Here is a 132166-nt window from a genome sequence, read left to right as displayed (position 1 = left end):
AATTAGTGTTTGTGAGGGGCGGCACGGTGGTGTAGTGGTTAGCGCTGTCGCCTCACAGCAAGAAGGTCCTGGGTTCGAGACCCGTGGCCGGCGAGGGCCTTTCTGTGCGGAGTTTGCATGTTCTCCCCGTGTCCGCGTGGGTTTCCTCCGGGTGCTCCGGTTTCCCCCACAGTCCAAAGACATGCAGGTTAGGTTAACTGGTGACTCTAAATTGAGCGTAGGTGTGAATGTGAGTGTGAATGGTTGTCTGTGTCTATGTGTCAGCCCTGTGATGACCTGGCGACTTGTCCAGGGTGAACCCCGCCTTTCGCCTGTAGTCAGCTAGGATAGGCTCCAGCTTGCCTGCGACCCTGTAGAACAGGATAAAGCGGCTACAGATAATGAGATGAGATGAGTGATTGTGAGTAAACAGGGCAATGACACACAAACTGATCATCCTTCTGATCCATGGAACAGTGGAACTGTGATTTATTTATTTAGCTCTGAGTGGGATGTTAAGTCCAATCCCACAATTCAAATGGATGTGTATAAAAGAACCGAATCAGTAAAGTGAATCACTACTGACTGACTCGCCATGTCCTCATTCTGAACCTATGTTGGGTTGCCAGATTGTTTCTGTGCACCCCCATTCAAAGTACATCCAAAAGCTATGGAAACATCTCATAGGGGCGTATATCAATACTTCAAGCACAGCCCACGTGATAGTGTTTACAGCTGGCACTGAAGGGATGATGGTCAATAAGTACACAGTGTATCATTTATGGTCTATACTCTATTATGTATAACATATAGTAAACAGTTTATAGTGTACAACCCCGATTCCAAAAAAGTTGGGACAAAGTACAAATTGTAAATAAAAACGGAATGCAATAATTTTACAAATCTCAAAAACTGATATTGTATTCACAATAGAACATAGACAACATATCAAATGTCGAAAGTGAGACATTTTGAAATTTCATGCCAAATATCGGCTCATTTGAAATTTCATGACAGCAACACATCTCAAAAAAGTTGGGACAGGGGCAATAAGAGGCTGGAAAAGTTAAAGGGACAAAAAAGGAACAGCTGGAGGACCAAATTGCAACTCATTAGGTCAATTGGCAATAGGTCATTAACATGACTGGGTATAAAAAGAGCATCTTGGAGTGGCAGCGGCTCTCAGAAGTAAAGATGGGAAGAGGATCACCAATCCCCCTAATTCTGCGCTGACAAATAGTGGAGCAATATCAGAAAGGAGTTCGACAGTGTAAAATTGCAAAGAGTTTGAACATATCATCATCTACAGTGCAGAATATCATCAAAAGATTCAGAGAATCTGGAAGAATCTCTGTGCGTAAGGGTCAAGGCCGGAAAACCATACCGGGTGCCCGTGATCTTCGGGCCCTTAGACAGCACTGCATCACATACAGGCATGCTTCTGTATTGGAAATCACAAAATGGGCTCAGGAATATTTCCAGAGAACATTATCTGTGAACACAATTCACCGTGCCATCCGCCGTTGCCAGCTAAAACTCTATAGTTCAAAGAAGAAGCCGTATCTAAACATGATCTAGAAGCGCAGACGTCTTCTCTGGGCCAAGGCTCGTTTAAAATGGACTGTGGCAAAGTGGAAAACTGTTCTGTGGTCAGACGAATCAAAATGTGAAGTTCTTTATGGAAATCAGGGACGCCGTGTCATTCGGACTAAAGAGGAGAAGGACGACCCGAGTTGTTATCAGCGCTCAGTTCAGAAGCCTGCATCTCTGATGGTATGGGGTTGCATTAGTGCGTGTGGCATGGGCAGCTTACACATCTGGAAAGACACCATCAATGCTGAAAGGTATATCCAGGTTCTAGAGCAACATATGCTCCCATCCAGACGACGTCTCTTTCAGGGAAGACCTTGCATTTTCCAACATGACAATGCCAAACCACATACTGCATCAATTACAGCATCATGGCTGCGTAGAAGAAGGGTCCGGGTACTGAACTGGCCAGCCTGCAGTCCAGATCTTTCACCCATAGAAAACATTTGGCGCATCATAAAACGGAAGATACGACAAAAAAGACCTAAGACAGTTGAGCAACTAGAATCCTACATTAGACAAGAATGGGTTAACATTCCTATCCCTAAACTTGAGCAACTTGTCTCCTCAGTCCCCAGACGTTTACAGACTGTTGTAAAGAGAAAAGGGGATGTCTCACAGTGGGAAACATGGCCTTGTCCCAACTTTTTTGAGATGTGTTGTTGTCATGAAATTTAAAATCACCTAATTTTTCTCTTTAAATGATACATTTTCTCAGTTTAAACATTTGATATGTCATCTATGTTCTATTCTGAATAAAATATGGAATTTTGAAACTTCCACATCATTGCATTCCGTTTTTATTTACAATTTGTACTTTGTCCCAACTTTTTTGGAATCGGGGTTGTATAATACATATTATTCTATCCACATTCACTGGATATGAGCAATCGCGCGCTCTGATTGGCTACTCTACTACTAGGATATCAGCTCATACACCGTGAGTAGAGAAAAACAAAACGGTGGAGCGTGTTGCTGAACCAACCGAGGACGAAATAAAAATTCGACTCGAAAACAAAACCCCAAAAATAGTTATCAAGTATTTAAAAGAAACAGAAACAGCTAATATAATATAGTTTTTTCCCCCCCCAGTATCGCCTGTTCCAGACGCCGGCGGTAATGCACCTTTAAGTTGGTTTGCTAACCACCAAAAAAAAAAAAACCTAAAGAAGAAGACCACCTCAAAAAAATACAAAACAAAGCAACAAAATATGGAATAAAAGTATTTGATGGTAAGAACATATCTTTTTTTTTTTAATTTTCAAGAATTATTATTGTTATTATTATTATCGCATTTTTCACAAATTGCTCCTGTCATTTCGCCGGTTTGTTTACATTCTAAGCGGAAATGATTTTGTCAGACGTTTTGTATAAAGTTTTTATTTATCAAATTTGCAAATAAATAAATAAATAAATAAATAAATTTTTAAAAATGCTCCGTTTCTCAAAATCCAGTGAATGTGGATAGAATAAAACAGTTATTCCACTCAATCTCGGTGCTACGCGCCTCGTTGCCCATCAGCTCATGTACGACCCGATTTCATGGAATAACTGTTCATTGTATTGTGTATAATTTATAGTGTATAATGTGTAGTATATACTAATTTATAGTGTATAGTACACCATTTAGATAGATAGATAGATAGATAGATAGATAGATAGATAGATAGATAGATAGATAGACTTTATTGATCCCAAGCTGGGAAATTGTTAAATTCATAGAGTGTATAGATTATCGTGTTTATTGTATTTGAAATGCTACGAGTCGATATTTCCCAGTTGCCACACAATCTTTTATGTTTTTTCTTCTAACTCCAGCAGCCGACTGCACTCGCCAGACTACACTTTAAGTTTTCCATGTACGGGGATTGTCCACATCGTAATTAATCCGTATCTCTCCTATGTTATTTATGAGGTCTTCTCGTTCTGCTGCATGTTCTCTCAGGTCTGGATGCACATCAGTGAGAACAACCGAACGAGGCAGATCAAAGCAGAGCGTCTCCACGGCCCGTGTTCAAGGCCGAGCTCACCGTCAGAAAAGCACAAGGAGAAAAAGTCTGTTTCCAGGCAACGCTGGTCCTGAGCCGTGGTCCAGTGGTGGGCCCTTTCGCTCGATGTGTCAGTCGACTCCTCCGATGCTGGGTCTCGACATGAATTATAAATTATCAATTCATATCCATCTTCCCGAGGCAGAGAGCTTCAAGGTGTTCACATTTCAAGATCAATTCCACACAACACACTTCAGAGCCAATTGTGTCCTCGTCCAGCTGACACGCTCGTGCTCTTGATGAGCACAAACACAACTCCTGCACAGAGCTTAATTAGCAATAGCATTGGCTAACATACGAAATTAACATGGAAGCTCTGAGACAACCATTTATTTCTTTATTCATTCCAAACTTCATCATGCGACATCAACACGTACATTTCTTTTTCATCTCTTTTGCTTAGTGTTTTTTTGTTTAACAAGATAGACAATTCTAGAATTTGGAAACGACATCGCATTACATTACATCACATTACTTATAATTAGAACAAACTAGATTACGCGTTCACTAACAAACTAGCTAAATTTAGATTAGCGTTTACTGTAGGCTTTGAGCCAGCAGCTGTAAATATTAGATTATTACTATTTTACTGCAAACTTAATTCAAGCTTGCTCTAAATTTAAGAATTATTGGGTGCCAAACTAACCATCTAGCTAAAATTATGAAGTAAAATATGTTTTGGTGTAAGTAAAACCAATATCTAAATTCACTAAATTAAAAACTACAGGTGAGTTTGCTAGCAAAACAGTTAAATTAGCATGATAGCTAACATTAGGTAAACGATTTCCTTGCTAAGAAGCTACCAAATGTTGGGTGATTCTTTTTTTTTTTTTAAGTAAAACTAGTAGGTAATTTCACTAACAAACTCGCTAATGTCAAGTAAAATATTTAATCCTAGAATTAAAACCAGAAGCAAGGATCGTTAATTGTTTTGTTAGTGTTAGATAACCTTCACAAGTGAACTTAATACCAGACGTTCACTAAAACGCTAGCTGAAATTAGATTTACTATTTGAGTGTGTCATTAAAATTAACGTCTAAGCTTACAAGGAAACTAACAATTATTACGTGAATTGTTTAAGAAAAGCCAAACTAGCCAGCTACAGTAGCTAAATTATTTTATGGTGCAATTGAAACTAGCGGGTAGATTAGCTAACAAGATTGTTTAGGGGGGAAAAAAACTAGCACGCTAGCTAACATTAGGTAAATGTGGCCCAATTAAAACCAGAATTAAAAAATGTTTGAATGCTGAATTTTATTGTTTAGTTAAAAACCAGGCAAAATTAACTAGCCACAATTTTATGATGAACTAAAAGCATTGGGATGAGTATTTTATTATGTAATTAAAATCAGCAGGCATGAGGACTGGCGCATCTTCTAATCATCTCAGTGTCATCCATCTTCTCTTTATGTTCCCTGCATTTTATTTTGCTTAACAACAGGAAGGCTCCCTGAGGATGGAGGTCGTTAGCAACACACCAGCGACACGCGACCCGCAGGAGGCACAGAGACAACAAAACACTGCCGCTCTTTCAGTTCCAGGAACGAAGCATGAAATATCCCCAGACGTCATGTCTTCACACACTCTCTGGCGGTGCGGAACAGTGGAAAACACATTTCCTCAAAGTGTGTTGCTGTGTTAATTAAAGCGCATTAACAGTAAGTGCTCTCATTCAAATGTGGCATTCACGCTGCGGTGAAAACGGTGGCATTATAGCAGTGCCAGGCTGTTTCCCCCAGGCTGTGTTCTGCTGCTAACATTCTTGTCTCTCAGGTGTTGGCTGTGATTAGCGCAGATATAATTGCACAAATTACTGCAGTCTTTTCCACCCTACTCCGAAATGACGTATTAGCCAGCAGGGCATTAGCATAGTCACGCAACAGAGAGTGTTTTTGCTTGAATTTCAATTATTTTGGTTCCATGTATTTCACTTTAATTCATAGCGTAAAGGTACACTGTGTCACTTGAAACTGATTCGATGCGTAGCATAAAGTACAATGGATCTGAGTCATTTGAAATTGATTCACAGAGTAAAGGTAATAGAGTTGCTTGACCTTGGTCGATAGAATAAAGGTACACTGTATCTGAATCATTTCAAATTGAATCGTAGAATAAACGTACACTGTATCTGAGTCGTTGGAAATTGATTGTGTGTGTAAAGAATCATTTCTACCAGGCACATTTTGATTTGATTCATGGTCTAAAGACACACTGTACTGGAGTTGTTTTAAATGCACGTGAGTCATTTCAAATTGATATATAAAGGAAAGGTACACTGTATCTGAGTCATTTCAAATTGATTCATAGAGTCAGAGTAAAGGTACACTGTATCTGAGTCATTTCAAACTGAATCGTAAAAGGTACACTGAATCTGAGTCATTTCAAATTGATTCATAGAGTAAAGGTACACTGAATCTGAGTCATTTCATATTGATTCATAGAGTAAAGTTACACTGAATCTGAGTCATTTCATATTGATTCAGAGTAAAGGTACACTGAATCTGAGTCATTTCATATTGATTCATAGAGTAAAGGTACACTGAATCTGAGTCATTTCATATTGATTCATAGAGTAAAGGTACACTGAATCTGAGTCATTTCATATTGATTCATAGAGTAAAGGTACACTGAATCTGAGTCATTTCATACTGATTCATAGAGTAAAGGTACACTGTATCTGAGTCATTTCATATTGATTCATAGAGTAAAGGTACACTGAATCTGAGTCATTTCATATTGATTCAAAGAGTAAAGGTACACTCAATCTGAGTCATTTCAAATTGATTCAGTGTTTAAATAATCATTTCTACCAGGCGCCATTTTAATTTGATTCATGGTGTTTGATTCATTGTATTGGAGTTGTTTTAAATGGATTCCTAGAGAAATGTACACCGTATCAGAGTCATTTGAAATTGATTCTTGGAGTAAACGCATGCTGTATCAATGCTATTTGAAGTGGATTTGTAAAATACACTGCACCAGAGTATGTTGAAGCTGATTCATGGAATAAAGTTTCACTATATTTGAATTTTTGAAATTTGTGGTATATTGTATCAGAGTCATTTTAAGTTGATTCATAGTGAAATTGATTGGGGGCGTTGTGGCTCAGGTGGATAAGGCGCCATACCATAAATCTGGGGACCCGGGTTTGATTCCAACCCGAGGTCATTTCCCGATCCCTCACGGTCTCTCTCTCCCGCTCATTTCCTGTCTCTACACTGTCCTATCCAATAAAGGTGAAAAAGGCCAAAAAAAAAAATCTTTAAAAAAAAAATTGATTGGGGGTGTACGGCTAAAGTGGCCCTATGGACAGATACTCCCATCTCTGATATGGATCTCTGCAGCTCCTTCAGTGTTATCGTTGGTGTCTTTGTTGCATCTCTGATTAATGCCCTCCTTGCCCGGTCTGAGAGTTTTGGTGGGCGGGGCCTTCTTGTCAGGTTTGTAGTGGTGCCATATTCTTTCCATTTTGCTATAATGGATTTAATGGAGCTCCCTGGGATATTCAAATATTATATATTTTTTAAAATAACCCAACCCTGATCTATACTTCTCCACAACTTTGTCTCTGACCTGTTTGGAGGCTCCTTGGTTCTCATGTTGCTTGCTTAGTCGTGTTGCAGAGTCAGGATCCTTCCAGAACAGGTTGATTCATACAGACATCATGTGACACTTTGATTGCACACAGGTGGATCTTAATCGACTAATTATGTGACTTACGAAGTGAATCAGTTGGAGCAGCTCTTATTTAGGGGTTTCATACGAAAGGGAGTGAATACTTATGCACACATACCAGATTTCTGTTTTATTGTTTGTGTCACAAAAAAAAAAGTGCACCTTTAAAGTGGTCGGCGCGTTGTGTAAATCAAACGGTGCGAACCCTCCAAAAATCCATTTTAATTCCAGCTTGTAATGTGATAAAACAGGACAAACACGGGGGGGGGGGGGATACTTTTGCAAGGCACTGTACTGCAACGTCCAGAGTGTAATTATGGTTGAAAGCCACTAAATGTTGGAATGTTTTTCTTCCTTTCTTTTTGGTTTGTCTCTATTCCTCTCCTCCCTTGCTCATCCCTTTCTTTTTTCTCTCTCTCAGGGAAACACGAGGTACTTCTTTCCAAAGAGGAATAACCGGAAAACCCTTAAAGATTTTATATAGAACCATTTTTTCCCTGAGAGTGGTGTACAGCGCGTTGTGTGTCCCAGCACACACACAGTCCAGGATAACAGCCTGTTTCTTTCTGTAGCAGATTCGCTTCTGTTCATTCAGACCGTGGTGTTTTTATCTGAACCCACATGAAGGTAAAAACACTGGAGAACAACAAACTGCAGTAGGACGATCGGCCCGTGTGTGTGTGTGTGTGCGTGCGTGCGTGGGCGGTGCATGAGCAGGTTTTATATTTCATGCTGCAGTTTTTTAGCTCAGAAATCTGTTCTCTGATGTAGGTGGAGAATTTAAGGTGAAAGAAAATATTTATTGTACAACCCTGATTCCAAAAAAGTTGGGACAAAGTACAAATTGTAAATAAAAACGGAATGCAATAATTTACAAATCTCAAAAACTGATATTGTATTCACAATAGAACATAGACAACATATCAAATATCGAAAGTGAGACATTTTGAAATTTCATGACAGCAACACATCTCAAAAAAGTTGGGACGGGGCAATAAGAGGCTGGAAAAGTTAAAGGGACAAAAAAGGAACAGCTGGAGGACCAAACTGCAACTCATTAGGTCAATTGGCAATAGGTCATTAACATGACTGGGTATAAAAAGAGCATCTTGGAGTGGCAGCGGCTCTCAGAAGTAAAGATGGGAAGAGGATCACCAATCCCCCGAATTCTGCGCCGACAAATAGTGGAGCAATATCAGAAAGGAGTTCGACAGTGTAAAATTGCAAAGAGTTTGAACATATCATCATCTACAGTGCATAATATCATCAAAAGATTCAGAGAATCTGGAAGAATCTCTGTGCGTAAGGGTCAAGGCCGGAAAACCATACCGGGTGCCCGTGATCTTCGGGCCCTTAGACGGCACTGCATCACATACAGGCATGCTTCTGTATTGGAAATCACAAAATGGGCTCAGGAATATTTCCAGAGAACATTATCTGTGAACACAATTCACCGTGCCATCCGCCGCTGCCAGCTAAAACTCTATAGTTCAAAGAAGAAGCCGTATCTAAACACGATCCAGAAGCGCAGACGTCTTCTCTGGGCCAAGGCTCATTTAAAATGGACTGTGGCAAAGTGGAAAACTGTTCTGTGGTCAGACGAATCAAAATTTGAAGTTCTTTATGGAAATCAGGGACGCCGTGTCATTCGGACTAAAGAGGAGAAGGACGACCCGAGTTGTTATCGGCGCTCAGTTCAGAAGCCTGCATCTCTGATGGTATGGGGTTGCATTAGTGCGTGTGTCATGGGCAGCTTACACATCTGGAAAGACACCATCAATGCTGAAAGGTATATCCAGGTTCTAGAGCAACATATGCTCCCATCCAGACGACGTCTCTTTCAGGGAAGACCTTGCATTTTCCAACATGACAATGCCAAACCACATACTGCATCAATTACAGCATCATGGCTGGTAGAAGAAGGGTCCGGGTACTGAACTGGCCAGCCTGCAGTCCAGATCTTTCACCCATAGAAAACATTTGGCGCATCATAAAACGGAAGATACGACAAAAAAGACCTAAGACAGTTGAGCAACTAGAATCCTACATTAGACAAGAATGGGTTAACATTCCTATCCCTAAACTTGAGCAACTTGTCTCCTCAGTCCCCAGACGTTTACAGACTGTTGTAAAGAGAAAAGGGGATGTCTCACAGTGGGAAACATGGCCTTGTCCCAACTTTTTTGAGATGTGTTGTTGTCATGAAATTTAAAATCACCTAATTTTTTCTTTAAATGATACATTTTCTCAGTTTAAACATTTGATATGTCATCTATGTTCTATTCTGAATAAAATATGGAATTTTGAAACTTCCACATCATTGCATTCCGTTTTTATTTACAATTTGTACTTTGTCCCAACTTTTTTGGAATCGGGGCTGTATAAAAACGTCAAAGTTGCACTAGAACTGGACGGAAAAAGACAAAGTCATCATTATTATTAATGAACACGACAGCAAAAGAAAGACCAAACTTCAAAATACAAGTTCTTTATTGCATAATAGTGTGTGCGCACACAAGAAATTAGAAAAAAAAAAATTACAAACACCGCGATTAAACTGTTACACCAAACCAAGTGTGAAAAGGTGAAATTATTACACGACGAGATAAGAGATAATATACGTGTAATATCTGACAGACTGTAGAGACGAGTCTTCATACAGTTGATAGAGATTTAGATTCAGATACACAGACAGGAATTGTGTAAACTGTGCTTAAATATATACGGGGGGGGGGATTTTATATATATATTTGCAGTGAAAAACAAGACATTTTAATAAATGTTTAAACTGCTATGGCTTTCCTTCAAATATTCTTTATGTTTTTATATTAAATACGTCTAACGATGACGGAGGAAGGCTTGAGCTTTGCTGGTTTTTATGTAAATCCAGAATATTAAGGCCTTAAGGTGAAGAAGCTGGATGTAAAATAAAGTTCGGTTGATATGAACAAAGTGGACGCGTTATCATTTACAACATTTCACCTGTCTGTGGTGGAAACAATCCAGTGAATCAGTTTCACGTGAATCAAATCCAAATGAATCTGATACTGTGTCAGTGAATCGAGTTCAAATGAAATGATTCTTAGCGACTGAATCAAATTTAAATTACGTTGAGGCAGAGTTCGTGACTCGAATTCAGAGTCAAATGATTTTTTACTCGGTGATTCAAATAGTTTCTACATGCTGCTTTTGTGTTCATTCATTCAAGGTATAGAGCCATATTAGAGAGTCATTTATTAAAGGTGATTTTTTTTTTTAGGTGAATCATGGAGTAGAATCGTTTACAGAGTCATTTACATTAAACTTTGGCACATCACTGTGTCCGGCGCTTAAACATCATCGACTTATTTATTAAACGCTTCACTCGAAACGAGTCACTCGAATTTGATTCGTAGTGAAAAGGCCTTTCTATCAGACTAATCCGTAAAGTACAGGTGTGTTGTATGGAATCAATTTTGTGCCAAAATGTTCATACAATACTTTTGAAATATCAAACAAAAACGACAAATCAAAATACAAAAAAAGTCAATTTTTTTTAGACTGGAAAACAAATTATTCGTGTAATCGTGCAAAATATCAGTCTATTACTCTTCAGAAACCTTTTATTTTTGTTCCGCGGCTTTCTCGGTTTTGTTTGACGTAATTTATTTTGGTTGCGATTCCAGCTTTCTCGTTTGCGCTCCCTGACTTTTTGCTTGCAGTTTTGGCACAAACTTCACGTGTGGGCGGGCTGTCCAGGAATGCATTCCCATTGGCTAACTTGTGTTTGACTGACAGCTACGCTCAGCCATTCCCTACTCGGATTCTGGCGAACTGTTTGACGAGTGACCGATCCATTGACGGTAAACAAGGATCGAGTGGACTTCGGTGGCGACTACGATATTGAATTAATTCAACAAAGTGTAAATTCAGTATCATAGTCGCCACTGAAGTCCACTCGATCCTTGTTTACCGTCAATGGATTGGTCACTCGTCAAACAGTCCGCCAGAATCCGAGTACGGAATGGCTGAGCGTAGCTGTCAGTCAAACACAAGTTACCCAATGGGAATGCATTCCTGGACAGCCCGCCCACACGGGAAGTTTGTGCCAAAACTGCAAGCAAAAAGTCAGGGAGCGCAAACGAGAAAGCTGGAATCGCAACCAAAATAAATTACGTCAAACAAAACCGAGAAAGCCGCGGAACAAAAATAAAAGGTTTCTGAAGAGTAACAGACTGATATTTTGCACGATTACACGAATAATTTGTTTGCCGGTCTAAAAAAATTGACTTTTCTCTTTTTTTGTATTTTGATTTGTCGTTTTTGTTTGATATTTCAAAAGTATCGTATGAACATTTTGGCACAAAATTGATTCCATAGTGTTGCGCCGCAGCCATCTGAAATTGCGAAGAATCGTTAATCAGAGTCACTTTAAAATCAGTCAAGTCCTGCTTAAATGTGATTCCTGGTGTGGAGGAGATGTTATTCACTGATTAACAGCACACTGAATCAGAGTCATTTGAATGTGATTCATGGGCACGAGCTGTAGCGTGAATAAATGCACATATTTTAGAAGCGTTGCATGAAAAATGAAATCGACGCGAGTTAGACAAACACGAGGGGGAAAAAAAATTGGAATAGCTAAGCAGCGATGATTCATTTATCTTTACATTCACTCAGTTAACCAGAAGCTGTGTGCCGTATGAAGTATGAATGAATTATTTATAAAAAATAAGCCTAAATGAGAAGCTTTGTTAAGCTGAGATGTCTGAATTACAGGTTATAAAAGAGTTCTTTATAGTTAAAGGGCAGTGAGGGGTCCAGATTTTTTTTTTCCTCCTTTGGCGTATTGGTATGACCGAAGCTTTGTCTCGACACACACATCCTTTATGCTTTACGTCAGCAAGTGATCTTTTTTTATTTAAAAAAAGTACCCAAATTTATTTCTGTAACTTTTCACTAATTTTTTTTTTTTTTGGGGGGGGGGTGGTTTAACTTGGAATGTTCTATTTTTCAACCATTTTAATTCTGTAAACATGTGATTACATCAATAAAACAAAAGTACAAGAACACAAATATTTAAAGCAATGATTTGAAAATAGTGCTGATTATGAATCTAGTGTGAACGAATGAAGTGAACTCTGACAGGAAGTACGGTATCTTATGCGAACCCGCCAGGAATTAATGTCAGTTCTAGTAAGAAGTGTGTTGATTTAAAGTGAGACTCAGTGAAACATACGAGGAACAGTGAAGTTCCTTCTTTCTTCCCGTCGAGGATTCCCCAGCCCTGTTGTTAATGTTACAAGTGAAGCTCAGCCTTAACGTCCCCATATTTCACCCTCTTCCCTCCAGAAGCAGATATTAGGATATATTCTCAATCTGGCAACCCGTCCTCGGTCATGGCTTTACCACTGCTCCCAACTGAAGTCGTCGCTGCCGCCGAACACCAGGAAGAAACCGAGGATGGTGAGGAAGATGACGCCGTTTCCTGCCATCACCAAGCCACAGGCTCCCCATTTGATCTGTTTAAAAACAGGAGGCGAGTCAGTGCAGGGAATGAGTCATGTGAAGAGTCATGGATCACACTGTGTGCTGGATATGAAAACAGAGACTGGCGAGGGTCACTTAAAGCAGCGTTTCTCAACCACTCAGGGCTGCGAAGCGCCATCTAGTGGGCTGAAATTTCTCCCCCAAGTTGAAACTAATTTTCAGTCAGGTACAATTGCTGGATTGCATCCGACGTCACGTCCGCCTCATTAGATACGCAAGACATGAAGTCAGTTAAGCGCCCTGTTCACAAAGCAGTACTATCACTGGGGCGCCTTGCTAGTCGTTAAAATGCCTTACGCTTGCGCTGTTTTGGACTGTTTGAACGGAACAAACCGTGAAACGTTGAATAAAAAGTTTCTTCCGGGTTTCCCGTGGCGTGATAAAGCGAAAGGGCAAAGGATTTTACCAAAAGACGACTAGAAAGGTGGGTCTTGAACCTTTTGCTGTGATGAAAGGGAGTCGAGTCAAACTGAAGAACGCTCGAGTTTCCAGCGATCCCTTCGGGAAAGGTTTGTAAATTCCTCAGATTTATTTCGTTCAGAGTCACAAAATCACTTCTCTCACCATTTTATTTCGTGATGCTTTGAAGGAAGTTCAGGAGACACTCAAGTCCTCAGATGGGTTTGTGTTTCCTGTTTGATCGTGCTCGCCATATTGTAAACTAACGCATGGGCACTTTCACACCAAAGGTTGCCTTTTTCAAGTTTAGCTTCTAGGGTCATAAAAGTAAACTAAATGTGACATAATGCATCACTTTTGTTCACTGTTTTTGTCTGAGGGTCGGAAAGAAGCTACACAGTCAGTGGTTCTTCCATCCTATCATTATTGTGGAAATATTAGCCATTTTTAACGTTTTTGACAGAATCTGCAGTCCCAAATTAAATTTTAAAATATTGCATTGAGTATTAAATAATTTCTGTCCCATGCATGGCTGAGCATGCTGCTTCCTTATATAGGGGGCGAGTCAAGAAATGTCCATTCCAAATTTCATGAAAATCGGTAAATTCGTTTGGCCGCTATGGTGATTTAACTGAATCATGGCATTCCGTGTTAAAACAAATAAAGTGATTGTCCTTTCCTGAACAACATGAGTAACTGATAACGTGTTGTGCATTATCAGTCTAGAATAACATTTAAGAAATTGTTTTTCATCACTGTTTTCACCTCATTTTCAATTTGAACTGTTATTAAGCAGGTAGTGAGTTTTTCAGCTATTCGAAATCCTGATGTAGAATCTGCGTTAAAAATCTGTCCTCTCCGGAACTTAGGATAATCTGTAAAACTTACCTCAGTTTTATGGAGAAATATTCTTACTGGATTAATTAGGGCCCAACAATATAAAACCAATGAGAAACTATCGCATTCAAATGCATGGTTGAGATACATTTACATAAAAATGTTGTTAAAGGGGATGTCCTCTCCAGAACAGGATATTTAATATCATAATAGGCATATTTTGTACTGCGTTACACAATGCACTTCATGCACCAAACAACTCGGGCAGCAAACCTGGCCCTGCAAAAAAGTGCTTTATGGGTTCATTCTACGGTCATTGGGTGCATTGGTACAGTTTAAGTGTAAACAGTAAACAGGTAGAAGACCAAACTTGATGCATTTTGTTGTTTTGAATGATTTGATTGGTTTAGAATTATAGAGAGAATGCCCAGTTCACATTCCCAGGTCTTTAGAGCTAGCCTGTCATTACCATAGGGCAGGTGCAGCTGTCAAGGTTGTACACAGTCCACTATTCAGGAGAGGGCATAATTTTTTAACGTGGTAAGTTAATGTGCATTTTTCACCATATTTGATGTTCTGTCCCATACTTAGGCCGAATCCCATTTCACCCCTTGGACCAACCCCTTGGCCCTTCCCCTCCATTTTGCGCGTTCACGTGAAGGGGTAGGGGTATCCCAATCCCAGTTAACGCGGAGGGGTAGGGGAAGGGGGAGGGCTTCTGTACCCCTCCAAACGGAGATTTTCCTGGAGCTGACTCCGAACGAAGGGGTTTGAGTGATTTCCCACAATGCCATGCGGATTTCAGCGAGATTTCATGCGGATTTCAGAAAGATGGCGGTTCCCGCGGCGAAAGATTGTCATAAATGTATTTTCTCCATTATTTACGTGTTTTAAGTTGTTATCCAGAGGAAACACGCCGCTTGATTCGCTTTCGAGCTGAGAATGAGCAGCGATTTCTGAAATCCAAGCTGCTGCTAAAAAGCTTTGGGAGTGAGTATTGTTTTCGGTTGCTTGACTGCGTACGTTTTGTTCTGTTATTCTCGCTTTTATTGTTTACATGAGTGTTCTGACACCTCATTCTGTCGGATGTGGTGCACGAAGCGCCAAAGATATCCCATTCAGTGGTGTTAGTTAACAAATCACACCCTGCCAGCAGAGATTTCTGCCTCTGGCTCTGACTGTAGCGGCTGGTCGCAGCCAATGACGCATTTGGTCGCGTTTTGCTAACGTAAACGCTGACGGAGGTACGCGATGACGTATGCGATCGTTGAAGGGCTATCCCAATACGTAAGGGTTGAATTTCAAGCCCTATCCCTTGTAGCTCAGTTTCAAGGGGAAGGGCCAAGGGGAAGGCGGAGGGGAAGGCGGAGGGGTAGGGGTAGAAATTAGAATTGGGATTGGGCCTTAATTGTGCTCATGTTATACTTAAATGTCTATGGTCATGATGGTGTATTTTAGGTCCGTTTCTGTTTTCTATGTACTAGTATAACCTTCTTTGGGCGGGATGGGATGGGATGGGGGCAATGTTTTTCCTAAATGACAAAATCCCCGTCTATTTTCAGCCCCTCATTCTAGGCCTAACCCCCAACCCTAACCCAGTAGGCCTAATATTGCTAGCTCCAGATACCTTCAGAGACTGTAATCCCCTCTTCAGGAGGGTATCTAGTGAGAACCTGTACATTTAATTTTCAGGCCTTAACCTGTGGATTCCGAGGTTGTACCACAAGTGAATTATCATTGTACTGACCATTGTTGGAAACTCATACAGTGAATATCCCAATATGAATGACACTAGTGGTGTCAAAGTAAAATTTCGCTAGAATTTGCGACAAAGACCAGCCAGGATGAAAACACCACTGATACTCATGTTACTGATCATCAAGCAAGCAACCATAGTGGTGAGCATAGTATTTTTTTTGGCCAAAACAATAAAAGTTTTAGAATCTTTTAACTACATGAATCAAACTGTCATCGACACTGACTTAATCCCAACCGCATTTGTATAATTTCAGGCTTCAATGTTGGCGACTACATAATACTGAGGCTTGTCACAACAACAGGAAAAGTCAAGAATTACGTAGCAATCATCCAGAGTGTAGGGATAAATAGACAGTATGATGTAGTTTATCTGAAATCTAGGGGCAAACCATACTTCATTGTGGATGAAAAGGACACAGATACAGTTGGCATAGAATGTACTGTAACCAAACTTGGACAGCCTTCAGTTAATAAGCGGGATCAATACTACTTCAAGTTACCAGAAAATGTCAACTTGGAATAGTTTTATCATGCATTTGTTTCCACATGCCTACTAGTACATTCATGTGTAAATGATCTGTTTGAATGTAGTCATTGGTAGGACCAATGTATTGTTGTTGTTTCATAGTTTTACTGTTAGCATTTTGGTTCTTGTTTAGCCATGTTAAGTGAAAGTTGATGATGTCGGTCCAATGCTAAAGAGGCATAGCGTGTATGAAATGAATAGATTTTGTAGACGACCAGGACTTTCAGATCAGACATTCTGTGTTCATGGGAATTTCATGTTCAATTATGGCCATTGGAAAATAAGTAGGCATAGTTTTGGTGTTGTTGTGTTTCACTGTTATGTGTTGTTCATTGTTATTTGATAAAAAGTTTTTGTAGCATTAGGCCTTCTTGACAGGTTTTTCTACTGATGTGTAGGAAAGCGAGAATAGACAGATGAGGAACTTCTGAGATTGAACTAGGTGGCAATTTGAGAAAGAACTTTCACCTCAAAGTTACCATCTGGGGACTAGTACTAGTACAAACAAAGACCTGTCGGTCAGACAAGTCAAATAATTTGGATGTAAATGTGCCCAGGTTACAATATTGGTTAATTTTCTGAGAAAATTAAGCGTTAAAGAAAAATGTCCTCTCCTGAACAAATGCCCAAGACTCCCAACACTATTAATTCTCTCTCACTGACTAGATGTTAAATGTTTGCTCTCATCAAATGCATAGTTTAACATATGAAATTTGTGGCTCCAGGTGTTTTGGATGTAAATTGCTAACTTATATGTTAAGTACTTTTAGGATAATAAGGATAAAATAAACCTTCATTATTGTAAAGGTCCAAGAAATAATATAATGGTCCAAGAAACTGTGCAAAAGGTTCTTTTTTCAATCAGAAAACATATTCAAAATTGTTGCCACAGTTTTCCTGAGTAATTTTTCATTTGAAAAGTGATGTTAAACATTCTGTCCTCTCCTGAACAGAAATATGGATTTTGTGACCTGATTTGATTTGCGCGGTGACCAGAAAGTAGATACAGTATGAAGTTGAAATTTTCTAGTCACCTACCAGATTGGTGTATCTTTCTAAAAAGGCATTTTAGCTGATTTCCTGGACCTATTTCTCATTTCTAGCTCTATTGATATGTGAAGTGACTCCTAAAATAGACTGAAAAAATTCACCAAAAACTAGATTTTCCAAAATATGTCCACCATTGATGGATATTTTGGTGTCTCTTTGTTCCATTAACATCTCTGCAATAATTAGCTGGAATGTAGGGGACCCAATCCACCAATTAGGCTTAAATCTGAATGATGATGTAAAAAAAATCCAAATTTGTGAATTTTACCTTCCTGCTATGTTAAAACTAATAAATTTTGGAATTTGAAATGACTTGTAGCCTTGATACTTGAGGTACATGTTACCCAATATGTATTCTATGGAATTCAGGATGGATTTTTGCATTACATTGAAGTTCATTTTCAACTGTTTTTGGGACTTTTAAGGCAACCTTTGGTGTGAAAGTGCCCGCATACGTTTTCACTTTATGAAATCTTTACAGGGACAATGATGTAGCTTACACCGAAGGTCATTGAGACGATCCACGGAAACACAAACAGCTCACGAGGGAGTCAACAGCACGAAACTGCTTCCCCAGCCGCGATCACGTCTCCATCCTGTTTCGCCAATCGCCAGGTCTTTAAAGGGGTTTCTGCGAAGGATTTATCCAGAAGAGAAGAGCAGGGAGGATTGGGAATTGAGCGGCTGTGGTTTGTTTACACCCGATACTAAAACTTGTAGCGTCCTAGCAACCATCGCAAAGACGCGGACAAAAAGCCCAGAAACTTCTCCTTACCCGGGGAAAAACGATACAGGATTTATCTTTAACCCAGACACGTATATAAAAGTTGTTCTCCTCCATGGTCTTCCAGGTTTCCATCAGCGTGTCCATGTAGAACGATGTCTGCAGCACCAGGTCGTCTGAGATGTCGGGGAACTCAACCGATGGATCACTTTCCAACTCATCGGAAAAGTCCTTCTTTGTTGGCGTGTAAGGATCTAATCCCATTGAGTGGGTTCTATATCCACTCCTTGGTTTTAATAACTTGCTTGTTTGCTGAACACAAACATGGCAGTAAGTTCTTGTGTTAATGGACCAGACTCCACTTTTGGATCATTAATCCCTTTTGACTGAGAATGACCTGCATGCATGGGTTTGGCTTCTGGCACATCCATACAGTTTTAATACAACACCTACAATTAAAAATGTTTTTATTTAAATTCCCATCTCTAACAGGGAGTGATGTCGCATCCCATTAATACACTTTAAAACAGATTATTAGATTCTAATAGAATAGATGAGCCAAAATAATTGGGGATCTTTTTTAAAGGGCCCCGACTCATTACTAGTATTAATAGGTGGGGCTCAAAGCAGAAAAGGTTGAGAACCCCTGGTTTAAAGAACAATTTATAATTTGATTCACACTGTTAATTCATGTTTTATATACACACACACACACACACACGAGTCTGAATTTGATTCAATGCATCACACAGTGTATAAGCATACTATACAAGCGTTACCATTATTTTCTTTCTCTCTACCTTCTGAGTCAATTCAATTCATCATCTTGCATTTTAACATATGAATCATTTGACTTTGATTCACTGAGTAACATTATAGGATACATGAATCACTTTAATCTGAACCAGTTACTTGAAGATGATTCCTTGTGTCACATCATAATGTATCCGAATCATTTGAATATGATTCATTGTGTTACATCATAATGTATCCAAATCAACTGAACATTATTCCTAGTGTTACATCATAATGCATCTGAATCATTCGAATATGATTCCTAGAGTTAAGGTTTCATGTACCAGTCATTTGAATGTGATTCCTTGTCACATCATAATGTATCTGAATCATTTGAATACGATTCCTTGTGTTACAGCATACTGTATCTGAATCATGTGAATACAATTCATTGTTACAGCATACTGTATTTGAATCATTTGAATATAACTGAGTTAAGGTTTCATGTACCAGAGTCATTTGAATATGATTCTTAGTGTTCCATCATAATGTATGAGTCATTTGTAACCTTAAAGCTAATAAACTTGGAATAATTACTACTAGACACTAATGCAAATTTTATAAAACCCTCATCTTACCAATTCTTTGCGTGCCAGTACGACAGGCAGCCCGAAAGCTGAGATCACAATACCCGTGGTGAGGAAGTGTGAGAGTTCCCTGCACGCATTGCTTGAGGAATTAGTGTCTTCTCCGAGCCTGGTGGCGATGAAGTACGGCAACGGCGAGAGCACGTAGAAAATGAGCACGAACAGAGGCCAATAAACTCTAAAAAGTCCAAACACACATACAGTCAAACATAAATAGAAAAAAAAAGCGCCAAATCTTCCGGGACATTGTACACAGACAGAGTAGTGATGACGTACCCGAACTGCTCCAACACACAGCCCAAAAGCAGAAAGGTCAGTCCAAGGGCACCACTGAAGGACAAACTGACCAGAGCTGAAACAGGAAGTGTATCATCAAAAAAAACCTCCACAAATATATAACGTCCATCCATTATCTGTAGCCACTTATCCTGTGCAGGGTCGCGGGCGAGCTGGAGCCTATCCCAGCTGACTATGGGTGAGAGATGGGGTACACCCTGGACAAGGCAGAGCTGGCACACAACCATTCACACCTACGGTCAATTTAGAGCCACCAATTATCCTAACCTGCAGGTCTTTGGACTATGGGGGAAACCGGAGCACCTGGAGGAAACCCACACATGCCCCTTTTCCACCAAAGCAGTTCCAGGGCTGGTTCGGGGCCAGAAAACCAGGTTTTCTGTTTCCACTGACAAAGAACTGGCTCTGGGGCCAGAAAAACCGGTTCCAGGCTAGCACCAACTCTTTGCTGGGCCAGAGGAAAGAACTGCTTACGTCAGCGGGGGGCGGAGTTGTTAAGACCAACAACAATAGCAAGACTGCGAAAGGTCGCCATTTTTAAATAAGCGATGAGATATCATGGATGCAGTAAAGCAGCAGTCATCCATTATTGTTGTTGTTGCTGCTTCTTCTTCTTCGTGTTGTTGCTTCGATGTTCGCACCAAGGTTTATGCAAACGCAGCGACGTAACTGACGTATACAGCGACGTAATGACATGGCTCCCCTTAGCACCTTGAGCTATGGAAAAGCAAACTGGTTCTCAGCTGGCTCGCAAGTTGACCGAGTTGTGAACCAGCCCTGGAACTGATCTGGTGGAAAAGGGGTATCAGACACATGCAAACTCCACTGGGCTCGAACCCAGAACCTTGTTGCTGTGAAGGCCAATTTATGCTGACAACCCAGTCCTCGCAGATGGCGTCGCAGATGGATGTCTGCGTAGCCCCCCCTTCGCAGACGCTCTGCGCGCACCTCCCAAAAATTGTGACCACCGCAGACAGCCTCGCAGACAAGAGGGCTCTGATTGGTCCACTCTACATCCGCTGTACACGCACTTCCGCTTCCCTACTTTCCCGGTTTGGTTTGTTTTCACGACCGCCATTTTTAAAAACACGAGCGAAGAGCGGTTGATCGAGGAAGTACGTACATCTGTACGACTCCAGTTCTAGTCATTATAAGTAACCAGAGAATAAACACTCCACTAACCACACCCACCAACTACTCCTAGCGATTTCGCGCCCCCTTGCGTTGTGGCGGTGAATAACATCGCGCACGCCTATTACTCCCCGCTCAACGATAAATTACAACTGTCTGCGAAAAGCTGTCTGCGAAAGCCTTGTCGCAAGAGCACGCAGAGGCCCTGAGACGACAGTGCTCCCCCCCCCCCCCCACATGTGATGGATAAAAAAAAGTGTGAAACGTTGGGTTTCAGGCTGAACTTGTGTCTGCTGCCCCCTACAGGTCAGCGCATGTAAACGCACACAAAAATAACCTGGAAACTTTAACGTCACCAAAACTAGCTTTTTTAAAAGTTCTGCAAGTTTCCCTCAGCTCTTTAAAGTGCTAATTCATCGATCAGATTAATTAGTGTTAATTATCTAAGTGTATTAAGAGCTGGCTTGCTACCTCTAGTCACCTAAATAAAGGCATTTCTGCGAATTCCAGTCATGACATCATCACTGCATTTACTGAAAACCACAGAACCAGGCAGGCAGCGGAATAACAACTTTAATCATTTCCACAGAAGCAGAGAAATAAACACACACTACCGCCTCGCTCTGAGTCTCATCAACTTAGATTTAACTTAAAGTCTCAGTATATCATTCGTGCTAAAACAACAACCCGATAAAAAGTGAATGCTGTGGCTGTAAACATCACCTTTAATCCCCGCCATCTTACACAAACGCTTCCGGTTACTTTCTTTGTGTTAATGCTCATAGCCCACAACTTCCGGTTTCCTCCTGGAGCGAGTCTTAAAGGGGCCGCGACTCATTTTAATCTTTAAAGAAGAAAGAAAGAAAGAAACTCTTACAAAGTGTTGAGCTGCATAAATGTAGCTCATGTTTTAATTTTTTATTGAATATTATATTAGATTATTATAGCTACGGTTTAGTATGGACCGACACTGAGACAGACAGACAGACTGTGAGAGAGGAAACCAAACAAGACAGACAGACAGTGAGGCAGACAGAAAGTGAGACAGACCATCAGAGAGTAATACAGAAAGTGAGACAGACAGACAATCAGACAGTGATACAGACAGTGACATGGACAATGAAGCAGACAGACAGTGAGGCAGGCAGACAGTGAAACAGTTTTGAATGCTGTATCTATTTGAACGTTTGTTTGAATAAATACAATGAGACAGAGAGTGAAAGCAAAAGATGGTGAGAGAGACAGTGAGACAGTGCCAGTGAAACAAAGTGAGACAGACAGTCAAACAATGAGACAGACCATCAGACAGTAATACAGACAATGAGACAGAAAGTGAGACAGATAGTGAGACAGTGATACAGACAGTGACATGGACAGTGAAGCAGACAGACAGTGAAACAGTTTTGAATGCTGTATCTATTTGAACATTTGTTTGAATAAATACAATGAGACAGAGAGCGAAAGCAAAAGATGGTGAGAGAGACAGTGAGACAGTAACAGTGAAACAAAGTGAGACAGACCATCAGACAGTGATACAATGAGACGGCCAGTGAGGCAGGCAGACAGTGAGACAGATAGTGAAGTAGACAGACAGACAGTGAGGCAGACAGAAAGTGAGACAGACCATCAGACAGTAATACAGACAGTCAGGCAGAGAGACAGACAGTGACATGGACAGTGAAGCAGACCGACAGTGAGGCAGACAGACATTGAGATGGACAGTGAGGCAGACAGACAGTGAGACAAACAGTGAGATGGACAGTCATACAGTGAGACAGATAGTCAAGTCAAATCAAGTCAAGTTTATTTGCAGAGCACTTTTAACAATAAACATTGTCGCAAAGCAGCTTTACAGAATTTGAACGACTTAAAACATGAGCTAATTTTATCCCTAATCTATCCCCAATGATGAAGCCTGTGGCGACGGTGGCAAGGAAAAACTCTCTCAGACGCCATGAGGAAGAAACCTCGAGAGGAACCAGACTCAAAAGGGAACCCATCCTCATTTGGGCAACAACAGACAGCATGACTATAACATTAACAGTTTTAACATGAAGACAGTGTCGTTGATGTTATAAACTCTTCATTGATGGAAACTTGAGTGCAAAACTGTTCATGACAACTGCAGTCCTAAAGTTAGCAAGTCAACTGTAGTCCTCAGCCATAAAAGCATTACTGTAAGAGTCCAGAGCGTCCTCCAGGTGTGACTTTCAACTGTCCTCACGGGGCCGTCCTCCATAGGAGCGATGCGATGAGACTCCAGCTTGACGTAGGGCATCAGAGGGACAGACGGGGAGACAGAAAGAGAGAGAAAACACAGTGAGACAGATTTGAATGCGACTTGTATTTAACATTTATTTGAATGTAGATGTTCTGTGACAGAATATTTGCTGGATTTGTTCATTAAAACCACTGAGCTGGAAATAGCATGAACATCTCACATCTAAACACAGTAAAAGTGAAATAATGAGTAAACAACTGCTGGCAAAATATCTCTTTATTAAAAATGACAGTGATATTGTGATGCAGTCTGGGAAATCACCCTGTCTGTGTTTGATGATTAGCTTGTTTTGGTTTTACAGATGATAAAATATAAAACTGTGTGTGTGTTTAGAGCATGTTGTTTCCTCCCAGCTGTGTGTGGGCTTAATGAAAATAAAGTTTTATAATAAAGCACAGACAGTTCCATGCTTACAGTTTTTATCAGTGCGCATTTGTATTGCTGATTTGAGCTAACAATTAGTAAAGAAAAGTATAAAATACAGTGGAAAGTAATGTAATTGTGGTCGTAAGATTTAATTAGGAAAAGATTCATTCGAGAGCTGGCAGAGTCGACTCTCAGTGATGAGTCGATTCACACGATCCGGACTTTCCAGAATGGGCGTGGTAATTACGTCAAACACGGAAGTCCAATCCGAACAGCCAATCCGGATCGAGGTCGTGATGCGTAGTTTACGAGAAGCTGGGTTGTGAGTTTTCTAGAAGCTAGGCTAACTGATGGAGGCGACAGGCTGAGAAACGGGCCGTTTAAACACAGAAAGTCGACATTAAACGGTGAGGGTTGTATGTGTTTGTGAAGAGAACGCCGTTCCGAGGCTCTGCTGAGGAAAATTAATCGCCACTGGTGAGTTTGTCGCGGTGTTTTTCTTGCCAGTGAGTCATGGTGGTTTTTTGACAGGGCTCTGTCCCAAACCGCTCGCTGCCGCAGTGACACTCGCACTAGAGCGCCTCCTGTGGTAATTCAGAAACCTCAGCGTAGTGCACTAGATAGGTACACTCTTTAGTGCGGGTTGGTACTGTTTGAGACGGAGCCCTGGATGGTGTTCCTGTAAATTTGTGTGTTTTAGAGGCCCAGTGTTGTTCAATATATCGAATAAAATCGAGAATTTAGTCATTTTAGTGTTGCGTTCTGAAATCAGTTTATTTTCATATGTTTTATCCTCCACTGAAAGTGGATATATTTATTAATTTTACACTATTATAGTTGTTTTTTTTCCACAGTAGCAAAGTTGTTGTCCTTTCTTTTATTATTATTATTATTATAGACAAATTGTTTACTTGTGTACCATAATGTCAGGAATTACTATTTTCATTTTTACACACATTCTTGCAGTTTTTTAAAAACCTTTTTTCCACTCTTTGTTTGTTTTTGTTTGTTTGTTTATTCCTGACTCTTTTTATTTGTGAGTTGCTGTAACATTTAATTTCCCCACTGAAGAATGAAAAGTTGATCTTTCTCTTATCATGAGAGAAAATTTACGCTATAAGATATTAAAAAATATACAGGCTACAGTATATGGTACCTATGAGTTTTGAAAATGTGCTACGTTATAAAATATGAGGTTAGGAGATTAATAATAAGAAAATATTCTGTGAGATTAGAAGACACTGCTGCTATGTGCTGCGACTTTTTTTTTTTTTACGAGGTCATAAAATGTTATGAGATTAGAAAAAAAAATCCAGTGTGCAAGATTTAAAGTAGTTTTAGAATTTGAAAATCGCCTTTGCGTGTAACGATGAATACTAATATTTGTAGTATATTACAAAAAAAAATCACTAAAAAATGTTTATCCGTAATGATTTTATAGAGGATTTTGTGCGATGGCACACGAGCAAAACATCGCGCCGCGATCACGTGACCGATGATGTAGTAAATTGACAAGCTAGACAGCTCACTTCCTGTACATACTGTGACCTGTGAGTGACAATTCGCGGATCTACGGATTATTTCCACTGTATACGATGGTAAAAAAGTGTGTCGTGTACGGCTGTTCTAAAACCAACAAAGACGGAGTATCTCTGCATCAGTTCCCTGATCGTTATCAGAATAATGGATACGATCTCGCTGAGTGGAACCGGCGAGTAAAGCGGACGAGGGCAGACTGGTGCTAGTTGAAGGCTAGTGCACATATTTATGCTGGTGAGTGTAAAGGGAAAAGTGGTTTTTATAGTCCGTGGGAGAATCTTGAGGCGCGCTTTGAACGAGCTTCCCGAACCTTTAGGACAATTAGGCTACGTTCACACTGCAGGCTGAAGTGACTCAAATCCGATCTTTTCGCCCATATGTGACCTGTATCCGATCTTTTATTGACAATATGAACGACACAGATCCGATTTTTTCAAATCCGACCCAGGCCGTTTGGATATGTGGTCCTAATTCCGATTCCTGTCCGCTCTTTTCATATGCGACTTCAGTCTGAACCGCCAGGTCGCATTCATCCGACTTACACGTCATCAACAAGCCACAAACGTCACTATTCTGCGCTGAAGTAGGCGGCGGGTCTCTCAAAAAAAGTTACAACAACATGGCGCATGACCACGGGCGCAGATAGAGGGGGGGACTCGTCCCACCCAGATTTAAATTCACCTCGCTCGGTCCCCCCCACTTATAGGGAGGAAAAAACGTCTATGCTGTCTTTCTTTGCATAAGGCAAACCTCACGGAAAAATCAAAAGACTAATTACCATTCGGTTTATTGAGGTGCACAGCAGTGTATACATAGTTGCAACAACTCACATAAAACAAAGACTGATATTCGGTTGGTTGAGCTGCGCAGACTGCACAGGTTGCGAGCTCGAGCTTGGTTGCTATGGTAACCCACAACAAGTTTGACAGGCATGTTGGGGTTGGTTTGCTGGCAGCTTTGTCCCCCCCAGTTCAAAAAACGTATCTGCGCCCCTGCGCATGACATCAATGCGAGGGACGCTTCGGGCTGTGAAGGTTCTGAATCTTCTCAATGGAAGGACGCAGAGGTTAGGGAGCTGATTTCCATTTGGGGGGATGCAGCTATTCAAGCTAGATTGGATGGGTCATACCGCAACCGGGCGGTTTTACTTCCGTAAACACTGGCCATGCTCACTGCGTGTGACGTCGTCGTATCCTGCAATGCGCATGCGGAACACTTTTAGGTCGCTTTTCGTTCATACTGAGGATCACATACAAGTCGCATATATTTGTTAATGTGAACGACCTCACAAAAAAATCGGATTTCACAAAAAAAATCGGAATTGAGCATTAAGCCTTGCAGTGTGAACGTAGCGTTAAAGGGTTCTTTAACTAAACAAGAACTAGACGATCCCTGGACGAGTTCCTGCTTTGCACTTCTACGATACAGCCGTGACTGTCCCCATTCAGGCCCGCATTTTTCTTCTCCCCATGCTCCGAATGCACACACAGCAGACTTTGAGAGCTGCAGTCATTTCCGTGTTGTTGGAAAGGCCACTTGAACACCATCGGTTCGCCCCAAATATACTGCCGATCACGACGCACATTTCGGCCCAGACCTCTGATTTAGTAGAAAAAATGTTGTGCATCGACTCACCTCGACTGGAACACGATTCACTTTCGTCTTCAGACGCAATTCCGTCTGAATAATCGCTGTCTGATTCACTCATTTCGCTTGTGTTTATACTGGATGCTGCCATCCTGGTCAATTTACTACGTCATCGGTCACGTGACTCCCGACTGGGATTTCCACGAAATGTTTCCCAGAAGCTCGGTTTTGTCGCTCAAATACACCCCTTTGATGGGGAAATTTTTTATTTTTAATTTGCGTACATTGAATATATACCCTTATACTACATTTTCATCAATAGTGGGTTCTAAAATTCTAGAACTACTTTAAAAATGCTTATTTCTTGGGTTGCCAGATTGAGACTGAGTAAATAAACCAGGCCAATGCAGTAAAATTAAAAAATGGAGGATTTAGAAGCAGATGTAAACCCTGTCCAGTCTGCCCGCATTAGTTTTTATTAAAAAAAAAAAAAAGTCTGAATTGATTGTCATTTGTCCTCAGAGTGTGGTGTGAGGTTCGTTGAAATGGAAGTGGGCCGTCAGATCCTCGGGAAACTGCAGAGGAGGAAAAAGTCGCTGATGACCCCAGCTGTGATCCTGCCAGGACTGGAGGTGCACTTTTACCTGGCGGACACGCAGCAGATCATCCACCTGAAAGGCCGTCACTCGGCTGAGCAGCTGTGCACCGAAGCCGCCAAGAAGCTGGGTGAGTTTCTCCGGTCTGCGCAGTACCGCAATACGCCTCTGGACCGGAGCTTGGTTCATTTTAATCGTTTTAGCAGTCCCGAACCTGATCACTAGAAAATACGTTATGAGGTTGAAAACATGCTTTTGATGTTAGAAAAAGTTATAAAATGCGCTGAGTGAGATGGTTGAAAATGTGCTCACAGAAAACCCGTTAGCTTGGTGTGTATCAGCTTGTGATTGGGTTAAGCTCCGCCCCTGCCAGGGAAGGGAAGCAAAGGGAAAAAGCTGTGCTCGAATATTACACCGATGATGGTACGTATGTGTTTTTATATTTGTTGTTTTTGTGTTCAGGGCTGTCTCCGTTATGCAGCAGTTTGTTTGCTCTGTACGATGAAACCACCAGGACGTGGTTTCCTCCGAATCACGTGTTCCATGTCGATGAGACGATGAGACTCAAGCTGCACTATCGCATGAGGCGAGTGTGTATTTATGTAAACACTGGTAATCCAGTAATAATCAGATTTCAGTAGTGAATGAGTGTGTGATGTTCTGTGCAGGTTTTATTTCACTAACTGGCACGGGACGAATCAGGAAATGCCAGCCGTCGTACGGCACAGTCTCAAACAGACAGGAAACCAGGGGACCGCTCTTCTGGACTCGTCGTCACTGACCTACCTGTACGCGCAGGTATGTAGGGCTGGTGTATTATTGAGCATCTGGGGCGGGTGTGTTTGTGTTTTTACTCTGTATGAGATTTTAAAAAAGCTGTGTGTTTTTTCAGAGTCAGTCTGATTTCCAGAGTGGCGCAGCAGCACTTCGCAGCTTTCAGTGTGAGGAGGAAGCCCAGCACATCGAGAACGAGTGCTTGGGAATGGCGGTGATGGCGATTTCCCACGATGCCATCGGGAAAAACCTGCCTGCGCGGGAACTGGCTCGGAAATTCAAGTACGATCTTTATGATTCAATTTGTATTCAGACTGTGAGCAGGAAAAGAAGCCGGTCACATGACCCTGTCCTGTCCTCTAGGTACAAGAGCTACATCCCGGCCAGCCTGAACCAGTCCATCTCTCAGAGGAACCTCCTGACCCGGCTGCGCATCTCTAACGTCTTCAAGGTGTTTCTCAAGGAGTTCAATGACAAAACGGTGCTAAACAGCAGCGTCACCAAACACGACTTGAAGGTCAAGTACATTTCCACTCTCGAGACACTGACCACGCACTTCGGCTGCGAGGTGTACGAACCCAAGTCCCTCAGCATCCACGAGAACAACGAGGTTCCCTCAGGTTCTGCCAACGAGGACGGGGCTCGGCGTCGCCTGCTCGTTTCCGGAACCTGTGGCATCAAATGGCAGGTCATGCCTCCTGAGGTAACACTTTTTTTTTTTTTTCGCTTATAATTTATATTATCGAACATTTTCTCAAATGGGCAATTTAATAATATGGCAGCAAAAGAAGTGAAATTATTATTATTATATGAGTCACTTTTAGAGCCTTGCACTCCCGCGGGAGTCCCGCGGGACCCGATGCAAAGCAGTGCGGCGTGGGACAAATTTTGAAAGCTCATTACGGGCGCGGGCGGGAGGGGGAGTGCACAGTGCGGGAGCGGGCGGGAGAGGTGATGAGCTGCAGTCCCGCTAACTAAAAACGTGTTTAAAATAAAATTTATAAATTATTAATTTATGTCTATCGTATATAATTTGTGCTGGATATTTTATTTGGCATTAATAAAAACATTTTAAGATGCCTATGGTCTAATCTCGCATACGTTTCCGATTCCTTTCCGCTCTTCCGTGTTTGAGATCTCCGATCATGGCAGAAGAGCAGAGCTCCTCTAGTGAAGCTCACAGTGCTTCAGAAGGAAGTGCTGCTTTAAAAAGAGGTACATTTACTGTTAAGTCAAGAGTATTAGTCCTGAGTATTTAAAAAAGTATTAACTAGTATTAAAAAGGACTGTGTATCGCACAGATTGTTCAATTTAAAGCTAGAAATAGACAGTGTATAATCTGAGGAGCTGGTTGTGGTTGCGCAGCACTTCATATGAGAGGAGAATGAAATCGCGGTTGGAATCATAACGCCACAGACTCGGAAGTGGGAGTGCGAGTGCGCAAAGCGAGAGCTGTCAATCATGAGCGCATGCAGCGCTCAACTTGGAATGTGTCAGCAGAATGTCAGAGTCTAAACCATAAACTTACAATAAATGAAGGATCGGTCAGTGGAGAGCTCAGCTAAGCTCGGCATGTTTAATTCCCCAAGCCAACGACAAGAACTTTCGTGAGAAATAACGCGAACGTCTGCATCATGCGGGATTTGCGGGCGGGAGCGGGACTGGAAATCATAATTCTTTGCGGGAGCGGGACTGCACAATGCGGGAGCGGGACTGAAAATTCTGTCCCGTGCAGACCTCTAGTCACTTTCTAATATCATGAGGCGGAGATCAGATACCAAATTGTCCCTTTTTTTTTTTTTTTTTTTTTGCGTTAACCTGGCAACCTGTTGCTGCTAAACAGATCAAAGAGCTGCTTACTTTAATGGTGATGATACACGGGGCAACTTTTTAGGAAATGTTGCCGAGCAATGTTGCTGGGCAATTGCGTTTTGACTCTTTTCTATTGAGATTGGGCAACATTGCTTCTTTCTGAATGGTTTTGATAATCTCTGGCAACTTTTTGAGATAAGCCAATCAGAACGCGAGTATCGAGTCATGTGACCTCCGGTGAGGTTCGGATAAGAAATTTCAAACAAATATGGCGGCCGCTCAGTGTCAGTGGAGTGAAGAGATGGAGAGACTCCTCATCTGTTTTTACGCCGGTAAGTTATTTTAATATTCTATATGGAGGAATTTACCTCACCAAAGCTCTAAAAAACAACAGACAGCTCGATTAAATGGTCACAGCAAAAATTAAGACATCGATTTTTTTTTTTTTTTTTTTAGCTAACTGTAAACTGCCGTTGCTAACTGTTGTTGCCCATTGTTAGTTGCCCTGAAAAGTTGCCCTGTGTCTCACCTAGTTGCCCGTTGCCAGCAACATTGCTCGGCAACATTGCCCAAAAAGTTGCCCCGTGTATCATCACCATAACAGCACGAGGCCAGCAAATCCGTACATCACACATTAAGGTTGGTCCGTATCGTGAAATACCGTGACCGAGGTCTTGAAAGTACTGAGCGAGGCCCTCTGGGCTGAAGTCACGGTATTTCACCATACGGCCCGACCTTAAGCTGGTAAATAACATGTTCTTTTCTTTACCAAATTCTAACAGAAAACGAGAGCGCCCGAAAGGGAAAACTGAACCGAGCCGCCATTTTGAATCCTCATTCACGGCTGTAATGCAAATGGCTTCCTCCTCGGTATACAAGTGCACTTCCATGGCAGGAAAAACAACTACATTTTGCCACCTGCACTGCAAAAAATATCTTAGCAAGTGAAAATATCTTGAAAATAGTTGAAACGATCTAGCGTTTCTTTTTAGAGGAAAACAAGACACCAATTTTGAGATTATTAAACCTAGTTCTAGATTGCAACCAACTTATTCTAAGATGTCTTACCAAGTGTAATTATCTCACTGCACTGAAAGATTATTTCACTTCATTATAGTCTATGTTTTTCCTTATATTAGGATGGCTAGTTTTTGCAGTGTATGTCGTCCCCTATTTATACAAATAGGATTCAGCCATGTTTTTGCTCGGCGTTAGCAACAGTTAGAGGTTTTTAGCTTTCTCCTGGAATGTTTTCTTTCTCAGGGAAGTAAAACTCGCTCTGGCTGTGAACACTGTCGTTATCGCTATCCATGCTGTAAAATTAATGCTATTCTCCTGAGAAATGCTGGCAAACATTTATAAGATTTTTGATAAGGCCACACCAATTTAATTAGTTGGTTCTTGGATTTTTTTCAGGAAAAATATGAAGCGAGCGAGTGGGCGAAATAAAAGTATGCTCTGATGGTAAAATTAGCAGTGGAAATAGACCAAACAATACAGGCAAACCAGTAAACAGAGGCGCTAAATAAACGACTGAATTACAGTCAATTGAACATCTACAGTGCACAGAAAAAAAGATTTGACCAGGAGTAGCTACTTAAGTCTTTAACGAAAGTGAAATGGGCGATTTGATTGGTTTTCGACATCACGTGACCTTTTCTGTTGGCGGGAGTTTGATTTTGATTTTTTTTTTTTCATTTTGCATTTTCTTCAAGCGGCAATTCTGAGAACCAACTAAGACTACGTTCAGACTGCACCCTGAAACGACACATATCCGATTTTTTTTGCCCATATGCGACCTGCATCCGATTTGTTATTGACAATCTGAACGACACAGATCCGATTTTTTTCACATGCGACCCAGGCCGCTTGGATATGTGGTCCTAATTCCGATGCATATCCGTTATTTTCACATGCGACTGCAGTCTGACCGGACAGGTCACATTTGTACAGTTTTCAGAATTTAAATAGACTTTTATAGAATTGATCAAGCTAATGGTGGATTTGGTAGGGACCCGGATGTTGATCTGTTAGCCTGATTAAATAAAACAGTTTCTATAACTGATTTATAACTTAAACTATCCTGTATTACAAGATTATCAGATTGTTCTGGAAATTTCCAGTAATTTGACACCTCCGGTCTCATTACTCTGCTGCCCACATTAATCAGATTATTGTGCGAGTTCCGTCGCCGCCACAAAAACCACATCGCCAGGTCTCGCCTCATCTCCATCGCAAACCGCACTGGTGTTTCTGCACCTTGAGCCAGCGCTGAGAGAAGTTGCAGAATTCAGCTGGCTATAAACAATCTAAATAAATATTTATAAAAATGTAGAAAAAGTTTATTAATATGACGAAATAAATATGTGCAAATTATTAAGCCTGAATTAATACAGCGGCCGTATCCCAAACGACTGCCTACTGAAGCTCGAGTGCACTATATAGAGTTTAAAAATCCATTACTTCCTAGTAACATGTAGTGCACTTATATAGAAATTAGAGAGACATTTAGGAGTCAACCCTCGTTACCAGGCTACACGTTTTCATTTCAGTTCAGAAACAAAAACACACACGAGACCTCACACTTTAACACTAACCAGATAATTAAACAAACAAACAAAAAAGAAATCAATAAACATGAAGAGTGCGCTTTTTTTTTTTTTTTTGGTTTACGTATTACGTAGATGTGCTTATTACGTGTCAATTTGCGCATGCGGGACACTTTTGGGTCGTTTTCCGTTCATATTGGAGATCGCATACAAGTCTCATATAATTGGTAATGTGAACGGCCTAACAAAAAAATCGGATTTCACAACAAATCGGATATGGGTCGTTTCAGGTTGCAGTCTGAACGTAGTGTAATATGAACGGAAAACGACCCAAAAGTGTCCCGCATGCGCAAATTGACACGTAATAAGCACATCTACGTAATACGTAAACAAAAAAAAAAAAGCGCACTCTTCAAGTTTGCAAGTAAAGCATGGAGATGAGGCGAGACCTCGCGATGTGGTTTTTGTGGCGGCGGCGGAACTCACACAATAATCTGATTAATGTGGGCAGCAGAGTAATGAGGCCGAAGGTGTCAAATTACTGGAAATTTCCAGAACAATCTTATAATCTTGTAATACAGGATGGTTGAACATCCGGGTCCCGACCAAATCCACCATTAGCTTGATCAATTCTATAAAAGTCTATTTAAATTCTGAAAACTGTACAAATGTTGTTGTTTTCCACCAAAGAGGCGGGATTAGCCAACGCAGAATAGTGACGTTTGTCTCTTGTTGATGACGTGTAGGCCGCATGAATGCGACCTGTCCGGTCAGACTGCAGTCGCATGTGAAAATAACGGATATGCATCGGAATTAGGACCACATATCCAAGCGGCCTGGGTCGCATGTGGAAAAAATCGGATCTGTGTCGTTCAGATTGTCAATAACAAATCAGATACAGGTCGCATATGGGCAAAAAAAATCGGATATGGGTCGCTTCAGGGTGCAGTCTGAACGTAGTGTAATCGAATTGGTGTGGCCTAATTTTATAAATAAATCTTATAAATGTGGTCAAAAAATGCTACTGTTTGTTGTTGTGAACGAGCAAGTCGCCAGAGGTCCGTAACCAGGGTCCGTACCGTAGGATACGGACCTGCTTGCCAGCCAATCAGAGCGCAGGATTTGATGGAAACTGGACAGCGAAAAAAAATTAAAAAACTGATGATAAACATTCCGAGACGTGATGAACTCGTTTTCATTCCAAAACCCGTTTCGTGTGTGTGTTGTGCAGATAATCACAGACTTTTTTTAATATTCTGAAGCTCGTGACCAGAAAAGTTTTCAGTCGCGCTGCGTTCAGCTTTAACTCGCAGGATGTTGGACCTTATTTGCATATATGGAAATTTTTCTTTTTTCGGGCCTCTGTATGGACACCTTCATGGAAGAAGAAACATTTTGTTTATGTAAATCAACGGCCACTTTAATAGGAACCTGTTCTTGGCTGCAGGAGTGGAACCCAATGTGGTGTGGTGTGGTGTTCTGTTCTGCTGTTGCATGCTGAGGTGCTTTTCTGCTCACCGCGGTTGTAAAGAGTGATTATATGAGTTACTATATCCTTCCAATCTGTCCATTTTTCCTCTGATCTCTCATCAACAAGATGTTTTTGTTGTGTGTGAGAACCTCGGGAGATCAGGAGTAGTTTCTGAAACACTCAAACCAAAAATTGAGATCGTAATTTTTCCCATTCTGATGTTTGAACGTCGTGGACGTTAACTGAAGCTCTTGATTTGTATCTGCGTGAGTTCATGCATCAAGCGATCGGCTGATTTAGAGAACAGCAGGTGGATGGGGGTTCCTATTAAAGTGGCCGGTGAGCGTGTGTGAACGGAGTTCCTCGAGTGCAGCATATGAAGCAGATGCTCTGTTGACTGTGGGTGGTTTGTTGGACTGTAACCATGGCAACAACTTTAGACTGAACCGGTTGGTGTTCATGCTTCTTTCGCTGTTTTGTTTTTTCTTCTTGTTCTGTAAATAAAGATGGTTCCTGCCAACAGGAACCGTTTAAACAAGTCCGAGCCAGAGATTTTCATCACACGCAGCCGTGCTTGCTTGTGTGTTCGTCTTTATCTGGACCGTGTGCCATTTCTGTTTTGCTGTTAGAAGACTCTGCCTAGTTACTCGTCTAGTTCGTGTTCAGTCTGTTCTCTTGATCTTGCCTTTGATATGTTCTTTAGTTCCTGCGGAGTGTTTCCTCGCTGTTTTTTACTCGTCTGTCTTTCCCTCGACGTCGTACGTGTCGTGATCTCTTGAGAAATAACTTGTGCATTGGTAACTCGGTGGATAAAGTTCTGTATCAGTGTCTGGAAGGTTATGAGATCAAAACTTCCATAAAGCCGCTGCGAGGCCTTCGGGTGAGATGACAGTTAAATGTTTAGACAAAATATAAAGGAGATACACAACCGGACCGGCTGGTTCTGCTGGATTCTGTCCGGATTATAACCTCCACCACCACCTGGAGGGGAGTTTGAACATTTTTCCTTTAGACAAACCACAACGCTTCACTTCCTCATAGTGAAATGTCATCACTCGCATGCACCCTGTAGCGCCTCTCCGTCTGAAAATAAACCAGACGCTGATTCGGTACCCGGCAGATTAAAGGTGGCTTTCTTTAGCAGCGTTACAAAATCGATGAGCAACTCTTGCTTCCTTGGAATAATTGAGTGAGATTTTAGATCCTGCTGCAGATTGTAGCCATGTGTTAGTTTCAGCCAGTGCTGCTGTCGTTTATTTCAATGAACCTTCATTAAAATTATTGTTTTTAATTTAATAACTATAACTAAAAATGACATTTTATAACTGTTACCCAATTTTGTCAAAGGACTAAAGTTTTAAAACGCTTTCCCTGCTGCTGTATTATACATTTAATGTTGTGGAATGTCTGTGAATCCGGTTCTCGTGTTATAGCAGCTATAAACCGTCTCTCTGGTCATGTCGTAAGCCTCAACACCAGGTATCGCCCGAATGCCTGATTTCCCCAACCAAGACGTTTAAGCAGACATATATTTTAGCGTGTTAGGCCCGTCATTCAAATGTCTGTTGCTGTTGTCTGAAGAAAGCTCCAGCTAAAAAAGCTCTACTACCGGATTACTTGGAGAAAGAAGCGAAGGATAGATATACGCAGAGATTAGAGTTTATTAGCGGTTCTGATCCGTACAAAATTCCTCAAAACGACTGGAGTGACGGTGCAGATTTGTAGCCTACATCTTGGAACATGGCTTCTTTATCCTGAAGAATCCCGACACAGAAGAAAAGTTTAAAAACAAAAAACTACAAAATCAAGAAAACCTTGTTTGTGTAAAGACTTTCCTGATCTCAGCTTTTGGGAACAGAATGTTGCGAAAGACAAAGCATTTACTCTCAAAGGGCTCTGACCTGAACTGTGGGTTAGATAGTATCCCCACCCCTCCATGTCTCAGCAACCCCAAGGACACGGAGTTACACAGCTATTTACACGCTATCATTTATACACTGATACTTATTATTGTTAAAACAATATCTGAAGCATTATTTGTAAAATAACAAATTTATTTTTTCCGCGGTCCGGTTTCCATCAAATCCTGCGCTCTGATTGGCTGGCGAGTGGGTCCGTATCCTGCGATAACGACCCCAGTTATGGACCTCTAGCGATTCGCTCGTTCACAACAACAACAAATGTAGCATTTTAAAAAAAAAAAGATTTATTTATAAGATTATCAAAAATTTTACAGCATGGATAGCGATAACGACAGTGTTCACAGCGAAAGCGAGTTTTACTCCCCTGAGGAAGAAGAAATAAAAGAAAACATTTCAGGAGAAAGATAAAAACCTCTAACTGTTGCTAACGCCGAGTAAAAACATGGCTGAATCCTGAATGACTCCTATTTGTATAAATAGGGGACTACATAGGCGGCAAAATGTAGTTTTTTTTCCTGCCATGGAAGTGCACTTGTATACCGAGGAGGAAGCCATTTGCATTACAGCCGTGAATGAGGATTCAAAATGGCGGCTCGGCTCGGTTTTCCCTTTCGGGCGCTCTCGTTTTCTGTTAGAATTTGGTAAAGAACAGAATATTATTTACCAGCTTAAGGTCGGTCCGTATGGTGAAATACCGTGATCTTGGCCTCAGTCAGTACTTTCAAGACCTCAGTCACGGTATTTCACGATACGGACCTCCCAGCTGGCAAATAACGTTTTTTTAAGGGCAAGATATATCAGTATTGCTTTGAATTGTGTACTTGAAAACTTGCTGAAATACCGCAAAAGGAAGTTCGGGGGGGGGGGCTAAAAAATTTTTTGAGGCCATTAAAGGTGTCAAAATGTAACATTTGAGGCCCATGTTAGCGAGAAATCAGGAAACATATAAACTCCTCTGGAGAAACGCCCTCTGTGCACGGTTACACTTTACACCGTCCTGTGTTTATGGGTTTTGGCCAAAGTCCATAACTACTGGAGTTGTTCCTGTAATCTTTATTAATTTATTTATTTTAAAGATTTGCCCGAATCTACAAAGGAAGCGATCAAAGAAGAGCAAACAACGACAGGGTCAGCTCAGCGCCGTCAGGGAAGACGACAGATGGACGACGTTCTCGGATTTCCATGAGATCACGCACGTCGTCATCAGGGAGGCAGCGGTCACGGTTTTCAGACAAGACGACAGGAGGATGGTACGTGCTTCACATTCACGGTTCACGTCAAACTTTTTTTAAACATTTTTAACACAGATTCAGATCTATGTGAAAGAAGAGTTGATACAAAATGCATGCTTTTTTTTTTTAAGTTACGAGACCAGCTTAAAAGGAATCCATCATTTTAAAAAATAATAATAAAAGAATTCAACAAGAAAGTGGCGTACTTAGTAATAACGAGGTCTTGGGTATCAGTCCTGTTTGCTCCTAATTGTGAAAAATGTCAGGTGCAGTGTTTCCCACAGACCAGGTAGCGATTTGTGGTGCTCCACTGTGCCGATGAGGGAATCGTGCGCGGTGGTGTCGTGGCGGTCAGTGGAGTCGGTCATTGGGGTGTATGCAAAGTGTTCACAGCGGGCGGTGTTCGAACACACAGTATTTTTCTTCAGAGTCACCCGCTGGGACTATTTTAAAGCTACAAGAAGCATTTGAGATTATTCAGTTCAATCTAAATTCTTTTAAGTTCTTTAAGAGAAGACAGCTAAAACAATTTTTACCAGAACCCTGCCTGGTTTCATTCCTCGACCCAACTGTACATTACAGCGCTGGGCTTGATGTTGGTGGAAAACCTGTCTTTTAAATTTATGAAAATTACTCACCAAAATTGAAGTTAAAGTTTAGTGGTTTCTTTCAATCATTCTTTAGTTGACATTCAAGGAATAAATTGCAAAAAACAAGCTGGAGTTTTTTTTTTTTTTTAAATATTGAACTCAACACTTACCTCAGCCAATACTAAAATGTATAATGAAATAAATAGTATAATGAAACAACAAAATAATAAAATTAGGCTAGTGGGAAATCCTTATTTATTGTGAATGTCAAGCCATTATTAATAACTTGCATGAATGCTGAAGCGGGATAAACAGGATAATGCAATAAGGCCGGTTCCTCGCGTCAAGCTGCTACTGTATGCATCAAAATTGGTTTATAGCCTGACTCAAGGCCTCTGCATGCTCTTGCGACAAGGCTTTCGCAGATAGCTTTTCGCAGACAGTTGTAATTTATCGTTGAGCTGGGAGTAATAGGCGTGCGCGATGTTATTCACCGCCACAATGCAAAGGGGCGCGAAGTCGCGAAATCACTAGGAGTAGTTGGTGGGTGTGGCTAGTCAAGTGTTTATCATCCGGTTACTTATAATGACCAGAACTGGAGTCGTATAGATGTACGTACTTCCTCACTTCCTCGATCAACCGCTCTTCGTGCCGCTCCATCTTCGCTCGTGTTTTTAAAAATGGCGGTCATGAAAACAAACCAAACCGGGAAAGTAGGGAAGCGGAAGTGCGTGTACAGCGGATGTAGAGTGGACCAATCAGCGCCCTCTTGTCTGCGACGCTGTCTGCGAGGCTTCTGCGCTGGTCACAATTTTTGGGAGGTGCGCGCATAGCGTCTGCGAAGGTGGGGGGCTACGCAGACACTGTCTGCGACGCTATCTGCGAGGACTGGGTTGTCAGCATAAATTGGCCTTCAGGGATGTCCGTTTCCTGTAAGCCAAGAAGGCTATGATAAAGCTCATCATGAGCACGACGTAGGCCTGTTAGGCCTACTTGCAGTCCGGGTATACAGTATGCGCACCAGCAGGCCTGTGTACACGCCTCTCTGTCTCTGTGTGTGGGTGAACGAGAAGAAAGAGCACTATGAATGAACGGAACGATACGCAACGTAATTTTTATTTTTTCAAAATCGCGAGTCTGATTGTGTGGCGCTGCGCAACACAACGGTCTATGTATGGGAAACACTGAGGTGACGCAAGTCTGGGGTACGTTGTCGCACCCTACTGCGTCATATTCGAGAGAGAGTGAGCAGTTCAGTTCAGCGAGTACTGAGACACGAGCATGTCACTTCCCGTCTCTCGCGCAAACCTCTACACCTTACTTTGCTCGTGAGAACAAGGTGCAGTTTATGGCGATGTCTGATGACGTTTCTCGTTTACTTTGCATAGGAGTTCCATTATTTTTAACCCACTCAAAGAAATGTATACAAACAGTTGCGTTTGTCTTTGATTCATCAGGAAACAATCAGCTGTGCAGGTGTCTTAAAGTGCGTCTTCTGGACCAATTTCTTTTTTTTTTTTTATATGAAAGTCTGTCCCTTTACACACTCATCCATTTTGCACAAGGCCATCTGTCTACAGCAGAAAAAAAAATAAAACGCGTCTGGAAAAATCCCAAGGGAGTCTGGAGCCAGATTCGTGACGTCACCTGCGGAAGCGCCAGCAGGCTACGCGAGCTTCGCACGGTTTCATTGCACAGCCTGTGTAGACCAAGCGCTCCCGTTTCTCTCTCATTGTCCGGTCTTTTGGGAAACGATGAGTACTAATCCCATCACAGTGTTGCTACACCCTCCTACGATACATCTGTTAACCATTTTAATAATTACGCGATAACGTTGAAGAACTTTGCAGAAAACCCCCAGGTCGTTTTCTCATAAACAAACCAGTCACGAAAATCAACGTTTGCTGGGAAATGCCAGGTTTTTTCAGAGGCGGACCAATTCGCCTCAAATGGCTCGATTTCGACTGAATTTTTCTGGTATTGTGCAAAATGTGACCGATATTTGACCAAAGTTTAATATAAAATTACATGGATCTTGCTCCTGAACTTACCCGTGATGTGCACTTTAAACTCTCCAATATTAACGGAGGCCCCGCCTTCTTATTAATTCCTGTCCGTGACCCGTTTTTCCTAGAATGCAAAGAATAAGTGTGCATGCGAACTTGTCGAGTTTGAGTTCTACATCCAGTCATGTGTGAAAGGATGGAATGCAGGATGTGCTGCGCCGTATAAAGCGTTCTACATATTCTCACCTAACAGGAAGTGTGCTTCGCTAGCCGTGAGGAGGCGCTGGCCTTCGCCAGCCTGATAGACGGCTTCTTCAGGCTCACTGTAGACGCGCATCACTTCCTGTGCACCGACGTTGCTCCCGAATCCGTAGAAACCAACCTACGTGAAGGATGTCACGGACCAATCAGGTAAAGTAAAGCCATGATCTTTTTTTTTTAATGAAAATTTTGTAGTGTACGCATGATGCCGTGACATGACTTGTTTCCTGCAGCACCGAGTACGCTGTTCACAAGCTCAAACAGGAAGGCTATGAGGAGGGAATGTACATCCTGCGCTGGAGCTGCGCTCATTACGACCACGTCCTGCTGACTATCATCTGCAACGAGGTTAAATGTGGCTTTGATTCAAGTTGGTAGATGACGAGTGACGTGATTAGTCATGTGTGTGTCCCATTGATCCTGTTTTTGGGCTTGTCTTTGTAGAGAGACGTCTCCGGTGAGATCATTAAGACCTTCAAGAACTTTCAGATCGAGAGGACCGAGGGCGGATTTCGTCTCTGTGGGACGGACGTGGAGAAACCGACGCTGAGGGAGCTGACTGACCGGCTGTGTGGTCACTGTCTGAGTACGGACAACACCACTCTGAAGCTGGCACGAGGTTGTCCTCCTCAGCCTCGAGGTACTACACTCGCCCCGTTTATTACCTCATTAATGCCTTATACGGGGGGAAAAAAGATCCAAGCCTGAGACTCGGCGCCTGAGCAACAAATAATTAATTATAACTGGGATGATTCAGTCAGAGAAATTCGGATAATTCGAATATATCCTGAGAAGAAGACATGCATGGATTAAAGTTTTCCGTCGCTACGACGGATTTCCGTCAACTGGGAGCGCTAAAGGTCAATAATGAGAGTGATGCAGATCCGAGGAAAAAAGAGGGGTAGGCCCATAGGTCTGACACCGATGTGATTTAGAACTTCACCAAGCTGCTGTGATTGTTGAACCCTTTCTTGTGCTGTGTTTGAGTTTATGTAAAGGAATAAGTTGTTGCGCTAGATAGGCCTAAATAAATAAATACAGCCTCCGCTACTGTCTAGTCCCGGGGAGGCTCGGCGTAGGCAGCGAGCCACGGTGCTCGGCTTGAGTTTCGTTTTTATCGGCGGCTCCAGCCCGACTTTGGACGCTCATAACTCGGCCAGGGGAGGTCCCAGCCTCTCCAAACTTGGCAGCCAGCGACCTCTGCCCTCTCCCCAACGAACCAGCGCTGCCAGGGCGGGCCAGCCCCGTGCCTCGGGACACGATTCACCCCGAGGCGAGCCGCGGCGCTCCGCATCAGTTTCCTTTTAACGGCGGCTCCACTGATGAAACAATCTGGCTGTCCTACTACTAGGCAACTACTTGCCTACTACTAATACTAGGCCTGTTGTAGTAGTAGTAATAATAATAATAATAGTAATAATATTTGCCTATTGAAAGGCGATCAGGTGAAAAATCTAAACAGCCCTGTTGAAGCCGCAGCAAGACCTTTGCTATTAAGCCTTTTGTAGGTTAAACAGGCTTCGGCACACAATGTTCTGGAAAGGCTGTGTTTTTCTTTGGTTTGATTAGCCTACGATTTAATCTTTAAACATTATGGTTTCAGCAGTTCGCTTAAACATTGGAGGCTGCAGAGTCGGGCTGCAAGATTTCCCGACACTTGTTTAAGATGCCAAACTTCATAGTGAGGAGAAAATAATTCCACAGTATTTAGTGCCTCGTCAGTCTCAAAAATTAATAGTGAAGGAGCAACGTGAATTAAGTCCCAAAAAACCATCTCGTAGGCCTATATTTTACATTTTCAAAAAAGTCCGGAATTGGAAGTCGGTCAGTGGAGTGTAATGAAGTGTCTCATTCACTAAGCACAAAAGGTCGGAAAACAGTGCAGAAAACAGCGATTGCTTAAATAGGCTACTAATGGTTTACATTAGTAATTTAATGTATGTGACAAATAAATTCATTGATTAAATAGATAAAGAAGCGAATACTCCCAAGCTCAAAATTCAGGAAAGTGGCTCCGGTGTTGCAAGTGCACATTTGAAAGTTAACCTGATGAATTTGTGCGTGCGCATGCGATTTCATGAAGAACCGGGACAATTGGCATTCGGTGAAAGATTCACACCTCTGACTCATTACATTCGCGCGCGCCCTCTCGCCCACTGTCGCTTCGTTTTCCCGATTTACACGCGTGTCTGAAGATGGAGTTTTCAGAAATCTCCACTCTGCCCCGAGTTTGCAAAAGTAGCTGTTTTCAGTGACTGAAACCTCCGTATAGGTGTGAATGAGAGGTGCAACCGAATAAATAAATATGCGTCTTTTTTATCCGGCTACATGTAGGCTATCACTGCGCAAAGCCTCTAATGTTGAAATGGTAGTAATATTTGTTAAAATAATAGTAGGCTAATTTCCACATTAATTGGTAAAATGGCCCAAGGGATGTGATGGGGGGATGGACGTTTTATAAGGGGAATGATCTGAGATTTTTATTTCAGAAGGGGGACGCCTCCCCCAACATCCCCCCTCAACTAGAGTACTGCGTATAAGGCTACCGGACACAGGCCGTTCGATTTCCATCACTAGAGCGCGTCAAATTACTTTCGGTTTTGCCAGCATGGACGCGCTTCTTTTAAATGAAGGCACAGATGTGTCAGACAACGGTAAAGAATAAGTGGAGATGGGCTTGGCGAAATGAAATGGGCGATAATGGCAAGCTCCTGCTGCTGTGCCAAGGAAAAAGAAACAAAAACAGGCATCAGGTGTTGCCAAACTAGATGCCTTTGGCTTCACTGCGAAGAAGAAGAAAAAGTGAACTTTCACTTTACTTTTCTTGTTTCCTGGCTTTATTTCAACAGATTTTCTTATTTTTCTTTCTGTTCCACCCTTCTGAAAGCACGGTTCAAGTTCGACTGCACTTGCACTTTTCTCTGAACCACTGCTGTGCATTACTAAAGTACTGTTGAAATAAATTTGCACTTTGCGCTGAAAACTTGATGTTTCATCATGAATAGCCAGTAATGACAATGGTCAAGTCTTGCCTTAGCTTTAGTCATTGTTAAAATTATGTAAATGTACTATAAGTAGGGGCCGAGGGGATAATGGACAACACGGCGTTTAAAATTTGAAGCATCGCTGACGTGGTAGGGGTCAACGACATGGAGCTTTTTTTTTTTTCAGTCAGATGATTATTTTTTTTTAATCCATGGACATGGTGTGTGTGTTTTAAATGACCACTAGCAAAAACATGCTTCTCCTTTTAACTCCATGTTTTTTTTGTGTGTGTTGCTGATTTTGATCTCACGTCCATCTGTGCTGTTTTGTTTTCCAGAACTGTCTAATCTCCTGATGGTGACGAGGCCAGACTCCGTCACTCCTCCCTCCCTGAGCAGCCAGCTTATCTTCCACCGCATCAACAAAGCAGACATCGAACAGGTTCCGACCAGCCCACTGTCTGTTTTTATTAACCCTGACGCTGATCCTGAGCTCTGATCTGTAGTTAATTTCATTCTGTTTGTCTGAGTCACTGCGAGCTGAAACACTTGCCGTTCGACCACAGACATGCTGATCAGATTGAACGGTTTCGCCGCAGTTCTGCTTTTTTTTTTTTTTTTAAGTCACCGAGTCCCTGAATTACCACATTGTTGAGTATCCGGGATCTGAGTCAGCTTCCAAAGAACTGGGCTTGATGTTTCCATGTCCTCAGAGCAGATGTTTATCCAGTGTCGCTTAAAACAGCGTCATGAATATTTTAATTGAGAATATCCTCTTAAAACTATGACGCGTTAAGAATTAAGTCAGTCTGAAACTGGTTCGGCTTGGATCGTTGGGAGTAAATCAGCATTAATGAGTAACCACAGCCACACAATCATCACTTCCTGTTTTACGTCATAGTGTTGCTAGAACTGGAGGTGAATACAGACAGGGAGGGGGAGGGGGACAGATCAACTGATAGCCTGGGAAAGTTAGACAGAAAGACAGGTTGGGTCTTGTTACAGTGCATTGTGAATGAAAGACAAACAGCCCCTCTCTCCCTCACACTCCGTCTCCTCTACAGGACAAGCACTTGGGGAAGGGAACCCGTACGAACATTTACTCAGGTACGCTGAAGCTGAAGAGCGATGAGGACGGCTTCAACACTGAGGATGTCCCTGTGGTCCTGAAGGTGATCGGGGCAGGACTTAAGGACGTTTCAGTAAGTGTGTGTGTGTGTGTGTCCACACTGTGCTCATAATCACTTGTACGCTAAACTGAGAAATTCAACACGCCTGTGTACGAGTCCCTACAAAAGGACAAGTTCTGTTCCAAAGAATGTGATCACTAGGGCTGTAACGATATGCGTGTCGAAATCGCGATACACCCTTTCAAACTTCTCCTCAGCCCAAAAACAGAGGCGCTTCCAAACTTCAATTTATGAATACTTTACTTTTTATTTAAATTACATTTTAAACTTGCTTAAATTACTTTTATTTTTTTATATCTATTAGTAAGTCGTTTTTTTCGCCGACCTGCGACAATCTTCTGCGAGTCACGCAACGTCCACACTCGCCACTGGCAGAGCATTCATTTCTTTTAAGCGGTCGCCATTCAGGTTGCGACGCGGGGAGCGAATCTGTAAACAAGCAGCTCATTGGCTGGCTAGGTGTGCCACAAGCCAATCACAATCACTTGACCGGAAAGGCATGCAGTGTTGCCAGATTGGGCAGGTTTAGGTGCTTTTTGGCTGGTTTTGAACATATTTTGGGGTGGAAAACGTTAGCAATATCTGGCAACACTGAAGGCATGTCTGCTTGGGCGGAAGCCTTCTGCGGCAGTTACATTTTGACACGCGAGCAATGTTTCACCATAAAAATTCCATAATTTCCATCTGTTTTCCGCGATCACAGAAAATCATTGGCCCTATGAGAGTGAGACAGTGACAGAGCCCCCCCCCCCTCCCCCCAAAAAAAAAATCTTAACGGATTTACACGATTTGGAAAAATTACTTTTTCAGAACCGAAAAAACCAGAGCTTCCGGCTCAACAGTATTATTTTGAGAAATAAAACAGTCTTTGGATATACATTTGTTCATTTTTGCATACATATTACTCATTCTCTGCAGTGGTCTGAATTATTTGTTATTAAATAGTTAATGTAAGTAAGTAAATGTTAATAAGTCAAATTTACTACTTTAAAAAAACATTTTTAAAAAAATCGTGGGTGTATCGAATTGTGGGTCAAAAATCGCGATACGAATCGAATCGTGAGTTGGGTGTATCGTTACAGCCCTAGTGTTCACAGAGAGACAGACCGGCAGTGAGGAAAAGACAAAGAGCTAGATGTTGAGAAAGAAGGAGAGTGAGACCGATGGGAAGACAAATGACCAACAAAAAAAAAAACTGAGACAGACCAAAAAAATAGATGAAGTAGGACCGACAGCTTGATCACATTACAGATAGCTAAACTGCATCTGTGTGATTTTGCTCACTCGCGTAACGCTGTGACTCGTTTTTTTTTCCCCCCCACAGGTCTTTTTGGAAACAGTGAGTCAGATGCGTCAGATCACTCACAAACACATGACATGTCTGTATGGCATCTGCATGCACAGCATGGATAGTAAGTGTCTCCGCACATCACAGGTTAACGCACACGCCTTCTAATAGTATAACGAATTGGCACTGTGTCTCTTCCTTAGTCATCATGGTGGAGGAGTTTGTGCAGCACGGACCTCTGGATCTGTTCATGCGTGCTCATCACGCCGAACTCACACCGTCCTGGAAGTTTCAGGTCGCCGAGCAGCTCGCTAGCGTCCTCAGCTACCTGGTAAGACAAGCCGCGCGGTGTTCTACACTTACAGCCTCAAATCAGAAAAAGTTGGGATGGTGCGTTTGAAATAAACTGAAAATGATGATTTGTAAATCATCTTTGGACTATATTGAACTCAAAACGGTATCGCAGCATGATATTCGATGTGTGAGGGGACGCGTCCGAGCCCAAAGAAGTTGACGGTGCTTCTGGACACCAGAGGTGGGACAAAGTCACTAATGTGTAAGTCTCAAGTCCTACCACTCAAGTCCGAGTCAAGTCACAAGTCAAGGCACTTTTGACCAAGTCCAAGTCCTACCCAAGCCAAGTCGAGTCCAAGTCTCATTTTTTTCCAAGTCCCTAACAAGTCGCCATTTATTCTACAGGCAATCAACACATTTTTGATCACAAATGTATTACCTCTCCACACTGCAGTGTATGTCCTCCTTTGCCAGTCACCTTGGATAAAAATGTCTGCTAAATGTAATGTCAATGATTCATAGAGTCAGCACAAGTAACTACAGTACACCCATTCTTTTCCGTTTTAAAATGTTTTAGAGCTTGTGCCCCAAGACAATCAAAGAATCTCAGAGGAGACAATGATTAGTTAGTTAACGTTAGTAAAGCATCCTAAATTTTCAGTGAGTTTAGTTTGAGTGAGTCAGTGTACATCTGAGGCTAAGGGTGTGAGAATGACTGAAAGTATGACCATTTCCTTACATTTTTTATTGGAAAATTAGTGAGAAATTAAAACAAAATTCTAAACAAAACTAGTACTGGTACTGTGTAACAAAAATCATTTTCTTTTCATTTCCTTCATGTCATTTTTCACATAAAAATGCTTTTCATGTGCATTTTAAGACATGAAACTCAAAGTCCACGCTAACAGATGATCTGTGTACTTTTAGAATCAAAGAATGGTTTTCCTTCTGAAGTTAGGCACTGTCCCAACATACAACATGACATGCCTTTAACACAATACAACGTGACTTGAGTACGTTTGTGTGTGTGAGAGAGACCAACTAACTGACAAAAAATTCCGGAAATATCTGTTCTCCACTACTGAGAGAGGGATGTTGCATCCAATGACCAAATCTGTTAGTATTGAATTTGTGATGGCTTTTTGTTGTGGGTGGGTAGCATTGTACTGTGTATCTTTTGCAGTAAGGAATCCAGAAATGGACGGCTGCTCTGTCTCACTTGGGATGATCTTGTTGTTCAGATATTCTGCAAATCTAAACAAGAAAAAAAAAGTAAAATTAGTAGGCCTACTTGTTTTCTGTTTTTAATCATGTAGACATTAACATGTTTTTATCATTTTCAATATCAAAGTCTGAGTTCATTTAATCTGAACATATTTGTTTATACACAGTATAATGTTTAACCCATTGACGCCGGATGCTGCGTTGCGCAACATTGCCCCTAGTGCCGGTTGTTGCATAACGCAACATTGCCCCAAATGCTGGTTGCTGCATAACGCAGCATTGTTGATTTGTCATTATTTTCAAGACGCATGCCAGATTTGTTTTTTTTTTAATAAAAATGTGTTAGTGTTAATGCTGAATGAGCATGATCCAATAAAAGCAGAGAATTTTATCTTTTAAATGCAACTTATTTCATGTCTTTATGTGCTTCAGAGGCTGAGATATTGAATTTTTCATAGGCATTTTCAATTAATTATTTTTATTTCAGAAAACCCTCAGGCAGATGGGGACCTTTTCTAAAAACTGGCTTAGGCATTTGCAGACGTTTTTTTGCAGGCGTTTCAGGCGTCAATGGGTTAATACAAGCCAGCCAGGATGTTCCCAGTTTAGCTAGACCACAATGCATTCACTAAACACTCGCTAAAATACCGGTAGCCTCAGTAAACACAGAACATTGTGACGATGTAGCCAGAATCAGAGTCCTCTAGGGCTCTGGCCAGAATGTGAGAATGAAGCCCTGGCAACATTCTAGAGAGCCGTATAATAAAGTAGAATAAACAGTTGTTGTGAATTTCAGAATGTTCAGCGGAATCCTCCAGATCCAAGTTGCGTGCTTTTGGCGAATTTGGTTTCTCGCCAGAGACTAATAAATGCACTGGTAAAGCTACGCTATGTAGAGGCATTGTGTGCCCTGTCGTTTGGGTAAGACTGTGGGATAATGCTTCGCGTCGGAGTAGGCTACACTGCAATCTGTCGGGATGTACTGCGCTATAAAACGTCAGCTGAGCTTACATTTTACATAGCCCAAATGGCCCATTATTCACATTGCCTACATGACACCAGAGAGAGGAAGAGAATAGAATTGAATGTCTCTGACACGTAATCCCAGCACTAATAACACACATGGCACAGCGTCCACGACTTGGTGCGGTACGTAGCAAACAGTCAAACGCCTGGTTTAACTTGCATTGCTAGTCATCTCGTCTCAGTGGTTTAAATGCCTTTCATGACGAGCACTGACTTTCCCATTGCAAAGAGCGAACTTCTGTTTTACATACTTAGTTTGCAGCCTGGGTAACTGTTTATTTGATTCACGTTTTATCCTTTGCTGTCCGGTTCTTATCATAAGTCTGTGTCGTTCTGACCAGAGCCTTTATAACAATCTTGTAAACGTTCTCTGCTCTGACCAAATCACCACCTTCTGGCTATGCCTTCCCAATGTGTGTTAACTGGTAGCCTAGCCCACATAATCTAACACTAGACTGAACACAAAAGCAATCCAATAAAAAAAAAATCTACTTCACTATTTTATATTCAGCAAAGCAAAACAAATCCTTGACAGCGTTAATATATTAACACATTCCACTTCTAGCCACCAACTAGCCTGTACAGATTCTTGCTAGCTGTAGCCTAGCTTTGTTACTTACTTGTCCTTATGCAGCCTCAGGTGACGAGCGAAGTTTGATGTGGTTGACTGGCTGTCCGAAATTGTGGCTCCACATGTTCTGCACGTAGCAATGCGTTTGCCATCTGTATTGGAGTATTCTTTAAATCCAAAGGAAATTACGTGGGGAATCATGTTTTTATCCATCCGTTCATCATTCAGCGTCCTCGTTGCCCATCACCGTTTGGTTTTTCATTTGAACCAGTTGAAGTGCTTGAGTGACACCTGGTGCTAGTGGATTGAGCTGCCGTAGCCTAGGACAAGGAGCTACACCGCATTCAAATAATAACGAGTGTACTTGGATTCAAAATCGAGGGGGGGAAAAAAAGAATATTTATACCTGATACGCCAAGTCATTGCAAGCTAAAACTGTCAAGTCCAAGTCAAGTCTCGAGTCAACAGCGTGCAAGTCCGAGTCGAGTTGCAAGTCATTCCTCATCTAGGGATTTCAAGTCTCAAGTCATCAAAATGGTGACTCGAGTCTGACTCGAGTCCAAGTCACATGACTCGAGTCCACATGTCTGCTGGACACCGTTAACGTCAGGCTTCCTTTTTGCACAGTAAAGGTTTTTTTTTTTTTTTGTAAACATGTATTTATTGAGTCTTAAAGGTCCCATGGCATGGTGGTTTGTTGATGCTTTAAACGGGCTCGTGGAGGTTTCCGGATGTTATATCCGCAGCCTTTCTCGAAATGAACCCTCGGCACGTAGATATAGCCTCCTGGGAGAAAGCCCCATTTCAGCGCTTTTCCCAGTGCGTCGTTTTGCTAATGAGAAGCAGGAGGCGGGGAAGGGTAGAGGGTGGGGGCGGGTCTTATTATTAATATTCATGACATGTAAACGTGTTACCTCTGATTGGCTAACAGCACTGTGACGCTACCTCCAGTGGGTCAGAACAAGCGGATGTGGGTGTCTTACTATGGCGAGAGAGAAGGAACAAACCGCGAAGGGAAAAATACCGCGCGCTGATGTCATTAAGGTGCGACGCGAGGAAATGAAATAAATTCAACAAATGTTTGGGTTTTTACTGAACGAACAAACAAACAAATAAAATGAACGAGTGACTTAAACAAAAGAATGTGGGTGTCTTTGTAAAAACTGTTTTGATTGGCTATTATAACAGAGCATGCTGCATGCTTTTTGGTTTTGTAGCGCAGAGTACCTGGCTAACTGCAGGGAGCGGTTAGCTGCACAGCTAATGTAGCCATTGCAAGGCTAACGTGGCACCGATTTTAAAACACGGCAAAACGACTTAACAGTTCTACACTTACTTGTTCGGTGTTTGTGGCTGATGCGGCAGGGATGCTTGGTACGGACCCAGGCTTCAGTGACAGTTGATGTGCAAAACCTGCCCTGTACTGTCCCAAGTTGTGGAAACATTCCTCAGGAAAATGCTTCCGACAAACATACACCGTCTTAGGTAGACTCGACGGCGTATTATTGGAGTAAATAAAATGAAGCCACTGCGTCTTCAGGGGCTCTCCCGTCGGCAGTAAAAACAGACTCCTTTCTGTGTTGTCACATCCACGTACAGCGCAACTTCCATGTTTGGTGGCAACTTTTGAGCTGGGCGGGGCAATCCATACAGTGGGTGGGAATCCAGAGGGGGGGCGTGGGGATCATCTCCCTTGCTGACGTAGGCAAGGGAAGAGTTTATCAACGTGCTGTTTTGACGCGCCATTCTCAAATGTTGGGCATAATTTGGTTTACACATTATGAAATTTCTAGCCACTGGGGTGACTTAAGAAGGTTTTCTAAGAATGCAAGAAAGGGGTTCCAGATCTCTTTGAATTTGGCCGGTTTCTTTTGAATCGTGTAAGTCAGCTTTTCGAGGACAAGGCAGGCTGATAGTTCTTTCAGCCAATGACCAACAGACGGCCTCTTGATATCTTTCCAACAGAGAGCGATCAGACGTCTAGCTTGTAATAGACATGGATCAGTCAGTTTCCTCTCTTTACTCTTTAGCTTGCAGTCCATTGGGTATAGGTTAAGGATACAAAGTGTTGGGCAGTTGGGTACAGGATTCAAGGTCATCTGAGAAATGCATTCTATAACTTCATTCCAGAATTGTTGCATCTCCGGACAGTCCCACAGACAGTGAAATATAAGGTGCCCTTATCAGCATTACATTTAACACAGGTACAGAGACTCAGGTGGGGTTTACATTAGACCGTATTAGCGGATCATCAGATTAACGTTTTTAAAATGATTCGCGTGCACACAGGAACGCCAATACACGGATACGCTCGGCTCCGCAGGCATCCTGCGCTCCAAATCACTCCGCCCTGAACAGCGAGTGCCCTCTGGAGGGTGCGCACTCCGGCCCTGCGCAGCTCACAGAGCGCGCGAGTGAAGCGCACAAGCAGTGATTCGGGACAAATAGCAGGAAGTGAAAGTCCGCGCCGTTTTTCAGCATTCGCGTCACATGACCAACGTGGCATGACCAACGCCAGCGAATCAGGAAGGTGGATGTCACAGTGACGTTGTCCAGTGACGTCGTCAGCTAGAGCTCAGCACAGCGTATCCTCGTTTCTCAATGTTTACACAGCACCGGATCAGATATGTAATGGGTTGAATACGTGGGCCCTGGCGGATTCAAGTTGTTCTGCCTGTGGAGTCATTTCCCGGCGTTTTAATGTGAACGGACAGTGCATCCGCGACGAAAACGAGACGGATACAGTCTAATGTAAAGACCACCTTAGATTGTTGGCGCGCCCGCGTCTAGGACGCGCTATTTCGAATAATGAACGCATTGTCGAGAGGGGCAGGGGCCAATATGGACACGAGCATTTTATACCCTATTTGGAACGTTTCGTGGCGTATTAAAGACCCTCCAGGATTTCACGATGTTCAACGCAAATTCAACCAATCCCCGCGAATTCAGGGCGGTGTTGCAATTATATCCAATCACCACAACTTTCCCACAAATTTGACCAATCGTTGGCGTAGTCTTGAGGTAACGTCGACAAACTACCCTTCTGCCTTACTTCCAGTGTTGCCAGATTGGGCGGTTTCAAGTGCATTTTGGCGGGTTTTGGGCTGGAAAACGTCAGCAGTATCTGGCAACACTGCATGATGTGCGAGTCAGTGTTTTATGTAGGCTGAAAGTGTGTTATGTTTACAGTGAAGGACTGTGCGCACTTTACATTATTTTTTTTACTTAATACAAGAAATTAATGGATGCCAACATTTTTGCCAAAATGGTATTTTATTTTCCATTGTTTCGGCAGCTTCAGCATCATACTGTGAGATTCTGTTCAAATTGTTTTTTTTCTTCTATGAAGCCTGAGCCATTTATTTTATTAGTTTATAATTATTGTTTAATTTAGTCTTCAGGAGAGACTGCCTGCACACAGTACTAGTATTAATAGTGTTTTTTCTTACATGAAAGCTGAGGCATTTATATTATATTTTAAGGTAACTTCATGTTGTGCTGTGAGGTTCTCTGCACTTTAACTTTTGAACCAACAGGTGCATTTGGATAAGTAAAGCCGATTTTTCTGCATTTTTGTAGCCCTGGTAATCTTTTATATTGGTAAAGTTGTTTATAGGACCATTTCTCAGTGTCTTTTTGTTTTTTTAATCAATAGTTTTTCAGTAATAACTTATCACTCAATTTTAATCACAAAAAGAGAAAATTGCAACAATTTCTTGCAACTTTCACTCCCTCCCTCAATGTAATCGCAACAAAAACCTAAAAAACACCGCAACTTTCATCGCAATTTTTTGGAAAACCCCCGCAACATCAGACATTTTAGCCTGCAACAATCACAAAAAAGGCCCGCGGAATCCTGGGGAGACTGTGTATTACTTGACTTCATGGTCTCAATATCGAAAATCTTGCACAAATATGCAACTTCCAACATAATTATCTGGATATTCAACAGATTTCAGCATCGGATGAATTTGTTTTGACCACCGCCATATTGAATATACGTCGGACCTGTTCGTGTATTTACGCCGCCCTGTTTGTAGCGCCCCAAGCGAGTAAAACCTGATCCAAGTCTTTCGCTAGGTGGCGTCTTACGGTCTATGTACGAATATTCGAAAGAGACAAGAAAACATGGATAAGAAAAAAAAAAAAGAAAAATACATCCATTTGGTCATTCTTCGGCAGAAAGAGAGTACATTCACCTGAAAAAACTGATACCCCTGATACCCAAGGTAATTAGTCATACTAGATTTACAACATCAACTACTACAACAGCTACCACTAGTACCACTGGTGACTACTACTATAGACCTACACCAAACTGAAAACAAGTTAATAAAATAAATTATAATTTACAAGGAGGAGATAATATAGATGTGATATATAGTGGCCTGTGATTGAATTAGGGATGGCGAAAACTAAAAAAAATCTTGACCGACCACCGAGCCTCATTAGTCGGTTAACCTATGAGTTTAAACATGGATGCAAACGGCGTGCCTTTTAGCGGATGCCGCCTTTTTCACGGCTGAATCGTGCAAAGATCCGATTTTTTTTTTTTGGGGGGGGGCATTGGGGTGTCTGAATAATTTCATCAGAGTAAATTCTGTATGCTCAAAGGAAAGCAATCGGATCTGCACGATTCAGCCGTGAAAAAGTCGGCATCTGCGCCTTTAGTTTGTGTGGAGAGATGTGATCTGCAATAACATGCGTTGTTGGCTACAGACCGAAACATACTTTCAGAATGCACTGGCCAAGGCAGGACTAAACTCCATGTGCCTTCTAATAATAATTAAAAAAAAAAAAACAATAGTAATTTGTAAGCTAAAAAGCCTGTCTACACTTTTTTTTCTTTCGCCGAGTGGCAGCTGTGTTCAACTGGGGCGGGACATGACTGATACCCCTTTTTCACCAGATCAGTTCCAGGGCTGGTTCAGGGCTGGTGCTGGTTCACAACTCGTTCAACTTGCGAGCCAGCTGAGAACCAGTTTGCTTTTCCATAGCTCGCGGTGCTAAGAGAAGACACGTCATTACGTCGTTGTATACATCAGTTACATCGCTATGTTTGCATAAACCTTGGCGCGAATATCGAAGCAAAAACAACGCGGAAGAAGCAGCAGCAGCAACAACAACAATAATAATAATAATAATAATAATGGATGACTTCACATTTGTACAGCTGCGGCTTCTCGTCGCTTAAAAATGGCGATCTTTCGCGGTCTTGTTATTGTTGTCGGTCTTAACAACTCCGCCCCCCCGCTGACGTAAGCGGTTCTTTCCTCTGGCCCAGCAGAGAGTTGGTGCTAGCCTGGAACCGGTTTTTCTGGCCCCAGAGCCAGTTCTTTGTCAGCGGAAACAGAAAACCCGGTTCCAAACTAAGCACTGGCCCCGAACCAGCCCTGGAACTGCTTTGGTGGAAAAGGGGCATCTATGGGTGTTTCTGATTTGTTAGCTGTCTTTAACTGGGGCGGGAGGGCGGGACATGACTGAATGGGTGTTTCTGATTTGTCAGCTGTCGTCCTTACACCGCATGGCACGCCCCAAGCGTTTACAACACAGAATTCCAAGTCCTCCGCTCCAAAATCGGCAGCTTCAAAACGATTGATTGATTTTTTATTTTTATTTTTTTAACCGACAACCAAAAAAAAAATTAACCGGTTGACGTTGATTCGGTCAACCACCGGTCAAACGGTCATCGGTTCTAACAGGATACTTTAATTAGCCGATTGCTGCGGAGAGCTGGAAAAATGCGACCACTCAGCTCCGAGCCATAGCCACTCCCCAGTTCGTGTTTTTGAATGTTCAGTTTATACCTTGATAGGCACCCAAACTGATCTAGAATTGACACAACTGGAAGGACGGAGGATGTGGGGGTTGAAATAAACAACAAAAGGTCATCAGTGTATAGGGAGAGTTTGTGGACTCGACCAAAACAGGTGATGCCGTCAAACTCATCCTGGTTTCTGAGCCAGATAGCTAGCGGCTCGATGGCTGTGTTAAACAGCGGGGGAGAAAGCGGACAGCCCTGCCGGGTCCTGCGCTTGAGAGGAAAGTATGCTGAATGGATGCCGTTAGTATTTACAGAGGTAGATGGGGTAGTGTACAAAAGTTTAACCCGAGAAATGAAATTAGAATCAAAGCCAAATTTCTTTTAAAGTAAAAAAAAAAAACACAAATCCCCACTCCGTCCTATCGAAGGCTTTCTCCGTGTCGAGCGCCACTATGATTTCAGGGGTGTTGGAATATGATGTTCAATAGCCTTCTGGTGTTTAAAAAAATGGATGTCTCCCTAACATGAAGCCTGTCTGGTCCAATGAAATTATGGATGGCCTCACACTTTGGAGGCGGAGGGAGAGAATCTTGGCCAGAATTTTACAGTCCACGTTGAAAAGCAAGACTGGTCTATAGCTACTGCAGGAGGTAGGATCCCTGTCCTTCAGAAGCAATGAAATAGATGCCCCATACAAAGTCACCGATAGCCAGCCTTCAGTAAAGGAATCATCGAGCATTCTCACGAGGATGGGGGGCTAATAACACGGAGTATGCCTTATAGAATTCAACTGTAAAACCATCGGGACTAGGAGACTTCCTGTTTTGCACAGCATTGATTGCTTCATGTATCTCTGAGGAATAGATGGGTCTACCCAGTTCTCTGGCAATATTTTCATCAATTTGAGGATATGTTAACAGGTCCATAGGGTTAGGGGTGATTGGGGGCCATTCAGAAGCGTACAGTTTGGTGTAAAAATCCGAAAACAACTTATTAATAATAACTATTGGATCAGAAGTGTAACTACCATCAGGTACCATCATTTCTGGCGTTGTTCTACCACCTCCGGAGCATGGAGGAGCCTTGATGATGTAGCTTGCCTCTCCTGGCCCTGGCCTCGCAGATGATCCTCTCCTTCACCTGGTATCTGTGTAGCCTGATGATGACGGGTAGTGGTCTCTGCCCCAGCTTGTCAGATGGCGTACGATGAGCTCTGTTGCGTTCGGGCGGTGATTCCATGAAGCCTTTGCCAAAAACCTCTACAAGCAGCTCTGCAAAGAAGGTAGTGGGCCGTGGCCCCTCCGCTGATTCAGGTACATCAACCACTCTGATATTTCGCTGACTCTGGGACTTCAGGTTGCTAACTTTGGCTAGCAGCTTAGCATTGCTCTCCGTTAGTATCGCACAAGATGCCTCCAATATTAACAGGTGCTTGTCTCGCAAGTGAGGTTATTTTCTGAGCGTGGTCTGACACTAGTGTGGACGTGGTCCAGCTTTGCCTCAAGTGTTGAAATCGTCGCTTTAAAATCAGTAGTGAGGGCTTAGCGGTGTTCTTCCAAGAGGGTAGCTATGGCCATCATGCTAAGCTTGCCACCAGCCTCACTGGAGGAGTTGACCTTGGCACCCTGGTCTTTCACAGTCTGTCTGGTTGCATACGTCGACATGTATTTCAGTGGTGAGTCCCTCAAAAATGACCATATCACTCATGTACCACCGCGCTGGTGTGACTTTTTGGGGTCTCAGAACATAAAATTGTTAATAGTTGCGGGAGCGAGACTCAACGCGTGTCTGCTCCATCTCACCCCCTTCCTCTCTTTCTTTGAGGAACATTTGTTTTTAAACATTTTCAATAATTTTCTCACGCACTTGTTGAGAAAGTGGAGATCCTCGGCCCGTCTGTACTCCTCAAACACTCGGCCTTTCCTGGAGACTGATTTTGTACCAAATCATGATTACAGTCACCTGTTTCACATCACATCATTTATTTTAATTGTTACACCTCATTACGCACCCTAAACTTCCCCGGCCCAACTTTTTTTTTTGGAATGTGTTGCAGGTCTGAAACGCAGGAATGGATGGATATTAACAAATGAATTAAGTTGACCAACAAAACACGAAACATCTTGTTCATTTTAGTTACATTTCCCACACCGTCCTACCTTTTTCTGATTTGAGGTTGTAGTATACTACAGCATCATGGTAATATTCAAATTAACATCATGTATTAACGTATGATGGATATTAGGAAACGATGTTGTTTGCATTGTAAACTCAGATTTATTAGAGTGGCCGATTTTCTTCTGCATGGTTTTAATATCATAACTGAAATGTTTTATGTTTTCTCCTTCAGGAGGACAAGAAGCTCGTCCATGGCTACGTGTGCACAAAGAACGTCCTGGTCATGAAAGACGGTCTGGATGGACAACAAGCTCCGTTCATGAAGCTCAGCAACCCAGGAGTCTCAATCGCAGCACTCAACCGAGAAGGTAATGAAGATCTGAGCTCATAAACATGCTAATACTACACAAACACCATCCTGTGGTGGGGAGACACTGCAAACAGTACAACGAAAGAAATAATGCATAGTGTGCATATTGACAGTAATGAATATTGCATTGGGACACGCCCACAGTGGACTCATGATGGTAGTTAAAACTGTGTGGATTGGGACACACCCACAGTGGACTGAGGATGGTAGTGAAAAGTGTGTTGTTGGTTTAGGACACGCCCACAGTGAGGAGGGGATGATGATACTGAATACTGTGTGTAGATTGGGACACACCCACAGTAGACTGAGGATGGGAGTGAATAGGGCGTAATTGGTTTAGGACACGCCCACAATGAGATGATGATGATTGTAGTGCAGTGGTTCTCAACCGGGGGGGCGCGCCCCCCTGGTGGGGCGCGGAGGTACTCCAGGGGGGTCGCGAGTAGGCTTCATGTATGGAGGAAAAAAAAAAATCTGGGGCTAACAGGCTATAGTAGCTAAGCAGATGCAACACATTTACCCATGTCAAAATGCAGGACATTGGACTATTACATACAAATCAATACTATTATAAAATCTATCATCAATCTATCATAAAATCTTGTGTGGAGGTTATTTTAAGCCCGTGACGCGAACATGACGCAACGTCACGTGAGTGAGTCTGCATACCGTGGCCACCGTGTGAGTGCTTGCCACACACACACTAGTCTGGTTTCTTGCCGAGTTAACTCGCGCCGACTCTCGCTAGTCTACTATCATCAATCCATTGATACAGTGCAAAACCCAAACAGTCTTTTTAAAGACTACTACCCCACACTGTATTTTTGCTTTCCCCATTTCAGCTCTACCCAAATAATTTGTTGTTTTTGTTGTTTTCTTACTGCTAGTCTACTATGGATAATGCTACTACTGCTGCTACTGCTACTACTACTATTAATAATAATAATAATAATAATAATCTAGCCCAGGGCTATCTATCTATCTATCTATCTATCTATCTATCTATCTATCTATCTATCTATCTATCGGTCGATATAAGGTGCTGTAGGTCGGGTGGCGTCACTGCGGGTGAGTGTGTTTGGGGGGGGGATGGGGGCGGGGCGAGAAGAGGGGCCCCCAACTGCAATGAACCAGCTTTGGTGGGGCCCAGGTTGCAAAAGGTTGAGAACCCCTGTTGTAGTGAATACTGTGTGTAGATTGGGACACGCCCACAGTAGACTGAGGATGGTAGTGAATAGTGTGTTGTTGGTTTGGGAAACGCCCACAGTGAGATGGTGGTCATGATGATTGTAGTGAATACTGTGTGTAGATTGGGACATGCCCACAGTAGACTGAGGATGGCAGTGAGTAGGGTGTTATTGGTTTGGGACACGCCCACAGTGAGATGATTGTAGTGAATACTGTGTGTGGATTGGGACATGCCCACAGTGAGATGATTGTAGTGAATACTGTGTGTGGATTGGGACACGCCCACAGTGACATGATTGTAGTGAATACTGTGTGTGGATTGGGACATGCCCACAGTAGACTGAAGATGGTAGTGAGTAGGGTGTTATTGATTTGGGACACGCCCACAGTGAGATGATTGTAGTGAATACTGTGTGTGGATTGGGACACGCCCACAGTAGACTGACGATGGTAGTGAATAGGGCGTAATTGGTTTAGGACATGCCCACAGTGAGGAGGAGGAGATGATGATGATGATGATGATGATGATTGTAGTGAATACTGTGTGTAGATTGGGACACGCCCACAGTAGACTGAGGATGGTAGTGAGTAGAGTGTTATTGGTTTGGGACACGCCCACAGTGAGATGATTGTAGTGAATACTGTGTGTGGATTGGGACATGCCCACAGTGAGATGATTGTAGTGAATACTGTGTGTGGATTGGGACACGCCCACAGTGGACCGAGGATGGTAGTGAGTAGGGTGTTATTGGTTTGGGACACGCCCACAGTGAGATGATTGTAGTGAATACTGTGTGTGGATTGGGACACGCCCACAGTGAGATGATTGTAGTGAATACTGTGTGTGGATTGGAACACGCCCACAGTGAGATGATTGTAGTGAATACTGTGTGTGGATTGGGACACGCCCACAGTAGACTGAGGATGGTAGTGAGTAGGGTGTTATTGGTTTGGGACACGCCCACAGTGAGATGATTGTAGTGAATACTGTGTGTGGATTGGGACACGCCCACAGTGAGATGATTGTAGTGAATACTGTGTGTGGTTTGGGACACGCCCACAGTGAGATGACTGTAGTGAATACTGTGTGTGGATTGGGACACGCCCACAGTGACATGATTGTAGTGAATACTGTGTGTGGATTGGGACACGCCCACAGTGACATGATTGTAATGAATACTGTGTGTGGATTGGGACACGCCCACAGTGACATGATTGTAGTGAATACTGTGTGTGGATTGGGACACGCCCACAGTGGACTGATGGTGATGTATGTAGTGAATAAGGCTTCTATATGACTGTTTATATTAATATAATTTTTAATAAACAGTGTGGTAATTGCTGTGTGTGTTGTGACAGAGTGTATCGACAGGATCCCATGGATCGCCCCGGAGTCTGTGAAGAACCCTAAAGCGCAGAACGTGGCAGCGGATAAGTGGGGCTTCGGGACGATGCTGTGGGAGATCTGCTACAACGGGGAAGTGCCGCTCAGGGACAAGACACGTGCTGAGGTGCTTCACTCTCACCGTCAACACCAGTTCTGTGCCGATTTTATTTTTATTAACGGATATTTAAAGACGTCTAAATCCTCATCTGACTCTTCACTGTGTGTGTGTGAGCAGAAGGAGAGGTTCTATGAAGCGGAGGGTGCACTGATAATTCCCAACTGCAGTGAACTGGCCGAGCTCATCACTCAGTGCATGAACTATGACCCCAGGAAGAGACCATTCTTCCGAGCCATAGTGCGCGAACTGGACCGCATCAAGGAGCAGAGTGAGTGAAGATTATCTCGCAAAACGTTTACACCAGCAGCTGTGTCGTGTCGTAGATACGAACTTCTCACACCCCCTTTTTTTTTTTTTTTTTTTCTTTTCTCCTCAGACCCGGCGATGGTGTCGGACACCATTCCTGTTCAGGAGATCGACCCCACGCTGTTCGAGAGCAGGTTCCTCAGGACAGTTCGGGGCCTGGGAGAGGTACGGCTGCTGAACCGTACACGCACCTTCAGAACGCCAAGCCCGTTCCTTTCGCTGAGCCATGCTGTGTGTAAGAGGTGTGTAAGAGTGTTGCTGTGCTGCAGGGTCACTTTGGGACGGTGGAGTTGTGTCTGTACGACCCACACGGAGACTACAGCGGGCAGATGGTGGCCGTCAAGTCGCTGAAGTCGGAGAGCGAAGGACCCGAGGGCAGCAACCTGAGGAGAGAAATCAACACGATGAGAGAGCTTTACCACAACAACATCGTCAAATACAAAGGCATCTGTACTGAGGAGGGTCAGATATGTTCGATCTAAGTTATAACATTTTATTGATTGGTATTTGGTGTTATGTTTGTAATTATTATGCTTTTATTGTTGAAGAGTAACATTTTCTTTCTTGTGTGTGTCAGGTGGGAGAATGATTAAGCTGATCATGGAGTATCTGCCTGCTGGGAGCCTGAAGGATTATCTGCCCCGACACAAAGCTCAGACGAGCCAAGAGCGCCTGCTGCTCTATGCCATCCAGATCTGTCAGGTACTGAACTCCTCCTCCTCCTCCTCCTCCTTCTCAGAGGATCAGTGTAGTAACTGTCCTCCATCCTGCCTGTGTGTGTTGTAGGGAATGGACTACCTGGGCTCTCAGAACTACATCCACAGAGACCTGGCAGCTCGTAACGTTCTGGTGGAGAACGAGACGCTGGTCAAGATCGGAGACTTCGGCCTGACCAAGAGCATCAAAGACAACGAGGACTACTACACGGTCAGGGAGGAGCAGGACAGTCCGGTGTACTGGTGAGCACTCGGATACGCCCACGACGCTTTAAGTCCCCGTGAAACGTCTTGCTAGCTATGATTCGATTCCACAGCTGTTGACACGTTTTTGCTTCTGAAACAGGAAGTCAGACTGACATCACGCTGAAATGCTCGACTGACTCGCACCAGAGTTATTAGTTTTGAGAATGTGATTAGGTTTTAGCTCGTCCCGCTACAGACCAGGCCGGATGAGCTAATGCGATCACGCATCGTCCGTCCACAAGTTAAAAAAATCGCCACTCCTCCGACAGGATCGATCCGATTTCGATCAAACTCCCGTACGGTGTTCCCCAGGTGGGTGTGCGTGAAAGTTGTCAGCATGGTGGCGCCACCGGTCATATTTACGATTTTATGGGCGTCTTGACTGGTATGCGCTCCAGCCTCATTGAGGCCATTTATTATTATTTTTATTTAGTTTTACAAGTGCTTAAACCTGTACAGCCTTTCAGATTTCTCAAGTGTAGGTCATAAAAAGAATTTTCCCCAGCACCTAATTATTTTTGTTTAGTGACTGAAAGCTACTGAATTTGAACCACAGACTTCCAATTTTATTAGTTTTTTTTTTTTTTTAATAGAACAATTAATGAATATGTTATGGTTATGGTCGCTGAACTGCTGGTTGTCCAGGTGGTGCTCTGAAAACAGTGTGGGCTTTATAGATAATTGGGCTAATTTTGAAGGTACTGCTGGCCTGTTAGGGCGGGACGGGATCCATCCCACTCGGGAAGGTGCTGCTCTCATTTCCTGCAGCATACCTCATGGTCTCAGAACAGACCTAGTTAATTCCTGACAATCCAGAGCCAAGGCCAGGGAGCAGACAAACAGGCTAAACCGACTGTCTGCTAGCTGCACAGAGTCGTCACTCAGGGTCCACTACATCGAGACTGTGTCTGTTCCCCAAGCTCAACAAACAGGTAGAAATATTCAGAGAGTTTGTTCCAGTAACCTAATCAATATAAAATTAGATCAAACAGCTGCTGCCAGCACCTTTGATCTAAAGGTGGGGCTATTAAATATTAGATCTCTTACATCTAAAGCGCTAATGGTTAATGAACTCATTACTGATCAGGAGTTTAATGTACTGTGTTTAACTGAAACATGGATTAAGCCAAATGAATATACAGCATTAAATGAAGCGAGTCCTCCTGGATACAGTTATATACACCAGCCTCGTCTAACTGGCAGAGGAGGAGGCGTCACGGTTATTTATCAAGTCAAGTCAAGTTTATCTGTATAGCACTTTTAAAGGGCTGATGACACGTTTTTGACATCTTTGGCGATGTTTTATAACAAAAGTAATTCCCGATGATCCATATATTAATTCACGAAGGCGCCTATTTTACAAGTTATGATAAAAAACGCGGCTATTTGGGCAAATTTGACGGGGCTGCAGCACCCAGGAGACGAAAGAGGAGGAGGAGGAGGGGCTATATGACGTCAGCGAAAGAACCTTCCTCCTCACTTACCAGTTTGTTGATGCGGCAGGTGTTCAGTTTATCGTTATTAGTATTTTTATTATACATTATTATACATATATATAGTTATTATGCCTTCGCGTTGTGTTGCCGGCTTTTGCTCCAAAACCCACAAGGATGGGGTAAGTTTATTCAAGTTTCCCAGAGATCCCGAGCTGCATGCGAAGTGGGTGAAGCAAGTCAGGCGCACTCGTGACAAGTGGGAGCCCTCACCAACATCCGTCCTGTGCTCTGAACACTTCGATTTGGGTTGTTTTGACACCCTTCCCAGCTTAAAAGAATCTCTTGGGTGTTCAGTTCAGCACAAACGTGTGTTACTACCATCAGCAGTGCCTACACAGTGTTGCCAGATTGGGATTTTTCCCGCCCAGTTGAGCGGTTTCAAGTGCATTTTGGTGGGTTTTGAACAGCACAAAATATGTCCAAAACCCACCAAAATGCACTTGAAACCGCTCAACTGGGCGGGAAAAATCCCAATCTGGCAACACTGCCAGTATTCCGAAGGGGGTCTACTAGTAGCTATGCCGGATCCAAAGACAGTCCTCCTGTCAGAACATGTGTTGTGAAACGGCATAAGATAAAGGTACGTAGAGCTATAGATTCTACATGATAATCATAAATGTAATCATAAAGTCGGCGTGATATCAGTCATGTATTTGCTTGTGAAAGCTTGCGGCGTTCGTGTAACTGCCGCCTAGCAACGAGAGGCAAAGGGTAAAGAGGGTAGGCTATCATAGATTCTATTCGGAAGAGATCAACACAATTCTAGACTCCCAGAAGAGGAAGAGCTAGCACTAGAGAGTTCACTGGCGTTTTCATGCGCCATTTCCATTGAGTAGAACCAGAGTAGAACAGCCAGTGAACCGCAGCGTGTTCTCCCGCTGACGTCACAGCATGGCCGCGAGCCACGGACCCGGTTTTCTTGCGCTGTGCAATTAAAAGTTGGATATTCGCGTAACAACAGCTTCTTTTCACGTAATTATAACAGAAATCTAACATGTTTGCCATGTTGTATAGTTTATTTAAGAAATTGCATAGAGTCATGTTCGTTTCATCAGACCTTTAACAATAAACATTGTCGCAAAGCAGCTTTACAGAATTTGAGCGACTTGAAACATGAGCTAATTTTAGCCCTAATCTATCCCCAATGATGAAGCCTGTGGCGACGGTGGCAAGGAAAAACTCCCTCAGATGACATGAGGAAGAGAGGAACCAGACTCAAAAGGGAACCCATCCTCATTTGGGCAACAACAGACAGCATGACTATAACATTAACAGTTTTAACATGAAGACAGCTTCGTTGATGCTATAAACCCCCCCCCAACAGAAACCCGAGCGCAAAACCGTTCACGACAACCGCAGCCCTAAAGTCAGCAAGTCAACTGCAGTCCTCAGCTACAAAAGCACCACTGCAGGAGTCCAGAGCGTCCTCCAGGCGCGACCCCCATGTTCCCTCTGGGCGATATTATTCGTAAACATTGTATTAGTTCCCACTGTTATGCTGATGACACACAGTTGTATCTTTCTGCAAAACCTGATGAGAGACACCAGCTTAATAGAATTGAGGAATGTGTGAAGGACATTAGACACTGGATGCTTCTTAACTCTGACAAGACTGAAGTACTTGTACTCGGACCACATGCAGCTAGAAGTAAGTTTTCTGATTCCACAGTGACTCTGGATGACCTTTCTGTTTCTTCACGTGCAGCAGTAAAAGACCTCGGAGTGATTATTGACCCCAGTCTTTCATTCGAAACTCACATTGATAACATCACCCGGATAGCTTTCTTTCATCTCAGAAATATTGCTAAGATAAGAAATTTAATGTCACTACGTGGCGCGGAGAAACTAGTTCATGCTTTCGTTCCCTCCAGGTTGGATTATTGTAATGCCTTACTGTCTGGATGTTCCAATAAGTGCATAAACAAGCTAGTTCAAAATGCAGCAGCAAGAGTCCTTACTAGAACTAGAAAATATGACCCCATCACCCCTGTCTTATCCACACTGCATTGGCTCCCAATCAAATTTCGTATTGATTATAAAATACTACTATTGACCTTTAAAGCACTGAATGGTCTCGTACCACAGTACCTGAGTGAACTTCTGCTCCTCTATGACCTGCCACGCCTACTTAGATCAAAAGGTGCAGGCTATCTGCTGGTACCTCGTATAGTGAAGGCTACATCAGGGGGCGGAGCCTTTTCTTACAAAGCCCCACAGTTATGGAACAGCCTTCCAAGTAGTGTTCGGGAATCAGACACAGTCTCAGTGTTTAAGTCTCGGCTGAAAACATATCTGTTTAGTCAAGCCTTGTGTTAATGGTGTTTATGAGGTAAAGGAGTAGATCTGGAGGATCCTCAGACAGTGTTTTGGTAAACTGGGATGTATGGATGCTGTCAGTCCCCACTCGCTTGCTCACTCGAGTTTGTTGATGGTGTAGTGGCTGCTGCTTTATGTCCCGGGGCCCCTCATGCCCCTCTTTTAGTTATGCTGTCATAGTTAGTTGCCGGAGTCCCTGTGCAATATGTATACTGTTCCTACTTATTCAGGTGACATTGGGCATACCGAACAACCTGTGCCCCATGAGGACAGTTGAAAGTCACACCTGGAAGACGCTCTGGACTCTTACAGTAATGCTTTTATGGCTGAGGACTACAGTTGACTTGCTAACTTTAGGACTGCAGTTGTCATGAAGTTAGGTTTCTTCCTCATGTCGTCTGAGGGAGTTTTTCCTTGCCACCGTCGCCACAGGCTTCATCATTGGGGATAGATTAGGGATAAAATTAGCTCATGTTTTAAGTCGTTCAAATTCTGTAAAGCTGCTTTGCGACAATGTTTATTGTTAAAAGCGCTATACAAATAAACTTGAATTTAAAGCCACATGGCTCTAAATTCTCTGCTGTTTTTTCCTGCTTCACCATGACCCAATACAAGATGCTACGTCATACATCACATCACATCACATGGTGGGCTTTCCCTGTTCGCGCAAGGCATTGTGGGATACAAATTTGAAACAGGAGAGAAAAATGGAGTGCGAATGAAACGTGAAAGACTGACTACAGTAACGGAAAGAAAGCGAGAAGAAAAGACGTTATGTTCTATAGGACCGAACTAATAAATATGGGCGCTCAGCGAGCACCTCGGTGTGATCAGCTGTTCGTTTAGCGACAGAACAAAGGTAAACCTGCGCATGCGCACACGGACTTCCTCTGTCTGCTTGACTGCGCGATTTCATGCACATTATTTATTTGCTTCAATCCCCTCAAATTAAATAACTTCCCAGCCGCAGAACGGCCTGATATTTTGAGATATTACAGAAATAAACAGAAATCACAATGACCACATTTCAGACAGAACAAAACTTCACCAATTTTATTAGATTAGATTAGATTCACTGTATTCATCCCACATTGGGGAAATTCACGTGTTAGAGTAGCAAGAAAATGTCAAACAGATAAATAAAACTGAAATAAAAATTAGACAAACGAAGGATTAAATACAGAGAGCTATTTGCATTATCTACCGTGAAAAAGTATAGAGAAAAAAATTGCCTTATTGAGAGGCTCGGAAAAATTGTACATTACAGGTAGACTCTGTATACAGTGCCTTGCAAAAGTATTCATACCCCTTGAACTTTTTCACATTTTTCCACCTTACAACCACGAACTTAAAAGTTTTTACTGAGATTTTATGTGATAGACCAACACAGAGTAGCACAGAATTGTGAAGTGAAACGAAAATGATAAATGGTCTTCAAAATTTTAAACGAATACAAATCTGAAAAATGTGATGTGCATTAGTATTCAGCCCCCCTGCGTCAATACTTTGTAGAGCCACCTTTTGCTGCAATTACAGCTGCAAGTCTTTTGTGGTATGTCTCTACCAGCTTTGCACATCTAGACACTGAAATTTTTGCCCATTCTTCTTTGCAAAGTAGCTCAAGCTGGATGGAGAGCGTCTGTGAACAGCAATTTTCAAGACTTGCCACAGACGCTCAATGGGATTTAGGTCTGGACTTTGACTGGGCCATTCTAACACATGAATATTCTTTGATCTAAACCATTCCATTGTATCTCTGGCTGTGTGTTTAGGGTCATTGTCTTGCTGGAAGGTGAATCTCCTTCCCAGTCTCAAGTCTTTTGCAGCCTCCAACAGGTTTTCTTCCAGGATTGCCCTGTATTTAGCTCCGTCAACTCTGACCAGCTTCCCTGTCCCTGCTGAAGAAAAGCATCCCCATAGCATGATGCTGCCACCACCATGTTTCACAGTGGGGATGGTGTGTGCAGGGTGATGAGCAGTGTTAGTTTTCCGCCACACATAGCGCTTTGCATTTAGGCCAAAAAGTTCAACTTTGGTCTCATCTGACCAAAGCACCTTCTTCCACATGTTTGCTGTCCCCCCTACATGGCTTCTTATGCCTGTCTTTCAACAATGGCTTTCTTCTTGCCACTCTTCCAAAAAGGCCAGATTTGTGGAGTGTACGACTTATAGTTGTCCTGTGCACAGATTCTCCTGCCTGAGCTGTGGATTTCTGCAGCTCCTCCAGAGTGATCATGGGCCTCTCGGCTGCTTCTCTGACCAGTGCTCTCCTTGCTCGCTCTGTCAGTTTAGGTGGACGGCCATGTCTTGGTAGGTTTGCAGTTGTGCCGTACTTTTTCCATTTTTGAATGATGGATTGAACAGTGCTTCTTGAGATGTTCAGAGCTTGGGATATTTTTTATAACCTAACCCTGCTTTAAACTTCTCCAGAACTTTATCCCTGACCTGTCTGGTGAGTTCTTTGGTCTTCATGATGCTGTTTGTTCTTCAGTGTTCTCTAACAAACCACTGAGGCCTTCACAGAACAAGTGTATTTATGCTGAGAGTAAATTACACACAGTAGGACTCTATTAACTAATTAGACGACTTCTGAAGGCAATTGATTGCACTGGATTGTATTTAGAGGTATCAGAGTACAGGGGGCTGAATACTAATGCACACCACATTTTTCAGATTTTTATTTGTTTAAAATTTTGAAGACCATTTATCATTTTCGTTTCACTTCACAATGATGTGCTACTCTGTGTTGGTCTATCACATAAAATCTCAATAAAAAACTTTTAAGTTCGTGGTTGTAAGGCGGAAAAATGTGAAAAAGTTCAAGGGGTATGAATACTTTTGCAAGGCACTGTATATATAAGTATGCATAAAAATAGTTTAAGGCCTATATTATTGCACATAATGGCATCGATGAGATGGCAGAGGTAGTAGTGGTGAAGTAGTGCGAATATAACGACAAACAGGTTATTGGTCTCGCTTTAAGTAGTTTTCTTTTTATTTTGAAGAATTGACTTTTTTTTTTAATTTAGTGTTAGTTTTTCAGGTCTTGCGCAGAAAGCATCTTCTTTGGAGTTTTACAGCAGCCGGTGTTACATTACTGCCACCTTCTGGAGCAAGACTGTTACTGTCTCGAGGGGAAAAATGAAACAAACTCTATTTTTAGTTTGTGTTGCTTTTTTTTTTTTAAATTTCAGTTCACAGAATTTGTCACTGCTCGTCTTAGTTTTTTGTTAGCTATACGGTATTACAGCTAACAAGTTAGTTTTTAACGAGAATGTTATAATGACTCGTGCTGATGGAGGGGCGTTAAGAACCGTGCATAGAGATGGAATTGCGCTCTGAGCAATTCCAGCGTTATGGACGTGACACTTGAACTCAAAATGGCAACAAATGACCCAGTGCATGTTTTCTTGTCTTCCAGTATTTAAACAGGTGTTGCATATTTTAAGGCTGGAGAAGTGATAGAACAAGAACAATTCCCATAGTACATCTAGGGCATGCCAGGAAATGCCAATAAAAGATGCGTTATGGATGTGACAGAAAACGTATCGCTTTTCTTGGGTGACTGTACATTTTTATCAAACTCTGTGAAATTGTAAACCTAATGTCGAAATGGAGATATCCATTTGATAGAGGGGTCCAAGGTGAATATTAAAAAATCTTTGTTTAGAATATTTTGTATTTCGTGCAGCGTTTCGGAAGGAAATGTGACGCGTCTGAAATAGACATGGCATACGTTTAGAAAATCAGCAATTTAACCACCATAACCCTTTGAAAAACTCTAAATATCAGCTAAAACTATCAAAGTTCTTAAATAATATTTAGGATGGCTACTGTTTTGTGGATTTTAGCATACATTTCTGTGGCTTGTGGCAATAATATAGAATTGCACATGATCAAAGTTGATTTTAGCTTGGGTTTTACATTATAAGAAAAAGAAAGACTGACCTATTAAGGCGAAGGGAACGATTCTTGTGACCGACTGGTTCAACTTATTCACATCTGCATGGATTAAAGTTTTCCGTCGTGTGACGGATTTCCGTCAGCTGAACTCTCCCAAGGCCAAATGTGAGGTCGGTGCTGATCCGAGGAGAATTAAAATGACGGGTGGTTGGGTAGAGATTGGGTTATAACACTGACGTGTTGCAACACCATCGACTATCAGCAGGGTTTATTTAACTTTTTTGTTTTTGAGCCATGCTTTGTGTCGTTCGTTTCCTATGTTTGATCATGTTTAAACGTTCGCTGTCTACGGTGCGGCATTAAAAAAACATGCGCTGTCAAAATTGGCAAAATACATTCCCATGTGCTTGGCGTGCTTGTGTCTGACCATTTCTGTTTTGGATTAAATTAAATCTCGCCAAAATGACTTAGTTCAAACCTGGACATGTAGAAATAGAGCATTTTAAAAAAAATAAAGCCCGGAAAGCGCGCTCCTCTGCTTCAGCCAGACTTGAAGACCCGACGGTGCAATGCTTGCAGACTGTCAGAAGTAATTAGACCTAAATTTATAGCTAACAAATCAGCAGACGCCCCAACAATTATTATTTTCGTTAGGCCAGTGTGTAAGGTATGTTAGAACCGTGCCTTATAGCCTACGTTAGATCACAATTTAAAGGACGTTGGAGGCTGCGAGCGCAATGATGTTCCGACATGCGCTAAACTTTATTCCCTGAAAATCCTACACCAGCGTTCAATGCCCCAAACAGCCAAAATGTCTAGAAGACTGCGGTTAAATAATAATCATAGCCTACTCAGTTAAATTACCGTATTTTCCGGACTACGCGTCGCTTCGGAGTTTAAGTCGCATCAGCCAAAAAATGCATTATGAAGACGAAAAAAACATATATACGTCGCACCGGACTATACGTCGCACTTTTTTGAAGTGTTATTCTATCCATAGAATCTGTGATTGTATCTGATAAGCGGCGCGTGGTTACTGCGCGACTGCATCGTTTATTTAATAACCGAACAGCTGAGCAGTGATAACGCGCCCTTTGCCCTGTAAGTAGCCTAGTCTGATTATTTTAAATATCTACTATCACTATCGTTATTACTAATAGCCTATATTATTATTATTATAACTAATATTAGTAGCCTATTACTGATGCATTAATCAGTTTGCTTTTAGAATATTTTTACCGGTAGGGCTTATTATCGCCCCATGGCTCTTTCATCTTTGTTATTAAAGCTGTAGTCATCATCGAGGAGTGTCATTCTTCATTTTTGTCGAATTTTATTTCATCAAATCAGAGGTCAAGTAGGCTATAGGAATATCATCTCCAAAGACAGGTACGGTAGTAAAAACAACCGTCTAGTGAAAAAAAACAACAACAACCGCTTTTAAATCCCCTACTTAAATCCTTAAAATGAGTCATTTAACTCATGTCTTGTGTGATCTGATCTCCAATGGTGAAATAAACCGGCTGTGATGAGTACAGTCTGTTATTTTAGAAGATAAATGTAATATATAATATATAGACTAATAAAAATTAATATTTTATAATATAATATCACGACATATTACTGTCTGTAACTGTTTGTCACTAAAGCGTTTTCTAAGATCATAATGTCTGATGATTATTATTATTATTATTATTATTATTATTTTACACACACAATAAGCGCATGTGCGTAAAGTTATAGTAAACCATCCCCCGCCTTTTTTTTTTTTTTTGAGTCGCCGGACCCACCCACCTCCTGCGTTCCGGGACCTCCCACTTCACAAATTAAGCACTGCCTAAAATCACTACATAACTTATTTAAATAACTATAGGCCTATCATTAATAATAAAACACAGGTCAATCAAGTTTATCAAGCTGACGATTTCACTCCAAATCAGCAAATCCATTGAATTCCTCATCCTCGGTGTCGCTTCTGAACAACTCTGCCAACTCCAGCGGCAGACGAAGCGCCGTTTCCTCTTCTTCTGCGTGGCTGTCGTCAGACTCAGCATCAGCTCCAGTTATTCCGCGGTGAAAAAAAAAACAAAACATATATACGTCGCACCGGAGTATAAGTCGCATGGCCAGCCGAACCATGAAAAAAAGTGCGACTTATAGTCCGAAAAATACGGTACGTCAAAACATCTGTTTCTGGCCTATGGAATGATGGAGGAAAATGAGAACGAACGCAGCCAACTTCACGCGATCTTTTAGGTAACTTAACACTCGTGTTGGCCACAATATTTCTCTTGAATTGTTTTTGAAGTCGTATTCAACACAAAGTAAGGTCAAATTATAATTTTAATTTAAGCGAAGATCCAAACTTTTTTCTATATTGACGTCGAGCACAGAGGAGCATGTCGTTCTGCTTTGGGTTTCGGCAGCATGGATGCGCTTTACATGAAAGAAGGCACTGATGTGTCTGCCATCGATAAAGGTGTAAAAAACAAGTGGAGGTGGGCTCGGCTGTACGAAATAGGTGAAAACGGAAAGCCGTTTAGTTCATGGTGCAAAAAACTAAACATTCCAGGCGCTTGCATTTGTGTGGTTTGCCACAAAGAAATAATATACGGAAGCAATGGAAAGAGAGTGTAATAAATTGAATATATTGATCCATTAATTAATTGATAATAAAGTTATCAGTTCTAAGTTAATCATTCTCAGAATTTCATCGAAATCCACCCATAACCCCCCGTAAATTTTCAGTCAAATAATTTTTTTTTTTTTTTTGCTTTAATCGATGCATCTGTAAAATACAGGCCTAGGTGAGATCTCTGGGAGTGGTTTTGATGTATTAGTACATGTCGCTTTATTTTTGCATGGTGAGGTTGACATTTACATGGAATCGCCCTTCTCGCTCTTGCGTTGAACAGCCCCGAGCTGATAAAACACACACTCCCCCGAAACGTTCCCGTCGCATAACTGGGACCTCGTACAAACCTTTATTTAAACAGATAAACCACGTCCGAGTGATGGCTGGAAAAGGGAAAAGTGTGCAGGAAGACACACAACAAACCTTGTTTACTGCTGACAAAGTGCTGCTGTAGCGCAAGACACACCCCTGAGGGCGGGGCATATACGGTTCTAAAGAACATTCACTTTTCACGGATGTGAAATTTCCGCGGAAATCCGCGTTTTTCAAATTGCCTTTCCGCGTAAAAAAATAGTTTTCCGCGTTTTCTAAAATTTAAAATAATAATAATATTCGGTAAAGTCTGGCGTGAAACTTTTCCGGATTTTACTAAGCGGAAGTGACGAAAGCTCCTTACAGCGATCTGATCATTATCGCTGTGTGGAGAGGAGTCGCTATTGTACATGCACTGCTACGAGTATGAATGAAAATGGCGGCGTTGTCTGTGAAGTCCGATGTCACGAAAATAGATTCTGGCATTGAAAATAAGTGGCGTTGGGACTGGTTAGAGCGCAAAGCTCCCGATGGAAGTGTTTTTAGTTTGGTTTTTGAAAAACTCAACAAGAAAGGAATCGCACGTTGCAAATTGTGTTGCTGTGAACTGAACTACGGACGGCGTGGATTTGTGACTCTCAGTGGACACGTGAAAAGCGAAAAACACAGGAGTCGAGTTGAGATTCAGAAGACTAACTATGCATTGCCAGGTAGGCATCAATAATAATAATAAATAATAATAATAATAATAATGTTTTATCCTACGTATTAAAAACATTACCTTCACTGTTACTTTTTGAATGAAATTTTTAGTTCTCTGAAAATAATGTGATAATTCCAATCTAATTTATCACTAGCACATTTAATATTTACAGATACATTTGAACAATGATTAGGTTTAATCTGAAATTATATTGCAAGTATAAACTTCACAGAAAGTGTGGAATTTTATTTAGCCATTAATTTTTCAGGTGTTAGGTCTGATTGAGGAGAGTAAGTACATGTACTATGAACTGGTGGCAGGGTTTAAATTTTATTGCTAGTTATGTAAGGCCACATAAAATTATATTCTTGTTCCTCATAATCATTACAGCCCGAACCAAAAAAAATTGACCCACCATAAACATTTTTTTTTTGTTTTTTACACTGGTAATTTAGCGTCATGCCTCTGAAACCAGAGTCTGCTCCAACCATTCCAATTTTTCGTCTTTTATCCCCCACATAGCAGAAAAATAAAATAAAAATAAAATAAGCCCGTCCTACCCAGTTACTGTTAGAAAATTGTAAAGACTTAAATATGATGGATTTAACTGCACAAATGCAGGAACTTTAATGAAATTGTCTGAAAATATTCCAAATTTTTTTGGTGGAGCATACATCCAAACCTAACACCAGCTTGAAACTTGACTTTCTGCAGGTGTATTATGTTAGAAATTTTACATTTTATGTGCTTAAAATGTCACCATTTTAAGTCCTTTTTACAAAAATTTTCGTGGGGGAGACCCCCCAGACCCCCACCAATGGGAGGGCGCACCCTCCCATACCCTCCCCACGACAACTTCGTTGTCGTGACGACCCCTTCGGGATCGTCTGTTGAGCCTAAAAATTTTCCTCTTTTTTTTAAAATTTGTCACTCACATCCCTGACTTTTAACGTTTAACTCTTGTCCTTTTCGAGATGGTGATTCAGCTTTTCATTTACTGGGTTTTCTCTGCAGTGGTGTTTTTTTCTAAATATTAAATGTACATCTATCGTCAAAGCTTCTTCAGATTTTGGTCTTTTATCGCTGCTTTTCTGTTCTAGGTGATTATTGATTTATGAAACCAAAGACGGTTTGTCCAAAGCTGGACAGTTGAGTCCTGTATCTGTTTCTGTAGGTACGCTCCTGAGTGTCTGATCCACAGGAAGTTTTACAAAGCCTCGGACGTCTGGTCTTTCGGAGTCACGCTGTACGAACTCATGACCTACTGCGACCGCAAGACGAGTCCTCCTGAGGTAAAACATCACGAAACTACTACGTTCTTGTCATTTCAGTGTTCTTACGAGAACGTTCTCCAGTTAGTTCCTGCCGTCAGCGACGTTATAGAAGCTGTAAACAGCCGTTCCTTCACCAGCCTCGGTTTTATTTCGCTTTTGTTAATTAAAAAAACAAACAAACAGAGAAAGCACTAAGCGTAAACCCCTCTGTCCTGAAGATGTTGAAAACGTAGTTACAGCTTTTACTTCTGACTGTTCCATAAATGTTACATCAGCGACAGGAAACTTGGTCTAACTTTTTTTTTTTTTTTCTTCTTCTTCTCATAAAGATGTTCTTGAAAATGATTGGCCAATCTCATGGTCAGATGACGATGGCGCGACTGGTGAAGTCTTTGGAAAATGGCTGGAGGTTGTCCTGCCCTCCATCTTGCCCGGACATGGTGAGATATACGTTCTCCTTCTTAACCTCCTCCTCCTCCCCCTCCATGCCGTCCACGTTCTCATGCTGTCCCGTTCTGCAGGTGTACACACAGATGCGGAGGTGCTGGGCTCACGCTCCAGAGGACAGAGTTGACTTCAAAGGCCTGATCGAGGTGTTCGAGCGTCTCTTGTCGAGCGAAGAGCTCAGTTTATTACGCAGCTCTTAAAGCAGCCATTCTTAAATACTTTTTTTATTTTTTTATACTATACAGTCAAGCCGGAAAGTCTGCGCACCCCTTTCACCTTCTCCACGTTTTATTACGCTACAGACTTATTCTACGATAGATTGAGTTCATTTTTTTGTCATAAAATTCTGCACAAAGTGAAAGCGAATTTATTACAAATCAAAAATGTAAAATATCACGTGTGCACACCCTTTGATACGACACCCAAAAGTGAGCTGAGGTGCGTTTTGTTTCCACTGATACTGCTTGAGATGTTTCTACAACTTAATTGGAGTCCACCTGCGGTAAAGCCAGTTGACTGGATACGATTGGACCGGAAAATACACAACCGCCATCTTGTCGGTCAAAAACACCGCTGAGTACTGCTGCACTCGTGTACAGAATGGATCAATTTCAACCGACGGACTACACGGCTCATTTTTCTAATGAACAGATAACTAGATACATGTCTAAAATAAACGATCTACAGATTTGTGACCCTTATGGCTTACCGGACGGAGTTTTCACGACCGGATTTTGAACTGCCAGCGGAATACCCGGACGTGTATAATTACCTCATTAACTTTCCCTCGCTGTTCAGTGGTGAAGCACTGCGTGCTTATAAATCTCTAAACAGTTATCTCTACAGAAATTCAGGATTTGTCAGCGACTCAGATGTGGCATCTTGTAAACAAGAATCCTCATTGGACGGGTAAGTCACTTAAGTATTGAGTATAGCACTGACCAGCTGATTATAGAATAAGGTAATTCCAGCTGTAATTCCAAATCGTCCGTCTTGTTTACATGGATCTGGCGTTGGAGAGGTAGAGGCTTAGCAGTGGAGGTTTGAGTGGCTGTTTTCTGAGCTTAGTCAACAGGCCGGCTCTGCCTGCAGCCTCGCTTTTGCTTCCACTCCCGGCGCCGCCTCCTTCACTTTGCTTCCGATAACAATCCACGGAGACCCCGCTGGTCTCGCTATCTCGTCCGGAATTTTTTTTTTTTCTCGTCCGGAATGTTGTGCATGCGATGGAAATCGCTACAAACCGTCATTTTCTGCTGGAAACCAATGTCCAGTAAGTCCATACGGTTGTAGTGGATATTGAAGTCCGGTACAGACGAACAACACGCAAAAATACACACAAAAAACATAAACGTGCACAGGTAGGGAGAGCTTGTAGCCGCAGCCGTTGTAGTAGAATTGTATATAGTAGGGTTTTCCAGAAGAAAAGGCAGAAGTAGAAGGCAGAATATGGCGTTTGACCGACAAGATGGCGTCTGTCACAATCTGGATCGGCTGTGACGTCACATGCAAGTGCTCCATATAAAGGTCCCACATCAGAGCAAACGCCAAGCCATGGGGTCAAAGGAATTATCTTTCGTCAATGGACATTTCATCAAGTTTGGAACCACCAAGAACCTTCCTAGACCTGGCTGCCTGGCCAAACCGAGCGATCGGAGAAGACAGGCCTTGGCCAGGGAGGTGAGCAGGAACCCGAGGGTCACTCTGACAGAGCTCCAGCGTATCCTTGTGGAGATGAGAGAACCTTTCAGAAGATCAACCAAATCAGGCCTTTATGGTAGAGTGGCTAGACGGAAGCCACTCCTTAGTACATGATGGCCCACTTGGAGTTTTCCAAAAGGCACCTAGAGGAACCCTCAAACCATGAGAAACAAGATTCTCTGGTCTGATGAAACCAAAATTGAACTGTAGGAAACCAGGTACCGCTCATCACCTGGCTAATCCCATCCCTACAGTCAAGCATGGCGGTGGCAGCATCATGATGTGGGGATGTTTTTCAGCAGCAGGAATGGGGGGGGGGACTAGTCCTGATGAATGCAGCCAAGTACACCGAGATCCTTGAAGAAAACCTGCTCCAGAGTGCTCTCGGGTGAAGGTTTACCTTCCAGCATGACAACGACCCAAAGCAGTGGCTTCAGAGAAAGCCTGTGAATGTCCTTGAGTGGCCCGGCCAGAGCCCAGACCTGAATGCAGTGGAAGGAGCTGGAAGTGGCTGTGTACCGATGCTCCCCATCCAACCTGACGGAGCTTGCAAGGATGTCCAGAAACAAGTGTGCCAAGCTTGAAGCTGTAAATAAACTCTTTTTGGCAGTAAAATAAAATTGCGTATTTTCTAAAAACCTGCTTTCACTTTAGTCATTATGAGCTATTTTGTGTCAGATCTCTTGTAGAACGAGTCTGAAACGTAATAAAACGTGGAGAAGGTGAAAGGGGTGCACAGACTTTCCGGCCTGACTGTATATCGTGTCTTATCTTTCCTTTCCTTTAAGGCCTGACCTCATGGCAAAAGAAGCGCTTGTATTCTGACACCTGAAAACCTCTGAGCACGTAAACGGTCCGAATGTGGACAGGATTATCTTGGTGCTCTTACACCAGGTGTTTATACGCTCCGTGGTTTTGTTGTTCTGCTGGATTAGGGACGTCTTTTCAGACATTAAAGTTGTAACCGTCAGGACAAAGAAAGCGCCGTTTAAAGGGTGTGACTTTGGTGAGAACGCTGAAATGACTTGACTTACAGGATGAAACGGCTTGATTAGACCTTTCGCAGAATATCACGACTTGAAACAATAAAATGCTCTGATTGGGCAAAGACGGTGGAGGAAAACTTGTGTCTGAAATAGTGCTGTCAAAAATGTCGCGTTATTAACGCGTTAACTTGACTCAATTTTAACGGCGATAATTTTTTTAATCGCGAGATTAACGCTCTGTGACATGATGCCACGCCCCGCACAGCCAGAGTCCTCTGCCCTCCCCCGAAGAGCCACGGTGCTCGGCTTAGGTTTCGTTTTCCCATCGGCGGCTCCAGCCCCACTTTGCAGTGGCTGTGACAAGACGTGTTATGCTCTGCAATAAAAAAAAAAACATTGGTACAACCAGTGTTGGAACTATGCCGATATTTTCGGGGGGGGGGTCCCTTATTTTCCCTTGGGGGGGGGGTGCTTGCGCTTGTCTCAGAGCGTGGATCTCCATCGCGCGCTCACTTCGGATATGCAAATGCTTCCCGTTACACACGATTGCTATGTCAATAAACATCATTTTGCCAATATTTTAGAGACCCCCCAACATTTCCCAAATCATGTTTTCAAGGGATCTCATGTCTGTTTCAGGGGATCTCGGATCCCCCGAGTACCCCCGTAGTTCGAACGGTGAGCAAGCCCATTCACTTTTTTATGCTGATAAGAGAATTACAATGGTTTTTCATGTGACAAAAATGTGCGATTAAATTGCGATTAATCGCGAGTTAACTATGACAGTCGCGACATTAATCGCGATTAAATATTTTAATCGCTTGACAGCACTAGTCTGAAATAATTAGATGTCGTAGTTTGGTAATTGATCAATTTTAAAGTCTAAAAAAATAAATCAATCTTCTAAATCCGCTGGTTATGAAACTCGTGTCCAATTTCGGTCTTAAAAAGATGACTTGCGTGTGCGATAAACGGCCTGTGCGTGCAGCGGGACGTGTCGTAGGCGTGCTAACTGTGCTCACTGGCTGTGAGTTCAGATCTCCGTGAGACTTGTGGAGGACTGGAACTAACCTCCACCTCCACTGAAATCAGGCGTCAGGTACCGTATAACGCCGGTTAAAAGCCGTGAGGCGGGAAACTTCCCCAAATGAAATACAGATGTAAAATAAGAGTGCAGATGTTTGTGTGCGCGCGCGTTTAAGTTAAATGTAAAAATTGAAATGCTTTGAGCATGAAATGGAAATTTTCAAGGTTTTAAGCGAGGAATTTGTTGTTAGGATGCTGAGATGTAATTTGAGAGGGGGAAAAAAAAACCTTTTGTATTTTTTACACTCTACCTGAATTTACGACGTTCATGATGATAACCTTCGTCCTTTTCCTGTCGTCATCTTCGCATTCATCACGCTGCCTGGTGTAGAAGCTCGATTCCACCACCAGTGAGGAAAATAATATGCACGTAATTAATTATTTTGCAGTTGCGAGATTGAGATCAAGAGATGTTCTCTTGTATCCGTGAGTTGTTTTTCTGCTCGTGAATCTCACATTTGTGACTTAGCGTAGTTTCATACAGGCTCGCACGCAGCAGCGCGTGGATTAAGAATGGTGTAACGAACGAAAACGCAAAGTCGCGCTAACTCACAGTTGAGAGAAAACGTTACGAGAGATTAACTTGCAGTTGGAAGACAAAAAGCTGCGACAGCGAGAGAAATCCAGGTCGTGTTTTCTCTCGTGGCAGAATCGAGCTTCCGTCACCACCAGCCATCAAGCAGATATTTTATGTTCGATATGGATGTGTGATCTTCTGCAGTTTGCGCAGAATCCTCGCGCAGCAGGGAAATGTGAGGGATCTGGATGTTCTCTGTAATCAAAGATGACGTTTCAGTTTGCTGCTTTGTTATTGATGTCTTTTTTTTGTCAAATTCATTAAAAGTCTTTATTTTATTGGTGAAAGCCTCCTGTGTGGTTTTTTTTTTTTTTTTATATAAAGTAAATGAGCATGTGAGTCATTCTATAATTAGGGGTACATCTCAAGTCCATGTGCTGTATTTGTCAATTTCACTAACTATTAACTTCAGCCAATGATCTTTTGTACATTAGCACACATTTCTCTTTTATATAATACAAAAAGTCAACAAATTACATCATTTTACTCTGCAAAAATGCGTATATAATACTGGAATTTGGTGTTTTTATGCTGTCCGATTTTCCAAATGTCAGGTTTGGTCTTCATATTTACATTTGAAAAAAAAAGGTTTTTGTTTAAAATTTTTACAAATATTTATTCATGGTAATTATTATAATATGATAAGTGTTTAAAAGCCTAAAATGCTTTATATTATAAATTAAATGAAGAATTTTGTGTGCGTCTGAGAAACTTATGTCAACTGTGTTACCCACTGAATCGGCAAATGGTTTGGTCCTAAGTCATGTGACCAACATCACGTGATGTCATATCCTCTTTGGTGGGAAATTTGAAGACCGTGTGGTAAGTTTTGAGTTCACCTCTTCAATATTTTCATCAATACTGTTGTATAGTCCTACAGAGGGTTAATTGTCTGTCAACTGCGTTGTCAACATATTCATATAAACCTGATTTTAGAAATTGTATTTACAAAGTATACAGCTAAAGATAATAAAAATATGAATTAAGGTCTTGTAGTGAAAGCTCTGAGGTCTGCGGTTAGCACAACACGCCGAAATGTCAACTGTGTTACCGTCAACCGTGTTACCCATCAGCTATGACACAGTTGAGGAGGAGGATGTTTTTGTCACTTAATCTTCATATTGACAGACAAACAAACAGAACGATTTAATTTGTTAAATAAGCTACGTTTCTCTGAAATTGTGTCTAAATGTTGTTTTAACAGTTCACCTGAATTCATCAGCTTATTTGTAGTTAAATTTAAAACAATAAAAAGCTCTTTTTATCCTAAAAAGTGTCCTCTTGTTCTTCTGCCCTGTCAACTGTGTTACTCCCGTCAACTGTGTTGCAAGTGTTTTTTGTGCTATAAATCTCTTATGTGTTTGATGAACTGTAAAATAAAAGATTGGGGATTATCTCTGGATAGGGAAGTCTTGTATAAGGAGGGAGAACAACTCTAAATTCAACGTAACAAGGATTTGTTGAAAAAAAGTGTCATTCTGCATCACAGTGAACCATAAAATCCTATTTATGAAGCTCAAAATTCATATTTTCCATAGCAGTTGTACAGATTAATTAAAAACATCTTGTTAATGGACTTAAGCACTTTCAAACAAATGTGTTTTCAAATGTGTAGTATTTTTATGTTTAAGATGACATAACGTTTGTCCGTAACACGGTTGACAAAATAAACAATCAAATGTTGATTTTCATTAAAATATTTTAAAAGTAATTTAAGATTAAGCTTGGCAATTAATTTGTTTAGGAACTTGAGGGTATATACCATGGAAACATGTAGGTTATTTATTGAAAAAGAATACTGATATTTTGCTTTACATGAAATGTACCCCTAATTATAGAATGACTCACGTACAGCACCAGTCCTGTATCAGACTGCCTTTTATCATTACTGTATTCTCTATATTACAAGTCCTACCTTAATGCTCAGGCTATAAGCACAAAAACAATCTGCTTAGGCCGAGCAACATGACATAAATAAAGATGTATTTGAAAAGCAGGGTAAAGGATAACGCTGATTTTCCAAATGAGCATCTAATATTTAAGTTATTCCACAAAACCACGTCATACATGGGCGACGAGGCGCCTAGCACTGTTTTATTCTCTCCACATTCACTGGATTTAGAGACACGGAGCATTTTTATTTTTTGCAAATTCAATAAATAACTTTTTTTTTTAATATGAAACCTCCGACAAAATTTCTGCTTAGAATGTAAACAAACCGGCGCAATGACGGGAGCAATTTGTGAAAAATGCTAGCCTAGTAAACTAGACCCACCCGCCTAGCGGCCAAAAATATTTTTTGCCTGCGAGTGGGTCTAGTCTCGCACCATATCAACAAAACACCCCGGGCATCAAATCGTGCCCGCCAATCACAACGCAAGGTTTTTGTTTGGATTCTTTGGGCGGGCTTTTGCAGGAGTGACGACAAGGCTGCGCGACGCTGGAGAAAGCACAGCAGGAAAGATGGCTACGGCTAGAGAACAGCACGCGTTTGACTCCGCTTTGGAATCAGTTTTAGAAGAATTAGACTTGGAGTTTTGGTTGAAACATGAGCAGGAAGAGGCTCTCCACTCATTCCTTTTCAAGAAGGACGTTTTCGCTGTTTTGCCGACCGGCTATGGCAAAAGTCTGATCTACCAGCTGGCTCCGCTCGTAGCCAAAAGGATGGGGCTAGTTTGTGCAGTACGAAGAATTAATAAACAGCTTTGAAACATTACTTTTTGATTGTTTCTTATTTTCCCGTTAAGGTCTCCCCCACTGCTTTCTGTCGCTCTGACTACGTCACAGTTGCGCTGATTGGTCAGAGCGTTGGCCTATACGCACAGAGACAGTTTGAAAGACAGCGGGTTGTTCCTCCCACACCCTTTGGAAATGTCTACGAGCGAGGCCAGACTAAATATTCACATTTAGTCTGGCTTGCCAGGCTAGAAAAATGCAATAATTCTTGAAAAATTAAAGATGCGTTCTTACCATCACAAATACCGTATTTTTGGGACTACAAGGCGCACTTAAAATCCTTAAATTTTCTCAAAAATCGATTTTATGTGGTACAACGCGCTCAAAAATTTGTCGAAACGTGTAAGTACGACTTTGGTAAGCAACGAAGCCGCTCCGCTCAATGGATATTCGGAGCATTACGGTACGCTGTGTCGCTACCTGATCGGCCCCGTAACAGGACCCCTGAGCAGTCTACAAGACTGCCTGACTGTAATGTCTAAACTAGAAGTGCATTCGTGTAAGGCAGCCCGGGCCCGGAGTACACGCTAGCAACAATAAACCAATCGGAGAACAGTATTTAGTACGCTTACCCCCGCCACCTTTTATACATAATACGTACTGTGCTTCAACATTATATTACAGTACATTTGTGTGTACGTAAAAGGACCCCCAAAATGGCACCTGCTAAGAGGCATGCTTACGAAGCGGGTTGGAAGAGGAATGAATCAATAAGTGAGTGTATTTTTCCGTAACTGAGTGGAATAAAGTTTGATTTACCAGACTGTGGTGTTTTGCTTAATGCGCCTTACAATCCGGTGCGCCTTATGTGTGAACATAGACACGTTAATTCACAGTGCGCCTTATCGCCCGAAAAATACGGTACTTTTATTCCATATTTTGTTGCTTTTTTTTTTTTTTTGTGGGTTTGTTTACGAGTAGTTTTTGTTTCGTCCTCGGTTGGTTCAGCAACACGCTCTGCCATTTTTGTTTTTCTCTACTCACGGTATATGAGCTCATATCCTAGTAGTAGAGTAGCCAATCAGAGCGCACGATTGCTCATATCAGTGAATGTGTATAGAATAGAATAGAATATTACGTGGACTGGAATAAACTTGCAGGTAATGAGTAAATACAGAATCCTGAAAACATTTCATAGAAAAAAAATTAATTAGTGCTGCTTTTGTTTCCTTGAGATTGAAATGTAAATGAACCGCGACCCATATAAAGCTTCGTATTACTGTAGCGATGAGATCAGTACAGAACCGTAGACTGCTCTGAATCTCCCGGGTTCGTTTGCTTGGAGTCGGAGTTCTGGTCCGTCCAGTTCTTCGAAGGACGGAGAGTGTGTCCATGCTACCAGCTTGTCCACTTCTTTGCTTTCCCAGCATTTCCTGTCTGTCTTCTCGTGAGAGAAAGGGCAGAGAAACTATCTCTCGTTCATGAGAGTACTTTAGCAAGCACTGAGGCATGAGTGTTGTCGTCGTGTACGCTTTGCTCAGCCATCTTTACGCTCTCTCTATTAAAGACAGGGTTTCCTCTAGAAAAACTGGAGAGCTTGTTGGGCCCGAGTGCAGCGAGGTGCAAAGAGCACGCCGCTGTAGGAACGTTTTTGAAATATAAGGGTTCATTTAAAAAAAAAAAAATCAGATGAGCTGGCATTGGGCAGGATTTGGTTAGCAGCATGCAGCGAACTGGCCGTCGCTGTCGCGGAGTTGTTTTCTTTGTGAAAACCTCCGTAATTAAGCTGCAACCAGTCAGTGTTTTGCTTGAAGGCTCCGCCATTTTTGCACCAGTTACCTATGAATATTAATTGTGCATCACTTGTACATTCAATGCGGGATACCACATACACTCAGCCAATCAGCACGGAGTACCTTCTCTGACATCAGCTGTAAACTTGGGTCAAGTTCAGGACCATGGGCATGCATATTGATTCTACCTTTTATACTGTAGGCCTAAACTGTAAGCATTGCAGCGACGGTTTAATGGGTAGCAGCATGTCACCAAGCGTTGCGGTCAATAAATGAAGCGTAGCGGGAACCTTGAAAGATCGTGTTTAAACAATATAAAACTGGTATAGACAAGTACATAAAAATGATGTGTTTGTATTCAGTACTACACTTTTTGATGTCGTGTGAAGACGTTCTTCACACGTCTCTGGTTTCTTCACCTCCCTGGGACTGAGGCCTTGACCTGAGGGACTCTCAGCAGCCTCCGTATCAACACGGACAAACTGAAGCCAACCCTAAATGTACAGGTGAGCTTTTCTCAGGAGGAAGGTCACCTGTCACTGTGTCAGAACACCAAGTTATCGGAGCCAAGAGTTTGCTGGGATTGGGTTAAATTAGTAACAGCTAGTTAGCAGTCAACAACAAACAAATAAATAAACAGCTATTACAATCCACATGTTATGTAACGGACAGGTTTTTTTTTTTTTTTTTTAAATTCGTTTTACGACCCCGATTTCCAAAAAAGTTGGGACAAATTGTAAATAAAAACAATGCAATAATTTACAAATCTCAAAAACTGATATTGTATTCACAATAGAACATAGACAACATATCAAATGTCGAAAGTGAGACATTTTGAAATTTCATGACAGCAACACATCTCAAAAAAGTTGGGACAGGGGCAATAAGAGGCTGGAAAAGTTAAAGGTACAAAAAAGGAACAGCTGGAGGACCAAATTGCAACTCATTAGGTCAATTGGCAATAGGTCATTAACATGACTGGGGATAAAAAGAGCATCTTGGAGTGGCAGCGGCTCTCAGAAGTAAAGATGGGAAGAGGATCACCAATCCCCCTAATTCTGCACCGACAAATAGTGGAGCAATATCAGAAAGGAGTTCGACAGTGTAAAATTGCAAAGAGTTTGAACAGATCATCATCTACAGTGCATAATATCATCAAAAGATTCAGAGAATCTGGAAGAATCTCTGTGCGTAAGGGTCAAGGCCGGAAAACCGTACCAGGTGCCCGTGATCTTCGGGCCCTTAGACGGCACTGCATCACATACAGGCATGCTTCTGTATTGGAAATCACAAAATGGGCTCAGGAATATTTCCAGAGAACATTATCTGTGAACACAATTCACCGTGCCATCCGCCATCGCCAGCTAAAACTCTATAGTTCAAAGAAGAAGCCGTATCTAAACACGATCCAGAAGCGCAGACGTCTTCTCTGGGCCAAGGCTCATTTAAAATGGACTGTGGCAAAGTGGAAAACTGTTCTGTGGTCAGACGAATCAAAATTTGAAGTTCTTTATGGAAATCAGGGACGCCGTGTCATTCGGACTAAAGAGGAGAAGGACGACCCGAGTTGTTATCGGCGCTCAGTTCAGAAGCCTGCATCTCTGATGGTATGGGGTTGCATTAGTGCGTGTGGCATGGGCAGCTTACACATCTGGAAAGACACCATCAATGCTGAAAGGTATATCCAGGTTCTAGAGCAACATATGCTCCCATCCAGACGACGTCTCTTTCAGGGAAGACCTTGCATTTTCCAACATGACAATGCCAAACCACATACTGCATCAATTACAGCATCATGGCTGCGTAGAAGAAGGGTCCGGGTACTGAACTGGCCAGCCTGCAGTCCAGATCTTTCACCCATAGAAAACATTTGGCGCATCATAAAACGGAAGATACGACAAAAAAGACCTAAGACAGTTGAGCAACTAGAATCCTCCATTAGACAAGAATGGGTTAACATTCCTATCCCTAAACTTGAGCAACTTGTCTCCTCAGTCCCCAGACGTTTACAGACTGTTGTAAAGAGAAAAGGGGATGTCTCACAGTGGTAAACATGGCCTTGTCCCAACTTTTTTGAGATGTGTTGTTGTCATGAAATTTAAAATCACCTCATTTTTCTCTTTAAATGATACATTTTCTCAGTTTAAACATTTGATATGTCATCTATGTTCTATTCTGAATAAAATATGGAATTTTGAAACTTCCACATCATTGCATTCCGTTTTTATTCACAATTTGTACTTTGTCCCAACTTTTTTGGAATCGGGGTTGTACATTTTTTTTGTTCGAGTAGCCTAATTCTGTCTAAAAACACTAATAAATGAGATTTAACTTGGATTTGATTGTGATGTTTGACAAGCAGAGAGTCCAAGTTGTTTTGCCGTTGCTTAGAAACAGTGGACAAAAACTGGTGCGTGACATACACCATTACAACTTTTTTTTTTTCCCCCAAAAGTGAGTTTTATTACAAAAAAAAAATAGACAACAAAAAACCAAATATTTATCATGTAATGACAGTTGGACTGGTTCTTCCCGTCCTCTCATACAGCTGCGACAACTTCAGTGCGATGTTCAACAGGTCAGCCAACTTCACCTGAGGCAAATAAAAAAACCCCGACAGTTAAAAATCAAAATGGCGGCCCGAGCCCGTGTTCCAAACCACTGTCTGCAGGATACACAGTGCACTTTGTAGGGAGGAGCGAGTCATTCGGGATTCGTTTAACCCTTTAGCTTGTAGATAATTCAAAACACAATTTTAAGATATACATTCAGTTTCAGAAGTATTGGCACCCAAACTTACTGTGTGTTGATTGTATGTAGAGCGGCGGCTACAATTATCGACACCTTAACGATCTTTTGGCCGTTGCAAAAGTAGAAAAGACTTTCAATGCATAAATTGTGCATGAATAATTACTCAAGCTTCCACTGGAAAAAAAATGAGTTGATTCCTGATTACTTAGCGTATCAGATCACGTGACACCGTTCCACAATTATCGACACCCAGATGATTATTTTTAAAAAATCAGTATGTGGTATTAAGCTAACAAAACATAGTTTTTATATAAAATGTGTTTTCCATAGACTTATATTTAGTCCAAAATATCTTTTATATAAATATATGGATGTCGGTGTTTACGTAAATGAGGAAGTAATTCTGCGTCAGAAAATCTTTCTGTTCCACTTTACCGGTACGTATTTTCGTAGATCACATTTTGTTAATCGTTCGTTGTTGTTTGTATTAATTTCTCGTTCTGTAGTTTATCAATAAATATCAACAGGCAACTGACATCATAACCACATGGAACTTCAAGTCAAAGGTCGCACCAAAATATTCCTTGAACCAAAATATAAAATGTCTACTGATATTGTAATATGTGGTAGATATTTACAACAAACTACAAAAAAATATATATTTTCTGAATGGAAGAGAAAAATCTGAATATTTCAGTACGTCATCGACTTCAACAATGTGCCACAAAGATCGATCCATAACAGTTGTAAATGTCCCTTCATTCCACAGTGTGTCGATAATGGTGGACAGTGGAAAGTGATCACTATTATCGACACCTCACGTGACTTCTCAAACGCACGTTTAGATACAAAATGGCGACTGTCAAATGAAAAAGTTTCGACGAGGAGATCATGAAATATCGGTGAATTTGCTGAGTAAAAACATCTTTCCACCATGCTTACCTGCGATGATAACGTCCGGGTTTTCTGAAAAATTCCTGATCGTGATCCTGATCTCGGGTACCGAGCTGTGCCATCAGACGACAAGAACTTCCAGTTGATTAATTAACCAATAATAACTGTTGGAACTGAAACTCAGCTTTCTAAGATTTAAAAAAAAAAATTTTATTGGTAAATCTAGAAAGGTGTCGATTAATTATGGACTGTCGATAATTGTAGCCGCTGCTCTAGTAAAAAAAAAAAAGAATAGAAATGCATCTCAAATCACCTGTGGATCCTGTAAAATCTCATTTTTGTCTTTCTCATAGCTGTCGATGTAGAGGTGTATTGTGGCACCTGATGCGGTTCCACTTAGGCGAAAAATAATGCGAGAACTCCCTTTGAATATAATCCGCAGGCCCTGTTGAAAGGAAGATTTCTTAATCTTAGTTCAGTTTAGATGTTTATTAGTAGATCAGCAGGACTTTGTTGTGTTTCACACTGAAATGATTTGCCTCATGACCTGGTTCCTTGTGACGCTTCCATCTACAGGGTCGTTATATTCAAAGTTGTCTGCTTTCTCCACCTTGTAGGTTTTCTCGCCGATGGTGAACATCTGTCCAGTGAATGCCTTGTCTGTAATGATCACCTCGAGATCCAGCATCAGGTCCACTGCCACGTCGATCTCGACGTCCTCGTAGTCGTACCTACCAGGTACGGAAGAGAATACCGCATCAGGAACGGAGACAAGAGCATAAAAACGAATAGAATTTTGCCGTTCTATTTATCAAATAAAATTATTTTTAGTGGTATTTTTATGGGTAACAGAACTAATTTTGGTGTGTAATTTCGTCCCAGAAACAAAATTGTAATTTAAAGTAGTGAGTTCAGACAGCGGTCAATATGGCGGCTGTGTAATTGATGAATGCACCAATTTTTTTTCTTCCAAATTTCATGCCTTTTTAAGTGGGTTATTTTACACTTTTTATTGACGCTGCTCATAATCTGTTTTGATCATATTAATTTGCCACGTCTAAACATGCTCCATACATAAATTAATGCACATAGCTTAATCTCTGGCTTAAATATGGAGATATTCAACCTACACATGCTCCAGACATGTTTTGTTTTGATAGCTCAAGGGCTTCACCCAAAAACACCGGTTCCTCATTGGTTAGGAAAAAGAAATTTCAGCACGTCACCGTGGATACCCCAGTGCATTGTGGGATGTGTGCGTATGCAGATTTCAAACCATATATACCACGGCTCGTTCAATACTCAAACCATACAGCTGAACCGTCAGCGAGTCTCGCGAATTTGTCACAAATTTTCCAGGTAAGTTGTGCGATCTGCACAAGAAAGCATCTCGAGCGAGACACAGTGATCTCTTGTGCCCAATATGGCGCCTTCATTTCGATTATTTAAGCTGACGAGTGTTTTGCCGCTTCTGAACACCAGCACCCCTCGTTTCAGAATCGTCAGTTATATGCAAATGAGGTCAAAATATGCTAATGTGCGTATTTCCGTCATGGTGTTATAGCCACGTTTTAAATGACTGCCAGAAGCATGATTTAGCTACTGAAAGCATTTTCAGCCAAACAATATAAGATTTTTTTTTTTTACATTATTTAGGTCTAATTAATGCATGTATGCAAATTATCTTGTACATGCACATTAGATGGTTGAGACACTTTAAAGATGTTCATGGCCCACAGAAACTTCTAGATATTATTCAAACAATAAAATAAAAAGAAAACCTGTCGATGTTACCACTGATCCTCATAAACCGTATGTAAATTAGATAATTTTATGCTAATTAGACTCCTTAATTATATATCGTGGTAAAAAAAAAAAAACATAGAAATGCCTGGATTCTGTGGGGAAAAACAATGTAGCACAGAAAATTTTGTCAAATTTAGCAACAAATAACAGTTTTATTCCCAGGATTGTTTTTTTTTCTTACAAAACACCCCCATTGTTTGTTCTGCAGAACCATTTCTCTGAAAAGAGCAAAATCCGAGACCTACAAATGCCCATAGTAACTGAATCACTGGACCCATTTTGCTTCATTTCTTTTTTAAATTAGCATATTTCAAAGATGAATAATTTATCACAGTGGCAGCGGGGGCGTGGTCAAGCATCGGTCTGTGACCGGAGGGTGGAGTCAGGGAAGGTAAGTGGCAGAATCACTGCACCTGATGTCAATTAACCTGTGTTTGTGTGTCTTCCCCAGTGACCGCGCCCTATATAAGGAGAGAGAGAGCAGAGGAAGGGAGCTCTGTCCCCAACCAGACGACTGATGTGTGTGTGTCTGTGTGACTGGGAGATTGTAAAGCTGAAAATAAAGGAGGTTTTTTGGAACTCAGTTCTGGCCTGCCGTACTTCTGTGCTCCACCCACCCACTCAAAGTCCTACAGTGGTGCCGAAACCCAGGAAGGAGCACAGAGGAGAACAGCCCCATGAAGTCCTCCCCCTTCGCGGACCTGATCCACGCCCTCGCCACGGCCCAACAGAGCCAGCATCAGGTGCTGGTCACCCCCCGAAAGGAGCAAGCGCAAAGGTTCGAGGCCCTGGTGCTGGCGCAACAGGAAGATAGTCAGGCGTTCCGGCACCTCCTCGTGTCGGTGGGGTCCACCACCTCCACCGCCGCGGGCCCTCCCCACCTCACCCTAACGAAGATGGGCCCGCACGACGACCCCGAGGCCTTCCTAGTGCTCTTCGAGCAAGCAGCAGAGGCCTGTGGCTGGCTGGTGGAGCAGCGCACGGCGCGCCTCCTCCCCCTGCTAACGGGCGAGGCGCAGCTGGCCGCGCTACAGCTTCCCGCCGACAGCCGGCTAGTCTACTCAGACCTGCGCCGGGCTGTCCTCCAGCATGTGGGGCGAACCCCAGACCAACAACGCCAGTGCTTCCACGCTCTATGCCGAGAGGAGGTCAGCTGGCCGTTCGCGTTTCGCCAGCAATTCCGGGAAGCCTGCCGGCGGTGGCTGAGGGCTGACAACGGCGACACCGAGGGAATCGTTGATCTGGTGGTATTGGAGCAGTTCATCACCCGACTTCCTAAAGGGACCGCAGAGTGGGTCCAGTGCCACCGCCCGGCGTCGCTGGATCAGGCCATTGAGTTGGCGGAGGATCATCTGGCAGCTGTTCCAATGGCAGGATCACAGATCACCTCTTCTCCTCTCTCTCCCCTTCTGTGTCTTGTCCTCACCCCGTTCCCCCACTGTGGAGGCGGGGGCCGGCTCCACCCCAGCTGGCCCGCCGCACCCGCGGTGCCCTCCCGTTTCCCACTTCCGTGTCTGTCTCTCTCCTCCCCCCAGGTGAGTGAGCCCCAGAGCGCCAGTGCAGAGAGAGAGCCCGGGCCGGTTTGCTGGTGCTGCGGGGAGCCGGGGCACCTCCAGCATCAGTGCTCGGCAATGAAAGTGGCCGCAGTGGTCCGTATCCCCAACGCGCCAGGAACCGCCTGCGATCGGGCCAGAGCGTATTGCATACCGGTGAGTGTCCAAGGGGATATGTATCAGGCTTTGGTGGACTCCGGCTGTAATCAGACCTCAATCCACCAAAGCCTGGTGCAAGACAAGGCACTGGGGAGAGCACAATTGGTGAAGGTGTTGTGTGTGCATGGGGATGTTCACAACTACCCTTTAGTGTCGGTCCACATTCTATTTCGAGGGGAAAAATTTAGTGTAAAGACAGCGGTTAATCTTCGCCTTATCCACTCGATAATTTTGGGGACTGATTGGCCGGGATTTCAGGAGTTAATGACTCATTTAGTGAAGAGTGGGTCCTGCTGTAGTTCAGCAGGGGGAGGTCCTGGTGTGGCATTGGTGGGAGCAGCTGTCACAGAGCCGTCTACGTCATCTCCGCGTCAGAGTGAGGAGCAGCAGGCTCCTCCTCCCTCTCTTGGGGAATTCCTCGTGGATTTCCAGTTAGAGCAGTCGCGAGACGAGACTCTGCGGCATGCATTTCACCAAGTGAGAGTAATCGATGGTCAAATGCTCCAGCCAAACGCCACCCCATCCTTCCCCTATTTTTCCATTATGAAGGATGGATTATACCGAGTGACGCAGGACACTCAGACTAAGGAGCCGATCACACAACTTTTGATCCCAAAGAGCTGCCGTGAATTGGTATTCCAGGCGGCTCACTTTAATCCCATGGCTGGACACTTGGGGCAGGATAAGACACTAGCCCGAATAATGGCCTGGTTCCATTGGCCAGGGATTTGCGGCGATGTTCATAGGTGGTGTACGGCGTGCTGTGAATGCCAGTTAGTAAATTCAGCGGCCATTCCAAAAGTGCCTTTGCGCCCTCTACCATTAATCGAGGCCCCATTCGAAAGAATTGGGATGGATCTCGTCAGGCCATTAGATCAATCAACATGAGGGTACCGCTTGATATTAGTTCTGGTGGACTATGCAACGCGATACCCGGAAGCAGTGCCTCTTCGCAATATCTCAGCACGTAGTATTGTGGAAGCACTCTTCCATGTCATCTCCCAAGTCGGAATCCCCAAAGAGATTCTGACTGATCAAGGCACTTCGTTTATGTCACACACGCTGCGTGAACTGTATGGGTTACTGGGAATTAAACCGATCCGCACCAGCGTTTATCACCCACAAACGGACGGTTTAGTCAAACAGTTCAATCGCACCCTCAAGAATATAATTAAAAAGTTTGTACGTGAGGACGCATGCAATTGGGATAAATGGCTCGAACCCCTGTTATTCGCAGTGCGAGAGGTCCCACAAGCCTCCACAGGGTTCTCCCTGTTCGAATTATTATATGGGCGTAAGCCGCGCGACATCCTAGATGTACTGCGGGAAAATTGGGAGGAGGGACCTTCACCAAGCAAAAATGAAATTCAATACGTTATCGACCTGCGCGCAAAACTCCACACACTCACCTAACCCAGGAGAATTTGCGGCAGGCCCAAGAACGGCAAATCCGCCTGTACAACAGGGGTACGTGCCTTAGGGAGTTCGCACCAGGAGATAAAGTACTCATACTGTTGCCCACGTCGAGCTCCAAATTGATCGCCAAGTTTAGCACCTCAATCTGCTCAAACTCTGGAACGAGGAGGTCCCTGTGGCGTTGGTGTCATTGGTTCCGGAGAAGGCGGAGCTGGGGCCGGAGGTTCAAAAGGGAGCATTGACATCGCTTACCTCTCCGGTCCCCTGTGGAGACCACCTCTCCCCGACCCAACTCACGGAGGTTGCCCAGTTGCAGACCGAATTTTCGGACGTGTTCTCGCCCCTGCCCGGCCGCACCCGCCTCATAGAACACCACATTGAGACGCCCCCGGGGGTGGTAGTGCGCAGCCGCCCTTACAGGCTACCTGAACACAAGAAAAAGGTGGTTTGGGAAGAACTTGAGGCCATGCTCGAAATGGGCATCTTCAAGGAGTCCCACAGTGACTGGAGCAGCCCGGTGGTCTTGGTTCCCAAGGCCGATGGGTCGGTCCGGTTCTGTGTGGACTATAGAAAAGTCAATGCGGTGTCTAAATTCGATGCGTACCCAATGCCTCGTATTGACGAGTTGCTGGATCGACTAGGTACGGCTCGCTTTTATTCGACACTGGAGTTGACAAAGGGTTATTGGCAGATCCCCTTGACTCCACTGTCCCGAGAAAAAACAGCCTTTTCCACACCATTTGGCTTGCACCAATTTGTCACACTTCCTTTTGGGCTGTTTGGGGCGCCCGCTACGTTCCAGCGGCTTATGGACAGGGTCCTCCGCCCCCACGCCACCTATGTGGCCGCATACTTAGACGACATCATAATCTATAATGACTGGCCGGCATCTGCAGCACCTGAGGGCCGTCCTTAGGTTGCTGAGGCGAGCGGGTCTCGCCGCCAACCCGAAGAAGTGTGTGATTGGGTGGGTGGAAGTACGGTATCTGGGCTTCCACTTGGGCAATGGGCAAGTGCGTCCCCAAATTAATAAGACAGCAGCGATTGCGGCCTGCCCGAGGCCCAAGACCAAAAAGGGGGTGAGACAGTTCCTGGGGCTGGCTGGCTACTATCATAGGTTTATACCTAATTATTCGGATGTCACCAGTCCGCTGACTGATCTCACTAAAAAGGGGGCACCAGATCCGGTCCAGTGGACGGAGCAATGCCAGCGGGCTTTCTCTGAGGTAAAGGCTACACTGTGTGGGGGGCCACTGTTACACTCCCCTGACTTTTCTCTCCCCTTTATGTTGCAGACGGACGCGTCGGACAGAGGGCTGGGGGCTGTTCTGTCCCAGGAGGTGGAGGGGGAGGATCGCCCCGTGCTGTATATCAGCAGAAAGCTGTTGGTGCGTGAGGGGTGCTACAGTACCATAGAGAAAGAGTGCCTAGCCATCAAGTGGGCAGTCCTCGCCCTCCGCTACTACCTGCTGGGACGCCCTTTCACCCTCTGTTCAGACCACACGCCCCTCCAGTGGCTCCACTGCATGAAGGATGCCAACGCGTGGATCACCTGTTGGTATCTGGCACTCCAGCCCTTTAACTTCAAGGCGATCCACAGGCCGGGGACGCAGATGGTCGTGGTGGACTTCCTCTCCTGTCAAGGGGGGAGGGAGTCGGCTGCAGGCCGGACTGCTGCCTGGTCTGAGTTGGGTGGTGGGGGTATGTGGCAGCGGGGGCATGGTCAAGCATCGGTCTGTGACTGGAGGGCTGAATCAGGGAAGGTAAGTGGCAGAATCACTGCACCTAATGTCAATTAACCTGTTTGTGTGTCTTCCCCCATGACCGCACCCTATATAAGGAGAGAGCGAGCAGAGGAAGGGAGCTCTCTCTCCCCAACCCGACTGATGTGTGTGCGTGTGTCTGTGTGACTGGGAGATTGTAAAGCTGAAAATAGAGTTTTTTTGGAACTCAGTTCTAGCCTGCCGTACGTCTGTGCTCCACCCACCCGCTCAAAGTCCTACAATCACTTTTACATCTCTTGGCCATATTTCAAATTTCTGAACTCCCTAGTTAAAGTCTGCATCGATAGATAAAATAGCTGCATTCTTTATAAAACACCAATTACTCAATCTGGTTAACTCTGCACTTCTCAGAGGCTTTAATATCCTCTAAAGTCATGGTATTTGTCTATATTTTTGAACAATAAACCTGAGATCAGCAAATCCATACTCCATTCCCAGTTTGAAGTCTTATTTCACCACATGAATCGGTTTAATATAAAATGTTTATATACTCTTTCCCACTGTTGGTTTAGGAATATCTCTCTCTGGGATTATTTTTTTTGTTGGTATTTCTCACTCCTTTCTTTTACATCAAGAGTTTAATATAAAAAAAAAACAAAACCCAAGTGTCTTCTTCACCGCAGACCTGGTATAGTAGTTCCTGCCGTAGGTTTTCCAGTGATCGATCATGACTTCCTCAACACTCTGTTTTCTAAAAGCAAGAATGGAGAGCCAGGCGAGCACAGCCCAAAGCCCATCCTTCTCACGGATATGATCCGCACCTGCAAAGAGGAAACCGAGCTTCATGTGACGTGGGATTTTGTATCGGTTCATATCAACACCGTTTTGAAAAAAAAATTGTCAGTGATCTTATGAAAACGTCTGATACTTTTTTTTTCTTGATTAAGACCAATGATTTAAGCGTCTCAAACGCTGACATGGAGAACTCATCCTCCTGTAGTTCAGGGTTCTCAAACTCTTTGTAGCTGGCAACCCATTTAACTGGTTAAACTCTGCTCTCTCCAGTAGATTAAGTTCATTCGCTCATTATTTAAATGCATTTAATTCATCTGTTTATTCGTACGATAGTTTTCTGTTCCTGAAGTCTCCACTGACAGAGTACATTAGGTCCAGCTCGACTATATTTATAAGCCTAATTGTAAACCTGAATTAAACCCATTTAATTCAAGCATCCACTCAAACAGAAGAGATATGTTGGCTTTGAAAATGCTGTCACCGTTTCATCACTGTAACTAAATTAAAGTTCACCGATCCCCTGGCTACACTTCATGAACCCCACTTGAGAGCCACTGCTCCAGAGAGTATTGGACAGTCGAACAAAATCATGATTGTTTCAAGGATGAACGAATAAACCATTCACAGCATTCGTTCCTTTAGCTACCTGTGCCGAAGCTCTCCTCTCCACACAGTGAAAGGCGACCAGCGTCCATCAGCTTTCCAAAGAACTTCCAACCAGTTGGAGTTTCATACAGTTGAATCTTGGTTGCTTTAGCCACACTGCAATGAACGAGGGCCACGTTAACGTTTCTGTCCTCAGTGTTCCATCAAAACTACACGTGGCGTTAAAGACTAGCGTTTTGTAACATTCAGCTCAGTGAAATTCTTTTCGTTCTTGAGCAGAACCTCTGTGCTGAGGCCCCGTGGGAATTTATAACGTTGATCAGTAGCCTGTCACTGTGCCTGAGTTGAGCTGTGAGCCCTTTTGTAGTACAAGGCATTACATCCAAAATGAATAAAGCACTAATTTTAGCAGTGTGCAGACACGATACGTCCCAACACAGCTATAAATTGAGCCGTAAAAAAAAAGTCTGGTCCGTAGTTGGTTGGGAAGCTGAATGTAACGGTCTTGTTACATTCGCAATGAGCTCAGACAGAACAGCAAGCGGGATCGATTTTCTCAATGTTCAAAGCTTTGATTTAGTAACCAAATTAACTTGGGCAGTTGAAGTGCATGTACGTCGATGCTGAAACTAGAATAAATCCTTGAACTTGAAACGAGAACGTTAAAGGACATGGGACATGAAACATAAATGCACGCTATATCAGTTTCTTTCCATTAAAAATATGAATTAATTGCATCAACAAATACAAAATCATCTATTAAATTCAGCAAAATCGTTATATTCGTGATGATTATATGGCATTTCTGCTCGAGCTCCGATATGCATGTTTTACAACCGGAAGAGCCGCTGTCACGTGATCATACGTCACAAAAACTTTCAGGCACAGCACAAGCGGGTAGATGAATGGAGAAGTGTGAATCGTGATGATGACGAATGCGACAAAATAGTTTTTGTGTCTTGGATGACAAGAAAATTGTTTCGTTTTTAGAGTGTTTAACGTACATTGAACATCATGGTGTATTGCGACCTCCCAGTCAGTCAGACGCGCTGTCACTCCTGTTAGCAATGTAGCTAGGCTCAGCATGGCCAATGGTATTTTTTGGGGCTGTATTTAGATGCGACCAAACTCTTCCACGTTTTTCCTGTTTACATAGGCTTATATGACCAGTGACATGAAACAAAGTTCAGTTACACAAATTGAAACGTGGCGATTTTCTATGCTATGGAAAGTCCGCACTATAATGACAGGCGTACTAACACCTTCTGTGCGCTTCGACAGCGCATTGATACCTTCACTCAGAGTTGTACCATTATTTTTTAGACAGGGCGGACGGACCAGGGCATTCGCCCGCCTGGCCGTGCCCGATGAGGAGCGCTCTCGGCCGGCTTGGGAGGCAGACGGCAGCCCCTCCTGGAAGTGTGGTTTTACCATGGGCCTCATGCGGTAAGGATTAGTATTATAATTTTGGGTGTATCAATTATTGATTATCATAATTCTGACTCGTTTCGCCATTTTGAATGTTTTCATCTCGGACTCTGGAAGCATTGTATCGCAATCAATCTCGAAAAATATCAGCAAAAAAAAAAATAGCTTGCAACGGACTTTAGCTAGATCTATGATGAACTTTCAATGTATGATACAAAAATAATACTTCTTTCAACAGATCATTAGCCTTTGAGCAGAATTGTTTTTAACTTACCAGGATGTGTTATCGAGCCGACCGCTTTCAGTTTCATGGGGGCTGAATGAACTCTCACTCTCAGAATCATCTGACCCGTCAGAGTAAAGACAAGATCCATGTTCATGTGAATTTCCAGCTATCGGTTCGAATTGATAGGGTCTAACTTCACATCTCTGTGAAACATCGGGAATGTCACTGTTGATGGTGTCCATTTCGGTAACCTGTTTACATTAGATTCCCAAGCGCTGGCTCTTTGGAAAGTTTTTGTGACGTCACGGGTCACGTGACCGCTTAGCTAATTAACGAATCATTGTTTTACGCTGATATATAAAAAAGTTGAATAATGTGATGATTTTCACATTTTTGACACCCTGCAGTTATTTAGATGGCATTTCTTATGTCCTTTGTACATAATTATACCCAGAAAAAAATCCATGTCCCATGTCCTTTAAGTCACAGCTAAATTGCAGTCTAGACCAATTTATTATTTTTTTTATCATCGCCAATCTTGTTTTTCAAAACGAGATACAAACTGCAAATTTCTAGCGTGACTAGCAGCTCAAATCAACACACCATACTCACTCTTTTAAAAGTTACTGATACTGTAATAAAACTAGAATAAAATTGATTGATGAAGGTTATATTACTTGTCGAGCGCTCCACTGCTGGGCATTGTCCTGGCGAAGCCTCTCACTCCCATGTGCTGAAAGTAAGGGATGCAGAAGATGTTTGCTGCAATAACAGCAACCGAATCTGAGGGGTTAACGAAAATGCCGTTTTTCCCTAAGATCATGTTACGGTCCTGGAGAGAATGAGACACAGGGTAAGCTGGGGCTGAGATTGATTAGGTCACTGACATCCTTGGTATTTTGGTGATCACAGGCTTAGGTTTCTTTCCTAAACTAATCTCGACTGATAGATTTTCATATGAAAAGATTTATAGGCGTTTGAGCACGAGTTATTCATGCATAACGGTGTAACTCTTTAAAAACACCCACACCATCAGCATCGAAGGCAGCTCCAAAGTCAAACTGGCCGCTCTTCATGGTCTCAAGCAGTTCTGCAGCGTAGGTCAGGTTCGGATCTGGAAGCTGGCCGCCGAAGTCCTCCTGAGGGACGCAGTTAATGGCCGAGTTGGCAGGAGAACCCAGTTCTTCACACAGGATCTTTTTCACATATGGGCCAACCACTTCAGGATGGACATGAAAACAAAGTCCAAAAGGTGATTGGTGCCATATCAGACAGTCATGCATGGAGATTTAAAGGAGGAGGAAAAAAAATTAGGTTACGAAAATCACTTTTATGCACTTTAGCTATAGTGAACTTACTGTCGCAGAGTTTAACTGCATATAGCTTCATTTCCATTTCGCTGCTCGTTGTGCCTGAAAACTCTAGGTAACAAATACAACTCCTGGATCGAAACTATCAGTCATGATGAATGATCCCTTGTAGTTTTATTAGCTGCCTGCCATCATTTTCATTTACAAGAAATTCCTTCATGATGAGGCCTTCTACATCCAAAGATCAAACTTTCTTAATTACTACGCATTGCTGATGCAGAGTCCTCGACTAAACTGCTTTTATTTCTCTCACCAACATTACAAACCTAGGGAGTCGGTAGAGCGTAGCTCGCTCCGGCCCCGTGTAGTCCAGAAGGAACGATCTAAAGTGGGCAATAAATGTCGCAAGCTATATATAGAAGCGATATCCGCCCTAGGAATACCGACCGATTTACCAGAAAGAATCCAAAACGGCGAGGAATTGACAGGTTTTTGTTGAACTGCTCATTAAGGCTTAATTAGTCCATAACTTCATTAATAATTGTAATGAAGCAAATCTGGGTAGAAATTATATGCACGCTAGGTTCCCCTACCTTCATGCCAGAAAGAATCAAAATCGGTGAAGAATTGAGGGAGAAGAAGTGATGTGTGGAAACTGCTCATTAGGGCTTGATTAATTACTCCATATCTTCATTATTAATTACAATTCTGCACATTTGAACAGAAGCCATATGCACCCCAGGCAGACCTACAACCCCGATTTCCAAAAAAGTTGGGACAAAGTACAAATTGTAAATAAAAACGGAATGCAATGATGTGGAAGTTTGAAAATTCCATATTTTATTCAGAATAGAACATAGATGACATATCAAATGTTTAAACTGAGAAAATGTATCATTTAAAGAGAGAAAGTAGGTGATTTTAAATTTCATGACAACAACACATCTCAAAAAAGTTGGGACAAGGCCATGTTTCCCACTGTGAGACATCCCCTTTTCTCTTTACAACAGTCTGTAAACGTCTGGGGACTGAGGAGACAAGTTGCTCAAGTTTAGGGATAGGAATGTTAACCCATTCTTGTCTAATGTAGGATTCTAGTTGCTCAACTGTCTTAGGTCTTTTTTGTCGTATCTTCCGTTTTATGATGTGCCAAATGTTTTCTATGGGTGAAAGATCTGGACTGCAGGCTGGCCAGTTCAGTACCCGGACCCTTCTTCTACGCAGCCATGATGCTGTAATTGATGCAGTATGTGGTTTGGCATTGTCATGTTGGAAAATGCAAGGTCTTCCCTGAAAGAGACGTCGTCTGGATGGGAGCATATGTTGCTCTAGAACCTGGATATACCTTTCAGCATTGATGGTGTCTTTCCAGATGTGTAAGCTGCCCATGCTACATGCACTAATGCAACCCCATACCATCAGAGATGCAGGCTTCTGAACTGAGCGCCGATAACAACTCGGGTCGTCCTTCTCCTCTTTAGTCCGAATGACACGGCGTCCCTGATTTCCATAAAGAACTTCACATTTTGATTCGTCTGACCACAGAACAGTTTTCCACTTTGCCACAGTCCATTTTAAATGAGCCTTGGCCCAGAGAAGACGTCTGCGCTTCTGGATCGTGTTTAGATACGGCTTCTTCTTTGAACTATAGAGTTTTAGCTGGCAGCGGCGGATGGCACGGTGAATTGTGTTCACAGATAATGTTCTCTGGAAATATTCCTGAGCCCATTTTGTGATTTCCAATACAGAAGCATGCCTGTATGTGATGCAGTGCCGTCTAAGGGCCCGAAGATCACGGGCACCCAGTATGGTTTTCCGGCCTTGACCCTTACGCACAGAGATTCTTCCAGATTCTCTGAATCTTTGGATGATATTATGCACTGTAGATGATGATATGTTCAAACTCTTTGCAATTTTACACTGTCGAACTCCTTTCTGATATTGCTCCACTATTTGTCGGCGCAGAATTAGGGGGATTGGTGATCCTCTTCCCATCTTTACTTCTGAGAGCCGCTGCCACTCCAAGATGCTCTTTTTATACCCAGTCATGTTAATGACCTATTGCCAATTGACCTAATGAGTTGCAATTTGGTCCTCCAGCTGTTCCTTTTTTGTACCTTTAACTTTTCCAGCCTCTTATTGCCCCTGTCCCAACTTTTTTGAGATGTGTTGCTGTCATGAAATTTCAAATGAGCCAATATTTGGCATGAAATTTCAAAATGTCTCACTTTCGACATTTGATATATGTTGTCTGTTCTATTATGAATACGATATCAGTTTTTGAGATTTGTAAATTATTGCATTCCGTTTTTATTTACAATTTGTACTTTGTCCCAACTTTTTTGGAATCGGGTTTGTACCTTCCTGCCAAAAAGAATAAAAATCAGTAAAGAATTGAGACAGAAGAAGCGATTTTCATGAAATGAAGGTCAGGGTGAGATTATGTTGGAGGGGTGTGAAATGTTGCCCAGAAGCACCGGACTCTGGAACGTTGGGAAACGCGGCGAGATTCAAAATGCCTTGTGTTGTTATTGTGATTCAAAGGGTTTTTGGCAGAGTGTTTATGCGCCTGTAATAAAAACTATTCTTAAAGAGAGCATTTATTTTTAGTAAAATAGCAATCCCATCATTCTGAAAGATGATATTCCAACCAGTAACGTTTGTTTAGAACTGTTATTAATGGTTGAGGGTTGTAGTTTGAGATTTTAACATTAGCTCTCTCCCGGTCAGGAACCCACGCAGGACTGATCTTGCCAAGCCAAGCAAAACAAAACCCCTCCATGTTTTGTGCCAGGCCCACATGTTGCCAGACGTTTGAAACGCTTGTTGTTATGGCTGTGATTAGATCAGAATTGACCCAGTTACAGAAACGTTTCTTTATTTAACATCCTGCCTCAGAAATGCAGTGATCACGTCCCGTTTAAATTTTTTTTCATCAGTGAAATGAATGACCAGATGAAGCCCTACATCCCAGTGACCCCCAGCCCTTCGCAGGCTACTGGAACGTTTCACTTTGGATTAGAGACAGAGGATTGTCTGCCTTGGCTTTTTAAAATGTCATTTTGAGAGTGCAGTAAATGCTACAGGGCTTCCTATGTGAAAGGGGGAAATCCTGCTTTGGTTTCAGTGTTATGTCAGACATCCCCTCTGAATCGTTTAACAGCAGGCTGGAAACTCTATCTCGATGACCCAGCCCTCAAAAAGTACACATCTGTTCCTCCTGCTACGATGATTAGTATATGGCGTATATTCACAACGATGAAATGAATTTGAAAGAACAGTAAATACAAAAGAATCTAATGTTCCTAATGTTCATCTTGCGAACAGAGCCAGGATGTTGACCGTCCAGCATTTTGGAGTCGTGCAGAGTCTCACAGGTCTAATTTGGAACTAAACATCCATTTGTTGATGTATAATGGTTTTAAAAAAGGGAACGTTTGCGACAATCGAGTTCCTACCTCCGTGCATGGCATCTAACCGGATGCATATGTGGTTCTGGCCTGATAGAAGCTCCTTCAGTGCCGCAAAGTCAAAGATGTTCCTCAGCATGTTGGCGTAGGATTCCACTGGATCTACAATCTCAACTGCAAACGAGGCAGATCACAGAAAAAAAAATGCTCATAAACTCTCCGGTATTAGACGGTGTTGGGTCGTATTAGTTTATTTCATCACAGCACTCGTTCGAATACATTATCATTTCTATATTAACAGCTCAGGGATAAAATAGATCACTGACATGAAGTTTTCTAGCAGTCAGAGGTGAAGCTGTACTGTAACTTTAGGTTTTTTGACATCTTCAGGACAGGAGTTTACGCTTCTTTATGGGTTTTCAGAAAACATAACTAACAAGCTGCATTTTGAAAATCTTGTTTACAATAGAAAAGCGAGAGGCTTGTGAGGGAACGACTGTTTCTAGCTGCTATAACGTAGATGAGAACTTGCTTCGTGGACGTTCCACATCATTAAAGCTGTACTGCCTTTCAGATTTTTCACGTTTAGGTCATAAAAATAATTTTCCCCGACACCCAATTATTTTTGGTTAGTGACCAAAAGTTACTGAATTTGAATTGCAGAACAACTGATGAGTTTATCTCCACGTGGCCCTAAATGCGGCGCTATTTTTTCCTGCTTCACCATGACCCAATACAAGATACTACATCATACATCACATCACGTGGTGGGCTTTCCCCGTTCACGCAAGGCATTGTGGGATACAAATTTGAAACAGGAGAGAAAAATGGAGTGCAAATGAAACGTGAAAGAGCGACTACAGTAACGGAAAGAAAGCGAGAAGAAAAGACGTTATGTTCTATACGAAGGAAAGGAAACGCAGGACCAAACTAATAAATATCGGAGGTCAGCGAGCACCTCGGTGTGATCAGCTGTTCGTTTAGCGACAGAACAAAGGGAAACCTGTAGATGGCAGTAATGCAACACTGTGGATGCCAGCTGCCGTAAAACCCAAAAGAAGAAGAAGAAGGTAAACCTGCGCATGTGCATACGGACATCCTCCGTCTGCTTGACTGCGCAATTTCATGCACATTTATTTGCTTTAATCCCCTCAAATTAAATAACTTCCCAGCCACAGAACGGCCTGATATTTTGAGATATTACAGAAATAAACAGATATCACAATCGCCACATTTCAGACGGAACTAAATTTCACCGGTTTTATGAAATCGAAAGGCCGTCTACTTTTAAATGTAACTATTTACCGTATGATGTGCAGTTCATTAATAAATAAAACATTGTAATCGTTGGTAATTTGCTGTAGTAAAAGAGGAATAAAACACTTGGAGTACCTGCTGCTTTCGCAAAATCCGGGGGAGTGTCTGTAACTTTATCACACAGTATTTGACTATAATTATTAGTATTAAAGTAATATCTTGAATAAATGTGTGGATGTGTATTTGCTAGAAGTAATCTGAAGCAAGTCGACTTGCGTTATGATCTTTCGTGAAACAGTTGAGTTTTTTGTAAACGTCTCATCTACGGTATATGATGCACTGTATGGCCAAAAGTATGTGCACCCCTGTCCTTGTTGAGAATCTCAGTCCAGATTTACTCCTCTTCGCTGATCGAAGGAACTCTACTCTTCTCTTCTGGGAAGACTGTCCGCGATATTTTTTGGGCGTGGCTGTGAGGTTTAGTGTTCGTTCGTTCAGGTCAGGCTCTGATGTGCAGTCGGTGTTCCAATTCATGCCAAAGCTGGCTTTGTGCACAGAAGCATCGGCACGCTGGAATAGGTTCAGGCCTCTTAGCTCCAGTACAAAGGCAATCTATTGAGGTATTTCACCTGACGTCACAGGGTCACGTGACGCCCCGGTGTCCACCATTTTGGACGGCAAGCTAGCTAATGTCAACAACAGTAGCTAGTATGTTACTGTAGCAATATTTATGTTCAGTCATTTGGATGACTGTTAAAACCTTTCGGTCTCAAGTTTTTCCTTTACTGTATTTACTAGTTTACTGAGCTAGCGCGCGATGGCTCCCGGCTCGGCCGGAGAGCGCTAGCTCAGTAAACTAGTAAATCCAGTAAAGGAAAAACTTGAGACTGAAAGGTTTTAACAGTCATCCAAATGACTGAACGTAAACATTGCTACAGTAACATACCAGCTACGATGTCGTTGACATTAGCTAGTGCTAACAGCTAGCTGCTAGTACACTGCTACAACACAGACACCGACCCTAATAATACAGTTCTTGGTCATTGCCTGGTAACAGCAAATTTATAACGGGCCATGTCTCAACAGACTAAGAAGTTATTTCAATGACGTTTAATAACATTTTGTTTATCCTGAGGACCGAAAGTAAATGAAAATGTGAACAAACCTTAGCTGTAATCAGATGGCGACCACCGGCTCCAGGGACGACCCGCTGATGTAGGCATGTTACCCAGCCTGACACAAAATATTTGTAGGCATCCAAACTCTTATACGCTTTCAGATCAATACCTGTGTATGGCGATGGGTTTTTAACGACATAGGTATACAGATCATGTGGGCCGAAGTCAGGTAAAGACGAGGGCTTCGTGTACTTCCGTACGTCAGTGAACAATCCTGGTGGAAGCAGGTAAACGTCGTTCTCTAAGCCTGCTAACCTCAATTTTTGCAAATACCTCTCCCTCTGCTCGCCCTGTAAATGCCCTACGTCGCTGGATAGTGAAGGTGTTTTCTGCATCTCGCTCCTTTTTCTTTTAGGTTTTTCGTTTGTCGCCTTCCTCGCATTCAAACCGATTCGAGCCGTGCCGTCCAAAATGGCAGCATCACATGACTTGGTCACGTGAGTGAAATACCTCAATACCATTGTGCGCTTCAGATGCTGAGGAAGAAGCACATCTGGATGTGTCCTTTTGGTCATATAGTGTATCTCGACCACCAGAAATGCCTTCACCTACCTGTAAAGGGTTTGAATTTGTTCTCCAGGTCGAAACTCTGCTTGCCGAGTCTGGTCAGATCCACTGTGAGTTCGGGGCAGATGGCGTACTCCTCTAAACCCCTGCTTATCTGAAAGATTTTATCTGTCACAGCGCTGGGTGCAGGCCCTTTGAGCCAGATTGAAATAAAACAGAACATATTTATTTGTATGTACTTCGATATAAAGCTCATTTTGTATTGGATACTCAGCTAATCATTTGACCTCCGTTAGCGATGTTGAACTTTATGCCAAAGTCTCCGTCTGGTCCTCCAGGGTTGTGACTGGCGGTGAGCACAAATCCACCAATCGCTTTGAACTTCCTGATTACGCACGACACAGCCGGTGTGGACATGATGCCATTCTGACCAATCACCAGTCGGCCCACCTGAGACGGGTAGAGGACAGGTGAGCTGCACAGAGGGTTTCAATCCCTTCACACAGTGATTCGCTTCCATTTCCCTGCTCAAAAACGGTTCACACTCAAGTCTACAGTATTTAATACTGATGAATAAATTAATGGAGGATATTACTTTCAAACAAAGCAGCAATATTCTTGACATGTAAAAACGTACACAGGTCAGGACTGCTGAATGATGCAGCTGATTACAGAGCTTAAAAACTGAATGAATTGCTTCAATTAATTATTAAATGAATTGATTAAATGTTAATTACTATTCTAGCCACATTCACCGGATATCCAGAGCAATCGCGCGCTCTGATTGGCTACTCTACTACTAGGATGTCAGCTCATATGCCGTGAGTAGAGAAAAACAAAATGGCGGCGCGTGTTGCTGAACCAACCGAGGACGAAATAAAAACTCTACTCGAAAACAAAACCTCAAAAATGTTAAAGTATTTAAAAGAAACGGAAACAGCTAAAGGAATATAGTTTTTTGTGTTTTATTTCTCCCCCAGTATTTCCAGTTCCACACTCTGGCCCAGTCAGTGGCAGTAATGCACCTTTAAAGTGCGTATTCTGGACCAATTTCGTTTTTTTTTTAAATATGAAAGTCTGTCCCTTTACACACTCGTCCAGAAGGGTAATTTTGCACAAGGCCATCTGTCTAAAGCAGAAAAAAATAAAATACAATAAAACGCGTCTGGAAAAATCCCAAGGGAGTCTGGAGCCAGATTCGTGACGTCACCTGCGGAAGCGCCAGCAGGCTGAGCGAGCTTCGCACGGTTTCAGTGCACAGCCTGTGTAGACCAAGCGCTCCCGTTTCTCTCTCATTGTCCGGTCTTTTGGGAAACGATGAGTACTAATCCCATCATGATTGGTGTTGCTACACCCTCCTACGATACATCTGTTAACCATTTTAGTAATTACGCGATAACGTTGAACTTTGCAGAAAACCACCAGGTCGTTTTCTCATAAACAAACCAGCGCTGGCGTAGGATTCAGAGGGAGGCGTCCCGCACGCGACGTCACGAAAATCAATGTTTGCCGGGAAATCCAAATGCCGAGTTTTTTCAGAGGCGGACCAATTCGCCTCAAATGGCTCGATTTCAACTGAATTTTTCTCGTATTGCGTAAAATGTGACTGTCAGGTTTTATTTCTTTGTAAGGATAAATAATTGTAAGAATTTATTCTTAATTGTAAAGGATTTAGTCTGTGACCCTCTGTTTTGTTTAAAATGACCAAGAAGGCATTCTTCTGTCTCTGGCATTCCAGAAGTGACCTTCTGTCTAAGCTAGACACATTGCTCGAGACGTAATATTGATATCTTTATCAGAACATATTGCCCTGTGCTATCTCTGACCTAAGGTTGTGCATAAATGTTGATATCTTTTAGAACATCTACTGATATGAAATGTATACAGAACATTTATGACACGATTGATCCAAGGTTTCACACCCACAGCTGCATATCCACACACAGACGGATATCAAACAGTGATGTCACTTCATCCACACAGATAACACACACACGTATAAAATCCCCTGTATTCTCTTGTCTCATTGGGGACTTGCGAATAAAAGATTGTGAACTCATGGGGTTCCTGTCTTTTTTTTTTTTTTTTTTTTTTGCGACTCACCCCCAGAGCTCTGGGTGACGCGAGGGGACTGATCTCGAGATGGCGATCGCTTCGGCTGAGGCTGAGGGCAAGAGGTTAAGAAACCTAACAGTGACAGATATTTGACCAAAGTTTAATATAAAATAAGAGAATTACATTGATCTTGCTCCTGAATTTACCCGTGATATGCACTTTAAGTTGGTTTGCCAACCGCCAAAAAAAAAAAAACCTAAAGAAGAAGAAAACCCCAAAAATACAAAAAAAAAGCAAGAAAATATGGAATGAAAGTATTTGATGGTAAGAACATGTATCTTTTTTTTTTTTTTTCAAGAATTATTATTAGCGCATTTTTCAAAAATTTCGCCGGTTTGTTTACATTCTAAGCGGAAATGATTTTGTTGGACGTTTTGTATAAAGTTTTTATTTATCGAATTTGCAAAAAAAAAAAAGCTTAGTTACTCAAAACCCAGTGAATGTGGATGGAATAAATCAGTTATTCCGCTCAATCTCGGTGCTACGCGCTTCGTCGCCCATCAGCTCATGTACGACTCGATTTCATGGAATAACTCTTAAATGAACGCTGAGGCTATTTATTCGAGTCTGCCTCAAAAAGGGGTGTTTTTACATTTGGGATTTTCTTCAGAAAGTTTGTAAATGTAGACCAGAGTGTGAGAATGCACAGGAGATGGTCATTATATAATTTATATGAATTACTATAGTAGCGAGTTTATATTTTCCTAAAAACAGCTTAAATTTACTGTGTATAAGTTTGAACCCTGTGCATGAAAGGGTTAAATAATTCCTTAAAATGCACACATTTAGGGTTTTGGTGAAAAATGTATTTTTTATTTTTGAAAGCTGCAATCTTTGTTCTTTCTGGAGCACTGATAGTGATAAAATGTAAGATGTGTGTGTGTGTGTGTATATATATAGGTCATCACTTTTCATCTCCAGTTACTTTGTGTATTTATTAATCTAACAGATGAAACTCCTATTTAAACCCGTGACCTTTGGATTGAATTAAAAAAATTAGGTGTCGTTTCATTGATACACCACTGGGGGATTTTTACCACTACAGAACTTCCACTCATGTTTCTCCACCTGCGCTGGAATCTGACCGGCTAGATTAGAAAAACATTTTTTAGTTGGCATATAATTTATTTATAATCTTCCCTATCTATAAATATCGCTACCCCAGCAGAGACGTGTCGTGAACAAATATGTGTTGGACAGGAGACGACAACAAAGGCAGGTCTACAGAATGAGCTCGATTTAAGAGGATCGTTTTGCAGCGTGCTTGCACCTGACTCTCGCTAATCATTTGAGTTAACGGCTGCATTGTTGCACGCTCAGCGTAACTTTTTGTTCAATTTCAGACAGCAAGTCTGGCACAGATTACAAAAGGCAAGTAACAGGATGCATGTGTGAGGCACAGATTAAAAAATGAAAACAAACAGTCCTGAGGTATAGAAGAACAAATAACTGCTGCTGATTACAATCGTGAGAAGGTTATTAAAAAAAAAAATGAGCGACTGACCCCATTGGCTGCTGCCATCTGTACTATGACCTGGATGGCGGTGGTGTTGAAGTAGCGCCCGTCTCCTCCCACTACCATGGTGGAGCCTTGGCGGTCTCGCAAGTCGATGGAGGAGAAGACACTCTGGATGAAGTTTTGCAGATAGTTCCTTTTGCACTGGAAAACACGGACATTCTTCCTGAGGCCGCTGGTGCCGGGCCGCTGGTCAGGATACGGAACGGTGTCGAGATGCAGCACCTGTAGAGGACTGTTCTCCATCGCTCAGAGAGACGGCGAGAACAACAAAGACAACTCGGTGGAAATGGGGTCAATGTTACTGTGCACTGTTCTGTCAAAACACTGGGAATGGGGAGCGAGAGCAGAAGGGGGGGAAGAGCCTTAAAGCAGCCCGGAGCATTCCAGAAACTGGCAGCACAGGACATTAAGGATCCAAAAATAAATCAGCAGTGGTAGAGAGTAATAGAAGATGAGCTCCTCTTCACACATGTGCAGGGGCATCACTGTCACACTTCACACTCGCGACACAGGGAAGATGCCTCGCCAGGGCCGCGTTAGTCAACTAATCACCGGCCAAACCCACCTGATATACAGTCAATTAGCACATGAAATTCGATCATTTTGGCAAACTATGAGTTACAACATGCATCGATACGTATTTGTGGATTTCCTACCAATGAACATCAAATTCTGGTGACAAAAGATCTAGAAGGTTCTACGCATTGGCAGTGGTGGCTGAGTGGTTAAGGCTTTGGGTTCGGGATCAGAAGCATCAAAACCGCCACTGTTAATAATAACAACCCCTTTCTGGGGAACAGAGTGTTTCCGTATCAGAAAAGATTCCTAGAACCTTAAGACGAAGCTAAGAACCCTTCACTATACAAAGTTTGTTTTAGGCGCTAAGAGAATCCGTTCTCATTTAGGTTACAGATTGCTGAAATGATTTCTCCTGTAATGCCATTTTAGCTGCGCTAACGATGATGATGATGATGATAACCCCCGTGATATCAGCACGGGACACAACCACAAGCTTCTCACAGGATTAATGAAAATACAGCACCAACCAACAAATTTGGATCAGAATTCTCACTAAACACAAATCTTTCATCCGTCCAGGGTCACAGGCGAGCTGGATCCTATCCCAGCTGACTACGGGTGAAAGGCGGGGTTCACCCTGGACAAGTCGCCAGGTCATCACAGGGCTGACACATAGACACAGACAACCATTCACACTCACATTCACACCTACGCTCAATTTAGAGTCACCAGTTAAGCTAACCTGCATGTCTTTGGACTGTGGGGGAAACCGGAGCACCCGGAGGAAACCCATGCGGACATGGGGAGAACATGCAAACTCCACACAGAAAGGCCCTCGCCGGCCCCGGGGCTCGAACCCGGACCTTCTTGCTGTGAGGCGACAGCGCTAACCACTACACCACCGTGCCACCCCGTATATTTCAATACAAGTATATTTAATGTGTTTCAGAGTTTCCCTTTAAGGGTTCTTTGAATGAAGCTTCTTCTGGAGAAGTTCTTAAAGGTTCTACAACAGTTTCCTGATCGGAAACCTACAACTATACATATAAGACTCCTTCAGGAACCCTTTTTCTAAGCGTCTACATCACAGGGATGAAGAACGTTCATGTGTCAAACTGACCCTCAGGATTATCATTAACGTTAACGAAATACGGTGTAGGAGAAGTCACAAAAGCTTTGCGCACAGATTTAATGTAATTCTGTTTCAGCCTGATTTTATAAAGACAGTAAGACCAAAGTTGACCTACAGTGTGCGTCAAGTTTATTTGTATCGCGCTTTTAACAATAGATGCTGTTGCAAAGCAGCTTTACAGAAAATTAAAGACTTGAAACATGAGCTAATTTTATCCCTAATCTATCCCCAGTGATGAAGCCTGTGGCGACAGTGGCAAGGAAAAACTCCCTCAGACGACATGAGGAAGAGAGGAACCGGACTCAAAAGGGAACCCATCCTCATTTGGGCAACAACAGACAGCCTGACTATAACATTAACAGTTTAACATGAAGACAGCTTCGTTGATGTTATAAACTCTTCATTGATGGAAACTTGAGTGCAAAACTGTTCATGACAACTGCAGTCCTAAAGTTAGCAAGTCAACTGTAGTCCTCAGCCATAAAAGCATTACTGTAAGAGTCCAGAGCGTCTTCCAAGTGTGACTTTTGACTGTCCGTATGAGGCCATCCTCCACAGGAGCGATGCGATGAGACTCCAGCTAGACGTAGGGCGTCAGGATGGATCGGGCAGGTCCGAGGAGCAGAAGAGGTGGTGTTTCAGGATCGACATGTAACTCAGAGAGAGAAAACACAGGCTGTTAGGTTTGCCCAATGTCACCTAATGAGTACGTACAAGCAAGGACTTCTCTTGAGAAATGAAGCATGCCATTTCTCTTCGTAACCTGCCCAGAAATAATTAATGTAGCTCTTTGCTCTGTTTATCCATGTTTTTTCTGAGCAAAAGCAATGTCCAGATCAGAACTCACCACTTGTTAGATTATGAACTGTCCAAGCACGATGGATTGCAGCACAGGGTTCGGGTTCGGCTCAGGACGGGCGGCGAATTAGCTGATTAGTTGAATCATGTGTTCTAGAGCAGAGTTGACAAACCTGGCCTTATATCACTCCTATAACACTAGATGGTAGCAGAAGGATTATATCCCAGAACAGATTTAAGGAACACCAGCATGACTTTTCTTTCTTGGGTCTTCCTGGGAACGTGAGTAGGGGAGAGCGGGGTAAGATGAGCCAGAGGGTAAGATGAGCCACCCCCTGTTTCTAAGAAACAGTAAACAAATGTGACCATGTGACTACATTCAAAGGGGGGCGGGACCATTTACTTACACTTGTGGAGAGGAGCACCACATGTCAAACTAGGTGAGGGAGATATTTATAAAAATGTGTTTTTGTGCTTTCTAAGTCAATTCCATGTTTGTCCACAGTGAAGATGATTTAGAGAAGACAAAAGTAGAATAATATTTAGACACATTAGGGTTAAGTTAGTGGCTTTCTAAGCTATGATATGAATGCTAATAAAAATAATTTTGATTAGCCTAATCCCCTTTATTAGCATTTTTCTACAAAATGGTGGCCACGGGGTAAGATGAGCCATTAGATGTGGGGCAAGTTGAGCCACTGGCTCAACTTACCCCATTGGTGGCTGAGCTTACCCAATATGGATGACACTTAAGTTTTCACATTTACTGGTCATATATGACAACATTTTATATATATATATATATATGTGTGTGACATCAGATGAGGAAGACCAGTTGTTAGATGTGGGGGATTATGTTGTGGCAAAATTCACAGGGAAGAAGAAAGTGCATTTCTTCATTGGCCAGATAATCAAATTGGATGTCTTCGAAATAGAGGCAAGATTTGTCAAAAGAAGCCGGTCATGCCATGGCTCTGCAAGAAAGCCGACCTTTGTCTTCAAAGAGAAAGATAAGGCTGTCCTGTCAAGACAGGATATTGTGAAAAAATTGCCCCGCCCCTTTACTGTTGGGGGGACAGCACGGAGGGAGAGGCAAATGGTGTTCCCTTGCAATTTGAACGCTTGGAACATTGAATAATGATGAAATTATTATGGATGGAATGATTGCTGCATGTTTTAACCTACTGAAAGAAATAAGATTTTTTGGCACTGTTCTACTGTTTTAATAATTTCTATAATATAGTACATCTCTCATTCCCTCTCTAACCATCCCTCTTTCTATCTATCTATGCATATCTCTCTCTCTATCCATCTATCTATCCCTCCCTATCCCATCTCGTTCTATCACCTCTTTTCATCTCCCCTTCTCTATGCAACGGCCCTATCCCCCACTTGATTGACTTGACTTGATTCACTGATTGCATTTCTAATAATAAAAGTTGTTTACTTTGTTAACCTAACATGTTTTGTGTTGGCTCAGTTTACCCCACACAGTGGCTCATCTTACCCCGTGCATGGGGTAAGTTGAGCCACTTGACATTTTTTTTCAAGAGGTAATATCACTCTAACCATAAGAGCTTATCAATTATTTTTTGCTCAGATAGTAACAGTACACTTTGAAATTTGGTATGGTGTGTAGACTGGAAGCAAAAATGGCTTTAACATGTAGTTATGATGAAAAATGTAAAAAGTGGCTCATCTTACCCCGCTCTCCCCTATTGAGTAGTTTTATGCTGCAGTTAAACACAAAAACCTCTTTGAGAACTTTGTCTGTGTAAGAGCTGTTTATAATCCTGAGGATTTGTAAGTAAATGTTAAAATTCTGCACTTTCTCGGTGAAATTAAGGATCCAAATGACCTACAGATGCAGATGAAAGTGGATTCTTCAACAACATGTGGTTAAACACTTAATGTACCGTCCTGCTCTGTGTCATCTTTAAATATCCCACGTTCAAGCCTTGTTATGCTCATGGGCTCTGTTCTGCCTCTTTCATGTCGACATCGTCTTCTATACATATGGAGAGTTTGAGAGTCATGAAATGTAAAACATGCGATGGAAACCATATGGGTTTCCAACAAAAGAAAGTAAACAAGTGCTGGAACTTAACAACAAAAGCCTAAATAAAATTCACCTTAAAGCAGCCAAACCTTTGTTTCATCGTTAGAGAAATGTCAGAGCTCTGAAAAAAGCTAATGAAAATCACAAAACCATACTGGAGACTAACAGGGTAGGCCTGACCAATCGTGTGTGTGTGTGAGGGGTATGTCAAAGTAAATGCAGAATAAAAGAACGCAAGACCTGTGTTGTGTTCCATCAGAAATAAATCAGACGTTGGACTTTTTGTTTAATGAACAACGTGTTGCTTAATTTTTACACACTGTGAAATCACAGAATCAGGTTTCATGTGGTTCAAAAAAACAAACAACTGAACACACATTTGCACATTTCCACATCGTGCGGGTGACTATGCTTCCTGACGGTGACGGATGGAAATCTGTGTGGATTTTAAGTGGGACTGTCCTTCGTTGCGCTTCCCTTGGACTCCTTTCCTGCGAGCTTGGCTCTGGATGCATTTTCCATTCAGGTTGACATCTCCACAAGCGCTGAACCACCAGCCTCCTTAAACAGAACCACACACAAAATGTAAGTATCTTGTGCTTCTCAGAGATCCTGTTTATTTGCACGATGAAGAACCTCGCTGAAAGATCGTATGTACGTTTTGTCCCATGCATCACTCTGAGTGAGCCTTATTTATTAATCACAGAGTAAAAGTGTGTGTCCAAACTGAACTAAAGAAGTTTTACGTACGCGAGTATGTTCAAAACCACCAATCAGCTGCTGGAATTACATTGAGCCCTGCCCACAAAACTCCATAAAAGGAAAAAGCACAAAAGAGACCTGACAAATACAACCCCAGTTCCAAAAAAGTCGGGACGCCGTGTAAGCTGTAAATAAAAAACCGAATGCGATAATTTGCAAATCATTTAAAATAGAACAAAGACAGCATATCAAATGTTGAAACTGAGAACTTTTATTGTTTTTTTTTGAAAAACATGCGCTCATTTTGAATTTGATGTCAGCAGCACGGTTCAGAAAAAGTTGGGACGGGGGCAACAAAAGACTGAAAAAGTTGTGTAATGTTAAAACAAACGAATTAGTTTCATTGGCAACAGGTCAGCAAGATGATTGGGTATAAAAAGACCCTCCCAGAGAGGCGGAGTCTCTCACAAGTAAAGATGGGGAGGGGCGGCACGGTGGTGTAGTGGTTAGCACAGTCGCTTCACAGCAAGAAGGTTCTGGGTTCGAGCCCAGCGGCCGGCGAGGGCCTTTCTGTGCGGAGTTTGCATGTTCTCCCCATGTCCGCGTGGGTTTCCTCCGGGTGCTCCGGTTTCCCCCACAGTCCAAAGACATGCAGTAGGTTAACATGGAGTGGCCTCGGGGTGAAGTGCCCTTGAGCGAGGTACCGAACCCCTGACTGCTCCCTGGGTGCTGTAGTGTGGCTGCCCACTATTGAGTGTGTGTGTGTGTTCACTGCTTCAGATGGGTTAAATGCAGAGGATGAATCTCACTGTGCTTGAAGTGACAAATAAAGGTTTCTTCTTTCTTCACCATTCTGTGAAAGACTACATGGAGAAACAGTGCAACAATTTAAGAATAACGTTCCTCAATGTAAAACTGCAAAGAATTTGTGGATCACATCATCTATGGTCCATAATATCATTAAAAGATTGAGAGAATCTGGAGAAATCTCTGTATGCAAGAGACAAGGCTGAAAACTGACACTGGATGCCTGTGATCTTCAGGCCCTCAGGAGACACTGCATTAAAAGCAGACATGTGTCTGTAGTGGAAATCACTGTATGGGCTCAGGAACACTTCAGAAAACCATCGTCTGTGAAAACACTTCATTACTGCATCCACAAACGCAAGTTAAAACCAGATATAAACAATATCCAGAAACCCCGCCCCCTTCTCTGGGCCCGAGCTCTTTTACGATGGACTGAGGCGAAGTGGAAAACTGTCCCGAGGTCTGACGAATCTCATCTCATCTCATCTCTAGCCGCTTTATCCTTCTACAGGGTCGCAGGCAAGCTGGAGCCTATCCCAGCTGACTACGGGCGAAAGGCGGGGTACACCCTGGACAAGTCGCCAGGTCATCACAGGGCTGACACATAGACACAGACAACCATTCACACTCGCATTCACACCTACGCTCAATTTAGAGTCACCAGTTAACCTAACCTGCATGTCTTTGGACTGTGGGGGAAACCGGAGCACCCGGAGGAAACCCACGCGGACGCGGGGAGAACATGCAAACTCCGCACAGAAAGGCCCTCGCCGGCCCTGGGGCTCGAACCCAGGACCTTCTTGCTGTGAGGCGACAGCACTAACCACTACACCACCGTGCCGCCCCGTCTGACGAATCAAAAGTAGAAATTCTCTTTAGAAATCATGGACCCCACGTCCTCCAGGCTAAAGAGGAGACGGACCATCCGGCTTATCAGTGCACAGTTTAAAAGCAGCATGTGATGGTATGAGGGGGGCGTTAGTGCACATGACATGGGTACCTTGTACATCTGGGAAGGCGTCATTAATGCTGAATGATATAAACACGTTTCAGAGCAATATACTGCCATCCAGACTAAATGTTTTTCAGGGAAGGCCTTCCTTCTTTCAGCAAGACAACGCCAAACCGCTTTCTGCACGTATTAACTGCATGGCTCTGTAGTAAAAGAGTCCAGATACTAAACTGGCCTGCTGCAGTCCAGCCCTGCCTCCCATTTAAAATATTTGGCGCGTTATGAAACGCAAACTATGACAAAGGAGACCCCGAACTGTTGAGCAGCTGAAATTGTATATCAGGCAAGAATGGGACATCATTTCTCTTTCAGATCTACAGCAGTTGGTCTCCTCAGTTCCCAAACGTTTACAGAATGTTGTTAAAAGTAGAGGTGATGCAACACAGTGGTAAACACGCCCCTGTCCCAACTTTTCTGAAACGTGTTGCTGATATCAAATTCAAAATGAGCATATATTTTTCAAAAAACAATAAAAGTGCTCAGTTTCAACATGTACGTAATATGTTGTCTTTGTACTATTTTCAATGAAATATCGGGTTTCCATGATTTGCAAATCACCACATTCTGTTTTTATTTATGTTTTACACAGCATCCCAACTTTTTTGGAACTGGGGTTGTAAATGGTGAAAGAGCATGGCGTGCACTCAATCTTCCGGTAATGCAGCTCGGCTACTGCACGGTGCGACGGCTGCCACAGGTACACAAGATCTCTTCTTCTTTTTAGAGGGTGCCATTACTTTTGTCCTGATTTGAAGATCTATTCTGATTCATCTTGATTTACAGATGTTTTTAGAATTGCATTTTTTTTTAAGTTGTAAAAAATGTTCCTAAAATTAGATTGCAGCTGAAAAACGTGAGCTTTGAACGTGACCGTGTAATCCGTATATAAAATCACAGCAGCTCATTCGCAGTTTGTTACACAACAGGACAGTTATACAAACTCAGAAGCCAAATGCAGGATATGAACTTCTTCCCCAACGAGCTACGTTTCCTTGAACATCACAACTCTTGTGTAAATGTTCCTGTGAAATATTTATGAATACGTCAAGTCGTATCCAACGAGGCCTGTTTATTAGTACGCACAATGTTTGAATGTACTGTAAGTTCTGTACCTGTATAATCATGAGCACAGTTTGGGTCTTTGAGTCCATTTCCATCGTTGTGATCTTTAGTGGAGAACCTCAGTCTTGTCGGGACGTCCATATCTATGGTCGGATCTCCTGTCCTGAGGTGGACGGTGTAGTTGGAGTCAGGGCCCTCCAGCATGTACTGGAGCTCCATTGAATGTGCATTCTGTTTCCAGTCCTCCATCTGAATGCGCAGGAGAGAGCCGCCCTGCTGGGTGATGGAGAAGATCTTCCTCAGACCAAGCCAGAACTCACCTGCAGAGCACAATTAGGAACACCAAACGCAGCAATATCACTGCAACTGCAGTTTTTGGTCAAGTTTCACGTTGGGTAACAGTTTCCTACATTACCCACAATGCCATTCAACTACCTGTTGACAGTGGTGCAGTGCGATGCAGCAGCGCTTTAGTGCTGTTGTCGGTCTTTCATCTCTACACTCTGCTCAAACAGACCAGCTTCCCAAGCTTCAGCTTTCACACTAAAATCTCCATCAACACCTTCGCGCTTATCATCCTGTACGTCTCTAACCAGCTGAGCCGAGTCTGTGCTGTAACCCTGCGAGTTTGTTTCATTCTGGGTCTTTGCTCGACAGGTCTGTGACTTCTACTTCTCATTTAGAAGAAGCTGAACGTGGAAACCAAGTTTTGCACGGTCACTTCATAGCAAGAAGGTTCTGGGTTCGAGCCCAGTGGCCGACGAGGGCCTTTCTATGTGGGAGTTTGCATGTTCTCGCCGTGTCCGCGTGGGTTTCCTCCGGGTGCTCCGGTTTCCCCCGCAGTCCAAAGACGTGCAGGTTAGGTTAACATGGAGCAGCAGTGGCCTGAGGTTGGGCTGAAGTGCCCTTGAGCAAGGCACCGAACCCCTAACTGCTCCCCGGGCGCTGTAGCATAGCTGCCCACTGCTTGGGGTGTGTGTGTGTTCACTGCTTCAGATGAGGAGGGATTTCACTGTGCTTAAGTGTACGTGTGGGGGAAGCCATAGCCTAATGGTTAGAGAAGCAACTTTGGGACCAACAGGTCACCGGTTTGATTCCCTGGACCAGTGGGAATGACTGAAGTGCCCTTAGGCAAGGCACACAAGCCCCGGTTGCTCCCTAGGCTGCTCTGGGTACGTTGTATGTCCAAATAGTAAATCCCCCATGACATCACAATAATGAAAATGCAGCAGGTTATAACTTTTAAAAAGTACACTTCCATCACTTTCCTAGGGAACTAAAGGAGGCGTGTGTTAAAGGAGGGTGAAAAAGCACGAGTTATACCTGAGGTATACTGCACAGTGGAGCACTGAATATTACAATCAGTTATTGCATTTTGGCATCAATTCATAGTTGGTCGATGCGAGCTCTCAGAACTGTGCTTCAGCCTGCCTCTGCCATCGCAATGGGTTAAACTCTCATTGGTGTATTTTTAGTTTCAAGGAGCACCAACATTCCAGATACATAACTCACTCTTGAAGTCTCCGAATCCATCCTCATAACTTTGCCAGGACTGGTTAAAATCAACAGAGCCATCATGTCTGCGCTGAATAAGCGTGAACGCTCCCTCTGTGGGGAGCAGAGCTCATGTTATCAGGACGTCAACCTACACCCATTAAAGTTCAGAAGATTTCAGAATTTTATCTGGAGTTACACTAGGAGTAGAAAATAGTGTGTGTGTGTTCTTACCCTCCGTGAATTCACAGTACACAAGGAAAGGTTCGGATCCATTTGGCTTAATGGGATACAGGCCATTGGTTTTCTCTCCACTGCTGAAGACCTCACCACAGTCTCCGGGGAAATCTACACAACAATCGTTCACACATTCAGTCCAAAGAATTACTAAAACACTCGAAAGCCCATGTCGCTGGAGTCCGTGTCTCACCACTTGAAAAGCTTCCGTCATGGGAATAGTTGGACAGATATTCCGACATGCTGTAGCTTTCAGCATCCCAACTAAACTTAGGCAGAGTTTCCTGAAGTCTGGCAGAGTTTAGCTAGAAATGAAGTGACAATGTCGTATCAGATGTCTTGGATTGTACTGATGTAAAAGATATACATAACACAAGTGGACAAAAAACCACTACCTTATTCTCCAGGCTTTTGATCTTGTTTTTCTGGTCAGTTAAGTGCTCATTTTGCTCCTTCACCACCTTCAGCAGCTCTGAGATACTCCCATCTTGGGCTTGGATCACCTCCTGGGTTGATATCATTTCATATAACTGATCACCTTATCAGTTCTGTTTTTTTTTTTTTGCTCCCAATCATCTAAAACAACGATATCGGTTCATTTATAACTGATTGTCCCGGAGTGAGCCTCTGCACCCTACAGCTGGGGTCAAGTGTTTTTTAAAATCCATTTTCTCCCAATTTGCCAATTCTCTCTCATTTGACCCACAACAGCTACCGAACTGAGGAGGGTAAAGGTCAACATGTGCTTCCTCTGTAACACGTGAAGCCACCGCATCTTTTCAAATTGCTGCTCATGCTGTGTCACAGAGCAGCAAAACACACTCGGTGGAGTGGAGCGTGCTATCTGCCCTCTTCCACATACCTCACAGGGCTCAGAGATGGCCATGTTTGGCTACCGTCCCTGTGATTGACAGAGGACAGAGTAATGCCCCTCCCACCTAGAGAGCACACTCTTGGTCTCCTGACCACAGAAGACTGAGGCACCCAGACACGTTTTTCTGTTGCACCGTTTTGGAGGCCAGGATCAAGGTTTGAGGATCCAATTGGAATAACGTGAGAAAAAGAAGATACAAATCTCCTTCCATGCTGCAAATGTGAGGCTCCCACAGAGGTTAGTGTGAGTTTATTGTTGTGTTTGTAAATGCACAGGAGGCGACTGGCGGGACTGTTGTGTAAGTACAGAGTGCTTGTTTTACTGGGACGTAACTAAACGCGGAGGAATATAAACTTTGAAATAAGCCCAAATAATCTTACTGTGAGTGCTGAAATTTCTGCAACCTGATCTGCTGAGAGGAGACCTTCAGAAAGTCCACTCAGTTTCTTCTCGAGCTCTCCAACCTGATTCCACAGCTGGATTCTCTCCCTCATGATGTCCTCTACTTTCGAGTCCATCTCCAGAGACAGGCTCCTGATCTCCTCGTTACTTGCTTTGAGCACCACAGTGCTCTTCTTCAGTTCCTGTTCTTTGTCTTTGATCTCGCCGGCCAGCACAGAAAGCTGGTTGAAGGACTTATCAAAAATGTTGAGCTTTTGCAAGATATCGCTAATCTGGCCTTTTGTCTTTTGCACAAAGTCCCTCAGGTTTTTACCGAGCTGCAGTAGGCCATTAGCAATAAGCTGGACTTCATCCAGGGCCACGAAAGCTGACTGACTCTCTGATGGAGACAGGTTTGGCTCCTCAGTGTCCTTTGCTGTTGGGAAAGCATTGATTGATAAAATAAATAACGGTAGCAAAGCCAGCTTCATGGTCACACGCTTCACCACACTCAGATGAGCGAGCATCGGTGGTGTTGAAGATCTTTCAGCCCTTTATGTCCAACGAAGCCCAGAGTCCATTTATATTTGTCCTGTTACAGAAGGGTTGATCATTAAACAGAAGAAACTGATGTGCCTTTGGTTTACAGAAATGAATAGGACAGGAACACAAAGACTCAGAAAATATTTTAGATTTTGATATTTTCTGGCAGTTGTAGATAAAGTTAGCCTTAATAATAATAATGGTTTAATATCAGAGTTTCTACAAATATGGGTCTTCACCTGATATAAAACTAAATATACATACTCTGCTAATATTAAAAATCCTAAATATTAATTGTTAACTTTATAATACTACAACCCCAATTCCAAAAAAGTTGGGACAAAGTACAAATTGTAAATAAAAACGGAATGCAATAATTTACAAATCTCAAAAACTGATATTGTATTCACAATAGAACATAGACAACATATCAAATGTCGAAAGTGAGACATTTTGAAATTTCATGCCAAATATCGGCTCATTTGAAATTTCATGACAGCAACACATCTCAAAAAAGTTGGGACAGGGGCAATAAGAGGCTGGAAAAGTTAAAGGGACAAAAAAGGAACAGCTGGAGGACCAAATTGCAACTCATTAGGTCAATTGGCAATAGGTCATTAACATGACTGGGTATAAAAAGAGCATCTTGGAGTGGCAGCGGCTCTCAGAAGTAAAGATGGGAAGAGGATCACCAATCCCCCTAATTCTGCACCGACAAATAGTGGAGCAATATCAGAAAGGAGTTCGACAGTGTAAAATTGCAAAGAGTTTGAACATATCATCATCTACAGTGCATAATATCATCAAAAGATTCAGAGAATCTGGAAGAATCTCTCTGCGTAAGGGTCAAGGCCGGAAAACCATACTGGGTGCCCGTGATCTTCGGGCCCTTAGACGGCACTGCATCACATACAGGCATGCTTCTGTATTGGAAATCACAAAATGGGCTCAGGAATATTTCCAGAGAACATTATCTGTGAACACAATTCACAGTGCCATCCGCCGCTGCCAGCTAAAACTCTATAGTTCAAAGAAGAAGCCGTATCTAAACACGATCCAGAAGCGCAGACGTCTTCTCTGGGCCAAGGCTCGTTTAAAATGGACTGTGGCAAAGTGGAAAACTGTTCTGTGGTCAGACGAATCAAAATTTGAAGTTCTTTATGGAAATCAGTGTCATTCGGACTAAAGAGGAGAAGGACGACCCGAGTTGTTGTCAGCGCTCAGTTCAGAAGCCTGCATCTCTGATGGTATGGGGTTGCATTAGTGCGTGTGGCATGGGCAGCTTACACATCTGGAAAGACACCATCAATGCTGAAAGGTATATCCAGGTTCTAGAGCAACATATGCTCCCATCCAGACGACGTCTCTTTCAGGGAAGACCTTGCATTTTCCAACATGACAATGCCAAACCACATACTGCATCAATTACAGCATCATGGCTGCGTAGAAGAAGGGTCCGGGTACTGAACTGGCCAGCCTGCAGTCCAGATCTTTCACCCATAGAAAACATTTGGCGCATCATAAAACGGAAGATACGACAAAAAAGACCTAAGACAGTTGAGCAACTAGAATCCTACATTAGACAAGAATGGGTTAACATTCCTATCCCTAAACTTGAGCAACTTGTCTCCTCAGTCCCCAGACGTTTACAGACTGTTGTAAAGAGAAAAGGGGATGTCTCACAGTGGGAAACATGGCCTTGTCCCAACTTTTTTGAGATGTGTTGTTGTCATGGAATTTAAAATCACTTAATTTTTCTCTTTAAATGATACATTTTCTCAGTTTAAACATTTGATATGTCATCTATGTTCTATTCTGAATCAAATATGGAATTTTGAAACTTCCACATCATTGCATTCCATTTTTATTTACAATTTGTACTTTGTCCCAACTTTTTTGGAATCGGGGTTGTAAATAAAAAAGATGAGAAAATGTCCTAGCCTGAGACAGTGTTGTAGTCGAGTCACTAAACCTCGAGTCTGGGTCCAGTCTCAAGTCCCCAGCGTTTGAGTCCGAGTCAAGTCCAAAACCCTAACTGCACCGTGTGACGGTGTCTGTTTTAGCGCCATTAACATTAGTTTGTTCCTGAACAGGTGAATGTGCTTCTCTTAATCAGGGAGTGTGAAGTATTCTGTCAGAGACGGATGTGAGTGCACAAGGTGTGTTTATTAATACAAGCGAAGACAAACAATCCAGAACGGCAGGTAAAACGGGCGATAGGTCGAGCGAGGCACAAACAGGCTATCGTAGACTCGGCAGAATCAAAGACGAGAAACAGGAAATCAAAGAAGGAAATAAGGCTCGGTAATGTGTCAGCAATGCAACTCAATACTTCGCAAAGTAAGTAAGTGTTTTTTCACAGTTTTTATATCAGCGTGCTGATCGCGCCTTAATCCTGTGCAGGTGCGAGTCGTTTACGGCACGCGAGAGTCTATCTAATGCGCAGGTGTGCATTACACTCTTACACAAAATTAGTACAAAAATTAATGTAGATATTTATATCTTATGCCAAATTATTATGGAATGTTACAAAAAGTAAAGAAAAAAAATCGGAGTCCTCGTCTTCAGTTTATGAGTCCGAATGCAGTTTATGCAAGAGTCCGAGTCGAGTCACGAGTCCTTAAAATTAGGCACGAGTCAGACTCGAGTACTACAAACCTGGCCTGAGATACCAAAAAAAAAAAACCCTTTACTTATAATACTAAATATTGGAGATGTATGAAAAATAAGTCAAATTTAAAATTTGAGCAGTACTACGATACTAATAGTGAGACAAAGTGAAGGAATTACATGATATATAATTTACCGACACTACCGTTCAAAAGTTTTGGGTCACCCAGACAATTTAGTGTTTTCCATGAAAAGTCACACTTTTATTTCCCACCATAAGTTGTAAAATGAATAGAAAATATAGTCGAGACATTTTTCTGGCCATTTTGAGCATTTAATCGACCCCACAAATGTGATGCTCCAGAAACTCAATCTGCTCAAAGGAAGGTCAGTTTTATAGCTTCTCTAAAGAGCTCAACTGTTTTCAGCTGTGCTAACATGATTGTACAAGGGTTTTCTAATCATCCATTAGCCTTCTGAGGCAATGAGCAAACACATTGTACCATTAGAACACTGGAGTGAGAGTTGCTGGAAATGGGCCTCTATACACCTATGGAGATATTGCACCAAAAACCAGACATTTGCAGCTAGAATAGTCATTTACCACATTAGCAATGTATAGAGTGGATTTCTGATTAGTTTAAAGTGATCTTCACTGAAAAGAACAGTGCTTTTCTTTCAAAAATAAATAAGGACATTTCAAAGTGACCCCAAACTTTTGGACGGTAGTGTAATTGAGAAACAAAAAGTGTAAAATGCTCAATTGGCCTTTCAGCAATTAAGAACTGTAGCGTATTCCTGGTTAACACGCCTTAACACACATCACTTGTGTTAGAACAGTTGTTTAGCTTAATTCATTATTTTATTTCACAAATCTGACCGCGTTTGTGGAATTACTGTATATATTCTAGTACTGTGAAAAAGTCTTAGACGCGACATTTTTATATAAAATCTGTTTTCACGCCTGCTGCATTTACATGTCCGAAAAGAAAACGTTAATTTACAGAAAAGAGATTTTAGGTAAGTAGTACTTGTGTGTTTGTAGTTAAACATGAAGTGATGGAATGTTGAGAACTCTAAATAAAAGTGACCATTTAACTTTTGTTCCGAGTAAGAAGATGCAGCGCTCCACGACGTCCGATATCTCAGTGTGAGTCCTGCTGCTTCGCCCGGAGGATGCGTGTGTTGGTGTTTTGCCTTTCTGTAGGACTGTAAGTTTGCTGATCATGCTGGAAGCTGGATGGTATAATCAGATGTAAGGATCTGTTCTTGTAATCAGATCTTTTAAAGAATATATCAGAAAGATAGCAAAGACTTTATATGCAGAGGAATATTTAGTGTGCTTAAGAGCAAGATCATAACACGCACTGAAAGCCTTTTAGATCCAAAGTCTTACAGTAAGTAAACACTTCAGAAAATACCCGACGGACTTTTCCAGGATATTTTTCCATGAGATGATGCAACATGTCATTTGGTTTTCTTCCTGCCACGGTTTCAGTGGCAGTGCGCCTTCCGAAAATTGAGGGTTAGCGTGTTCTCTAATGTGCTGTGGTCACTCTGACAGCAGAAACCTCTGACGACTGCTTTGACTTCTCGACAAAAACAGAACCAGAGCATCTCTCCATTTTGTGTTTAAAAATGGCTGGATATAGGTCTGTAACTAATCCTTTTTGTGCATTAAATATACAAATAGCCTCTGTTTAATTTTCTCATACGAGTCAATATTTTTCTTTTAAACGAGGAAAGCCATGTACACTGCAAAAAATAAAAATCTTAGGAAGTTTGTCTATTTTCAAGTCAAAACATCGAGCCACCCTTATTATAAGACATAATTGCCCAACAAGCAAAACCTCATTTAGCTAGAAAGGCTAGTTTTTAGACAGTCCATCTTGAAAATCTTTAAAGGCCCCATGGCATGGTGGTTTGTTGATGCTTTAAACGGGCTCGTGGAGGTTTCCGGATGTTCTATCCGCAGCCTTTCTCGAAATGAACCCTCGGCACGTAGATATAGCCTCCTGGGAGAAAGCCCCATTTCAGCGCTTTTCCCAGTGCGTCGTTTTGCTAATGAGAAGCAGGAGGCGGGGAAGGGTAGAGGGTGGGGGCGGGTCTTATCATTAATATTCATGACATGTAAACGTGTTACCTCTGATTGGCTAACAGCACTGTGACGCTACCTCCAGTGGGTCAGAACAAGCGGATGTGGGTGTCTGACTATGGCGAGAGAGAAGGAACAAACCACGAAGGGAAAAATATCACGCGCTGACGTCATTAAGGTGCGACGCAAGGAAATAAAATAAATTCAACAAATGTTTGGGTTTTTACTGAACAAACAAATAAAATGAACGAGTGACCTTAAAAAAAAAGAATGTGGGTGTCTTTGTAAAAACTGTTTTGATTGGCTATTATAACAGAGCATGCTGCATGCTTTTTGGTTTTGTAGCGCAGAGTACTACCACCCACAGAGGTAGCAGTAGGGGTTTGGTGCAGTGTGGATTGGGTGGCAGTCGAAGGCAGGGGCCTCGACGACCTGATCCCCGGACACAGCGGCTGGCTGTTGGGACATGGAATGTCACTTTGCTGGGGGGCAAAGAGCCTGAGCTTGTGCGGGAGGTTGAGAGGTACCGGCTAGAGATAGTCGGGCTCACCTCCACGCACAGCTTGGGCTCTGGAACCCAGCTCCTCGAGAGGGGCTGGACTTTCCACTTCTTTGGAGTCGCCTGTGGTGAGCGGCGGCGGGCTGGTGTGGGCTTGCTTATAGCTCCCCAGCTCAGCCGCCATGTGTTGGAGTTTACCCCAGTGAACGAGAGGGTCGCCTCTCTGCGCCTTCGGATTGGGGAGAGGGCTCTTGCTGTTGTTTGTGCCTATGGGCCAAATGGCAGTATAGAGTATCCGGCCTTCTTGGAGTCCCTGGGAGAGGTACTGAGGGGTGCTCAGACTGGGGACTCCATTGTGCTACTGGGGGACTTCAATGCTCATGTGGGCGACGACAGTGACACCTGGAGGGGCGTGGTTGGGAGGAACGGCCTCCCCGATCTGAACCCGAGTGGTGTTTTGTTATTGGACTTCTGTGCTAGTCACGGTTTGTCCATAACGAACACCATGTTCGAGCATAGGGGTGTCCATAAGTGCATGTGGCACCAGGACACCTTAGGTCGGAGGTCGATGATCGACTTTGTAGTCGTTTCATCTGATCTCCGGCCCTATGTCTTGGACACTCGGGTGAAGAGAGGGGCTGAGCTGTCAACTGATCACCACCTGGTGGTGAGTTGGATCCGCTGGCGGAGGAGGAAGCTGGACAGACCTGGCAGGCCCAAACGTATGGTGAGGGTTTGCTTGGTACGGACCCAGGCTTCAGTGACAGTTGATGTGCAAAACCTGCCCTGTACTGTCCCAAGTTGTGGAAACATTCCTCAGGAAAATGCTTCCGACAAACATACACCATCTTAGGTAGACTCGACGGCGTATTATTGGAGTAAATAAAATTAAGCCACTGCGTCTTCAGGGGCTCTCCCGTCGGCAGTAAAAAGAGACTCTTTTCTGTGTCGTCACATCCATGTACAGCGCAACTTCCATGTTTGGTGGCAACTTTTGAGCTGGGCGGGCAATCCATACAGTGGGTGGGAATCCAGAGGGGGGGCGTGGGGATCATCTCCCTTGCTGACGTAGGCAAGGGAAGAGTTTATCAACGCGCCATTCTCAAATGTTGGGCATAGTTTGGTTTACACATTATGAAATTTCTAGCCACTGGGGTGACTTAAGAAGGTCAGAGGAACTCATTTTAACGTTAAAAAACCTCAAAGTGAAAATTTCATGCCATGGGACCTTTAATGTCTTGAAAAAGTCTTATTTGGAGCACCTTTGAAAATAAAACAAGTTTTTTTTAAAACAAGTAAGTACATTTTGGACATTTGTCAAATGCGGTTCATCTTGTTTCAAGAAAAAAAAAACAAAGTATGCTCGTTTTGGGAATAAATGAACTTTACTGAAATCTTTGAATCTTTCATTACAATCCAACTCCACCTTACAGATCCTAAGTTTACTGCGACTGTTTTCTCAGTCATTCAGAGTGAGCTCCTTCTAGATGCTCTACAGACTCTAGACCAGACAAGTGCCTTCAAAAAGCCTATGAGTGAGTGGAGGTGTTTTAGTGAGGGCTTTTTGGAATGCTGGGAGTTAAGTTCAGTGGGGTTTTTGTGCCTGATCTTGTAAACCCCTCGTACACATGAATAGTCAGTGCCCCCAAAATGCACTGTTGCTTTGGCATTGTGTAAGCACTGTAAGTGAAAATGCGTAGACTTTTTTATTTATTTATTTATTTATTGGTGCCTGAGGTCCTGGGGAAGTGGAACCTTAAGAGATGTTTTAATGTTTGAATGTTGAAATGGGAAAAAAAAAAAACTTGTTGCAATGCTACACGTGTTGTCAACTTGATTCAAGATAGTCTCTGGTCTCATATCTAGAGTATTTGTGACCCCTCACCGAATCCAGGGACGCATGTCGGCCGAAACGAATCTGAGATCATCACAAAAGAAGCTTTTTTTTTTTTTTCTTCGAAATTTGTGATTTTGGTTTTTTTCCATCATGTGCAAGTTGAGATCTTGAAGAATGCAATCAGTATTTCAGATAATAGATTGTTTTGTTGGAAAAGCATACATTTTTTGTGACAAATTGTCTCGTTTTTGTCAGGACTGTAGCCTGCTGGGGGGTGTGGGTAAATTACCATATGGGCCATTCACATGCTGATTTAAGTCTTTTGTTTTTTTTTTCCACGAATCAGCTGTATGATACGAGCTGAGCTCGTGGCTACTTAACTGCATGCAGGCGTGTGATTTCACTATGGAATGAGGAAGCTAAACAGAGCGCAGAGGAGCTGAAACACCGCGAAGCAAACAGACGCACGGTATTTACATCGGAGATCACCATTTCTAGCAAAAAAAAAAACGCAACCTCGTTTTCCAGATTGAATGGAATACTTGAATGATCGGATGATACATGGACCGTTCTAGGATTACATTCCATCGGAGGCATTGGTGTGTGCAAGGCGCCGTTTCTCTTTCTGATGGGGTGAGTTTATTAATCTAAGGCTGTGTGGTTATTTTTGCATGTAACGGAGAGTGTTGTGGTTTGGTTAAGCCTAGGTCACAACCGGACGTACGATTTTTTGGCCGTGTGATTTTTGGCGTTTCCCAAATCGCTGCGTTTTTTTTTTGTTCACGGAGAAAGACGTGCGTTGGCCGTAAGTTTGTCTTGCAACCTGAAAAAAACGTAAGCGCCCGTAGAGTTTGTTTGACATGACAAAGAACCTCTGCAGCCGGTCTGCGGCTCGAAAATCAGCATGTCACACGCGCGCTCTCGTGCGTTTCACACGCGCGCTCTCCGTGTGTTTCTTGCGTTTTTTTTGCGTGTTGACCGGCTGTAGGAGCACGGTACGGCCGGTTGTGACCGAGGCTTTACATGAAACTAGCGTTGTGTTAGTTGTGTCATCATCATGCTATCTTTCTTTCTTACGGTGTGAGTAATTTTTCAACCACAAAACGTTAAAGTATACTTTAGGACTTATTTTTGTACTTCATAATTGTGTTGGGCATACTTTGCATGGAAGGAAAATTGACGTAGTGATCTTTGTTTACATGAAAGTAGCATCGTGCTAGCTCGTAGGGGGTAGGGCTTTCCTTAATGTCATGCAGATGAGCACCATTATGTGCCCGCCCTGCACCCAGAGTAGCTGAGATGGAAAAGGGCGATTTTCTCCCTTTTCTGTTTTAAGAGGTATACACTTTCAAAAGGCCACACATTCTTCAAATATTGTCAGATCTCCACATGGAAGGCATCATTGGAAAGCTTAGAAACTGGACTTTCTGAATCTGTCAATAACTCAAAATGCCCCCGGGCCGACATGTGTCCCTGGATTCCGTGATCTGCCACATTTTACTAATTACAGGTCACAAAAGGAGAATCTTTTAAGCTAGCAATGCTTAGTTGTAGAATTTAACAATCCTAATATTAGTATATTTATCTTAAATTCAGTTTTTACTGCTAAGACTTTGTCATGAATTTAAATGAAATACCCTTAAAATGAAATAAATAAAAATGACTCGAATGGCTAAATGTAAGAAGTACGATCTTGTTATAAGAACTATTTTGATTATTTTGAGTTAATCAGATCTCGCGTAATAAGTTCCCCAATCTTATTTTGGAATAATTTCATCTAAAAACAGGTTAGATTTTTCATCTTACTTTAAGAAATCTTACCAAGTCAAATTTGACTAGTTCCATTGGCAGATTTTTTTCACCTGATTCAAGCAAATATGCTTTGTTTTAATCTTTTATTTCTTATGTTTGAAAGGCCATGTTTTGCAGTGTAGTGTAAAGGGGAGCACGAGGCCTGGGATTAGTCCTGTTTGCTTGTTTGTGTTCGTGCCATAAAGTCAAGCCTGTTCTTGTGAGTCTCTGCTCTTATTTACATTCTATAGAAAGTTGATTTTGGAAAGTAATAGGGTTCAGTTTCATGACTTCAGCGCCGCTCACAGAAAGCCCAAGGTTAAATGTTAACCCAGAACAGAGGCAGTAACTGCAAACATAACCTTATACCTCATCTGTGTCTTTATTTACGCTGGGCCAGGAGTGGACTCGTTCAGTTCTGTGGGTTGACTGGAGATCTTTAGTTCGTTATTGGCTGCAGATTGTACTGTATGTCAGGCAGCTTATAAAACAAACACTTTAGAAAGGACTACGGCTGAATTCTGGAACAGCCGAAAAATGACACCGTGCACTACAATAAGGCATAAATATATTCACCAACATTAGGGTGCATCAGTTGCCCTGACTTTCATAAAATCTGATGCATTTTTGTTCGGGTGTTCCTTTTCACCAATAAAGACATCCTGTGAAATTTTTTGACCATATTCAAAAGTCTAATGGTGGCACCATGAGGGTCATTTTTTTGCCAAAAAACTCTTATTTTATGTTTTCACGTAAGGTTTGAATCACAATTGATTTCTTGTGAGCCAGAGATCATGTTAAGAACCTTTGCAAGGGATTGAGAAGCATTAATGTGATTCATAATACATTTGTATTGTTTAAAAGTAGTTGAAGAATGATTCAATGCACAGCTAAAACTCAAACTGTGCTTGATAATATATTTAGAATATGGACTAAAAATGTGTATCTAAGATATTTGGTATACTCTATAACAGGGCTTTTCAAAGTGTGGGGCGCGCCTCCCCTAGGGGGCGCCAGAGTTCTTCGGAGGGGGCGCAACGTGAGGAAAAATAAACCAGAATAAGTTACTATTGCGGACATTTAGCGAACTTCAGCTAGCCTTTACGAGAGACAAAATGGATCGATTTTTAGTACCTAAAGCTACAGTGAGTGAGGAGACAGAGTCTGGGCCAAGCGAAAAAAAAAAAGAAGGAAGTCTGACCACGATTATTTAAAGTTTGGATTTTCATGGACTGGATCTGAAGATGCTCCACTGCCACAGTGTGTTGTCTGCCAAGAGGTGCTAGCTAACGATGCTATGAGATGTTTAAAATGTGTAAAACAAGATGTTTTAAAAAAAGCACAGATGTTTAAAATGTGTAAAAGAAAAAAATTAAAATATGTACAACAACCTTTTTTTTTTTTTTTTAAGATTTTTTGGGCTTTTTTCACCTTTATTGGATAGGACAGTGTAGAGACAGGAAATGAGCAGGAGAGAGAGAGACGGGGAGGGATCGGGAAATGACCTCGGGTCGGAATCGAACCCGGGTCCCTGGATTTATGGTGTGGCGCCTTATCCACCTGAGCCATGACAACCTTTTTTTTTTTTTTTTTAAATACGAATGGAACATTAAGTATAGCAACAACAAAAATTGTAAGGGGGGGGGGGCGCTGTTGTTTATTTGCTCTCGGGGGGGCCCGACTCTCCCACACTTTGAAAACCCCTGCTCTATAAGGTGCCATAATGTTTCATGAAAAGTGATCGAAATTTTGTCATAAAAGTCATAAAATAGCAGCTTTTTCCATAACTTTGAGCTCCTGGTGCCACCATTAAACTTTTGAATTTTGTCAAAATATTTCACCCAGCGTGTTTTCTTACCAAAAGGAACATAAAAACAAAAACGCATCATGATCGGAGGAACTTTTCATGTTTAGGGGGAAACTGATGCACCCTAACCAACATTACATGGAAGTGATTTTCTTGCCTTAGTGTCTATTTGCAAAGACTGTGTTGTGTAAGAAGCCAGTTTCCAACTTTCCGAAACTCAAGTGTGAGTTTCGGAAAGTTGCACACGAGTGAAACATCCATAAGCAGCCGTATCAGCTCAGAACAGAGTTTTAAAGTGTTTCAATGAGTTTTGTTGAGCCAGGTGAGATGTCTCGCAGTAGTGTTTCTGTAACGTGTGTGGTTGTTATTTAATTACACGTTTTTTGGATTGGCGATCATTCCTACACAACCATACGCAATCAAATGTCCAGTGACATTCACTCTGATTATATTACTAAATGTGAAAGAGAATTAAATGATATTGGCTGGCGTTGAGTGGTCTATCAGATATATATTCCATTCAGCGAGCGTGATACTGAATGAGTCAAAGACGAGGAGCTGAATGGAATAAATCTGATAGACCTGAAAAAAGCCATTATTATTATTATTCGTACACATTTGATGTAACAATTATAGATTTTACAAAAGCTTAAGAACTTACCAGTGCTCATTCTGATCCAATGTAATTCCGTCAATCCAAAGTTCTAACAATAAAAATGGTCCAAGTTCAAAAAGCCCTGTTTTTCTCTTGTAAATATGCGTGAAGAATATCTAATGAAGTTTTGGTAGCCTTTCAGGTGTTCAACACGTCTTTCTCTCTCAAAATCTTCTGGATTTAACGAAGCAAACCTGGCGGCCATTTTTGTTTGCAAATTGTCACAGTTGCTCGCTAGCACGGACGTTTTCGACTGTTAATGTCATAGTCATGTTGTCTGTTGTTGCCCGGATGGGGATGGGTTCCGTTTTGGGTCTGGTTCCTCTCGAGGTTTCTTCCTCATGTTGTCTGGGGGAGTTCTTCCTTGCCGCCGTCGCCGCGGGCGTGCTCGTTGGGGATGGGATCGGCTCGTGTTTTGAGTCGTTCGGATTCTGTTCAAATAAACTTGACGTTTTATATCTCCGACGTGTGACATCATGTTGTCTTGACAACCATGCGATATCATAAATCATATCCAACGCTTATTCTCCATTTTGTAGAGTGATGTAATACACGCAAGATAAGCGATATACTAACAATATTGCATGCTATCAAATCAAATGAATGAAACCCGCTAGAAGGGAAAAGGTGTCCTGTATGAATAATAATACTCTTTTTTTTTATTTGTTTTTTTTAAATAGCTTGTAAAAATATCTTAACTCTGATATGATACGACAAAGTGGCGTCTCGATACAATACGTTTTCCAAACAGCTAAAATAAACATTGCCTAAACGTCAATTAAAACATTCATTGTTATAAAATTAATCGTGAACTTTAATAAGGACGCAGTGTTTGTGTGATCCATTCAGACAGAACAGCGAAATGAAACGTGGTTCATTGAACATTAACACTTCGGCCAAGCGATCTCACATACGGCATCTCGGAAAAAGCCCTAAAACGAACTCTAAACATTTGTGCGTTGGAAAAAGGAGCCTTTTTTGTCTTTTTCAAAGCCTTTACAGAGGAAATAACTTGACTGTGGAGTGCGCTCACTTGATAATGTATTTTATGACGAATAACCTCCTGTGTTATGCAGTCTGCTGATGCCCACTCGCCGGCCTGGGTACGCCCATCCAGCTGTGGTTTTCTGCAGTTCTCTAATCAGCCGATAGCTTGAGGCATCAAATCCCGCAGATACAAATCAAAAGCTTCAGTTCACAATGTTCAAACATCAGAACGGGAGAAACTGTGATCTCACAGTGAAGTGTGACTTTGTTTCACTGTGGCATGGCTGTTGGTTTGAGTGTTTCAGAAACTGCTGATCTCCTGGAGTTTACACAGAATGGTGCGGAAAACAAAAAACACTGAGTGAGTGAGCGACAGTTCTGTGGGTGGGAAAAAACAAACTCCTTGTTGATAAGACAGGGTCAGAGGGAAATGGACAGATTGGAAGGATATAGTAACTCATATAATCACTCTTTACAACCGTGATGGGCAGAAAAGCATCTCAGCATGCAACAGCAGAAAGAAGAACACACTGGGTTCCGCTCCTGCAGCCAAGAACAGGGATCTTAGACCCAACAACAAGTTCCAGACGGTGTGTAGTTCAACACGCAGACATATCAAACTTTATCGAACAATATGAAATGATGCTTCATATCGTTACGCCTCTGGTGCCGTGACCTCTTTATGAACCCACTGATTGTGACTTTAACTGCAGGCGGAAAATTCCCAACCTTGTGGAAAAAGAAAACGTGTCATGCTTCAATCTGCCCGTTATTTGCAGTCATCACAAAGTATTTTCATCTCATTATCTGTAGCCGCTTTATCCTGTTCTACAGGGTCGCAGGCGAGCTGGAGCCTATCCCAGCTGACTACGGGCGAAAGGCGGGGTACACCCTGGACAAGTCGCCAGGTCATCACAGGGCTGACACATAGACACAGACAACCATTCACACTCACATTCACACCTACGCTCAATTTAGAGTCACCAGTTAACCTAACCTGCATGTCTT

The 132166-nt window shown here is 42.5% G+C and overlaps 4 protein-coding genes across 4 annotated transcripts; 1 reads left to right on the top strand and 3 right to left on the bottom strand.

Annotated features, from left to right (window-relative positions):
- Positions 1–11569: 11569 nt before the first annotated feature.
- On the bottom strand, positions 11570–21730 carry LOC132890708 (leptin receptor gene-related protein-like). The gene is made up of 4 exons (XM_060927850.1): positions 21649–21730; positions 19774–19849; positions 19489–19675; positions 11570–12793 (listed from the first exon to the last, which is right to left on the bottom strand). The coding sequence occupies exons 1-4, from the start codon at positions 21662–21664 to the stop codon at positions 12677–12679; spliced, it is 396 nt and encodes a 131-aa protein (XP_060783833.1). The 5' UTR covers positions 21665–21730; the 3' UTR covers positions 11570–12676.
- A 2122-nt stretch (positions 21731–23852) lies between these two features.
- Positions 23853–78421, top strand: LOC132890701 (tyrosine-protein kinase JAK1-like). Its single transcript, XM_060927838.1, has 24 exons — positions 23853–24049; positions 27221–27424; positions 27757–27880; positions 27963–28092; positions 28187–28350; positions 28432–28771; positions 36899–37072; positions 39904–40061; positions 40145–40259; positions 40356–40551; positions 43234–43337; positions 43960–44097; positions 45410–45497; positions 45577–45704; positions 56603–56738; positions 59288–59439; positions 59551–59701; positions 59810–59904; positions 60009–60201; positions 60317–60441; positions 60526–60698; positions 73241–73358; positions 73670–73780; positions 73862–78421. The coding sequence occupies exons 2-24, from the start codon at positions 27244–27246 to the stop codon at positions 73985–73987; spliced, it is 3420 nt and encodes a 1139-aa protein (XP_060783821.1). The 5' UTR covers positions 23853–24049; positions 27221–27243; the 3' UTR covers positions 73988–78421.
- A 6685-nt stretch (positions 78422–85106) lies between these two features.
- On the bottom strand, positions 85107–107500 carry LOC132886392 (phosphoglucomutase-1-like). The gene is made up of 11 exons (XM_060920979.1): positions 107243–107500; positions 103911–104073; positions 103669–103815; positions 100730–100855; positions 96990–97180; positions 96639–96793; positions 94348–94463; positions 93592–93727; positions 86796–86979; positions 86562–86693; positions 85107–85196 (listed from the first exon to the last, which is right to left on the bottom strand). Exons 1-11 carry the CDS (start codon positions 107498–107500, stop codon positions 85107–85109), a joined length of 1698 nt encoding a protein of 565 aa, XP_060776962.1.
- Positions 107501–112171: 4671 nt separating this feature from the next.
- On the bottom strand, positions 112172–118861 carry LOC132891311 (angiopoietin-related protein 3-like). The gene is made up of 7 exons (XM_060928813.1): positions 118334–118861; positions 117475–117585; positions 117273–117384; positions 117077–117190; positions 116861–116956; positions 115399–115668; positions 112172–112326 (listed from the first exon to the last, which is right to left on the bottom strand). The coding sequence occupies exons 1-7, from the start codon at positions 118859–118861 to the stop codon at positions 112172–112174; spliced, it is 1386 nt and encodes a 461-aa protein (XP_060784796.1).
- Between the last annotated feature and the right edge of the window lie 13305 nt (positions 118862–132166).

This window comes from Neoarius graeffei, chromosome 1, assembly GCF_027579695.1.
Source record: "Neoarius graeffei isolate fNeoGra1 chromosome 1, fNeoGra1.pri, whole genome shotgun sequence".
Taxonomy (NCBI): Eukaryota; Metazoa; Chordata; class Actinopteri; order Siluriformes; family Ariidae; genus Neoarius; species Neoarius graeffei.
The sequence above is the reverse complement of the archived record's forward strand: the minus strand, read 5'-3'. Positions and strand labels throughout refer to the sequence as shown.

Bases quoted from the DNA above. Each gene is read 5' to 3' on its own strand.
- LOC132890708 (XM_060927850.1), bottom strand. The intron at 19,676-19,773 runs GTACGTCATCAC...TGGACTTTTTAG, and splicing joins TGTGTGTTGGAGCAGTTCGG to AGTTTATTGGCCTCTGTTCG. The intron at 12,794-19,488 runs GTAAGATGAGGG...GTTTTTAAACAG, and splicing joins TACTGGCACGCAAAGAATTG to ATCAAATGGGGAGCCTGTGG.
- LOC132891311 (XM_060928813.1), bottom strand. From the start codon at position 118,861: ATGCTCGCTCATCTGAGTGTGGTGAAGCGTGTGACCATGAAGCTGGCT. The intron at 115,669-116,860 runs GTGAGTTATGTA...TGTGCTCTGCAG, and splicing joins TGGATTCGGAGACTTCAAGA to GTGAGTTCTGGCTTGGTCTG. The intron at 112,327-115,398 runs GTACAGAACTTA...GTTCTGTTTAAG, and splicing joins CTGTGCTCATGATTATACAG to GAGGCTGGTGGTTCAGCGCT.
- LOC132890701 (XM_060927838.1), top strand. From the start codon at position 27,244: ATGGAAGTGGGCCGTCAGATCCTCGGGAAACTGCAGAGGAGGAAAAAG. The intron at 44,098-45,409 runs GTAAGTGTGTGT...TCCCCCCCACAG, and splicing joins CAGGACTTAAGGACGTTTCA to GTCTTTTTGGAAACAGTGAG. The intron at 59,905-60,008 runs GTACGGCTGCTG...GCTGTGCTGCAG, and splicing joins CAGTTCGGGGCCTGGGAGAG to GGTCACTTTGGGACGGTGGA.
- LOC132886392 (XM_060920979.1), bottom strand. From the start codon at position 107,500: ATGGAGAACAGTCCTCTACAGGTGCTGCATCTCGACACCGTTCCGTAT. The intron at 103,816-103,910 runs GTCAAATGATTA...TCTGGCTCAAAG, and splicing joins GTTCAACATCGCTAACGGAG to GGCCTGCACCCAGCGCTGTG. The intron at 85,197-86,561 runs GTGATTTGAGAT...TATTTGCCTCAG, and splicing joins AGATTTTACAGGATCCACAG to GTGAAGTTGGCTGACCTGTT.